Source organism: Pipistrellus hanaki, assembly GCF_964339955.1.
Source record: "Pipistrellus hanaki genome assembly, chromosome: 2".
In the NCBI taxonomy this organism is placed as follows: domain Eukaryota; kingdom Metazoa; phylum Chordata; class Mammalia; order Chiroptera; family Vespertilionidae; genus Pipistrellus; species Pipistrellus hanaki.
In genome coordinates this window covers 164,881,756-165,002,712 of record NC_140504.1, presented here as the reverse complement: position 1 = coordinate 165,002,712, position 120,957 = coordinate 164,881,756, and the positions used below count along the sequence as shown (strand labels likewise).

General features: G+C 43.8%; 3 protein-coding genes across 10 annotated transcripts; 2 read left to right on the top strand and 1 right to left on the bottom strand.

The window, feature by feature from the left end:
• Positions 1 to 24,112: 24,112 nt before the first annotated feature.
• Positions 24,113 to 42,326, top strand: LOC311616688 (cytochrome P450 4A11-like). 2 transcript variants are annotated; one of them, XM_084872361.1, is made up of 12 exons: positions 24,113 to 24,382; positions 32,656 to 32,797; positions 33,541 to 33,585; positions 34,050 to 34,177; positions 35,422 to 35,546; positions 35,866 to 36,020; positions 36,422 to 36,528; positions 36,614 to 36,804; positions 36,908 to 37,041; positions 38,280 to 38,344; positions 38,486 to 38,562; positions 41,465 to 42,326. In XM_084872361.1, exons 1-12 carry the CDS (start codon positions 24,188 to 24,190, stop codon positions 41,631 to 41,633), a joined length of 1,533 nt encoding a protein of 510 aa, XP_084728487.1. In that variant the 5' UTR covers positions 24,113 to 24,187; the 3' UTR covers positions 41,634 to 42,326. The 2 variants fall into 2 exon arrangements, with proteins under 2 accessions (XP_084728487.1, XP_084728488.1); XM_084872362.1 differs by lacking the exon at positions 35,866 to 36,020 and having other exon boundaries at positions 24,162 to 24,382; positions 36,336 to 36,528.
• Positions 42,327 to 59,749: 17,423 nt separating this feature from the next.
• On the top strand, positions 59,750 to 75,662 carry LOC311616687 (cytochrome P450 4A11-like). The gene is made up of 12 exons (XM_084872360.1): positions 59,750 to 59,970; positions 66,492 to 66,633; positions 67,192 to 67,236; positions 67,711 to 67,838; positions 68,983 to 69,107; positions 69,475 to 69,635; positions 70,011 to 70,117; positions 70,203 to 70,393; positions 70,497 to 70,630; positions 71,927 to 71,991; positions 72,129 to 72,205; positions 74,759 to 75,662. The coding sequence occupies exons 1-12, from the start codon at positions 59,776 to 59,778 to the stop codon at positions 74,925 to 74,927; spliced, it is 1,539 nt and encodes a 512-aa protein (XP_084728486.1). The 5' UTR covers positions 59,750 to 59,775; the 3' UTR covers positions 74,928 to 75,662.
• Positions 75,663 to 76,977: 1,315 nt separating this feature from the next.
• On the bottom strand, positions 76,978 to 106,166 carry CYP4B1 (cytochrome P450 family 4 subfamily B member 1). Of its 7 annotated transcripts, XR_014793976.1 has the most exons (14): positions 105,953 to 106,140; positions 97,989 to 98,130; positions 97,773 to 97,817; positions 97,163 to 97,290; positions 96,278 to 96,402; positions 95,825 to 95,976; positions 95,568 to 95,674; positions 94,607 to 94,797; positions 92,850 to 92,983; positions 92,206 to 92,270; positions 92,024 to 92,106; positions 86,019 to 91,638; positions 85,818 to 85,906; positions 82,601 to 83,327 (listed from the first exon to the last, which is right to left on the bottom strand). XR_014793976.1 is itself a non-coding variant. In XM_084872364.1 (13 exons), the coding sequence occupies exons 2-13, from the start codon at positions 104,662 to 104,664 to the stop codon at positions 91,455 to 91,457; spliced, it is 1,440 nt and encodes a 479-aa protein (XP_084728490.1). In that variant the 5' UTR covers positions 104,665 to 104,726; positions 105,953 to 106,088; the 3' UTR covers positions 82,601 to 91,454. The 7 variants fall into 7 exon arrangements, 3 of the variants coding, with proteins under 3 accessions (XP_084728489.1, XP_084728490.1, XP_084728491.1); XR_014793973.1 differs by having other exon boundaries at positions 84,969 to 91,638; XR_014793974.1 differs by having other exon boundaries at positions 85,818 to 91,638.
• Positions 106,167 to 120,957: the final 14,791 nt, after the last annotated feature.

Below are 120,957 nucleotides of genomic sequence, written 5' to 3'. Positions count from 1 at the left end.
GAAAGGAATGAGATTTTTATTACTTAGTAGATGCGAAAGTAGGATCCAACAGACCCAACTTCCCAAGCTGCTGTCCCCGACTCCCAGCCTTCTTCCCCCCCACCCCCATGATTGTTTTGCCTTTATTATGCTGTAGGTAGGTGTCAACTATGAACTCCCAGCCTTCTTTATAGGCATTTTCCACAATTCACTTAATCATTGTGTATTATTGCTAAGATAAGCACCTGTTAAATATTGGATTCACGGCGTAAACAATAAACACAATCTCTTATTACTTCTTATTCTCTTCCCTGTCACTGCCTCTCCATCACCCTTCCTCCCTCACCCTCTTCCTCCCCATTTATCAAGCACTTACACCAGTCTCTGGAGCTAGGTTTTGTTTGGCAGGTTAATTATTAAGACAGACTCCAATGGCAGTTATTTCATCTGGCCCTTTGACTGTTCCATTTTGTGCCACATCTATTTTTAGCTCTCTATTCCCTAAACCTTTCAACCTCTTGCCTACCTCTGTCCCTCAGCTAGAAGTGGGCTAGTGGTGGGAGTGTATGGTTTTTAATTTATTTTTTAAACATGTTTTTATGGACTTTAGAGGGGAAGGGAGAGAGAGATAGAAACAGTGATTAGCTGCCTTTTGCACAGCTCCTACTGAGGATCAAACTCAGGCACATGACCTAATAGGAGTCCAACTAGAGACCTCTTGGTGATGGGATGACACTTAATCAACTGAGCCACACCTCGGGGCATAATAATATGGTTTATGCAATTAATGTTGAGTACATTGGCAAGCAAGTTTTAAAATATTGACTGAGCAGTGAAATTTACATAGCAGATTTCATGCAGATATCCAAGAGCATATGGTTTTATCATTTTCTTCCCAAATGGCCTGGTGGTAAGAGAATGGTTAGTTCTGGGAAGGAGGCATAGAGCTAATCCCACTCACACTGTACATTAGCCAGTGCTGGCAATGCCAGGAAACAAAGAAGGATCAAGAGTAATGTTCCTTGGGACATTTCAAGAGTAATGTCCCTTGGGACATTTCACAATCTGGTGGAAGGGACAGATAGGTAAGCAAGCAAATACAGTACAATGAATAAATGCTATAATTGGAAGATTTCCCATGGATTATACAAGCATACACTGAAACACTTGAAATTAAAGATGAATGTTGAGTGCCCTGGAGACAGGCTCAAGTTTGAAATGTGTTCATTGGAGTCAGTTGTAACCATAGCTGTTGAAATGATTGATAGAGAAGCTAAAATAAAGTAGCTTGAGAAGTGAATATGATGGCAATTCATTGAGACTGTGGAGAAAGTATTAAAAATTCTGGGAAGTTTGGCTATGTAAAAGAGGAGACTTGGGATGGTACCCAGTTGTGGATTTGGGAATAGAAGGCAGTTAAGACTCTCTCCCTTCCATTTCTTGAAGAGTGAGAGAGGTTGGAATCAGTAGTGCAGTCGGCCTTGAAGTAGAAGGAAGAAGGAAAGGTTGGAACAGATGTAGAGTTTAACATTTTATGGTATTTCATACCACAACAGAGACTAGCCCAAAATGTAAATCTCACTCACAATCTTCCTTTTATAGACAGTTTTGAATTATATTAACTCAATTTTACAACTTTAAGAACCAGCCTTTCTCTTTTTAATATAAATGTGCCCACTCAAAATAGTTGAGTTTAAGGGCACATTGAAATCATCTGACCAAGAATACACTTTGTTGATGGAGGGTAAATGAATCAGGAGGCTTTGGCTAGAAATACATGACAAAGATTAATTCAAGGGTCTTAGGATTTGAAAACCCAAATTGCAAGTGGGCAATGGCCAGAGTATTGTGAAGAAGAAAGAAAAGCTGAGAGTTCTTATAGTGAAAAGTACATTTTGAGGAAGAATCAGCCCTGCATTCTTACTAGTAGCCTCTGGATTGGTCTGAAATGATAATCTTTCAGATGTCTAACATTCTAGATAATGGATCTCAGGTGGTCTGGAGAAATGAACATTCTTTCTTTAATCCTTCAGAGGGTATAGGAGGTATATTTATAGAAATATAGATAGACATGGCTTTATATATATATATATATATATATATTCATACACACATATACACACATATATACACATATATAGATATAGATATAGATATAATATAGATATAGATATACAGAGTTCAAAACTTTAAGTTTGCAGGCAAACTGAAGGAGGAGTAGAATCATTTCCTCATACCTTAATCTACTTGATTTGGTAATTTAGTAATTTTTTCGTTCTTTTCCTCAATTTGTATAACATTAAGTTAAATAAATTTCAATAATAAGTTTAACAATTGCCTTCAGTAGTCCCTTACATTTGTGAAATATAAAAATAATAATTTTACCTGAGTATCAATAAATAATATATCTATTGGGCATGAGAACCTTTGCTAAGCTAGACTCTCATCAGGAGTAATAATAACATAAAAAATATTTAACACTTGCACATATGTCTCCATTCTCTCAGGTAGGTTTTACCATACCCCCAGTATAGATAAACAAATTGAAGTGTAAGGAAGCTGGTAACTTGACCTAGATCTGTCCTCTGTATCACATGGAGCCTCCAAGATCCCTCTCCTTCCTGCCAGTTCTTCCCATTACACAGACATACAGTGAGTCATAAATTTACCAAAATTTTATAATAATAATCCACATTCATTATTAGCTAACTATTAACATTTAAAAACAAAAAGAAAAATCCACCTGAATCATACATTTTGAAGTGTTCAATATTACCAAATTCATGTAATTTATTTCTAATTAGTCTTCTACATGACCAATATACATATTTCCTTAAATTACTTAAACTCCTGAAGCTTAGAGCAGAGTTACCTACTCCAACTAAAATGAATTCTGTATCTTGCTCAAAATTAGAAAATATATCCAAGTTCCTACATTATTGGAAAACAGGACCCACACTTCTCTGTGGACACCAAAAGAGCTTATTTTTCTATGTGTAAACAACACACAACTTTATTAATAACATGGTATTCATTCTGATAAACCAAACCCCTATGCAAACAAATATTGAACCTTAAAACTTTAAAGTAAAACTTGACAAGGAATAAAGTTAAAAACATGCTTTGTGTATTCTAAACAAATATATTCCATCAATAAGCAACTATGCAAAGGGGTAGAGACATTGTCATGCAGCTTACTAGCTATCACATATTTGCCACTTAGTGAATGTAAATTAAGTGAACGATTAACCATGGTTCAAATCTTCTCTTAAAAGCCTTAATCTCTACATTTTCAAAAACTCTTGAGTGAACCAGCTACAACAGCCCACTATTGAGAAAGTGGTGTAGTGGCCTTTCCCCCTAGAATAAAGTTAAAAGCTGGAAATTATTGTATGTGCTGCTAAAGAACTAGAAAACATAGTCAAGACCATTTTAGCAGAAAGAAGGATGTTCAAATGCACAGAAATGAATTAGGTAATAAGATTAAGTAAAATATTCAATACTTTAATGACTTACAAAAAAATTAAGTACTTTATTGTTTAACTAGAGGCGCAGTGCACGAAGTTCATACACTCAGGGAGGCGGGGGGGACCCTCAAACCAGCCTGCACCCTCTCGCAGTTCTGGAGCCCAGAGAGCAGGCCTAAGCCTCAGTTGGTCATCCTTAGCACTGCCACGGAGGTGGAAGAGGCTCCCGCCACTACAGCTGTGCTCGCCAGCTATGGGCCGGGCTTCTGGATGAGTAGCACTCCCTTAGTGGGAGCAAATTGACCACAAGGGGGCAGCTCCTGTATTGAGTGTCTTCCCCGTGGTGGTTAGTGTGCATCATAGTGACCGGCCGTTCTGCCATTCGGTCTATTTGCATATTAGTCTTTTATTATATATTAGTCATTTATTATACATTAGTCCCCATGATTGGGCAGGAGAGGGACACAGGAGATTGGTCATCTGGGGAGGAACTGTAGGAGGGCTCCAGGATAAGTCTGACCCATCTCTCTCAGTCTTGATTGACTGGACATGAGCAGCAAGCACGTCATTAACGACTGGTCGACTGGTCAACTATCTGCCCCTTGGTGGTCAGTGCACATTATAGCTAGTGGTTGAGTGGCCTTAGCATTTTATTAGCATTCTAGAGGCCTGGTGCATGAAATTCATGCACTTGGGGGCTGGGTCCCTCAGCCCAGCCTGCATCCTCCCCAATCTGGGTGGGACCCCCTGGGAGATGTCTGACTTCCAGTTTAGGCTTGATCCCCATGGCAGGACTGCTGGCTCCCAACCACTCACCTGCCTGCCTGCCTGCCAAATTGCCCCTAACTGCTTTGGCCTGCCAGCCTGATCACCCCTAACCACTCCCCTGCCAGCCTGATCGGCACCTAACTGCTCCCCTTCCAGCCTAATTGCCCCCAACTGCCCTCCCCTGCTGGCCTGATCACCCCCAACCGCCTTCTTCTGCTGGCCTTGTTGCCCCCAACTGCCCTCCCCTGCTGGCCCGGTCACCCCTAACTGCCCTCCCCTGCCAGCCTGGTTGCCCCTAACTGCTCTCCCCTGCCACCCTCCCCTGCAGGCCCGATCACACTCAACTGCCTTCTCCTGCATGCCTGGTTGCCCCCACTGCCCTCCCCTGCTAGCCTGGTTGCTCCCAACTGCCCTCCCCTGCTGGCCCAGTCACCCTTAACTACCTTCCCCTGCTGGCCTGGTCACCCCTAACTGACCTCCCCTGCTAACCTGGTAACTCCCTGCAAGCCTGGTCCCACCCCAACTGCCCTCCCCTGCCAGTCTGGTCACCCCCAACTGCCCTCCCCTGCCAGCCTGGTTACCCTAACTACCCTCCTCTGTCACCCATTCCATTGTGTAGATGTACCACAGTTTTCTAATCCACTCATCTGCTGATGTACCACAGTTTTTTGTTTTAGACAAGTTCACTTACTTTGGAGACAATAAGACTTTTAGACTCATAATTTTTCCAAAAAATCCACACCTGTGGGCTTCCAGTCAAGGCAGTGGAGTAGGGCAATGCAGTACTGGCATCATCCTCTTACATCACATCAAAATTACAACTAAACTACCAAACAACCACCATTCAGAATCATCTGAAATCTAGCTAAACAGAAGTCTGATAACTAAGGACCTGTGGAAGAAGCAACATTGAGACTAGTATGAGGGGTGGAGAGGCAGAATGAGCTGGTTCTACACCCATCTGTGTTGGTTAAAAATTCAGAGGAATATCTAGGTAGTGGAGGTGCCCCCTGAGGAGCAAGGGATCCCAGCCCTACACCCAGCTCTATACAGGGCTCCCTGCCCAGGCTTACAATGCTGGGAAGAGAACCCCCATAACTTTTTACTTTGAAATCAGGATTGTGGCTGAGTGAGACAGAGGGCTTCTCCAGTCCCAGGTGTTATTCTTAAAGAATACACACACAGATTTACTTAGACTCACACTTGCTCTGAGCTCCAGTGCAGGTACAGCCATCAAAAGGCTCCAGAGACATACTGGGAAGAACTGAAATGTCTGGCTTCAGGGTGATGGCTTGAGGAGAAGCTTTCTCACATACAGCAGTGTTGGTAAAGGCCATTGTTTTTTTGTCGAGTCATCCCACTGACAGAGCCAGCAGACAGGTGTCATACCTGTGTCTCTATCAACTTGGCTGACATTGTTTGCCCCTGCCTCATGATTTCCTGAGATCATACCCCACCTAATTTGAAACTCCACTAGTATTTTTTTCATATAAACAGTTGTTTTTTTTGCTCATACTTCCTGAAATCTCTTAAAAATTCACAAATCCCAAACAAGCAGTGCCTTGCCTCATAATGTCCTAATACCTCTTGGTAAGTGACCCCAGGAGTCACATTAGTGGTAGCTGGCCTTGGTTTGAACCTTGGCCTCTTCTGGACACTTCCAAGCCCAGCACAAGTAGCAGACATGCTAATTGCTCTGTAGCTCATGCTGGATGACCCTGAGCAGGGCACAGGCAGTGGCTGACCTTGGCATGTTACTCACAGGAGGCCCCCAAGCCTGCACATAATAGTGAAAATCTTCAGATGCCAACTTAGCACCACCAGCTACCTCCATGAGCAACACACTCATGATATGTTGAAGCAAGTCCTGCTCTATGGGCTCACGCTGTATAGCAGATCCTCTATTGTACTTCCAGCTGATCAGCCTGAGTATATATCCCTTCCATTGACATGCCAATAAAAATCAAGCTGAAACTACAACAGGAGAGTGCTCACAGCCCACACAAAAGGCACATCTGAAGTGCCCAGCTTTGGTGATCAGGAAAACTGTACCAATGGGTCCTATAGGACACTTACTACATAAGGCCACTTTACCAAAACTGAAATATAGAGAAGCTAAACCTAATACATGGAAATAAACAAAGGACACAGCCAAAATAAGGAGTCAAAGAAACATGTCCCAGATGAAAGAACAGAATAAAACTTCAGAAAATGAATTAAACAGAATGGAGAAAAGCAATATACTAGCTGTGGAGTTCAAAATACTTGTTATAAGGATGCTCCATGAATATAGAGAAAAAGTAGATGAACTCAGTGAGAATTTCAACAAAGAGGAAATATAAAAACAAAGATAGAATACATAAAAAAGAACCACTATGAATAAATGAAGAATACACAAACCAAAATGAAGAATACATCACAGGGAATCAATAGTAGAGTAGACAAAGCAGAGGGTCAACTCAGCAATTTGGAAGATAAGGAAGCAGAAAACACCCAAGTCAAATAGCAAAAAGAATTAAAAAAAAAATAGGATAGTTTAAGGGGCCTCTGGGACAACTTTAAGCATAGCAACACTGGCATCATGAGAGAGCAAAGAATTGAACATCTATATGAAAACATGACAGAGAATTTTTCTAATCAGGTGAAGGAACTAGACATAGTTCAGGAAGTAGAGTGTCCCAAACAAAATGAATCAAAAAGGGCCCACACCAAGACACATCATAATTAAAATGCCAAAGGTTAAAGACACAGAGAGGATCTTAAAAGTAGCAAGAGAAAAGCAATTAGTTACCTACAAGGGAGCTCCCTCAAGACTGTCAGCTGATTTTTTCACCAGAAACATTTCAGGCCAGAAGGGATTGGCACAAAATACTCAGAGTATTACAAAGAAAGGATATATAACCAAGATTACCCAGCAAGGCTAACATTTAGAATAGAAGGACAAATGAAGAGCTTCCCAGATAAGAAATAGATAAAGGAGTTCATAATTACCAAATCAGAATTACATAAAATATTAAAGAGCCCTTTTTAAGAAAAAGAAGAATAAAAAGATAAAACATGAATAATAAAATGGCAACAAATATATACTATCAACAAATACTTTAATAAAAATGGATTAAATGCTCTAATTAAAAGACATATGGTGGCTGAAGGGTTAACAAAGCAAGACCCATATATACACTGTCTACATGAGACTCATCTCAGAATGAAAGATATACACAGACAGAAAGTAATAGGATGGGAAAATATATTTAATAAAAATGGGGATAAAAAGCTAGAGTAGCAATACTTATAGCAGACAAAATAGACTTTAGAACAAAAGTTATAACAAGAGACAAAGAAGGTCCCAGAAATTCCATTTATGAGTATTTACCCAAAACTTAAAACACTAAAGCAAAAAGAAACACACATCCATTTGTTCATTGCAGCAGTATTTACAATAGCCAAGATATGGAATCAACCTAAAGGTCCATCAATAGATGAATGGATAAAGAAGTGGTACATATGGAATCTGACTCAGCCATAAAGAGGAATGAAATCTTGCCATCTGCAGCAGCATGGATCATCCTGGAGAGTATTGTGCTGAGTGAAATAAGTAGACAAAGAAAGACAAATGCCACATGATTTCAATCCTATATGGAATCTAAAAAAATAAATGAACAGCAGAATAGAAACAGACTCTTAGGTACAGAGAACATTTTGGAGGGGATTTAGGGCTGGGTGAAAAAGGTGAAGGGATTAAGTACAAATTGGTAGTTAAAGAATAGTCATAGGGATGTAAAGTACAGCACAGGGAGTATAGTCAATAATCCTATATAATAAAAGGGTAATATGCAAATAGACCAAAGAGCAGAACAACCAAACAACCAATCAAAGTGTAATATGCTAATGATAATCTAAGGCTGCTCAACTGCTCATTTTGACATGCACTGATCACCAGGGGGCAGATGCTCTGACCAATAGGTTAGCTTGCTGCTGGGGTCCAGCCCATCGGGACTGAAGAAGATGGGCTGGACATGCCCTGGAGCCCTCCCAAAGACCCTCCCTGGCTTTATCATGCACTGGTGGGGTCCCTCAGCCTGGCCTGTGCCATTTTGCAATCCAGGACTCCACAGAAATGTCAGAGAGCTGGTTTCAAGCCTTATCCCACAGGCCACTTCCCTTGGGAAGTTGTCAGATGCAGGACTTATGGTTGGTGAGCAGGGATCATGGCTCCCGATTGATCGGGACTAATTGGACATGAGGCACAGTGGGGACAGGATGAGCAGCAGCAGCAGATAGGAGCTGCAGGTGGCGTTGGACTGTGGGTTTTGGGCTGATCCCTGCAGGCCACCCTTAGGGATCCCACCCATGCACGAATTCATGCACCGGGCCTCTAGTATTATAATAACTAAATATGGAGTCATATGGGTACTAGATTTACAGGATAATCACTTTGTAAGTTCTATGTCTAATCATTGGGTTGTACACCAGAAACTAACATAATATTGTAAAAATAAAATATAAAAAATAATAAGCCATACCTAGAACACAAGTAGAAATATAAGAACTGACAGAAACATATTTTCAGAAATAGTCTCTCACTTGATCCTTCCAATTTTAGGGTAACTTAAGATTCATTTCACAGATAAGGACATGGAGCCAGAGAAAGTGCCCAGGCTGAACCAAATGTGAAAGCAAGGCTAAATACATGTTCCTGTTCCAGCTTGGTCTCTTGGCAGTCATTGCAAAGGGACTAGCATATGTACTATAAAAATTAACAAAAAGACACCTTATTTAAAATGAAATTAGGAGGCCAGAAGGAGAACTCTATGTAGTACATAGGTCACTGACCTCAATAAGAAGAACTCTTTTTAAAAAGGCTATTCCAACATTCTGTTCTCCTCTTTAACAGACTTTCCTTTCCTTTGTTTCTTGGGATTTGCATGCAGTTCATCATTAGACCTCAGGTCCAAAATTGTTTCATCATTGCTTCAAAATAAACTCATTTTGCTGGAGAAATATCTGGCTTTCTATTTGTTCAAGGTTAATAGTATGGTTTTACATATGTGCCAGACATTTTCTGGCCAGGATTCTCTAGAAACTGGTTGGAGAGCATGCAGGAGTTGCCAAGGAATGAGGATGTAGGGAAGGAGAGAGTGGAGATCAGATGACTAGCCAGTTTGAAATGGACTAGGCTGAGAGTTACATAAGTCAGAGAGACTCACCTGAGGAAGTCCAAAGGATACTAATATCTGGGCCCAGATGGGTAAGTCATGGTCAAGGCATGGATCCAAATGCCCATCATTAGCCATATTTTGAAATTCAGGATGGAAGACCCTAAAGCAATTCTCTTTATTTTGGGGGGCTCAGAAAGCATTTGTTCTCCCCCCCCCCCTACCCTATATGGCTGCTTCCTATATGTACTTGGTATTTTTGGGGAAAAAACTTAGGCTCTACACAGGGTCTGACTCAGACTTTTTAATGAGCCTAGTGGTTCCCCCTTGTGGTTAACTGGCACTATGTACTCTGAGGGGTTACTGGTGACTTTTTTGAAGTGTGGACAGGTCCTTTCTCTTCCTGTTCTAACAAACTCCTGACTCTACCTTTGAAAACTATTTCTAATCTGATCCCTCCTCTCAAGTCATGCTGCTGGCAGGGTGATAGGTCAGAACTTCCAGCTAGTCACTCTGACAGCAAAATACCTTTCATTCAGTGGCTTGTAGGAAAATGTCAATACCTTGCTTCAGAACCAACATGGGTGTTAAGTGGGCACTGCCTATGTAATGTCCTCTTGCTCATTATGAAATGCATGATGGCTCATCAGACATTACCACCCTTCCTTTGCTTTCATCTTTGTCTTCCACTGTTCACCTGTCATTTTACTTTGCTTCTACACTGAACTTGTCACCATTCCCTAAATCACCTTTACCTTTGCATTTCATTTCCTCCTTAGACCAAACCTTGGCAAGAGAGCAAGAATCCAGATCAGAACCAGGTTCATAAAAAACAGCTCCAAACTGTGGCCAACCAACCCTTCACAACCACTCCAAGAGCTGGACCTAAAGAGAAAGAATCTGTTGATTTTCTTTCCCTTGGTTGCACATCCAACAGCTTCAGAAAAGGGTAGAGACAATCCCATGTGCCTGTCCTCGCTGGCTATGGGGAGCAAGTTCAGATTCAGCCCTGACTACATGAAGGTGATCCTGGGAAGATCAGGTGAGAGCTAAATGGGAGAAGCAGCTGTCTTATGTACACGTCCTTGGGTTGTGAAATCTAGAAGAGACATAGTTCTGCCAACATTACCTGAACCCTATAACAAACCACCCTCCCAGCCTAAAGTTAACAATATTTACATAAAACTGAATGCTTAAATAGCTATGAGGGGCCAATTTCTGTTTTCTTTCTAACTTCTTTCTCTTCCTCCCTCCTTCTTTTTCTCACTCCCTCCCTTATCCCAGTTTTCCTTCCTCCCCCCTCCCACCCTTTCTGTCTCTCTCTCTTAATCAGTTTGAGATGATCTGCTATTTAAATTTCCTTAGATCTAAAAGACAATTTTCTATCCACCATGGCTTGGGTTTGGCACCTCTAATTGTTACCTATCCTGGTCATGGGATGACTAAACCCCCAGATCACAGACTTCTGTGTTTTTTCTGGCACCGAGGATAGAGCCTATATTTCTGGCAGATTCACCATCCTAGTCCTGTGCATGATCTGCTGTTGGGGCACTTATCTGTCTTTCTGAGCCAATAGCGGCTATTAGTGTTACCATAGTTAGCTAAATATTATGAAAAGGGAAGAGAGCAAGGGAAGCCAGGCATTGTTAAGCATGGTCTGCTCAGAACACCGAGCCTATTTGCTTCACCAGGAAGCTACAACTTCACATTCCTCACCCAGGGAACCACCGATCAATTCCCTGCAGATCATTGGGGAAATTGATAGAAGAGTTGGATATAAGAACATGGGAAATAAAGTAAAAATGGCACAGGAGAAGTGCTTGTCCATAAGGCCTGTCAGTCTAACCTGGGGGCAGGGGAGGGAGACGATCATTGGTTAAGGCATGGAGCCAATGCAAGCCCGAGTAAACTTTGGAAGTAGATTGGTTATTTTGGAAAAACTCCTGGTTAAAACCCCAGGGAATGGAAATAAATGAATACTCTAGAAAAACTAATTGTACTGTACAAAAAGCTATTCCTAAAGTGTTAACAAAAATTCTTATTGGCAGAGAGTCCCATGGTAAAATTGCACAACATGTTATGAATCTAAAGCAGTCATAGTGTAGCGCAAAAAATTTAAAATGTAAAAGCTATCGAGAGAAACCAAGATGGCGGCATAAGATAGACACCCGAATGTAGCCTACCACAACAAATTTTTATTTAGAACTGAAAAACAGGGGAGGCATTGCCCTGAAGCATCGGACGGCTAGTTGAGAGGAGGCTCTGCCATCTGGGAAAGAGAGAGAAGGCATGCTGAATCTCAGGAACTGTGAAGGTACAGAGAACTGTGTGCATGAAAAGGCACTGGCTAACTCCCGGCGCACGGAAAGGAAGGGCCGGACCGAGATTGCTGCTGGCTTATTCCCGGCACGCAAAGAGGGTGGACAGCTAATGCGCGGCCGGCTTTCTTGTTCGAGAGGAAAACAGAATTACCCTATTGCTCTGATAGATGGCCCCAGACAGGGAGAGGCCAGATTGTCAGGCAGTGGGCAGAGATCTCTCTGAGGTGTGTGAAGCCAGAGGCCATTACTGTGGGACTTGGGGAGGAGCTGAAGGGAAAACAAAGTTTGTCTGCACCAACCCGAGACTCCGCTCCATCTGTGGCTGAGCACAGAAGCTCTCCCAGAGGCTGGCTTTCTATAAGGAGGGACTGGCCGGAATCCAAAGCTTGTCTGCGCCTTTACCAAAGAGGTGAGCGCCTGCAACCAATCTTCCAAAACTCTCCACGAACAGGACTTTTCTAAGGCGAGACTGACAGGGAACCAAAGATTGTCTGTGCCACCCTATTCAAGTGGTGTACAGAAGTCCTCCTAGCTGAGACACTGCTGATCCTCACAGCCAATTGGCTTGGAGATCAACGCTTCCCAGTGATACCAACAATAAGCAAGGCTTAACAACAAGACTTCACACACAGCCCACAAAGGGCTACACCAAGATTGTCCACCACAGGCAACTGGGAAGGCTGTGCTACTGGGCTCTACCAGAACACTTAGCACACAAAGCTATTCCATCAAATCAGGGAAACAACTAAAATGCAGACAAGAGGAAGGACACAAAGGAAGGAGATGGAGGAAAAGAAAAGCTTGGACATTGAATTCAAAACTACAGTTATAAGGTTATTCAACAATATCCTAAAAAAGGCTGATAAAATAAATGAGACCTATGAGGATATGAAAAGGGAGCAACTAGAAATAATAAGGGATCAACTTGAAATGAAGAAAACATTGTCTGAAATAAAAAATATTATTCAAAGTCCTAAAAATAGACGGGAAGATTGCAAGAATCAAGACAAAGATTTAGAACACAAAGAGCCAGAGGACACTCCTCTACAGAAGGGAGAAGATAAGAGAATCCAGAAAGTTGAAGATAGTGTAAGAAACCTCTGGGACAATTTCAAGTGAACCAACATCAGAATTATGGGGATTCCAGAAGAAGAGAGAGAGCAAGATACCAAAAGAATACTGGAAGAAATAGTGATAGAAAACTTCCTCCACCTGGGGAAAGAAATAGACTTACAAGTCCAGGAAGCCCGTAGAACCCCAAACAAAAGGAATCCAAGGAGGACCACACCAAGAAACATCATAATTAAAATTCCAAGAGCAAAAGACAAAGAGAGAATATTAAAAGCAGCAAGAGCAAAGCAGGTAGTTACCTATAAAGGAGCACCCATACGATTGTCAGCTGATTTCTCAACAGAAACCATGCAAGCCAGACGGGAATGGCAAGAAATATTCAAAGTGATGAATAGCAAGAACCTACAGCCAAAAATACCTGTGTTGGGGTTCTTGTTCCAACATTAAGAAGGGTTCTGTGATCTGGAGAAATGCTGTGCACAGATTAAGTAAGAGTCCAGAGACAAAAGATAATTTTGAAAGGCATTGGGGTTCAGAGGAGCTTTAGCTAAAGGAGCCAAGTTCTCCTTGTCTAAGGACCCCTTGCTTTTTATTCTATTAACACAAATTGTCCTAAGGCAAGATGGATCTATCTACTTCAAATGGTAGGGTTTTGTACAGAAGTATTGTCAGATTGGGGAATAGCTTACAGCTGTTCAGGTGTTTGGCCAACAGGAGGCAATAGCATGTATTAATAGATTAAGATGCTGTGAGCGGTCTAGCAGTAAACAATCATCCTATTCAGGTTTGGGGGAAATGCCTTTAGCCATCCCAACAGGTGATAACATCTGTGACTTAGCTCTTGTTGAGTCCCCAAGTTCCATAAACCTTTTGATGAAACTCTTGCAATTATGACATGCTGAAACTGGCTCTCGGCACCCCTGCTGCCTTTTGGGACCTAGAACACACCCCACTGAATACTTACTTGGTGCAGAACTTGAGAATTGAGATGTCAGGGTGCAATAGACTTTGTTGGTATTCACATGTGTCACTGCATTGGTTTTGTCACCTTCTCCAAGTAGCATTCAAGCAGAGCCTACTCTATGGGTATACTATAGAGGGGAGGCCTGACTTACAATCTGATGGTGCTAGACTTTTCACCCATCATGTGCACACCTCTCCCACACTCTTCTGGTATCTGTATTGCAGCAGAGGGGTGGGCAGATGGGGCCACTGTGGGTTGCTCTTCCTGGGTATCCAGAGACCTTAGCTCTGCCTGGGAACCACTGTTCTGGAACAAACTGAGTGATCAAACTGAGAAAGGTGCATCTGCAGGGTGAGGAAGATCTTGAGAAGGTCAGGAAAAAGAGGAAGTTGGATTTCTGAACATTCTTCTCTTTGCCAGAGTACGTGTGTATAAGAGGAGCCTGAGATTTTCCCCAGAAGTACAGAGGAAGGTGCAAGCCATGCACTCTCCCAGTTGAAGAATGGGAGCAGTGACATTTGTGCTGAAGTGGGCACATTCATCTTCAAGGGCTATGACACCATAGCCAGTAGTATCTCCTGGATCCTCTGTGCTCTTGCTGCCACAAGGAGATCCAGAGCCTTTTGTGGGATGGCACTTCCATTACCCAGTGAGTGCTCAGGAGATGGGAGAGCCCTGCCCACTCAGCTAGACAAGAAGCCCTGGTTTGCTTGGCCCCTGTCTGCCTTCAGGTTGGACTTCATTCATTTCAGGGATCAACTGGATCAGGTGCCCTACACTATCATGTGCATAAAGGAGTCACTGCGAATCTATCCTCCTATACCAACTGTTGGCAGAGAGCTCAGCAAGCCCATCCATCACCTTCCCTGATGGACACTCCTTACCCAGAGGTCTGAACTTCATCACACTCACTAACCCAGGAATTCTGCAAGAACCCATGGCAGATCAGATCCAAGTGTCCTATGCAGTTCTCTGGTCTTGTTCCTTCATCATAATTGGATTTTTACTTTGTAGTTTGGATGAGGAATATAACATGCTTGGCACAGAATTTGACATAATAAAATTTCAATAAACAAATGGTAATCTTTGAATGTGGCCTTACCATTTAGTCCTAAAGTTCTAATTCCCTGAGATGTGAGGGCTTCAGAGACAATCAGAGAGGGTAAGGGAGATGTGCTTTCTTTCTTATGGAGTCTAGGAAAATGAGGGAGATCAGAAAATCCACTGTCATGGGTGTGATGGTCCTGTCTCTGAGGAGCCCTCAGGTTGATGGCAGAGAGGGATTAATTATTAGATTTGGGACACCTACATGGCCGGAGGCCACCCCTTGGCTCACATTTGTTCTACCCTACCACATTCCAATCTTACCACATCCTAGCTATATGGTCATAGGCAAGTTACTCAGCCTTTCTGAAGCTCAGTTGCCTCATATGAACAATGGGAATATAAGTGGCCTCCTTGGAGGGTTGTTATGAGGATGGAATGAGTTAATGCATAATCTCCTAGGGCTCATGGATGGCACTTGATAAATTGAGTTGTAACTTTAGTTGCTCCAAAATATGAGCCTCTAATTCTTTCTTGATTCTCATCCTATATAGCTTTTCTGAATCAATAATTCTTTTAATTCTTCTAAAGGTGAATCAACTTTTACAGAACAGGCTTTAAGCAAATTGTTCTTCTAGAAATTAGATTTAGGATTTGATTTTTTCAGGATTGAGTTCTTCCTCCTAGACCTTGGCTGCAAGTCACACGACTCCCACTAGAGGACAGAAGCATGCTAGGCAACTGAACTTAGGCAGAACTCATATTTAGTTTTACTTTATTTCATTTTGGTGTTCAACAATTCAATTAACTTCAAATATAAAATTATTAAGACTGTCTCTGTGTGCTAAATCTTGTGCTAGGAGGTGGGATCACAGAGATGAAAGATACTGTCCTTGAATTCAAGAGTTCACAGTCATAAAACAAATACCTTTACTGAAGACAAATAATCATTCACTCTTTCTTTCACTCACTATTCACACCTTGAGCAGACTGTTGAATGTTCCATGTTCTTTGCACTGTCCTTGGCACTGGACTTGAGTAAAACATGAATTGTGTCTTAGTGTCTGGGGAGGAAGTGGTAGAGCTGACAGAGAGGAAGAGGCAGGAGTATGGAGCATTTATTGGGAAACAGATACTATAATAGGTTGAGACTGGCTAAATGGTGGCCCTTCAGGAAGCTTCCCTGTTGTCGTTCTGCCTTCATTATAAAACCCCATCTTGTCTTCTTTCTGAAGATTGAGGTCCGAGTGCATCTCCCTAGATGATGAGGGCATGAGAGTGTGGCCCACCCCACTCCACACTGTGCCTGACCTGACCTCTACATTGTGAAATCAGAAACTGCTTGTGAAAGGAATGAACAAACTAATAATTAACTCTATTTTTTTGGGTCTTTTTTGTTAATCTTCACCCAATGATATCTTTTCCATTAATTATTATTATTATTATTATTATTATTATTATTATTTTTAGAGAGAGAGAGAATGGAGGGGATGGGGAAAGACAGAGAGAAACATTGATGTGAGAGAGACACATCAACTGGTTGCCTCCCACATGCACCCCTTCTGGGGCTGGGGATCCAGCATGCAACTTAGGTATGTGCCCTTGACCGCAGGCCGATGCTCCTACCACTGAGCATAACTGACTAGGGCCTAATAATTAACTTTTTAATGACTCACTTGACTTGACTCAGTGGCTTAGGGCACTGACCTTCCCCCAACATGACTTTTGAGAACTGAAGTTGAAATTAGGAGCTACTTCTGGAAAAAATATAGGTTTTGTTAAAGTTCAGGAGCAGAATATGAAGCAAGACTAGTGGGGAAGAAATGTGTGTAACATAAAAAGAAGGGGATCAAATTGATTCACATCAGAATTCCCTGCTCCTGCAAACGCCAGTGCCTACTTACCTCAAAACATGGTTTAAAACCATTTCTCATGCCATTTCCTCTCCATGGCCCAGGAACTGCATTTGGAAGTAGTTGTCCATGAACAAGCTGGAAGTGGCCATGACCCTTAATCTGCTTTGTTTTGAATGATGCTGGATCCCCTCCAAAGTCCCCATATCCCTACTGGGAATTGTGTTGAAATCCAAGAATGGGATCCACCTGTGTCTCAGAAAGCTTCTATAACCTTTGATTGGACAAGAACAAACTCTGAGGACCTCTTATTTATCCTGCTGTCTTCCTGTCATCAGCTTCTGTCCCCTTCCTCCTGCTCATCAGACTGTCAGCTCTTCTCTGTCTCACTTCCAGACTTCCTACTTGTTAGATATACCCTGTGTCTACCTACTTGCACCTCTGACTTTCTACCTAACTCCTATTCACCTGCTGATCCTTCAGCCTATCTGCCCTCTTCCTATCTTTTTACTTTCTGCCTGCCTTTCTATCCCTATTCTTTTGATGTTATAGAAAATTACAACAAACTTAGTGTCTTACAACTGCAAATATTTATAACCTTATAAGGTAAGAGATCAGAAATCTGAAATGTGCTTTACTGGGCCACAACCGAAGTGTTGCAGAAGCCTCCAAAAGAATATTTTTTTATTACTTTGTCTAGCTTCTAGAACTTTGCTGTTAACGGCTTTTAGTGAGTGTATTAGGCATTCCTAGATTACCAAGGAAATAATCTTAAATGCAATTGATTGTAGATGTTAACCATGGCAACATCTAGCCTTGTGTTTAATTGAAAAATGGGATACTACAGCCTATCTAAATTGACACATAAAACTAGATGTCACAGTCTATCCCTTGTCTACTTCACACACATTCCCTAAATTCATTCTTAATATGCAAATCTATACTAATAATAGAGGAATATGCAAGTTGATCGGGATGCCCTCACTCAATGACCAAACAGCAGGCTGCATGGGGTTACAGGCCGGCAGGGTGGGGCCATCAGGGGCGTTCAAGCAGGCAGGCAGAGGCCATTAGAGGCGATTAGGCAGGCAGGTGAGCAGTTAGGAGCCAGTGGTCCTGGATTGTGAGAGGGATGTCTGACTGCCAGTTTAGGCCCAATCCTCAGACATCCCCTGAGGGGTCCCAAATTGGAGAGGGTGCAGACTGGGTTGAGGAAACCCCCACTGCTCCCATACATGAATTTTATGTACTGGGCCTCTAGTAGAAACTATAATAAAGTTATATTTCTGCCACTACCCTATGTATCATTAAAAGGCATTAACCCTCCCTCTCCCCCCAAGACAATGCCATGCCATTGGATGATGTTCACTGTTCTGTAACTTAAATGCTGTGATATAAAGTTGACTTTTATTAGTACATCTTATGCTAGATTTGAAGGGCAAAAGAAGAGGAAGAAAAAGTATCAGATACACTCATGCACACACACACACACACACATGTTTATAACAAAACAAAAGAGAAATACTCAAAACAATTACAGTCCTTTTTCCTGCAACGCTCACATGGCCATAGCTAGCATTTATAACCACCTTCTTCCACTACCAATTCTATATTCTCTTTCCCCTCATCAAGCATGCACCCAAGCTAGACATGGTATTTTGCCTACTGTGGTGACACAAACCTTCATTCTTTAAAAAATATATATATTTTATTGATTTTTTACAGAGAGGAAAGTAGAGGGATAGAGAGTTAGAAACATTGATCAGCTGCCTCCTGCACACCTCCTACCGGGGATGTGCCCACAACCAAGGTAAATGCCCTTGACTGGGATCGAACCTAGGACCTTTTACTCTTCAGACCAACACTCTATCCACTGAGCCAAACCTGTTAGGGCCAAACCTTCATTCTTAAAGGATCCTGGCTATTAGTCCTGCTTGAGAAGGGTTGTGATACTTTTCTATTTAGTTTAATAACAGTGTATGGCAGTTCTAAGAGACACTCTGATATATCCTGTATTACAGACATACCTCCATTGATCATTTCACCTTGGTAATCAGAATCAATCCAGTACAGTAACTGCTTTTGATTCAGAGGCATGAGGAGCCCAAAATAGTCAGCTGGCAGTTTAACTTACTAGTTTAATGTAATAATTATTATGTCTCCCAGTGGAAACATTTCTCATTTTGGAACTAAGACCTCTAGGACAGCAGAACATAAGATTGTAGGGACAAGAAGTAAAAAATGTGCTAATGGGATCACTAGGGGTAACAATGAGTAGTGCTACTCCCATTCCATCCCTTGATTCCTGAACTGGTAAATCATGGCAATGGAAGAAACTGCCCTATTTATTAGACATTGATTTGCTGGAGAAACTTACCTCATCCTTACAAGTTATTGTCACCTAGCTGGTACTATATATCTAAACATATAACAAGTTTCTTTCTCTGTTTCTGGAATGCATAATTGTAATAGATATATACTTGTAAATATTTCTCTCTTCTCCGCATCCAGTGTGGCTAGAGAGTGGCCAAGTTCCTGAGTAGGGGCAGCTGAGGATTGAGAAAATGAAAGAAAGAGATAGACCCAGAGATAGAAGGAAAAAGCTGGGGCCAGGTGGGACCACTGTCCTCTGACATGGACAGGGCCAATACAACATATTTATTTTATACAGAAAAAACAAATAAACAAACAAAAAACAAAAACATGAAGTTTTACTAAAAGTCAAAACAAAGGAGATTATGTGCATATTTGGATGGACCCGAGTTGTATTCATTCCTGGTGCTTGGCTGGATTTAAATAACAAAACCTACCCCCTAGCATCTGGGCTAATGGTCAAGCTGACAAAACTCTTGCCTTTTAGCAAAGCGTGTTACCAGGATGTGGCTTTGCTGAAGCCAATGGATTTAGCTGACAATAATTAAAGAAATGCCCACGTGCCTTCTAAGGCACTCTCTACATATACTCACCATTTGCCATAGGAAACTCAATAGAATGTAGAGTTTTGATGTCTCTATATTCATTGGGATCTTCTTATATGCCTCCATTTCAATTTTTAGGCTCTCACTACTTCTCAATCAATATTCCACTTTAGCAGAAGACAACTGCAAGATTAGAAATTCAATTTGTATTGTTATTCAGACACTGGCAAGATGAGATTCTGGATTTAGTTTTCAGAAATTTCAGTCTCCTTTCCAGCCCCAGTTCCAATGTTCTAAATCAAAGCAACTCACTTATTATACCTGGGTTAGCTAAAAAACCCTAAATTGACCAACCTGCTTCCACCTGGTGCCTGCCACCAACCCTTTACTACATTATGGTCAAAGACTTTTCTTTTCAGCATTAAAGCTTTTCATTAGAAAGGCAATACCAGTTTGTGGTGCAATAAAAACACCCACCTAGATTCCACCAATGCTAAGTCATTCAACACATTCTTATTTAGGACCTAAGTGCAAGGCACTATCTAGACATCTCAAAGGAATGAGATAGACATGGCCCTACCCTTTCATTCTAGAGGAAGACTGACAAGAAACAAAACAGTTAAGTAGAATGATTCAGACAATAGTAATTGCTAAGAAAGGAGTAAACACTTTACTATAAGAGAGACTAACAGAGAGAATCTGTTTGGATAAAAGTGATCCAGATGGCCTCTTGTTGGAGATGACTATTAAGGTGAAACCCAAAGGATGGTAAGGAGATCGCTGTGTAATGAGAAAGGGAAGAGCATTCAAGGTCGGGGGAACAGGTACAGAGGCTCTAAGGTGGGGAAAAGTGTGGTGTCTTTCAGGAACTGCCTCATGGTGGGACAGTGGCTTGGGCTGAACTTGGAGAGATTATTCAGAGGGTGGTGTGTGCTATGACACTATGACAAGTTCTGGTAAGAATGAAAGTAGGTAACATATGAAAGCACTTGGCACCATGTCAGAAGATAGTAAATATTATACAAAGTAAATGATATTAAGTTGCAGAAGATCTGGAGTTAGAAATTTGAGGTTATGGTCGTAACTTTAACACTTAGTTGCTCTGTGATCTTGATAAAGTTAATTAACATCCTTGGGCCCATTTTTTTTTTTTTTTGTCTGTAGAATAATACTAATAACACTTGGTAGTTATAGTTGTGTTTTGGAAAATATGAACATTAGGCAAGTATTGAGAAGACATTTTTGGTACTTTCTGAAAATTATCTGTATGTCTCCTTTTAGGTAGTAGGTGATGCTACAGAATGTCCCAGGTTAAAAACAAACTAATACAATAGCTTTGTCTGTTCCCTTGGATGGAAAACACAAGCAAATTTTAGATTTAGAAGGCTTTTGCCTGGTAGATGAGGCCTTTGTAGTGGAGCAAAAGAAAACAAGATATGACAAATTGCATCAGCATCAAACCCAACTTTATCAAACCTAGAAAACAAGAAGTTTTGATAAACTGGTAGCAGTTTACTCACATGAGTAATGCTTGAAGCTGCTGTCTTGCCTTTCTGTTCCTTATAAGCTGAAACAGAAAACATCTATACTAATAAAAGCCTAGGTGGCCCTCACACCTTCTGCGACACCCTTGCATCATCACAAGATGATCACCACAAGATGGCCACCACAAGATGACTGGCAGGGGAGGGCAATTGGGTGCAACCGGGCCTGAAAGGGAGGGTAGTTAGGGGTGATCATCTGGCAGGGGAGGACAGTTGGGGGCAATTGGGCTGGCAAGGGAGGGCAGTTGGGGGCTATTGGGCTGGCAGGGGAGTAGTGAGGGGCCAATCAGGCCAGCAAGGGAGTGATTAGGGGGCAGGCAGGTGAGTGGTTAAGATCCAGCAGTCCTGGATTGTGAAAGGGATGTCCAACTGCAGTCTGACATCCCCCGAGAGGTCCCGGATTAGAGAGGGTAGAGGCTGGGCTGAGGGACACTCCTGCCCCATGCATGAATTTTATGCACTGGGCCTCTAGTTTAGGAATAAAAATATTAATGTTCTTTTACAACATGGCACCCCAAACTGAATCTAGTCTGTTTATAATGGTGGCCTAACCAGTCCAAGGTTTTCCTTGTTCCCTCCTTCCTTTTTTTTTTTTTTTTAAATCAAATCAGTATTTATTGGGCAGCAGCAGCAGGCACAGTCTTCTGTTCCAGGATATGAGAAGCATAAAGACATAGACTGCCTAGTTACCACATTCATGGAGATCTTGTTTGGAGTGTCTAGATATCAGATGAAGGAAAAAGGTATTTACTCGTTAAAAAATATTATCCAAGGAAAGCACAACTTTCTGAGTTAAGCTCATACTTCACAGACAGCTGTACATTCTGCTTTGATCACTTTGTTATAAGCTTTGCTATATCATTAAAAATTCTCCATAAAGACTATTTCAATGACTATTACATCTGGGCACATAGTTTGTCCAACACATTCTCACAAAAGCTGCCCTGGATAGTAAGGCTTGCATTTATTTGAATATGTGGAGGTGCTGAAACACTCGTTCACTACTTGGAAACACAGGATAAAACAGAGCAAGCATGACATGTCTCCTGGGAAGTTGGGAGGTACCATGTATGGACTGAAATATCTTTACATTCATGGTTAACGCAAATCTCTGAGGCCAGACAGCCTGGGTTTGAATCCTGGCTCTAACCCTTACCAACTGTGGGCAGGCAGCTAACCTCTCTGTCCATTAGTTTTTTTGCCTAGAGTTGCGGGATTATTTTTAAAGTCTGTTTTGTAGGGTTGTTGTGAGAGAAAACATAAAATTTTTGCTAAGTGTCTAAAACATAGTCAGTGTTCACTAAATGTTAGCAATCATCAAGCTTTATAAGCCCAAATATATTAAATAAACTGAGGACTCAGGGAGAGAAAGAAAGAGTTAAAACCAAAACTCAAACCTAGGCTTTCTGACTCCAAAATCCTCCACTATTGCCCCTCATGCTGAAGGTAAAAAGCTGGTGCTGAGCCAATTAAGGGAGAGTCAGGGTCCAAGAGTCCCTAGGGCTGGAGCCAGAGGAATGGAAAATAACCAAAGAACTGGGGCAAGGTTGGGAGGAATGGGTGTAAAAGGTTACATGCCCAGGCCCTTGGGTTTGGACAGTAGCCCAGGATTAAGGGGAGAAAGAAAAGAACTCTGGTTGTGTGATGATCGCTTGTCACATGGTAGGGAAATGGAGGAGGGTGTTGGGAGTAGTTTAGATGGATGAAGGAACAGATCAGGAGGACATGGAGCCCCTTGGAAGGCTGCCTGCCAAGGAATTTTCCTGAAGTATATTGTGTTTTACTACCTAAATGATAGGCCTTGGAGTTGATATTGGGGAAGGGAATCATGAAAACATTGAGAGTAAGAGATTATCTTGTCCCATATCCCTTTCTCTCTTATATAAGCTCTCCATGACTTCTCGGTGCTCATTCCTCTATTTAGCACTCTCCTTTTGATGAACTTGTATTCATCCTTCAAGACCCAATTCTCTTTGTTTAATTTTCTCCTTTCAGGATAGACCCAGTTCTTCCAACAAAGGCCTTATCATAGCTTATTTTACTGTTTTGTTGTGTTTTTTGTTTGTTTGTTTGTTTTTTTACTTTACCTACTAGATTGTGCACTCAAGAAACATTTGCTGAGTAAGTGAATAAATAAATGAATGAATGAGCATTCATATGCAGTCTTTTTAAATATATATATATATATATATATATATATATATATATATATATTATTGATTTTTTACAGAGAGAGAGAGGGTTAGAAAGTCAGAAACATCGATGAGAGAGAAACATCAATCAACTGCCTCTTGCACACTCCCTACTGGGTATGTGCCCACAATCAAGTTATATGCCCTTGACCAGAATCGAGCCTGAAACCCTTGAGTCTACAGGCCGATGCTCTATCCACTGAGCCAAATCAGTCAGGGCCCTATGCCCTTCTTAGGAAAAAGATTACTATCCCACCTTCAAAAGGATAAACTGAGGCTAAGAGAGTATCAGTTGCTGACTTCATATTAGGTGGGCCAGACATGGGGCTGAACCTCCTGACCCTAAGGTCAGTACTCTAGCCACCAGCACATTCCCCTTGGGTCACAATTAAATAGGGGACAGAGACAAGCCCTGGGGAAAACTTCAGAAGCAGATAGGCAGGCAATTTTGGAGACAAAGGAGAAAGATTCTAACTCCAACTTAAGCTGTCAATTGCTGTTTTCCATTGGCCATTTTATCTATCTGTAACTAGCATTTAACTCTGGAATAGAAATGATAATGAAATACTATAACCACACCTGAAAAATTTGATGTACTAGACTGTGATTCCTGGAATTCAGGATTCAGGTTTGTTTGGCTTGCAGCTGCATCCTGGCATCTAACATACTGGCTGCACGTAACAGGTGTTCATGAAGTATTTGTTAGGAAAATGATAAGTGGAAGTTGAAAGGTACACAACCATTGTCACTGTCAACTAAAAATGCTTTTCTTCCTGGTAACTCCTCCACTCTGGTGGCTCAGCTTTAAGCTCTGCCCTCACCCTTCACCCTCCCCACAGGTGGGTGGGACAAAACTTTCAGACTGGCCTGAGGTAGTCAGAGACAGTCAGAGGTCCAGACGCATTGCACCATGAGTGTCTCTGTGCTGAGCCCCACAAGACTCCTGGGCAGTGTCTCTGGGCTCCTGCAGGTGGCCTTCCTGCTGACTCTTGTTCTGCTGCTGCTCAAGGCAGCCCAGCTGTACCTGCGCAGGCAGTGGCTGCTCAAAGCTGTCCGGGAGTTCCCGTCCCCTCCTTCCCACTGGCTGTTTGGGCACATCCAGGAGGTAAATGGAAGTGGGACAGGGGAGAGGGAGGGCAAGGAGGGCAGAGGCTCTCAGAGCAAGGTCACGGTCAGCAAGTCTATAGGACAAAGCCTTGTTATGTGAGAAGCATGCGGCTGTTGGGGCAAAACCCAGGTGACCCCTCAGATCGTGGCTCCTCATCCCATGTGCTGGTGCTCTCAGTCTGTCAGATCCTCCTTCCTTAGGTAGGTCTGCAAGCTATTATGTCAGCCAGCCCTTGAGGACAATGGCTGCTCCTTTCTGAATCTCCCTGTTCCAGGATCACATAACAGAACTTCTCCATGCTTCCTTGCTCATGTGCACTCAATGCCATCCTGTCTGGCTGGCCCTGAGATTGCCTGGGAACACTGACATCATCTCATGATCCCTGCCTGTGGGAGTTCATGGCACGTGGGGATGATAGACAGGAATTAAGAGAAGATACCATGTCCTAGGAAAGGGAATAAAATCTGGTATAGGGATCCAAACAACTTGTTGGCCTGAGACTGTGGGGTTTTCAGACTGGTGACTGCAGTGCTAAAACCCTGGCAAGTTACTGGCACATCTGAGCAGGAAGCTTCCAGATGGTCCCAGGGAAGGAGCACTGGTATCTGGTCTCAACATTAACTAGAATCTATTTACCTGCCAGCTCCTATTCTCCATGCCCCTGCCATGTGAGCTCTTTGGGGCTGAGGATATTACCCCCCTTTCTGTGTGCTCATCCCAGCACAGAGCCTGACACAGAGGCTGGGTTGACTCAGGTGTGCAGACTGACAGAGAAAGGAGCAGCTGGCAGGTTGGGTGACAGACAGTGCTCCCCAATCAGCTCCATTAGTACTAGTCCCTGGGGGGAAGGGCACAGAGCAAGGTGAGGGGGCTGTGTGGAGAGGGGCTCATCCGGGTGTGTGTATGGTTGAGCAAGCCTTAGGAGGTGGGGTGCGGCAGAAACCTGAGAAGGTTTCAGAGAAGGAGGACAAGATATTATCAGCAGAGTGGAGCCCCAAATGGAAACTGCTCATGTCAGCCACAGAGAGACAATCAAAGCCCAGTTGCTTCATGAAAATTTGGTACAAAGGACTTCCAGATGATTTGTTGATTTGGAGAAACTGTGACTTATGTTGTTGCAGTTGTCACCTCTTTAATCAGGGATTTGACAGAAGGAACCACTCTCATCCTCCAGTGACTTTTCCATACACTGATGGCATTAGATGAGATGTAAACTCAATAATTGGGTAACTAATATTACTCACAGTGTAAATCATATTTCTAACCCTGCTGACCTAAGATATACTGCAGTTATAATACTGCCTGAGTTTTTCATTTATTCAATACCTCTGTAATTGGCTAAGTTTGAAATTGATTGCTTCATGTTGAATCCAGATTGAAGCTAATCTTTCAGGCCAGATGACAAGGGACAAGGTGGGCAGTTGAGCACGTGGGGCTCCATTTCTAAGCTAATTGGGTTTGTATCCCAGCTGTACACATATTTTATTTTAGATTCCCCATCACCATTCATCCCCTCTTCCAACTCCATCCCCTTAAAAAAATACACACAGTTGTTTTTATCTAAAGTTCTTTCTTCCTTTTTTGCTCAATCCCTCTAACTCCCACTCCCCACTTCTAACAGAGCTGTTTGCTCTCTATCTAGAAGTATGTCTCTATTTTGCTTGGTAGTTCCATTTGTTCATTAAATTCCACATCTGCATGAAATAATATGATACTTATCTTTCTCTGACTGGCTTATTTCACTTAGCACAATGCTCTGCAGGTCCATCCATTCTCTGTTATATTATTTTTTTAAAATAAATTTTTATTGTTCATATTATTACAAATGTTCCTTTTCCCCCCCCATCCCTCCTCTCCTCCACCAGGTTCCCACCCCACCCTCTGCCCTTTCCCCACTTCCCATTGTCCTCATCCATAGGTGCACAGTTTATGTTCAGTCTCTTCCCACAACCCCTTCTCCCCTTTTCCCCAAGAATCATCAGTTCACTCCCCTTATATACCTCTGATTCTATTATATTCAACAGTTAATAATGTTCATCAGATTTTTTAAAAAAAATTTCCTTGGTTTTTAGATTCACTTGTTGATAGTTAGGTATTTGTTGTTCATAATTTTTATCTTTATTTACTTTCTCTCCCGAAAGAACCCCCTTCAGCAATTCATATAATTCTGGTTTGGTGGTGATGAACTCCTTTAGCTTTTTTTTTTTTTTTTTTTTTTTTTTTTTTTTTTTTTTATCAGTGAAGCTCTTTATCTGGCCTTCGATTCTGAGTGATAGCTTTGCTGGGTAGATTATCTTTGGCTGTAGGTTCTTACTATTCATCACCTTGAATATTCCTTGCCATTTCCGCCTGGCCTGCATGGTTTCTGTTGAGAAATCAGCTGACAATCATATAGGTGCTCCTTTATAGGTAACTACCTGCTTTGCTCTTGCTGCTTTGAATATTCTCTCTATGTCTTTTGCTCTTGGGATTTTAATTATGATGTGTCTTGGTGTGGTCCTCTTTGGATTCCTTTTGTTTGGAGTTCTGTGTGCTTCCTGGGCTTGTCAGTCTAATCTTTCACCAGGTGGGGGAAGTTTTCTGTCACTATTTCTTTCAGTATGTTTTCGATATCTTGCTCTCTCTCATCTTCTGGGACCCCCATAATTCTGATGTTGGTTCTCTTGAAGTTGTCCCAGAGGTTTCTTACATTATCTTCAATTTTCTGGATTCTCTTGCCTTCTTGCTTCTGCGGAGGAGTGTCTTCTGGCTCTTTATGTTCCAAATCTTTGATTTGATTCTTGTGATCTTCCATTCTGTTTTTAGGACTCTGTATAATATTTTTTTTTCATACAATATATTCTTTATTTCTTGTTGATCCCTTATCATTTCTTGTTGATTCCTTATTAATTCTAGTTGATCCCTTTCCATATCCTCATAGGTCTTATCGACCTTTTCTAGGAAATTCTTGAAAAACCTTATAAGCATAGATTTGAACTCTATATCCAGTCGCTTTTTGCCCTTCATTTCTTTCGTTTGTGATCTATTTCGTCTTGGCATTTTTGCAGCTTCCCTGATGGGGCGGAGTTTCAGGGTGGAGCTTACAGCTTTGGCTTCCGTCAGCACTGTCCTATGTGGCTCCTGAGTCTCAGGGTCCTTCAGTACTCATTGCAAGCGTCTCTGAGAGAAAGGTGCCCTTGATTTTTGCCTGCTACCAAACAGTCTAGGCTCTCCCCCAATGAGCCCGGAACTGGGGTTCAGTTCAGTTAGAAGTGGGATTGGAGGTGGCATTCAGAGCAGTCTGGAGCCCCTGTCTCCTTCCCACCAGGGCAATCCCGGGGCACAGCCAACCATCCCTTCTCTGTGCGCAATGTGAGCGCCTCCGGGACCTCCTTTCGCTGCTCCCCCAGGGTTCCGCCTTACAGCCCAGCTCCCTCTGTGTGAGCCTGGGTCCCCGGGGTCTGGCCTAGAACTGGGGTTCAGAGCAGTTGAAACTGGGGCCCAGCACAGTCAGAGCTTTTATCTCCTTCCCGCTAGGGAACGCCAGGCAGGCACTCAACCGCCCTTCCTCTCCGGCTCTGTCTCTCCTCTCACGCCGTGTGTCTCCGTACCTTAGGCTTTTACAGCTCCTCTGATTTTCCTTCTGGTTTTCTCTTTTCTTCTCTGTTGTAGAATTTCCAGTCAGTCGACTTTTCTGTAGTTCTGGGTAATGTCCATTTTATATTTTAGTTGTATTTTATTGAAATTGTTTTGTGCGGCTGCAGCTAGGTGTTTACCTGTGCGGCCATCTTGGATTCTCCTCCCTCTGTTATTTTCTTTAAATGCCTGCTCTAAGATTCAATTTCCTCATCTGTAAGTTGGGGATGAAGATGATTATAACACTCAAGTGAGTTCCTATAATGTTAGAATTGTGCTCGGCACAGACTAAGGCCACCATTATACTCATTCTAATTTGTATGAATTTACAGTCAGGTTAATGCCTATAAAGGACAAGCATGTTAAAGATAGTGATGGAATTCATAAATTAGTGATGGAATTCCACAGGGACGATGGAAAGAGGAACTAACATCTTTGGGATGCAAATAACCCAAACTGCCTTGTTCCCACTCCTAACTTCCATGTCCTCCCTCCAAACCAGGAGTACCAGCCATGCCAGCAGAGTCCACATCATACGATGGCTTGTGTGGCCACATTATTACCTGTCCACCTACTGCCTTTGTGGAAATGTATTTGTAGGGCAATTCCCAGGGTCAGCCAGGTGAGGATGACTCCAGGGCAGCACTGCTTGTATCGAGTGGCAGAAGCTTGGAGGGCACATGGGCACTGGATATTTGCCTAGAAATCTGTTACATCTGCCACTATGGGTATCATTCCCTCTATAAGAGCTCCTACTGGCTCCAGCCACACATGTTCAGGGGCTGGTAGCATTCCCAATGGGTTGACTGGGAGGTTGTCAGAGCAGTGGATGCCAAAATGGCCTACATAGAATGGAAATGCAGAATACAATTTACCTCTTTTGGGTCCTAAAAGAAAAGTAATGACAGTGTCCAACAGCAGGAATTTTAGGAAGCTGATGGACATGGGCACCAAGCAATTAGAAAGAGGGCATGCTACTGTGCTGAAATGGGGTCTTCCAGGACCCTGATGTGCCAGTAGGAGGGGATCCTAGAGGATCAGGTGACAGATGGGGTGGTAAGAGACTCTCACTGGTCAGTCCCCATGTTGCATTAAAGGAGAAGGGCAGCCCCAAAAATGCATGTGACCTGAGAGCATGAAGTCTCCTCCTTAAGTCTTTTGAGCAGGACATTTCCCAGGTCACTGCAGGATTGTCTGCCCACCCTCACTCCCACTCAAACACAAGCTCTATGGTAGCAGGGACTTGTGTTGTTCACCAATGCATCTACAGCAACTAGGATGGTAACTGATCCAAATTAAGTGCTAAATACATTGCTATAAAATAAATGAATGAGTGAATCACTGTAATGAAAATATTTTGGGATGTCTTCCCAGCCCACAAACTCTGAGATCTCTTCCTCAACATGAGTGAGCCCCTCAATTTCCTATTCAACCCCAGCCACAGTTGATTATGAACACCCTGGCCATATTACAATCAGATTCTGGAATAGGATTCATAGTGCCACTCAGACACAATGTGGTAGTATTGCCTAGAAAATTGTCGGGTAGAACTTAGATAAACATTTGGTAAGAAAATGAATGCATATATGTACAGAGAGAAAGAATGAGAGACTCAGCTCTGGCAACTCTCCAATTCTTGGATCTATCCCTTTCACATCCTGCTGCCTCTGGCTCCTGGGCTCTGTGAAACACCCCAGGGTCCTCAGCCTTCTCTTTATCCCTTTTTTCTTTCTTACATTACCTCATGATTATATCTTTCAGTTGCCACAAGAATTTTAATCGTGACTCACTCGTCCACTCCCCTACACATGTGCTCATTCATTCTTTCTTGCATCTCTAGATTAAAAAAAAAAAAAAAAAAAAAAAAAAAAAGGCATAATTCCTAAGAGTTATGGTCTATGTAGGCTCTAAGAACACAGAGATTACAGATATTAAAGGTAAGTTTGCCAACATGGGACCAAGCAATTAGAACACTGGGTTGAAATATAATAATAGAGACTACCAGGGAGCTGTGGGAACCCTGGCGCCAATAGGCTTGGGTGTAAACGCAGCTCACCTGGGGATATCGTTTAACAGTTTCCTCATTCTCCAGTGAAACAGGATAAAGTACTAATCTATCCCCAATCAGAGGTTTGCTTTGAGATTACACAATTGTCCTACTTTGTTGGGGCTGCTTAACAAAGTGGGTGGATGAAACAACAGAAATTGAGTGTCTCACAATTCAAATCAAGATGTTGGTAGGGTTGGCTGCTTCTGAAGGCTGTGAAGGAACCATCTGCTCCAGGCCTCTCTCCTTGACTAGGAAACCACAATCTTCTCCATATGGCTCTTCACATCATCTTCCCTATATGAGTGACAGTTTCTGTCTCCAAACTTCCCACTTTTAATAAGGATAATTATATTGGATTAGGACACATTCTAATGACCTAATTTTAACTTAATCACTCATATAAAGACCCCATCTTCAAATAAACTCACACTCTGAGATTCTGGGGATTAAGTCTTCAACATATGAATTTGAAAGGGACACGGTTCAACCAATAACTCTAATATTTGTGAAAAAGGCTTTACATCACTCAGTCCATAGCTGAACACTTAACAAACTTGTACTATGTGTAAGGTTCTAAAGGCAGTTCTGAATGAGACCCAACCAGAAGCCAGAATCTAACCTTAGACCAAGTGTTGATGAAGAGCAAGAATCCAGATCAGAACCTGGCTCATCAGATACAATTCCAAGCCTCATAATAACTGCTGATGGATCCTGAATTATCTCTGAGGCCATTCTCCCCTTCACCACCAATAAAAATTCACACCTAAAGAGAAAGGTTTTTTTTTTTTAATAAATTTTTATTGTTCATATTATTACAAATGTTCCTTTCCCCCCCGCCCCCCTCCATTGCTCTCCTCCACCAGGTTCCCACCCCACCCTCTACCCTTTTCCCACCCCCCATTGTCCTCATCCATAGGTGCACAGTTTATGTTCAGTCTCTTCCCACATCCCCCTCTCCCCTTTTCCCCAAGAATCGTCAGTTCACTCCCCTTCCATACCTCTGATTCTATTATATTCACCAGTTAATAATGTTCATCAGATTTTTTTTTAATTTCCTTGGTTTTTAGATTCACTTCTTGATAGTTAGGTATTTGTTGTTCATAATTTTTATCTTTATTTACTTTCTCTCCCGAAAGAACCCCCTTCAGCAATTCATATAATTCTGGTTTGGTGGTGATGAACTCCTTTAGCTTTTTTTTTTTTTTTTTTTTTTTTATCAGTGAAGCTCTTTATCTGGCCTTCGATTCTGAGTGATAGCTTTGCTGGGTAGATTATCTTTGGCTGTAGGTTCTTACTATTCATCACCTTGAATATTTCTTGCCATTCCCGCCTGGCCTGCATGGTTTCTGTTGAGAAATCAGCTGACAATCATATAGGTGCTCCTTTATAGGTAACTACCTGCTTTGCTCTTGCTGCTTTGAATATTCTCTCTTTGTCTTTTGCTCTTGGAATTTTAATTATGATGTGTCTTGGTGTGGTCCTCTTTGGATTCCTTTTGTTTGGAGTTCTGTGTGCTTCCTGGGCTTGTCAGTCTAATCTTTCACCAGGTGGGGGAAGTTTTCTGTCACTATTTCTTTCAGTATGTTTTCGATATCTTGCTCTCTCTCATCTTCTGGGACCCCCATAATTCTGATGTTGGTTCTCTTGAAGTTGTCCCAGAGGTTTCTTACATTATCTTCAATTTTTTGGATTCTCTTGTCTTCTGTTCCAAATCTTTGACTTGATTCTTGCGACCTTTTCTAGGAAATTCTTGAAAAACCTTATAAGCGTAGATTTGAACTCTATATCCAGTCACTTTTTGTCCTCCCTTTCTTTAGTTTGTGATCTATTTAGTCTTGGCATTTTCGCAGCTTCCCTGATGGGGCGGAGTTTCAGGGTGGAGCCTACAGTTTTGGCTTCCGTCAGCCCACCCTATGTGGTTCCTGAGTCTCAGGGTCCTTCAGTACTCACTGCAAGCGCCTCTGAGAGAAAGGTGCCCTCGATTCTCACCTGCTACCAAACAGTCTAGGCTCTCCCCCAATGAGCCCGGAACTGGGGTTCAGTTCAGTTAGAAGTGGGATTGGAGGTGGCATTCAGAGCAGTCTGGAGCCCCTGTCTCCTTCTCACCAGGGCAATCCCGGGGCACAGCCAACCATCCCTTCTCTGTGCGCAATGTGAGCGCCTCTGGGACCTCCCTTTGCCGCTCCCCCAGGGTTCCACCTTACGGCCCAGCTCCCTCTGTGTGAGCCTGGGTCCCCGGGGTCTGGCCTAGAACTGGGGTTCAGAGCAGTCAGAACTGAGTCCCAGCACAGTCTGAGCTTTTATCTCCTTCCCGCTAGGGAACGCCAGCCAGGCACTCAGCCGCCCCTCCTCTCCGCGCGCACTGCGTGTCTCTGTACCTTAGGCTTTTACAGCTCCTCTGCGCTTCCTTCTGGTTTTCTCCTTGTTTCTCGTTGTAGAATTTCCAGTCAGTCGACTTTCCTGTAGTTCTGGGTAATGTCCATTTTATATTTTAGTTGTATTTTATTGAAATTGTTGTGTGCGGCTGCGCTAGGTATTTACCTGTACAGCCATCTTTCGCATTCAAGAGAAAGATTTTATTGACTTTTCTTTCCCTTGCTTATAGTTCCAAAAGGACCAGGAGCTACAACAGTTTCAGAAATGGGTAGAGAAATTCCCATGTGCCTGTCCTCGCTGGATGTGGGGGAGCAAAGTCATCCTCGTGGTTTATGATCCTGACTACATGAAGGTGGTCCTGGGGAGATCAGGTGAGACAGAAACCTGCATTGTGGCTGGAGCAGCTCTTTCCTCTTGGGTACATGTTATTTGGGTTGTGAAATTCCAGAATAGTTTGCAGTTCTGCCATCATTACCTGAACCCTCTATCAACTACCCTGCCTGCCCACAAGCAAGCTTAAGGCCAATAATATCTCTGTAAACTAAGTGCTTAAAAAGCTGTGTAAGGCCATTATTTTCTTTTCCTTCATATTCTTTCTTTCTTTCTTTCTCTCTCTCTCTCTCTCTCTCTCTCTCTCTCTCTCTCTCTCTCTCTCTCTCTCTCTCTCTCTCCCTTTCTTAGATTGAGATGATCTGTTATGTAAATTTGCCCAGATCAAAAAAACAATTTGTTTTCAGTCCTTACTTAAGTTGGGTGGGCACCTTTAAGTGTTTGATTTTTCTGAGGCATGGGATGACTAAGATTCCACAAATGGTAGGAAGACCAGACTGCTGTGTTTTCTCTGGCACTGAGGATGGAACCTATATTTCTGGCAGATTTATCATCCTAGTTCGATTGATGTTCTGCTGCTGTGACACTGAGTCTGCCTTCCTGACACACAGTGACTATTAGGACAGAGAGACTTGGGGATGGGAGGTCATTAGAGAAAAATTGCCAGCTGACAATGATTAGGAAGCAATGGCAGCCCATGTTCTGGGCCACAGCTGCCTACTGGGGACTGTCTGCCTTGTTTGGTCCCTTCTAGGTTCCTATTATGCCCGACCTTTTCTTTCAGACCCGAAGAATCATGGTTCATACAGATTCCTGGCTCCCTGGATTGGTAAGTATGTGTAATCAGGACTGCTGTTATCCTGCCAGGTAGACTTACCAAGAGCTATCTCTTCGGCTCACAGAGAACAACAGCTAACCAGCACTATATTACCACCCTCATCTCTGAATCAAGTCTGATTCATCCCTTCTGGGTGGTGGTGATGACGCCTCGGAAACTCAGCTTCTTTCCATTGCTTCTCAGTGCTCTCCAATGTTTTCAGTGTAATAATCATTTATGGTCTTCTATGACCTGCCCCTCTACTCTACTTCAGCCTTTATCTCACAGTTGTCATGATGACACCTTATTACCTTCCATTTTGGAAAATTCATCTTTCTGGAATGTACTGGCTTTTCCTGCCTTTGCCCATAATTTGCCTTCTCCCGACACCTTTGGTTCCTCCCAAATTGTCCCGAGTCATCCTTCTGATTAGATCTCCTCTCCCTCTCCCCCTCCCATACCTTTCTGCGGTCCAGGATATGGTTTGCTCCTGCTGAATGGGCAGACCTGGTTCCAACACAGGCGGATGCTAACCCCAGCCTTCCATTATGATATCCTGAAGCCTTACGTGGGGCTCATGGCCGATTCTGTCCGAATGATGCTGGTAAGTCCATCCCTCTCTCACCTGCTCACACCCACTGGCAGCACAGCTCATATAGTCCATGCTAAGATACGTATGTCCTTCAGACATCCATCACACACAGCTGGTTAGAATAATATGCTCATATCCCACAATGTGACAGAGTTTCCCCAAAGTGGACGGAACAGGATGTACCTGGCACCAACTTAGATCCACATTACTTTGGTCATTGTCAAGAGAAAGCAGAACCATGGTAGAAACAGGGTCTGCTCTCCTTTCACCTCCATGTCTTCAGTACAGTGGACTAGAGCAATAGCCATTCCCCTGGACCACAAGACAAACTGCCACTATCAGGCCTGGGCAGTGGCAGCTTCAGAGACAGGGTGGACATCCCAGGATGTCTTTCCAGTGGACTCTGGTCTGGGTGCCAGGGCTTGCTTCAGCATGAAATGGAGCCACTCCATGGAAGGAAATGGAGATTACATCTGCACTCACAGACCCAGATCCTGATCTTACCAGCTATGCTCAGCTAACATTTGATGAGGGAAGAAATTAAAGTCTCTGGTGTTCTGTCCTTAGAAGCCCCAGTACTGGCCACTTAGGTTACCTCTTGCCTTAACATTTGTTTCCTAGAGTAGGAGTACACCTGTCCTTTAGGTTTAGCTCAATCTCAGGACAGAGAAGATTCACCCTTTTTCCTATGAGTAATAACATTTTCTGGTCTGATAAAAGGTAGTTACTATCATAATTTATTCCAAAAATGAAAACTAATTCAGACTATTATGAAGGAACCTGTTTAATTACATAATCAAATTTTATGAGAATGCAGTCCTCACTTTACTAAAATTTGCTTTAAGTCTTTTTGTTTGGTTGTTTTTTTGTTGTTATTGTTGTTAATCTGCATCTAAGTGTATTTTTTCCATTGAGTTTTGGAGAAAGTGGAAGGAAGGGAGGGAGGGGCAGGGAGAGAGAGAGAAACATCGATTTGAGAGACACATTGATAGGTTGCCTCCCCCATGGGCCCCAATTAGAGCCTGGGATGGAACCCACAATCAGGGTACATGCCCTTCACCAGGAATCAAACCTGTGACCCTTCAGTGCATGGGAAGATGTTCTAACCACTGGGATTACCACTGGCCATGGCACTTTACAGTCTTAATATATTACAAATGCCTCTGTTCTGGAAAGTAAGGTATCTGGAGAGACAGACAGAGAGCAGAGGTGCCCTGGGGGAGTAGAATAGGTTTCATGTCTAACTCCCACCACAGGACAAATGGGAAGAACTCATCAGCCAGGACTCCCATCTGGAGATCTCTGAACACATCTCCTTGATGACCCTGGAAACCATTATGAAGTGTGCCTTTAGCCAGAAGGACAGCATCCAGACAGACAGGTCAGTAATAATCCTTAAGCTACAGGGTTTTTATTTTTACCAAAAAAACAAGAGTTTTTTAAGAGCTCCTGACCATGGGCAAATTCCAGTCCAGATCAAAGCTTGACTCAGCCACAGATCTCTAATGCCTGGCAAAGGGAGAAGCCTGGTTACTCATGGCACTTATATAGGACTGCAAGTCTCCAGGACTGTAAGAGCAATGAATGCCTCAGCTTCACCTGTACTCACTGTTTGGGGAAACTCCCACCTAGAGCCCCACTTCATCTCTAGATCAGAGGCCTCCCAATACCCTTGTCTGTTCTGTATCTCCTCTCTGCAGCAAATCCCAAACCTACATCAAGGCCATTAGGGATGTGAAGAATCTCTTTACTTCTCGAGTGAGGAATTTCTTTTACCAGAATGACATCATCTACTGGCTGACTCCTGATGGCCGCTGGAGCCAACGGGCCTGCCAGCTTGCCCATCAACACACAGGTTAGATTCCACCTCTTAGGCTTCTCCCCTCCTTCATTACGCACATCTCAAAGGCACTGACCCTCAGGAAGAGTATGACCTCTCCTGACCTTTGTAACAAAGATGTCAGGGTGCAAATGACTGTGTGAGAGTTTGTATGTCTCACCACAATTGTGATGTCACCCCCTCCAAGCAGCATTCAAGCAGAGCCTAATCCATGGGTGTGCTATTGAAGGGAAGCCTGACTTGCAATCAGATGGTGCTAGATCTTACACTCCTCATGTGCACACTCACTCCCACACTCATCCTGATTCACTGGCATTCATATTGGAACAGGGTGGGAAGCAGATGGAGTCACTGTGGGTTGCTCTTTCTGGGCATCCAGTGCTCAACTCTTCCTTGGAACCACTATTCTGGGACAGACAGAGTGATCAAACTGAGGAAGGCACACCTACAGGAGGAAGAAGAGCTGGAGAAGATCAGAAGAAAAAGGAACCTGGATTTCCTGGACATCCTCCTGTTTGCCAGAGTAAGTGTCTGTAAGAGGGGCCTGAGGCTTTGCCCAGAAGGGCAGAGGAGGGGGCAAGAAGTGCACTCTCACCTTCCTTTTCCAGATGAAGAATGGAAGTAGCTTGTCTGACAAGGACCTCCGTGCTGAAGTGGACACATTCATGTTTGAGGGACATGACACCACAGCCAGTGGCATCTCCTGGATTCTCTATGCTCTGGCTTCCCACCCAGAGCATCAACAGAGGTGTCGCCAGGAGATCCAGAGCCTCCTAGAGGATGGTGCCTCCATCACCTGGTGAGTGCTCAGGAGATGGGAGAACCCTACCCACTCAGCTAAACAGTAAGCTCTGGTCTGCCTGGGCCCTGCCTGCCCTCAGATTGGGCTTCATTCATTTCAGGGATCATCTGGATCAGATGCCCTATACCACCATGTGCATTAAGGAGTCACTGCGACTCTATCCTCCTGTACCAATGGTTGGCAGAGAGCTCAGCAAGCCCATCACCTTTCCTGATGGACGCTCCTTACCCAAAGGTCTGAACTTCACCATACTCACTAACCCATGAATTCTACAGGAACCCCTGGCAGATCATATCCACATGTCCTAGAGCAGTTCTGAACCTCTCTGACCTAGTTTCTTCATCATTAATTGGATACTTACTATATAGTTTATATGAAGAATATGAAATGCCTGGCACTGAGTTGGACCAAAGCAGAAGTTCAATAAATATTAGTTCTCCTTCCAACTCAGAGACAATAAATCATTCACCTAAATAGGGTCCATGCTAGTATGACACCTCACATGAAGAGAATCCTAAGCATTATCATTCTCCAGGACTAGCATTTCATCACATGTAGGACCCATGGTTTTATAATGCTACAGTAATTCTATTGGATGGCACTGATGCTCTATAATTCTAACACTCCAGGTTCCCATCCCAATGCCAGATTACAAGACTCTAGGGGCAATTCTGTCTGTGCGATCACATCAATTTTAAAATCTGCCATAACTGGGGTAATATATGCATAACTCTTCTTTGACAAATGCAAAGAACTGTGTAAAAGGCAGTTAATATAATACTGATTTAGTCCATGGAATCTTCCTCACCAGGAAATGTTGGACTCTATTGTGGCTTTTGGGATTTCACTCTAATATTCGAATTCTCTCAAGGGTAGGTATAGATACAGTTTCTTTCTTATGGTATCTAAGCAAATGAGGGAGATCAGGAAATCCACTGTCATGGGGCTGATGGACCAGTCCCTAAGGAGCCCTTAGGTTGCTATCAGAGAACAACTGATGACCAGATCTGAGAACCTTGCTATGGTTGAAGCCACCCCTTAGCTCACCTTTAGTCTGAATTCCAACCTTGCCACATTCTAGCTGTGTGATTATAGGCTAGAATCAAGGTGATTATAGACACCTCTCTGAAGCTCAGGTGTCTCATCTGAAAAATGGGGATATTAGCATCTCCTTGGAGGGTTGTGGTGAGAATAGATGAGTTAAAGGGACTCATGGATGGCACTTGATAAATGTGAGTTTTACCTTGAGTTGCTCCAAAAGTAGGCCTTCACTACTTTCTTCCTCCTCCTCACACATGGGTCATGGCTATAGACTCCTAATGTGTACACATGTGCTTTGCCATGTCCACTCCACCTCTATTGCAACAGGATCAATCCAGTTGGAGTGACTCATTGTGGCTCCCAAGCTTTTTGTGCATGCACCTGCCCCCTGCTGGCATGTGCATAATCAGTCTTCTCTCCCTGCCCAACAGGAATCCATGTCTCACTTAACATTTATGCACTTCACCATAATCCGAAAGTGTGGCCTGATCCAGAGGTATGGTGGCTGTGAAAGGGAGAATGGGCTGTGGGAGGGAGGAGGAGCTGATCTCTCTAGACAACACCTCCTCCTGTGCCCTCATGGATTGGAAGGAGGGGCTTGACCTTACCTGTCCTGGCCCTACTGCTCTCTCTGCAGGTGTTTGACCCTTCCCGTTTTGCACCGGGTTCTGATTCACATAGCCATGCTTTCCTGCCCTTCTCAGGAGGATCAAGGTGAGTACTTGGGTGGTGCATTTCACCGAGGGCATACCTTGATGATTGTGACCTACACTTATATGTGATGTCTGCTGTTATGCCCTGTTATATTGCTGTGTTGAGAAGAAGGTATTTTTCTGTATTTACAAAAGAAGGTGGTATATCAGGACAAGGCACAAATACTTAATCCACTGATTTTCTCTCAAAAGCTATTGATTGTCATTTTTTTTTCCTTTTTGCCAACGTTGGACTGTGTAGACAGTGGAACGATGGTATATAAATCCCACTTCATATATAGAATTTTGCCTACTGGAAATGTCATGGTTATGTGAATGTTAATATGAAGTCCAACTTTTGTTGGGAGACTGCAAAAATAGAGAGGCACATATTGGTCCAAAACTCCTCAAATGACTACTTTCCCAATGGTCTACCATAATTCAGTGTTAGTCATTGCTTTAGAGTTCAGTGATTCTAGAAATTTTCTCACTTCAGGAATATGACTTCTCAGAGTTAAAGTTTTTTATACAAATTAAACTTCAGATTGCTTTTCTCAGTTATCAGTAATATTAAAAAGGTTTTTTTTCCCTCTTCTCTCAGTGCAGTCCAGAAACTGCCTTTTCAACTTCACTGATCTGTCACTCACTATATCTGTGATATTTGGATGTGTTTGGATTTCTAGCACCTTCCTTGTCATAACTGCTCAAGCCCTAATCATGAAAATCCTACTAGCCATTTGAAGAGAGTTTCACTCCAATGTGTGACTCTCCAATTTTGCAGGCTATCCTACAAAAGCTTGACTATACATTGACTAATGTGACTAATATATTAATATTCATGTAAGCATGGTTTGTAAATTGATATGCACAAAAGCATAAATACTTTTCCAGGACAAAATTCTTCATAGAAAGTGGGTTGTATATAGCAAAGTTCCAAAGTTTATACAGGCCAACCTTGGCAAAAAGCATAAAAAGAAGGACAATCACTGCTTTGAGGGAAAACCCACTACTTTGCATATGACATAGAGCATTTGAAAGGCTCCTTGTGTGTAAAATATAAGGCATACCTAAAAGGACTGAAATCGAGTTGGACTAGTATACTCCAGAACGCCTGCTGTTTGAAAATCTGCTACAGAAGTGCCCCTGTAAAATAGTAACTTCCATAAACTTTGGACTTGGTTACTAAAAATAAGCTTTTTCTACCCTAGCTGCTTTGGCTCAGTAGTTAGAACGTTGGCCCAGGGACTGAAGGATGACAGGTTTGATTTCTGTCAAGGGCCCATACCTTGGGAGCGGGCAATCCACATTGATATTTTCTCTCTGTGTCTCTCCCCCACCTTTCCACTCTCTCTAAATAATCAATGGGCAAAAAACACTTGAGTGAGGATTAACAAAACCCCCCCAAAAGGGAGGGGGTACAAAAAACAAACTTTTTCTGAATGCATAAGTCAATTAATTCTTGAGATGGGAATCAACTTTTACAGAACACACTTTTTACAAATTGTTCTTCCTGAGATTGATTGGCTGTACCATTTGGTTTCTCCCAGGATTGAGTCCTTCCTCATAAATCTTGGCTTGAAGTCATGTGCCTGCCATTAGAGGGCAGGAGAGCGCTAGGCAGCTCAATCCCTAGCTCAGAACTCAGGTTTATTTATTTTTTCTTCTTCCTATTTTCATTTACTTTTTCAATTCAATTGACTTCATTCAAATATAAATGTATTTCTAAAGCCTGTGTTTGTGTGCCAAGTCCTGTGCTAGGAGATGGGAAAGATACTGTCATAGCCTCTAGGAGTTCACAGTCAAGAAACAAATGCCTCTACTCACAACACAATATTCATTTATCCTTTCACTCACTCATTCACTCATTGAGCACACTGTTCCATGTTCCTTGCACTGTCCAGGGCACTGGATGGTGAGTTATTCTTAAATAAAACACTCATGCTGCTCTGGGGGTCTTGGGAGGAAAGGATACCGCTAGCAGAGGCATGAGGGTGGCATGTCATTGGGATCAGACTTGAATATGTGGCAGGCAGAGGTGGAGGGAGGGCATTATCTGTGATCTCAACAGCATGAGCTGAGTTAGGAAGTAGAGCTGGACAGGTAAGACGTGAGTGATGCAACCCATCGAAGGCTTTGATACCAGCTGTGGCATTGGACATGTCCTACTTGTGATTGGGGGTCTAGAAGGAGTTGAGTTGGGCAGAAGCTTCAGTGAAGGTTAGAGAAGGCAGGAAGACAGAAAAGTCCAGGTGAGGAGACTGATGGATGTCAAGGAGGGACATATCTGCAGTAGAATAGGAAGGCTAAAGAAGCTGGTTGACTGAGGGGATGAGGAAGAGGCAGGAGTCTGGATCATTTATTGGGAGGCAGGTAGTGCAACTAGTTGAAGCTGGCTAATCCCTGGTTGTCCCAGGAAACTATCGTGGTGCATTTCTGATTTCTTTACAGTAATCAAATGTCTTCTTCTCTTTGAGGATCAATGTCCCAGTGTGTGCCCCTAGAAAGTGGGGATTAGCCAGCTGTGGTGGTGACCACCTTAATCCATGTCATGGCCTCAACATTGAGAAACAAGAAACTGCTTGTGGAAGGAGTGATCTAATTAATAATGATCTTTGTAGTGATTCACTTGACTTGACTTGGTGGCTCAAGTCACTGACCAGCCCCTAACAGGATTTCATGCCTGCTGATAACAGAAGTAGGATTTAGGAGCTACTTCTGGAAGCGAAGTCAAAGATCAGGGGCAGAATGTGAATCAAGGCTTGTGGGGTAGAAGCATGCATGTCTTAAGAGGAAGGGGATTGGATTGACTCAAATCAGAATGCCCTGTTCCTGGCAAGGGCTCAGTGACAAATGCCTGCCCAGCTGAAAACAGGATTTGATACCATTTTTCATGTTGTTTTCCTCATATTCTCATCTTGCCCCAGGAACTGCATTGGGAAGCATTTCGCCATGAATGAGCTGAAAGTGGCCGTAGCCTTGACCCTGCTTCGCTTTGAGCTGGAGGCAGATCCTCTCCAAGTCGCCATCCCCATCCAAAAAATCGTCTTGGATTCCAAGAATGGGATCCACCTACTACTCAGAAAGCTCATCTAGTCCTTGTTGGGACAAGGGCAAGCTCTGAAGAACTCCTTCCTGCCCTTCCCTGTCTATCTCCCCAATTCCTGCTTTCCATCTGCACACTTGCCCTTCTACCTGATGTCTCCCTCCGGTCCTCTGCCTGTCTGCCCCTCTGTATTTTTCACTTTCTTCCTGCTTCTCCTCTGAATTAGTCTCCTTTAGCTGCTATAATAATTTACCACAGCCTTAGTGACTTAGAACACACAAATTTCTACTCTTAGGGTACTGGAGTCAGATATCTGACACGGGTTTCACTGGACACAACCAAGGTGTGGGCAGGGCCACCCAACCTCCAGGGCTCTAGGAGAGATTCCCTGTCTTTGTCTTTCCAGCATCTAGAACTGCATTATTACTTCTTTGGCTCCTAGAGCCATCTGCATATTCAAATCCAGCATCATTGTCAAATGTCTCTTTGCTTCTGTCTTCACATTGCCTTCTCTTTTATGACGATGTGTGTGATACATGAGCTACTCAGATGAAACAGGACATAGTCACACCTGACAGGGAATAGACCGTGGACATTTGGGGAGCCATTCTTCAGCCTAATTGGTCCCCATGTGACTATCATCAGTTTGTGTTCCCGGTGGCCTTCTATGTGTTTCCTACCCATTTGTCATCTCCACACCCTCTCCTTCTTTCTTCCTCTTTGGAATAAAGTTTACAATGTCATGTGATGTGTCTGTATTTCTTTATCTCCTTTGTCTTCCCTTTCCTGCCATATTTGGTGACTATGTGGTTGATGGTCCCCTGACCCTGGGCTCTCTATTCCATTTCTATTCCTCCATCAGTCTCTCAACCCAGCCCTGCTCTCTTGCTGGTTCTGAACGTAAGTCCTCTTCTTATCTAACCCCATGCCATTCCTAGATCAGGGTCCTGAAGTCCATAGACAGACTTTCTGGTACACCTCCTGTTGCAGTAGAATGCCTATTTCTTCTTCCCTGAAGGCTTTCTCCTCCAACCAGGGTTTCCCTCCCAGTTTCCCGGCCTCCTAGGTCACTGCTCTAAGAAGGGGCAGGGTGGACATGCAGAGTTTGACTGAGATTCAGAGCAAGAATGTGAGCTGGGAGCCAATGGATCTTGGGCAAGTCCCTGGACATCAGGTGGTGCAGTAGGATTTAGTGGCCATGCTAAGAGAGTGCAGGACAATGAGAACTTCAAGTTCTGGGTAGTCAGCCATATCAAATGCTCTAACCACAGAATTTCACAGGAATCAGGGGAGGGACCAAGAAGTGATCCTGCTGGCTTCAGCCAATGGGACAAACCCAGGCTGAGTTCATGGCTCATGCACACCTGCATGACACATACATAGAGACACTCCTGTACAGCCACACCATGTGTGCCCTCACACCATATTCTCTCCACACACTCATTCCACAAGTACCTGGGATCAGAGAGGGAGCAGGGTGTGTCAGAGAGCTGGAAGGATGGAGTGGAATTCATCTTGGTGCTCTCCAGTCCCCAACCTAAATCCTCCCCTCCCTCTTGGAGTCTCTGCTTTCCTCTAGCTCCAGAACTCTCAGCTCTATTTCTCAGCAACACATTCCCTCAGACAGAGTCAACACTACCTATGGAGCCTTGGTCAAAGAATCTAGGAACTGAAGGCTCAGCTTACGTTACTCCCTGATGAGCATCTTGACAGGGTCGTTCCCTTTAATATTTAAGTAAAATAATGACCTCCTTCAATCCTGCCTCACAGGCCTTCTGACGGTGTAAAGATAAGAAAAGGAGACAAGTCTTTTTTAAAAATATATATATTTTATTGATTTTTTTACAGAGAGGAAGGGAGATAGAGAGCTAGAAACGTCGATGAGATGAGAGAGAAACATCAACCAGCTGCCTCCTGCACACCCCCCACCGGGGATGTGCCCGCAACCAATGTACACGCCCTTGACCGGAATCGAACCTGGGATCTTTCAGTCCACAGACTGACGCTCTACCACTGAGCCAAACCGGCTCCGGCAGGAGACAAGTCTTAATGTTGGGCGCCACCCATGGGCCAGTTTTGATTATGACCACTGGGCTCATAAACCAGGTAACAGCTTTGAAATTATCTTCACTAGTGCAGAGTAAGGTCTATCAGGGTCAGGACAGAGAGAGATGTTGGTGGCATAGTGAACACTCTGGGTAGGTCTCTGCATCCCAGCTTTAGGTGGCAAGAAGGTCTAGGTCTTCACAGGGCTTTGCAGGAGCGAGCAGGTGCCCATGGCCAACCTTCCTCTGAGAGGGGAGGCTGTGTCCTTCTTCTGAAAGGGGAGGCATCAATCGCAGGAAGGATGTGTCTTAAGATGGTCCATCCTGGGGCAACATAGAAACATCCCCACATTCAGGGGCTATAATTCTCTCTTGACCACCCTATATCACCAGCTGTCCTCCCTTCTATGCATGTCTAATTCTTGGACTGGAGCTCACTAATGGCCTTAGATCTAGAACCCTTAAGGTATATGTAGCCATCAGGCAGCTGCTGCAGGGACTACTGGGGAAGGATCTCTGCTTTCTCCCCAGCCTGAGATGCTCCCAAAAATTCCTTCTTTGCACCTTATACCTCACCCAGCCTCAAGGGCTGATTTAAGTGCCAAAATCTTACAGGAAGTTCTCCTCATCATTCTGCCACCTTCCCCAGCCAAAGCCCATATACCCAGAGAATCAGGTGTCTGTAACACAGACATTGACAAGGACACGAGTGCCACACAGATCCATCTTAGGAGGGAAGAAGACATACCTGTGAAATCATCCTCCATATTTGTTGACCTTGGCACTGGTTACTTGTGTTGTTTGCTTTAGAAATTTATTGCTCTTTATTATTATTTTTTATTTAGACCAATTCTCCTTATGCTATTTTCCAAAAACACATCCACATAGTTAAACAAAGACACCATCAAAGTGCTTTGGTCATCAACATACCTACTTCCTATACCGCCAGCACTGGGCACAGCACATGACACAGATACGTATGGAATGAAATTAAAAAGAACTGAACCCACCCCAGCACAAGCAGGACAGGCAAAGACTCCAACATACTTTCCACTTTTGAATCACTGACTCTCAAGGCAAGTTATTCATAACATTATGCTACAGTAGTAACTGCTACCAGTCATTGGATGTATACCATGGGCCAGATACAGAGTTGAACACACTACAAAGCCCCAAATATGGTTGTATGGGTAGGCCCTCTATTGCATCACAGTCTATGTGATACCAACTAAAGTTGTTCAGGGCACTACCTGCATAGTGATCATGACAGTCGTGATGATTTAGTCCTAATAACAATCCAGCAAGGAAGGTACTCTCCTCACACCCATTTCACAGTAGGGGGAAAAGAAGCTTAAAGGTGGAAAAATTTACTCCTGTTATAGAGCCAGGATTGGACCCAGGCCAAACACAAAGCATGAGTTCTCTGCCATTGGTGCAAAGAATGAGACAAAGGCATAGTGAGTATCAGAGAAGCATCCTCATGAACTCTCATTTGAGCCCCAAATCTATGCCATCACACCTACAGATAGAGAGCGGCCATCCACAAAGCTGACAGGCTTGCTGAGCTGGTGACATACCTGGGGCACGGGAGGGTAAAGGTGAAGGCTCTCCTTGATGTACATGGTCGAGTAGGTCATCTTGCCCAGATCATTCCTGGAGATAAGGAGCCACAGGGTCCTGTGGGAAGGCAGCCTCCAGCCCCAACTGCCCCCCTCTACAAACATCACAACCCCGAGTCTCAGAGGAACACAAGTGCACCAAGTGGTCGGGCCACACTGGACATGGGGTGGCCACTCAGACCAAGGGTTCTGACTCCACATTTTTCTATCCCTCCCTCATCTTCACTGCTGAGAAGGGAAAGCCCAGGACCCTAGGGGTATGTGTGCACCCAGTCATCAAAGACAAGGTCACTCCTGTGCCTCTCAGAGGCCCCCAGAAGCCCCATAAGAGATAGATGTTTGGGTTCTGTTTGGATTCCCCTCTGGAGCTGGAATGAAAAAGAACAGAGGCTAATATTCATAGGTTGGATGAAGTAATAAATGCATTAACAATGACAATACATACATTTCTCTTTTCCCTTTTGCCAGTAAGAAGCTCAGGCCCAATAGTGAGGTCCACATAGAACTACTATGCAACACTTTATTAAAGAGCCACTAGGACTGAAACAGGTTTGGCTCAGTGGATAGAGCATCAGCTTGTGGATTCAAGGGTCCCAGGTTCGATTCTGGTCAAGTGCATGTATCTTGGTTGAGGGCACATCCCCAGTGGGGGGTATGAAGGAGGCAGCTGATTGATGTTTCCCTCTCATCAATCCCTCTGTCTCTCTTTCCCTCTCCCTTCCTTTCTGTGGAAAACCAATAAAATAAAAAAAGAGCCACTATGTTCCCCCCTACACTTTCCTAGTCCTTATTTTTCATTTGTATTTTACTATTTTATTGAATAAATATCTTTGAATTGCTTCAAATTAAAATAAAGGAAAAATAAAAAAATGTCAACTCCCTGCCTCCAGGCTGTCTTCACGTTGTCACCCAACTTAAAATGCCCTGTTCTCTTTCCCTTTGTCAGTTTCACCCCTTTCTAGAAAGCCAACTTAAGCCCCACCCCTTCTGATTTCTCGGCCTGCATCATGGGGTCACTCATTATTTGTTTTTCTCTTGCTTTTTAGTTATGTGAGTTAGTCTCTCTAAAAACGCCCAAGAACAGCAAATTGGATCCTATTTCTCTTCTTTCCACATACACCCTCGACAGCACCTAACATGTGGCTGGACACCCTGGAAGATTTCCAACATCCAATCAATAAAAATAAGTAAAGATGCCAAAACCGGTTTGGCTCAGTGGATAGAGCGTCGGTCTGCGAACTGAGGGTCCTGGGTTCATTTTCGGTCAATGGCATTTACATGGGTTGCAAGCACATCTCCAGTGGGGGGTGTGCAGGAGGCAGCTGGTTGATGTTTCTTTCTCATCGATGTTTCTAGCTCTCTATCCATCTCCCTTCCTCTCTGTAAAAAAAAAAATCAATAAAATATATATTAAAAAAAATAAGGAAGGAAGATTTCATCTCCAAAATCTTAGACCCTGAAATTGTGTGTGTGTCCTTTAAATGAATCTAAACTTCTTTTCATCAGCTGAGCATTTTTTGCATCCCTGTCCAAAGTCTAGCCCAAGAGGGGAGAAGACAGGGTGAGAGGAATGTGAGGGCAGAGATGTGAGAGGTTTCCAGAGAAAGTCTGCTGCAAAGAAAAGTCAGCATCAATGGTGTTGTGTTAATAAGTTCAACTTGAACTGTGAGACAGAATAATTCCAAGTTTCTGACTGATGGATTTTGGAAAACAGTATTTTCTCCTTCATCAGAAGAGCATCAGAAGGCAGTTGGGAAGGGATCAGCTCCTTGTCTTTCCCAACTCTGTTCATCTTCAATTTGCATCTCTTTCTTTCCCAGCATTCCATGTTCTCTCCAAGAACCCAAAGGGGTAGTCATTCTACCATCAGAGTCAACATTCAAGAAATTGGCTTCCTGTTGACAACCTTCTCCATGTTACTCACACTGGAAAAAACTCAGTAGTTGGAGAAGGGGCTCAAGGGAGCATCCTCACACTGCAGGTAACAGGGCAGCTGTGCTGCCTCCACCTGGTTTCTTGGATGGCCCTGTGTCATCTGCGATGGCACCAGACAGCACAGACACAGCTGGCAGCTGAGCAGGACACACTGGGCTGCCCCACAGTCTCACTCACCACTGGAAGGAGTCCCTGTCCCTGAGGACCTCACAGACCTCTCCCCTACAGTGCTGCTGGTGTTCTGGGTTTAGGGTCATGCAGAAGAGAAACAAGAAGATGCCACTGGTGACAGTGTCACAGTTTTCACTGTCCCCCACTGACTGAACTCTGCCTCTTCTGGGCCTCTCCAGCACTGTTAGTCCTTTACCCAAGATCTGCTTTGTGTTATAATTGCTTGCATCTATGACAAAAAATATTAATAATATTGTAATTGGCAATCATTGAGCATTTACTAGTATTGTGTTTGCACACTGCACTATTCCTGCTCTACAAATTCTTTCATTTAATCCTCGAAAAATTCTTCAGGCTAGACACTGCTATAATTCCCACTTTATAGATGAGGGAAGGAAGCTTGATCACATGATGAATTAGAGTCCTGATTCTACTCTGACTGTGAGTTTCCCACAAGTGACATCTCCAGATTTCCAAGGGCCTCACCACAAGGCCTTGGAAATAGTACATACTTGATAAAGTGCACATTGCATGAATAGAATACATAAAGGAAATGAGGAAGAAGGAATATAAAAAAGGAGGGGAGAGAGCACACCAAGCATCTGACTAATGTATACACTGGCCAGAGTCAGCCAAGTGCCTGAGTAACTAGCCCAAAGTCTTGTTCAATGAGGGCAGGCAGTTTGACAAACAGTATTGCAGATTTTTATTTGTTTTTCCCAGCCAGCCCTAAATTGCCTGCTCTGGCTAATGTTCAGATTTGCTGCTTATTTCTGCATTCTATGTCTTGACATAGGAAATGAAGGGAACAAAAATTTATTGAATAGATCCTATATGTCAGGTATTATGTGAATGAATGTATAGATTGCCTCATGTGGAATGGCTAGTTACCCCCATTTTACAGATTAGAAAACTGAGGTGTAGAGATGTGAAGTGACTTGTCCATTGCTTATAGGTCAGTGTTCTCACTCAGGCGAGAGCCCCCACATTCTCTTCTGCACATTGAAGTCTGTTAGAGCTGCTGTGTTCAGTGGCATACCTTGTGCACCTCACAGTCCTAGGGTGTGTCAGTCATGTTGAGGTCTGTGATAGTGCTGGCCCTGTTTTTCCTTCCTGTAAAGTCCCCTTTCATGGTTCTCACCCACCCAACTAACCTATATGTCTTCCAGGAATCACCATTGAAGAAAGAGATTGAGTATCTGATAATATACCCCCCGGGATCCTCCCTGACTCAAACCACTTTTCTGAAGGGTCCTGGGGATTGGGCATGGCTACTTTGGTGTCCAGCTACCCATCTTTGGCCTTCTCTGGGCCTCTTCTCCCTTTCGCTGCAGAGTCCAATGTAAACTCCCCATAGATCTTCTCACTCATTGACTTTGAATTTACCATGCCCATGGTAAGTGCAAAGAAGCCAGCCCTGGAAACAGGAGACAGAAATTGCTTCTAGAGCATACATAACAGTAAAATAATTAGAAAGTAGGATCCAACAGATTCATTTTTTTAAGCTGCTATCCCCAACTCCCAGCCTTTATTATAGGCATTGTCCACAATTCATTATTTCATTCATGCATTTTTGCTAAGATAGGTACCTGTAAGGTGTTGGATTTACTGCCTTGAACAATGAACTCAGTCTCTGCTACAACTTCCTATTTTCCTCCCTGCCACTGTCTCCCACTCCTCAAGTGACTCTCCCAGTCTCTGGAGCCAAGTTTTAATTGGCAGGTTAAGGGTTAAGGGTGATGACTTCATCTGGACCAAGAGCTGGTGCCTCAGATGTTCCATTTTGTACCACACCTGTTTCAGCTCCCTCTTCCCTAGACCTTCCCACCTCTTGCCTACCTCCACCTCTCCTCAGCTAGAATTTATTTGTCAGTGTCTCAGAATCATATAGTTTATGTAATCAATGCTGATGGCATTGGCAAACAACTTGTTAAAATATTGAGGAACCAGTTAAATTTATATAGCAGCTTTCTCGCAGAGGTCCAAGCACACGTGGTTCCATCATTTTCTTCCTCAATAGCCTGGAGGTAAGAGAATGGAAATGTTCCTCAGGAAGGAGGCATAGAGCCAGTCTCACTCTCACTGCTGCCTCCTGTATACCAGCCAATGCTGGCAATGCCAGGAAACAAAGAAGGACCAAGGGTAAGCTTTTCCTTAGGACAGTTCACAGTCTGGTGGAGGGGACAGATAGGTAAGCCAAGAGATACAGTACAATCAATGAATGCTGTAACTTGAAGAATCCATATGGATTCTCTAGTACTCATTCTTTCTTCTGATTAAGGTAATTAAATACAAAAAAGAAAAGCAGCTTGCCCTAAGCCTCTTCTCTCCACATTGAAAATCCACGGTCTTTTCTCCTTTCCTCCTTGCTACCTGTGAGCCACACCAGATGTGTTGACCTCCCCAGTTCCTTTGGGTGACACAACAGGTGAATCAAGGAAACCTCTAAATGTGTCTAATTGTGTTGCTCTGTCATCTTGAATAGTTCCCATATTTTCAAAACTGGATAGAGAAGTGTGAGCCTCCAGAGGAGGAAAAGAAGCAAGGAGAGAAGTATGAGAGAAACCAGGGCAACCAAATATTGTGAAATACAAGCAGACACCAAGACATTTGAAATAAGAGATGAATGTTGCATGCCCTTGGCACAAGTTTGAAATATATTCATTGGAATCAGTGTCATGGAAATCAATTATAAGCAAAGGAAGAGCTGTTGAAATGACAGAGAAGCCAAAATAAAGTTGCTTGTGGCGTGAATGTGATGGCAATTGACTGAGACTGTGGAGAAAGTATTAACAACTGAGACTTAGGATGGTACCTAATTGGGGATTTGATAGTGGACGGAAGTTAAGGCTGTTTTTCTCTTCCCCTTCCATTTCTTGCAGATTGAGGGAGGTTGGAATTGGTGGCCTTGAAGCAGAAGGAAGAAGGAAAGGTTGGGACAGATGGAGAGTTTCACATTTTATCGTATTTCATACCACAACAGAGACTAGCCCAAAATGTAAACCTCACTCACAATCTTCCTTTTATAGACAGTTTTGAATTATATTAACTCGATTTTACAACTTCAAGAACCAGTCTTTCTCTTTTTAATATAAATGTACCCACTCAAAATAGTTGAATTTAGGAGCACATTGAAGTCATCTGATTAGGAGGGTAAATGAATCTGGAGGCTTTGGCTAGCAATAAATGACAAAGTTTAATTCAAGATTAGTAAAGATTTGCAAACTAGACTTGCAAGTAGGCAATATCCAGAATGTTGTGAAGAAGAAAGAAAAGCTGAGAGTTCTTTTTTAAAAATTATTTTATTATTTTATTTTTTTTAAATAAATCTTCATTGCTCAGATTATTTCAATTGTTTCTCCTTTCCCCCCCAAAGATCCCTTCCCCTGGTTTCCGCCACCCCCCCTCAGCCCTTACCTTCTCTTCCCCCCCCCCATTGTCTTAATCCATAGGTATAAGATTTTAATCCAGTCTCTTCCTGCACCCCCCACACCCCTTTCCTCATGATAATTATCAATCCACTCCCTTTCTTTGCCCCTGATTCTATTATATTCACCAGTTTATTCTGTTCCTCGGATTTTTAATTCACTTGATTTTTAGATTCACTTGTTGATATATATGTATTTGTTGATCATAATTTTTATCTTTTTTCTTCTTCTTCCTCTTCTTAAAGAATACCTTTCAGCATTTCATATAATACTGGTTTGGTGGTGATGAACTCCTTTAAGTTGAGAGTTCTTATAGTAAAAAGTACATTTTGGGGAGGAATCAGTCCTGCATTCTTAGCTTCTGGATTGGTCTGAGATGATAATCTTTCAGATGCATTGTTCTGGATAATGGGTCTCAGGAGTTCTGGAGATATGAACATTCTTTTCTTAATTGTTCAGAGGGTAATCTGCCCTAGCTGATTTGGCTCAGTTGACAGAACATTGGCCCCCTCACTGAAGGGTCTCAGGTTCAGTTGTGGTCCAGGGCACACACCTAGGTCAGGCTTGATCCCCGGCCCTGGTCAGGGCGAGCGTGGGAGGTAATCAATTGATGTGCCTTTTTCACATAGATGTTTCTCTCTCTGTATCTCCCCCATCCCTTCCTTGCTCTCTAAAAATCAATGGGAAAAATATTCTCTGGTGAGGATTAACAAACAAACAAACAAACATACAAACAAACAAAAAATCCCCAAAAAACCCACAAAGGATAATCAGAGGTTATTTATAGGATATATAAAGAGTTATAGGTGGATATGTATAGATATAGATATATAGATATAAAGGTGTAGATATATAAATTTTAAAAGTTTAAGTTCCCAGGCAAACTAAAGCAAAAGTAGAATCATTTCCTCGTGCCTTAACCTACTTGATTTTAGCAATTTAATAGCTTGACTATAGTGACTTCATTTTATTTCTTCACTCTTTTCTTCAATTTGTATAATATTAAGTTAAATAAATTCTTAATAGTTAGTTAAACAAATGCCTTTAGTAATCCCTGTCATTTTCTTGAATTGGGTGCAATTCAAAAATTAATTTTATCTGAGAATCAGTAAGAAACATAACTATTGGGCATAACAGGCTGTACTAGGCTGAAATTATGATACCATTAAAATATTGAATCTTACATATACATCTCTATTCTCTCAGGTAGGCATTACTGTGCCTCTATTATAGATAATAAAATTGAAGCCAAATAACTTGATCTAGATCTGTCCTTTGAATCACATGGAGCCTCCAAGGTATCATAAGATCCATCTCCTGCCAGGTCATCTCATTACACAGACACACATAGTGAGTCATAAATTTACCAAAATATTATAATATTAATCTATATTCATTATTAGGTAAACATTAACAATTTAAAATAAAGAATGAAAATATGCCTAATTATACATTTTGCAGTGTTAAATATTGACAAATTCATATAATATATTTCTATTTAGCCTTCCACATGACCAATATATCAATACATATTTCCTTAAATTATTTAAACTCCTGAAGCTTAGAGGATATCTTGGCTGCAGAGGTCTCCACTCAGGGGCAAGGAGTTCCAGCTCCCTACCAGACTGCCAGAACAGGATTCCAGAAGCTTTCTTAACTTTTGACTATGATCACTGGTTAGAATTGTGGCTGAGTGAGCCAGAGGCCACTGGAGTCCCAGGCATTCCTTTGAGAAGGCCTACACACTTATTTACTGGGACTCACTGGCTCTGAGCTCCAAATGTGGTGCTGCAGTTTGAATGGCTCCAGGGACACATGGGGAAGAACTGAACTCTCTGACTTCAAGGAGGCCATTGTTGTTATTTTCCCTCCACCCTCCTCAAACAGTTGGCAGAGACAAGAGCCATACATAAACTCTCCATCCCCTGGGCTAACACTGTTCACCCTGCCTTGGTGATTCCATGACACCATGCCCTAACCTAACTTGCAGGCCGACCAATACCATTTCCATATAAACAGCTGGTCTTGGCTCATTCTGTGGACCTTCCTGAAAGCTCTCAAAGGTTCACAGACCCTAAACAAGTAGCATCTTGCCTCAGAATACCCTGTGCTTGTTGCTAATTGTTCCCAATACTCACACTAGAGCCAGCAGTTCTAGGTTTATAATCAAATAAGTGATTTTGAAGAAAGAAAGCAGAAAACACACAATCCAAACAGCAAAAAGAAAAAGAATCACAAAAAATGAGGATAATTTAAGGAGTCTCTGGGACAACCTCAAGCTTAGCAACATGGGCATCACTGAGGTGCCAGAAAAAGAAGAGGGAAAGCAAGGTATTGGATACCTATTTGATTTTTTATTGTTGTTATTATTAATCCTCATGTGAGGATATTTTTTACATTGATTTTTAGAGTGGATGGGAAACAGGCAGGGAAGGAAGCAGGGAGGGAGAGAGAGGAATAAATGTGAAAGAGATACATCAATTGGTTGCCTCCAGCATGCATCACCACCAGGTTTGGGGATCAAACCTGCAACCAAGATATGGGCCCTTGACTGAGCATTGAACTTGCAAACAGTGGGTGGGCTGTCACTTTAACCACTAAGCAACCCCTACCTGGCCTGGGCTGGAAACCTATTTGAAAACATGACAAAAATTTTCCATGACCAAAGCAGTGAAGAGATTACAAAGTACAAATTGGCAGTTACAGAATAGTCATGGGACATACACATACAAATTCAAGAAGTACAGAGAGTCCCAAACAAAATGAACCCACAGGGACCCAAACCAAGACACATCATAATTAAAATGCCAAACATTAAAGATAAAGAGAGAATCTTAAAAATATCAAGAGAAAGGCAGTTAGTTACCTATAAGGGAACTCGCATAAGACTGTCAGCTAATTTCTCAACAGAAACTTTGCAGGCCAGAAAGAATTGGCACAAAATAGTCAAAGTAATGAAATGCAATGATGTACAACCAAGACCACCCAGCAAAGTTATCATTTAGAATCAAAGGACAGATAAAAAGTTTCCCAGATAAGAAAAATTTAGAGTTGATCACCACAAAACTAGAATTACAAGAAATATTAAAAAGCCCTCTTTAAGAAAAAGGAAAAACAGATTTAAAATATGAATAATGAAATGGCAATAAATACATATCTATCAACTATTTCTTTAAATAAAAAGTGGATGAAATGCTAAAATCAAAACACATACTGATTTTATTCAGAGAATTCATTTTATTGGTGATAGTTCTGGTGGGTCCCTTAGTTTGTGGTGTTTTTTTTTTTCCTACCTCAAATTTATTTTAAAAATAGACTTTATCCACTTGAAATAACTGGGTTGGAGGAAGACATGCAGCCCAGCCAGTATGACTTAGTAAAGGGATAACAAACAAAATGTTTCCATAGGCTCTACAAGAGACTCCAGATGGAAAGACATACCCAGACTGAAAGTAAAGGGAAGAACAAATTTATTTCCTGACAATGGAAATGAAAACAAAGTTGGGATAGCAATAGTTATATCAGACAAAAGAGATTTTATTTATTTATTTATTGATTGATTGATTTTGTACAGAGAGGAAGGGAGAGAGATAGAGAGTTAGAAACATCGATGAGAAAGAGTCATTGATCAGCTGCCTCCTGCACACACCCTACTGGGGATATGAGAGAGAGTCGTCGATCAGCTGCCTCTTGCACACCCCCTACTGGGGATATGCCCGCAACCAAGGTACATGCCCTTGATCGGAATCGAACCCGGGACCCTTCAGTCCCCAAGCCGAAGCTCTATCCATTGAGCCAAACCGGTCTTGGCTAGACAAAAGAGATTTTATTACAAAGGCTATAACAGCAGACAAAGAAGGACCCAGCAACTCCACTTCTGAGTATTTATCCTAAGTAATCCAAAACACTAAATCAAAAAGACATATACAATAAGGACAGAGACATAATACCTTAATCAACAAAGAAAAACATTGGTAGTTACAGAATAGTCATAGAAATGTAAAGTCCAGCTCAGGGAATATAATCAATAATACTGCAATAATTATGTATGATGCTAGATGGAGACAGGATTTTTCTAGATGAGCACTTAGTAAGTTATATAATATCTAATTACTGGGTTGCACCTGAAACTAATATAACATTATATGCCACTGTAATTGAAAAATAAAAATTATTTAAATTTTTTTTTATAAAAGACATATACATCCATATATTAATTGCAGCTTTATTTACAATAGCCAAGATATGGAACTAGCCTAGTGTCCATAACAGATGAATTGATAAAGAATAAGTGGTGCCTGTATACATGGACTGATTTAGCCATAAAGAAGAATGAAATATTGTCATCTGCAACAACATGGATAGACCCAGAGATTTTGTGCTGAGAGAAAAACAAATGCCACATGATTTCACTTTATTGTGAGAAGGATGTTTGACTGCCCATTTAGGCCCGATCCCAGTGTAATCGGGCCTAAATGGGCAGTAGGACATCTCTCAAAGGGTCCCAGATTGGAGAGAGTGCAGGCTGGGCTGAGGGACACACCCCTCTCCCCATGCACTAATTTTGTGCACTGGGCCTCTACTTTCATATAATACTGGTTTGGTGGTGATGAAATCCTTTAGCTTTTTCTTATCTGTGAAGCTCTTTTTCTGATCTTCAATTCTAAATGATAGCTTTGCTGGGTAGAGTAATCTTTATTCTAGATTCTTGCCATTCTTCACTTTGTATATTTCTTGCCACTCCCTTCTGGACTGCATAGTTTCTGTTTAAAACTCAAGCTGACAGTCATATAGGTACTCCCTTGTAGGTAGCTAACTGCTTTTCTCTTGCTGCTTTTAAGATACTCTTTGTCTTTTGCCCTTGGAATTTTAATTGTGATGTGTCTTGGTGTGGTCCTCTTTGGATTCCTCTTGTGTGGGGTTCTCTGTGGTTTCTGGATTTGTAAGTCTATTTCTTTCTCCATGTAGAGGGAGCTTTCTGTCATTATTTATTACACCTATAAATAGCAGGGTGGGAGGTTGGGAGGAAGCCCTGGAGTCATGAGGGAACCAGATGGATGGGAGTTATGGGGTGGGGAAAGAGGAACATCTGCAATAATCTGAATAATAAAGATTTTTTTAAAATTAAAAAATAAAATAAATAAAATGAAGGCAGAAGGTCAGAAGAGGGAGCTCTATGCAGTAGTTGTACCAAGGACACAACAGGAAGAACTCAGTTTATAATGGCTCTCCCAACTTCCTTTTCTCTTCCATAACAGACTTTCCTTTCCTAGTTAGTTAAAACTTGCACATGGCTAACCATTAGACTGCATATCCAAACTTGTGATTCTTCCTTGTTTCTAAATAAACCCATTTTGCTGGAGAAATATCTGGCTTTCTGCTTGTTAAAATCAATAGTATTGTTTCATATCAGTGCAAGCCCTTTCTGGCCAGAATTTTCTCAGAACTGGTTGGAGGACATGCAGGATCTGCCAAGGAGGAGGATGTAGAGAAGGAGAGAGTGGAGATCAGATGACTAACCAGTCTGAAATGGACTGAGTTGAAAGTAAAAAAAATTCAATGTCTGAAGTAGGGGCTAAGTTACATAAGTCAGAGAGACCCACAAGAGGAGGTACAAGATCTGGGCCCAATTGAGGAAGTTATGATCAAGGTGTAGAGCAGACCATTAGGGTGTAATGAAAAGGAAAGACCCAAATCTCCAAGATTTCAGGGTGGAACAAATACCCCACTCCCTATCTCAAGAGCCTGTCATTAGCCCATATTTTAAAATTCAGTTTGGGAGCCCCTAAGTCAATTCTCTTTTTGAGGGGCTCAGAAAGCATTTTTTCTCCCCCACACCCATCCTAATATGGCTGCTTCCTATATGTACTTTGTATTTTTGAAAGAAACTTAGGCTCTACCCAGGGTTTGACTCAGACTTTTTAATGAGCCTAGTGGTGCCCCATGTGGGTAACTGGCACTATGTACACTGAGGGGTTACTGGGGACTTTTCTGAAGTGTGGACAGGTCCTTTCTCTTCTGTTCTAACAAATTCCTGACTCTACCTTTGAAAACTATTTTAAATCTGATTCCTTCTGTAAAGTCAGCTTGCTGCCAGGGTTATAGGTCAGACCTTCCAGCTAATCACTCTGACAGCAAAATACCTTTCACTCAGTAGCCCATGGAATAATGTCAATACCTTGCTTCAGAACCAACATGGGTGTTAAGTAGGCACTGCCCATGTAATGTCCTCTTGCTCATTATGGAACGCATGGCTCATCAGGCATTACCACCCTTCCTTTGCTTTCATCTTTGTCTTTCACTGCTCACCTGTCATTTTACTCTGCATCTACACTGAACTTGTCACCATTTCCTAAAACACCTTTACCTTTGCTTTTCCTTCCCTCCTTAGACCAAGCCTTGGCAAGAGAGCAAGAATCCAGATCAGAACCAGTTTCATGAGAAACAGCTGCAAATCACTTCAAGCACTGGACCTAAAGAGAAAGGTTCTATTGATTTTATTTCCCTTGGTTGCACGTCCAAAAGGACCAGGAGCTACAACAGCTTCAGAAAAGGTTAGAGATATTTCCCTGTGCCTGTCCTCACTGGCTATGGGGAGCAAACTCAAATTCAGCCCTGACTACATGAAGGTGATCCTGGGAAGATGGGAATCATCTCTTTTTCTCTTGGGTACATGCCCTTGGATTGTAAAATTCAAGAGATGACTTAGCTCTGCCACCATTACCTAAACCTTCTACCAACCACATTCCTAGCCCACAAATCAGCCTACAGCTAAAAATAGTGTAATATGCAAATATACTGAATGACAGAACAACCAATCAAATTGTAATATGCTAATGATATGCAAAAGCTGCCCAACCACTCTCTATGATGTGCACTGACCACCAGGGGCAGATGCTCTGCCCAGTAGGTTAGCTTGCTGTGGGGGTCTGGCAGATAGAGACTGAGTGACATTGGCCAACATGCCCTGGAGCACTGCCCCAATCCCTCCTCAGCCTACTCGTGCTAAGGTGGGGTCCCTTAGCCTCTTGCAATCTGGGACCCCTAGGGGTATGTTGGAGAACCAGTTTCAGCTCGATCCCACAGGCTCACTCCCCTTGGGGGGAGGGCAGACAAAAGGACTTGTGGCTCACCAGATTGGGACTGATTGACGAAAGCCTGGGGCAGCAACAGTGGGTCCAGGATGAGCAGGAGTGGCAGGTAGGAGCTGCAGGTGTCATTGGACTGTGGGTTTCGCCTGATCCCTGCAGGCCACTACAATAGCTTCATGAATATGTGCACTGGGCCTCTATCATTTACATAAACTCAATGCTTAAAAAACTATGTGGGGCCCAATTTCTTTTTTCTTTTCTTTCTAACTTCCTTCCTTTGCTCCATCCTTTATCCCTCCCTCCTTTCTCTCCCCTCTCTCTCCCTGCCTCTTTTCCTTGCTCCTCTCTATCTTTGTCTCCCCATTTCCTCTTTTACTTTCTCTCTCTCTCTCCCTCTCTCTCTTCTCTCTCTCTCTCTCTCTCTCTCTCTCTCTCTCTCTCTCTCTCTCTCTCTCTCTCTCTCTCTCTTGCAACCATATTGAGACAATCCATTATATAAGTTTAACCAGATCTGAAAAATAATTTTCTACCCACCATGAATTGGATTTGGCACAATTAACTTTTGCCTATCCTAGTCATGAGATAACTAAAACCCCACAAATAATAGGCAGACCACAGACTGCTGTGATTTCTCTGGCACTGAGGGCAGAGCCTATATTTCTGTCAGATTCACAATCCTAGTCATGTGGGTGTTCTGCAGCTGGGACACTGAATCCACCTTTCTGACTCACAGTGACTCTTAGGATATGGACACTTGGCATAGCGGGCACTGAATAGGAGGCCACTTGAGGCAAACTTCCACTGATAATGATCAGGAAAAGATGCAGCCCAAGTTCTGAACCACAGCTGCCATTAAGGGGCTGTCTGCCTTGTTTGATCCCCTCCAATTTTCCTATAATGCCTTTCCTTACCTTTCAGATATGAAGTCTTATGGTTTCTACTAAAAAGGAAAAAAAAATCTGAGTTGTCCTAAACTAATTATAGGCAGCCAAAGGGTGAAAAGATGAGAAGACAGAGGTTATTCCCTGGAGCAAACGTTTCTTCCTGATGAACTCTGCACCTATCCCAGGACTAGCTCCACTTCAGCTTTCCCCACCCCCTTCATTTGTAACCAATGTAAACTATTTCAAAACAATTCACATTTTCTTTCCCCTCCCTGATGTATAAGAAAAGCCTTTTCATATTTTATTGTATTAAGTGTTTTCTGACTTTACCTAATAAATTGTGCACTCAAGAAACATATGCTGAGTGAATGAATGCATGAAAAATTAGCATTTCTATGCTGTTCTTAGAAAAATGATGATGATTCTACCTACAGAAGGAGAAAGTGAGACATAGAGAGAGTCAGTTGCTGACTTCATATGAGGTGGGCCTGACCTGGGGCTGAACATTGTGAGTACAAAATCAGTACTCTATCCACCAGCACATTCCTCTTGGGTCACAACTGAACATGGGGCAGAGACAAACTCTGTCAGTGGCTGTTTTCCTTTGGCCACTTTACTTTACCTATCTGTAACTAGCTTATATCTGAAATGGAAAGGATAATAAAATTGTGCAACCATATCTACTGAACATTTAGTGAGATGGACTGATTTCTATATCTCGGGGTTCATTTCTGTTTTGCTAACAGCTGTGTCCTGGTACCTAGCATACTGGCTGGCACAAACAGATGATGATTATGTGTTTGTTAGCAAACTAATAAGTGGAAGTTGAAAGGTACACAACCATTGCCACTGTCAACTAAAAATGCTTTTCTTCCTGGTCCCAAGATAACTCCTCCACTCTGGTGGCTTAGCTCTAAGCTCTGCCCTCACCCTTCACCCTCCCCACAGGTGGGTGGGACAAAACTTCCAGACTGGCCTGAGGTAGTCAGAGACAGTCAGAGGTCCAGACACATTGCACCATGAGTGTCTCTGTGCTGAGCCCCACAAGACTCCTGGGCAGTGCCTCTGGGCTCCTGCAGGTGGCCTCCCTACTGGCTCTGGTTTTGCTGCTGCTCAAGGCAGCCCAGCTGTACCTGCGCAGGCAGTGGCTGCTCAAAGCTGTCCGGGAGTTCCCGTCCCCTCCTTCCCACTGGCTGTTTGGGCACATCCAGGAGGTAAATGGAAGTGGGACAGGGGAGAGGGAGGGCAAGGAGGGCAGAGGCTCTCAGAGCAAGGTCACGGTCAGCAAGTCTATAGGACAAAGCCTTGTTATGTGAGAAGCATGCGGCTGTTGGGGCAAAACCCAGGTGACCCCTCAGATCGTGGCTCTTCATCCCATGTGCTGGTGCTCTCAGTCTGTCAGATCCTCCTTCCTTAGGTAGGTCTGCAAGCTATTATGTCAGCCAGCCCTTGAGGACAATGGCTGCTCCTTTCTGAATCTCCCTGTTCCAGGATCACATAACAGAACTTCTCCATGCTTCCCTGCTCATGTGCACTCAATGCCATCCTGTCTGGCTGGCCCTGAGATTGCCTGGGAACACTGACATCGTCTCATGATCCCTGCCTGTGGGAGTTCATGGCACGTGGGGATGATAGACAGGAATTTAGAGAAGATATCAGGTCCCAGGAAAAGGGATAAAATCTGGTTTTAGGGATCCAAACAACTTGTGGGCCTGAGACTGTGGGATTTTCAGACTGGTGACTGCAGTGCTAAAACCCTGGCAAGTTACTGGCACATCTGAGCAGGAAGCTTCCAGGATGGTCCCAGGGAAGGAGCACTGGTATTTGGTCTCAACATTAACTAGAATCTCTTTACCTGCCAGCTCCTATTCTCCATGCCCCTGCCATGTGAGCTCTTTGGGGCTGAGGATATTATCCCCCTTTCTGTGTGCTCATCCCAGCACAGAGCTTGACACAGAGGCTGGGTTGACTCAGGTGTGCAGACTGACAGAGAAAGGAGCAGCTGGCAGGTTGGGTGACAGACAGTGCTCCCCAATCAGCTCTATTAGTACTAGTCCCTGGGGGGAAGGGCACAGAGCAAGGTGAGGGGGCTGTGTGGAGAGGGGCTCATCCGGGTGTGTGTATGGTTGAGCAAGCCTTAGGAGGTGGGGTACGGCAGAAACCTGAGAAGGCTTCAGAGAAGGAGGCCAAGATATCTGCAGAGTGGAGCCCCAAATGGAAACTGCTCATATCAGCCACAGAGACAACCAGAGCCCAGTGGCTTCGTGAAAATTTGGTACAAAGGACTTCCAGATGATTTGTTGATTTGGAGAAACTATGACTTTTATTTATTTTTATTAGTTTTATTAAAGGTATTATATGTGTACATATCTTTCCATTGCCCACCCCCCACTTCCACCATGCCCTCTCCCCCCAGAGTTTTTAGTTCATTGGTTTTGCTTAATGTATGCATACAAGTCCTTTGGTTGATCTCTTATCTCCCCCATATCTCCCTATCCTCCCTGCTGTAATTTGACAATCTGTCTGTTGCTTTACTGTCTCTGTATCTATCTTTTTGTTCATCAGTTTATAATGTTCTTTATTATCTATAAATGAGTGAGGTCATGTGGTGTTTCTCTTTCATTGACTGGTTTATTTCACTTAGCAAGATGTTCTCCAATTCCATCCAGGTTGCTGCAAATGATAATTCCTTCTTTTTATGGCAGCATAGTATTCCATTGTATAGATGTACCACAGTTTTTTGATCCAATCATCTGCTGATGGGCATCTAGGCTGTTTCCAAATCCTAGCTATTGTATATTGTGCTACTATGAACATAGGGGTGCATATTTCCTTTCTGATTGGTGTTTCTGGTTTCTTAGGATATATTCTTATGAGTGGGATTACTGGGTCGAATGGGAGTTCCATTTTCAGTTTTTTGAGGAAACTCCATACTGTTCTCCACAGTGGTTGCACTAGTCTGCATTCCCACCAGCAGTGCACGAAGGTTCCTTTTTCTCCGCAATCTCGCCAATACTTGTCATTTGTTGATTTGTTGATGTTAGCCATTCTGACAGGTGTGAGATGGTACCGCATTGTTGTTTTAATTTGCATCTCTCAGATAATTAGTGACTTTGAGCATTATGACTTTTATTGATGCAGGAGTCACCTTTCTGAGCTGGCATATGACTGAAGGAACCACTAAATATCCCTACAGTGACTTTCCTATACACTGATGGCATTAGATGATATGTAGACTCATTAAGTGAATAATGCTCTTTTTATAACTAATTTTACACATGGTGTGAATCATCTCTGTAATCCTGCAGGAGATACTGCAGGTAAATAATTCTTGATTTAATTTTATTTTGTTTTTAAATATATTTTACTGATTTTTTACAGAGAGGAAGGGAGTGGGATAGAGTTAGAAACGTCAATGAGAGAGAAACATCAATCAGCTGCCTCCTGCACATCTCCCTTTGGGTTTATGCTCCCATTCAAGGTACATGCCCTTCCAGGACTGGAATTTAACCTGGAACCTTTCAGTCTGCAGGCCGACACTCTATGCATTGAGCCAAACCGGTTCAGGCTAATCCTTGCTTTTATAATACTGCCTGAGTTTTTCATTCATTCAATACATCTGTAATTGGCTAAGTCTGGAATTGATGGCCACATGTTGAATTCAGATTGAAACTAATCTTTCAGGCCAAATGACAAGGGACAAGGTGGGCAGTTGAGCATGTGGGGCTCTGTTTCTAAGCTACCTGGGTTCATATCACAGCTCTGCACATACTTTAAATGCCTGCTCTACAACCCGATTTCCTCATCAATAATTTGGGGATGATGATGATGATTATAGCACTAAAGTGAGTTCCTATCCTATTTAATAAAATCCTAGTGACTGAAATGGTGGAACAACCAGAACAACCAGAATGACCATGACCCCTCTCCCTGGCTGTCCCTCCATTAGTTAGCACTTAGTGGCAATTAGACAGGCAGGTGAGCAATTAGGGGCAATCAGGGAAGCAAGCAGAGGTAGTTAGGGGTGATTAGGCAGAGGCAGTTAGGGGCAATCAGGCAGGCAGGCAGGCAGAGTGGTTATGGGCGATCAGGCAGGCAGAGATGGTCAGGGAGGATCAGGCAGGCAGAGGCGGTTAGAGGCAATCAGGCAGGCAGAGTGCTTAAGGGTGAAAAGGCAGACAGGCAGGCAGAGTCCTTAGGGGCAATCAGACAGACAGAGGTGGTTAGAGGTGATTAGGCAGGCAGAGGTGGTTAGGGGTGATCAAGCAGGCAGTTAGGGTGGTTAGGGGCAATCAAGTAGGCAGGTAGAGTGATTGGGCAATCAGGCATGCAGGCAAGCAGTTAGGGGTCAGCAGTCCCAGATGGCAAGAGGGATGTCCAACTGCTGGTTTAGGCTCAATCCCACAGGGGTCCCGGATTTCAAGAGGGAACAGGCTAGACTGAGGGAAACCCTCTACTCCCAACCCCTGTGCATGAATTTTGTGCACTGGGCCTCTAGTCTATATAATAAAAGTCTAAGTGACTGTTATGGTGGAATGACCAGAACGACTGGTTGCTATGATGTGCACTGACCACCTGGGAGCAGTCGCCCAATGCAGGAGCTGCCCCCTGGTGGTCAGTGTGCTCCCACAGGGGGAGTGCTACTCAGCCAGAAGCAGGGCTCACTACTGGCAAGCACAGCAGCTGTGGCAGGAGCCTCTCCTGCCTCCGTGGCAGTACTAAGGAGCACTGAGCTGAGCACTAAGAAGCAGTGAGTAGGTGGATAGTAAGAAGCAAGGGAACTGGATTGTGAGAGGGATGTCCTCCTACCAGCTTAGCCTTGATACTACCCCTCCCCCAGTCTAAGCAGACAGGCAGATATTCCCTGAGGCATTCTAGACTGAGGGAAGGCATAGGCTGGGCTGAGGGACACCCTTCCCCACCCCAGTGCACACATTTTGTGCACCAGGCCTTTGGTCTATATATATAAAAAGCCAGCAACCAAATGCTGAAACAATAAGAACAACCAGAATGACTGATCGCTATGACACCCACTGGCCGATGGCTGGCACTGCCCCGATCAGCTCTCCCACCCCAATTGGCCTGTGCCCACCCCCCATCCAAGCCAGCCCACCACCGGTGGCCCTCCCTGATCTGGTTGGGGCCAGTCTGCCAAACTCCCATGGTCCTGTGCCCTGGCCAGCCACACCCTTGATGGCCCCCCTGATCAGGGGTGAGGAAGGCTGGCCAACCTCCCATCTGCTGGTCTGGCCCCAATCAGTCCTCATTGAGGCATATGGGCTGGACCCCACTCTTGCACAAATTCGTGCACCAGACCTCTAGCAATGTTAGAATTGTGCCTGGCACAGACCAAGGATACTGTTCCACTCACTCTAATTTGTATGAATTTCCAATAATAATGCCTATGAAGGACAAGCATGTTAAAGGTACAAAATCACTCATTAGTCTGTATGGAATTTCACAGGAAGTATGGAAAGGGGAACTAACATCTTTGGGTTTCTAACATCTTTGGGTTTCAAATAATCGAAACTGCCCTATTTCCACCCCCAACTCTCATGTCCTCCCTCCAAACCAGGAGTCCCTGCCATCCCAGCAGAGCCCACATCTGAGGATAGTTGTGTGGCCACATTATTACCTGTTCACCTACTCCCTTTGTAGAAATTTCTTGGGATGGCAGTTGCCAGGGTCGGATAAGTGAGGATGACTCCAGGGCAGCACTGCCTGCATGCAGTGGCTGAAGTGTGGCACCCACATGAGCACTGGGTATTTGTCCACAGGGTTGTCACCCCTACCATCATGGCACTATTCCCTTTATAAGAGTCTCCACTGGCTCTAGACACACATGCTCAGGGACAGATGGCATTCCAAACTTGTTGACTAGAGGGCTGACAGAGCAGTGGATGCCAAATGGCCTAGATAGGAGAATGGAAATGCAGAATACAATTTACCTCCTTTGGGTCCCCAAAGGGAAGTAATGACAGTGTCCAGCAGTAGGAATTTTCAGGAAGCTGATGGGCTTGGACACCAAGCAATTAGAAAGAGGGCATGCTACTGTGCTGAAAAAGGGTTTCCAGGCCCCTACTGGGCCTGTAGGAGGGATCCTAGAGATCAGGTAACATAGCTGGGGTGGTAAGAGGGTCCCATAGATCAGTCCCCACCTGGGGTCAAAGGAGAAAGGCAGCCCCAATAGTGTATATGACTTGGGAGCATGAAATCTTTTCCTAAGTCCTTCAAGTAGGACACTTCCCAGGTCACAGCAGGATTGTCTGCCCACCCTCACCCCCACTCAAACACAAGCTCTGTGGTAGAGGGACTTGTGTTGTTCACCGATGCATCTCTAGCAACTAGGATGGCAACTGACCCAAAGTAAGTGCTAAATACATAGTTACCAAATAAATGAATAAGTAAATTCATCTACTCATCTACTCATTTACATATTTGATCATTCACTGTAGTGAAAACCTTTTGAGATGTCTTCCCAGCCCACAATCTCTGAGACCTCTTTTCCAACATGAGTGAGCCTCTAAATGCCCTATTCAACCCCAGCCTCACTGGCTTGTAGCAGGTGAACACCTTGGCTATATTACACTCAGATTCTCAAATAGAATTCATAATGTCACACAGATAGGACATGTGGTAGAATGACAACCATTCAGGAAGGGTTCTTCACTTTGTGGACCTAGGTCCACGAAGATAGGGACTGTTGTCTGTTTGTTTGTGAGCATATTTCCAGATTCTAGAAAATTGTCAGGTAGAGCTCCAATAGTGTATATGACCTGGGAGCATGAAATCTTTTCCAATAAACATTTGGTAAGAGAATGAATGCAGAGAGAAAGAATTAGAGACTCAGCCCTGGCAGCTCTCCAGTCCCTGGATCTATTCCTTCTGCACCCTGCTGTTTCCAGCCCTTGGGCTCTGTGAAACTCCCTGGAGTCTGCAGTCACCTGGGCATATGCTTTATCAGTTTCCTCATTCTTCAGGGAAACAGGATAAAGTACTAATCCATCCCAACTCATAACTGTGCCTGGAACATTACACAATTGTCCTACTTTGTTAAGGCTGCTTAACAAAGTGGATTGCTGAAACAACAGAAATTGAGTGTCTCACAATTCAAATCAAGATGTTGGTAGGGTTGGCTGCTTCTGAAGGCTGTGAAGGAACCATCTGCTCCAGGCCTCTCTCCTTGATTAGCAAACCAAGGTCTTCTCCACATGGCTCTTCATATCATCTTCCCTCTCCAAGTGACTATTTCTGTATCCAAACTCCCCCTCTGTTATAAAGACAGTTATATTGGATTAAGTCTAATGACCTAATTTCAACTTAATTACAATGGCACCATCTTCACATAAACTCACATTCTCAGATACTTGAGATTAAGTCTTCAACATATGAACTTGAAAGGGATACAGTTCAACCAATAACTCTAAGTCTGTGAAAAAAGGGTGTACACCACTCAGTCCATAACCGAACATTTATAAAACTTGTTCTGTGTGTAACATTCTAAAGGTATTTCTGAGTGAGGGCCCAAACAGAAGTCAAAATCTAACCTTAGACCAACTCTTGATGAAGAGAGAGCATCCAGATCAGATCCTGGCTCATCAGATACAATTCCAAGCACATAATAACTGCTGATGGATTCTGGATTCTCCCTGTGGCCATTCTCCCCTTCACCACCACTCCAAGCTCCTCACCTAAACAGAAAGTTTTTATTGGTTTGTCTTTCCCTTAATTATAGTTCCAAAAGGACCAGGAGACACAACAGTTTCAGAGATGGGTAGAGAAATTCCCATGTGCCTGTCCTCGCTGGATGTGGGGGAGCAAGGTCGTAGTCAACATTTATGACCCTGACTACATGAAGGTGGTCCTGGGGAGATCAGGTGAGACAGAAACCTGCATTGTGGCTGGAGCATCACTCTGATTGGGTACATGCCCTTGAGTTTATAATTCCAGAATAGACTTGCTGTTCTACCATCATTATCTGATCCTTCTAACAATCACCCTGCTTAAGGCCAACAATGTCTGCTGAAATGGAATGCTTAAACAGTGGTGTGGGGCCACTTTTTTTTTTTTCTCTCTCTCTCTTTCATTCGTTTTCATCCCCTTTTAGCCAGATTGAGATGATCAATTGTGTAAATTTTCCCAAATATTAAAGACAATTTCCTGTCCACGCTGAGTTGGGTTTGGCACCTCTCATTGTTGTTACCTATCCTGAGACATGGAATGATTAAGCCCCAACTGCTGCTGGGATTGCTTTCCTGAGCCCACATTAACTACTAGAACAGAGATACCTGGGATGGGAGGTTGAGAAAGGTCTCTTGAGACAAATTTCCAGCTGACAGTGATCAGGAAGAAATAGCAGCCTGTGTTCTGGACCACAGTTTCTTCAAGAGGCTTGTCCCCTCCAAATTCCTCCATTGCCCGGTCTTTCCTTTCAGACCCAAAGTCTCCTGTTTTGTCCAGATTACTGGCTCCCTGGATTGGTAAGTATGTGTAATCAGGACTGCTATTCTGCCAGGTATACTTACCAAGAGCTATCTGTTTGGCTACCATAAAATAACAGCTAACCAGCACTATATTACCACCCTCATCTCTGAATCAAGCCTGATTTCTCTTCTAATAAAACCTTTACCCCTTCCAGTGGTGGTGATGGCCCCCCTGAAACTCAGCTTCTTCCCATCACTTTTCAGTGCTCTTCAATGTTTACAGGGTAATATTCATTTATTATCTTCTATGACCTGCCCCTCTACTCTACTTCAGCCTTTATCTAACAGCTGTCATGATGACATCCAATTTACTTGCCATTTTGAGAAACTGACGTTCCTGAAATGTACTGGCCTTTCCTGCCTTTGGCCATAATTTGACTTATTCTGATACCCTTGGTTCCTCCCAAATTGTCCTGAGTCATCTTTCTGATTCCATCTTCCCTCCCCACAATACACCTTCCTGCGGTCCAGGATATGGTTTGCTCCTGCTGAATGGGCAGACCTGGTTACAACACAGGCGGATGCTGACCCCAGCCTTCCACTATGACATCCTGAAGCCCTACGTGAGGCACATGGCAGACTCTGTCCGAGTGATGCTGGTAAGTCCATCCCTTCTCACACCCACTTGCAGCACAGCTCCTATAGTCCACGCTAGGATAAGTGTGTCCTTCAGACATCTATCACACATAACTGGTTAGAATAACATGCTCGTATCCCACAATGTGACAGAGCTTCCCAAAAGTGGATGGAACAGGAGTTACCTAGCACCAACTTGGATCCACACTACTTTGGTCATTGCCAAGAGAAAGCAGAACCATAGTAGAAACAGAGTCTGCTTTCCTCTCACCTCCAAGTCTTCAGCACAGTGGACTAGAGCCTTGGTTGGCAAACTGTGGCTCTTGAGCCACATGCTGCTCTTTGGCCCCTTGAGTATGTCTCTTCCACAAAATAATACAGCCTGCGTGAGTCTATTTTGAAGAAGTGGCATTAGAAGAAGTTTAAGTTTAAAAAATTTGACTCTCAAAGGAAATTTCAATCGTTGTACTATTGATATTTGGCTCTGTTGACTAATGAGTTTGCCGATCACTGAAATAGAGTCATTCCCCTGGACAACAAGACAAGTGGCCACTGGCAGGCCTGGGCAGTGGCAGCTTCAGAGTCTTTCAGGTGGGCTCTGGCCTGGGTGCCAGGGCTTGCTTCAGCATGAAATGGAGCCACTCCATGGAAGGAAATGGAGATTACATCTGCACTCACAGACCCGGATCCTGATCCTACCAGCTATGCTCAGCTAACATTTGATGAAGGGAAGAAATTAACATCCCTGATGTCTAATCCTTAGCAGCCCCAGTATTGGTCTCTTGTTACCTCTTACCTTGACACATTTGCTACATAGAGTTGAAGTGTACTTATCCCTCAGGTTTAGCTCAACCCCAGATAAGATTCCCAAACTGTTGCCTGAGTAACAATGTTTTTTGGTTTGGCAAAAGGTAGTATCGATCATAACTTATTCCTAAAATTCAAAACTAATTCAGACTCTTATGAGGGAACCTGTTTAATTATATAATCACAGTTTCTAGAGTACAATACTCACATGACTAATGTTTGCTGTACAGTCTTAATATGTTATAATGCCTCTATTTAGGACAGTGAGGTATTGGGAAAGGCTGAGAGAGAAAGAGCTTAGCCGGGTCAGCAGAGGCCCTCTGGGGGAGTAGAGGAGGTCAGTGTCCCCTCCCACCACAGGACAAATGGGAGGAGCTCATCAGTCAAGACTCTCATCTGGAGATCTTGGAACACATCTCTTTGATGACCTTGGACACCATCATGAAGTGTGCCTTCAGCCAGGAGAGCAGCATTCAGTTGGACAGGTCAGTGATAATCATTCAGCTACAAGGCTTTTGTTTTACCAACTGACATGGACTTACTGGAGAGGCAGTTCAGGAAGCTTTGATGCTCACGAGCACAATGACCCAGAGTCTGTCCAGGGCTCCTAACCACAGACAATTCCAGATCATACCAAAATTGAATCAGCCACAGATCCCTAGCAAGGGAGAAGTCTGGTTGCTCTTGGCACTTAGGAAGGGTTGAGGGTCTCAAAGGCTGTAAGACAGGAGCAATGAATGCCTCAGTGTCATTTGTACCCACTGTTTGGTGAAACTCCCACCGAGAGTCCCACTTCACCTCTAGGTCAGAGGCTCCCCAATACCTTAATCTGTTCTATATTTCTGCCTGCAGGAAATACCAATCCAAATCCTACATTAATGCCATTGAGGTTATGAAAAATCTTCTTTATTCTCGAGTGAGGAATTTCTTCTACCAGAATGACATCATCTACTCACTGACACCTGATGGCCTCAGGAACAAGTGGGCCTGCCAGCTTGCCCATCAACACACAGGTTGGACTCCACCTCCTGGGCTGCTCCCCCTCCTTCATCATGTATATTTCAAAGGGACTGGCTCTGACCTCTACCGTCCTTTGGGTGCTAAGGCATACCCCACTGAATACTTACCTGGTTCAGAGCTTGGGAATTGAAATGCAAGGTGCAGTGGACTGTGCTGGTGTTCCCATGGGCATGCTATACAGGGGAGGCCTAACTTGCCATCAGATGGAGCTAGACCTCTCACCTCTTATGTGCATACCTCTCCCATACCCATCCTGATTCACTGGCATCCATATTGGAGTGGGGAGGGGCTGGTGGGGCCACTGAGGGTCACTCTTTCTGGCCACCCAGAGCACTCAACTGTGCCTGTGAATCATTGTTCTGGTACAGACCAAGTGATCAAACTGAGAAAGGCGTATCTGCAGGATGAGGAAGATCTTGAGAGGGTCAGGAGAAAGAAGAAGTTGGATTTCCTGGACATCCTCCTCTTTGCCAGAGTAAGTGTCTGTAGGAGGGGCCTGAGGCTTTGCCCAGAAGGGCAGAGGAGGGGGCAAGAAGTGCACTCTTACCTTCCTTTTCCAGATGAAGAATGGAAGTAGCTTGTCTGACAAGGACCTCCGTGCTGAAGTGGATACATTCATGTTCGGGGGTCATGACACCACAGCCAGTGGCATCTCCTGGATTCTATATGCTCTGGCTTCCCACCCAGAGCATCAACAGAGGTGTCGCCAGGAGATCCAGAGCCTCCTAGGGGATGGTGCCTCCATCACCTGGTGAGTGCTCAGGAGATGGGAGAACCCTACCCACTCAGCTAAACAGTAAGCTCTGGTCTGCCTGGGCCCTGCCTGCCCTCAGATTGGGCTTCATTCATTTCAGGGATCATCTGGATCAGATGCCCTATACCACCATGTGCATTAAGGAGTCACTGCGAATCTATCCTCCTGCACCAATAATTGGCAGAAAGCTCAGCAAGCCCATCACCTTTCCTGATGGACGCTCCTTACCCAAAGGTCTGAGTTTCACCATACTCACTAACCCATGAATTCTACAGGAACCCCTGGCAGATCATATCCACATGTCCTAGAGCAGTTCTGAACCTCTCTGATCTAGTTTCTTCATCATTAATTGGATACTTACTATATAATTTATATGAAGAATATGAAATGCCTGGCACTGAGTTGGACCAAAGCAGAAGTTCAATAAATATTAGTTCTCCTTCCAACTCAGAGACAATAAATCATTCACTTAAATAGGGTCCATGCCAGTATGACACCTCACATGAAGAGAATCCTAAGCATTATCATTCTCCAGGACTAGCATTCCATCACATGTAGGACCCATGGTTTTATAATGCTACAGTAATTCCATTTGGATGACACTGATGCTCTATAATTCTAACACTCCAGGTTCCCATCCCAATGCCAGATTACAAGACTCTAGGGGCAATTCTGTCTGTGCGATCACATCAATTTTAAAATCTGCCATAACTGGGGTAATATATGCATAACTCTTCTTTGACAAATGCAAAGAACTGTGTAAAAGGTAGTTAATATAATACTGATTTAGTCCATGGAATCTTCCTCACAAGAAGATGTTGGATTCTTGATGTGGCTTTTGGTTTTTACTCTAATATTCTAATTCCCTGAGATGTGAGGGTGGCAGAGACAATCAGTCAGAGGTAGATGTAGATGTGGTTTCTTTTTATGGGATCTAGGCAAATGAGGGAAACCAGGAAATCAATGGCCATTGGTCCAATGGACCAGTCTTTAAGGAGCTCTCTCGTTGATGTCAGAGAGCTGCTAATGACTAGATCTCAGAACCATGCTATAGTTGGAGCTCACTCCTTAGCTCACCTTTGGTGGTCTGTATCCCAAACTTGCCACATCCTAGCTCTGTGGTTATAGACAGGTTGCTCAGCCTCTTGGAAGCTCAGGTGTCTCATCTGAACAATGGGAATATTAGCACCCTCCTTGGAGGGTTGTGGTGAGGATAAATGAGTTAAAGCATAATCCCCAAGGGGCACATGGATGGCACTTGATAAATGTGAGTTTTACCTTGAATTGCTCCAAAAGTAGGCCTTTTCTTCTTTCTTCCTCCTCACTCCTGGGCCATGATTAACTGGGTCACCATCTGATACAGTCTCTTAATGTGTGCACATGTGCTTTGCCATGTTCACCTCACTTCTATTGTAATAGGATCAATCTAGTTGGAATGACTCTTATTGTGGCTCCCAAGCTTTTTGTGCATGTATCTGCCCCCTGCTGGTATGTGTATAATCAGTCTTCTCTCCTCTCCCTGCTCAACAGGAATCCATATCTCACTTAACATTTATGCACTTCACCATAATCCGAAAGTGTGGCCTAATCCAGAGGTATGGCAGCTGTGGGAGGGAGGATGGGCTGTGGGAGAGAGGAGGAGCTGATCTCTCTAGACAACACCTCCTCCTGTGCCCTCATGGATTAGAGGGGCTTGACCTTACCTGTCCTGGTCCTACTGCTCTCTCTGCAGGTGTTTGACCCTTCCCGTTTTGCACCAGGTTCTGATTCACACAGCCATGCTTTCCTGCCCTTCTCAGGAGGATCAAGGTGAGGATCCTATACTTGGGTGGTGCACATCATACCTTGATGATTGTGACCTACATTTGTATGTAGTGTCTGTTCTTATGCCCTGGTATATTGTTGTGTTGAGAAGGAGGTATTTTTCTATATGTGCAAAAGAAATGTGGCATTTCAGGGCAGGGCATAAACACTTAATCCCCTAATTTTTTCTCAAAAGCTATTGATTGTCATTTTTTTTTTTTTTGCTTTTTGTCAACGTTGGACTGTGTAGACAGTGGAATGATGGTATATAAATCCCACTTCATATATAGAATTTTGTCTGCTAGAGATGTCATGGTTATGTGAATGTTAATATGAAATCCAACTTTTGTTAGGAGACTGCAAAAATAGAGAGGCACATATTGGTCCAAAATTCCTCAAATGACTACTTTCCCAATGGCCTACCACAATACAGTGTTAGTCATTGTTTTAAAGTTGAGTGATTCTAGCAATTTTCTGGCTTCAGGAATATGACTTCTCAGAGTTAAAGTTTTTTATACAAATTAAACTTCAGATTGTTTTTCTCAGTTATCAGTAAAAGAGTGTGTGTGTTTTTTTTTTCTCTTCTCTCAGTGCAGTCCAGGAACTGCCTTTTCTACTTCACTGATTTGTGATATTTGGATGTGTTTGGATTTTAGTACCTTCTTTGTCCTAACTGCTCAAGCCCTAATCATGAAAGGACTACTAGCTATTTGAAGAAAGTTTCACTCCAATGTGTGACTCTCCAATTTTGCAGGCTATCCTACAAAAGCTTGGCTGTACATTTATATTCACGTAAATGCGACTAATATATTGATATTCATGTAAGCATGTTTTGTATATTGATATGCACAAAAGCATGAATACTTTTCCAGGACAAATTTCTTTATATAAAGTGGGTTGTATATAGCAAAGTTCCAAAGTTTACACAGGCCAACCTTGGCAAAAAGAATAAAAATAGGACAGTTACTGCTTTGAGGGAAAACCTTCTACTTTGCATATGACATATAGCATTTGAAAGGCTCCTGGTGTGTAAAATATAAGGCATACCTGAAAGAACTGAAATCGAGTTGGATGAGTATACTCCAGAATGCCTACTGTTTGAAAATCTGCAAAGGCTACAAAAGTGCCCCTGTAAAATAGTAACTGCCATAAACTTTGTACTTGATTACTAAAAATAAGCTTTTTCTGCCCTACCTGCTTTGGCTCAATAGTTAGAACGTTGGCCCAGGGACTGAAGGGTAACAGGTTTGATTCCTGTTAAGGGCACATACCTTGGGTGCAGGCAGTCCATATTGATGTTATCTCTCTGTGTCTTTCCCCAACCCTTCCACTCTCTCTGAAAAATCAATAGGCAAAAAACACTTGGGTGAGGATTAACAAAACAAAAAAAGGGGGGGGGGTGCAAAAAACAAACTTTTTAAAAATCCATAAGTTTATGAATTCTTCAGATGGGAATCAACTTCTACAGAACACACTTTTTACAAATTGTTCTTCCTGAGATTGATTGGCTGTACCATTTGGTTTCTCCCAGGATTGAGTCCTTCCTCATAAACCTTGGCATGAAGTCATGTGCCTGCCACCTGAGGGCAGGAGAGCGCTAGGCAGCTCAATCCCTAGCTCAGAACTCAGGTTTACTTTTTTCTTCTTCCAATGTTAATTTACTTTTTCAATTCAATTGACTTCATTCAAATATAAATGTATTTATTAAGCCTGTGCTGTATGCCAAGTCCTGTGCTAGAAGATGGGAAAGATACTGTCGCAGCCTCTAGGAGTTCACAGTCAAGAAACAAATGCAAGTAGACAACACAATATTCATTCATTCACTCAATGAGCACACTGTTGAATGTTCCATTTTCCTTGCACTGTTCAGTGCACTGGATGTTGAGGTATCCTACATAATAATAAATATGCAAATTAACCATCACTCTGCCACAAAATGGTGGCCCCATAGCCACAAGATGGCAGCGCCCAGTCCCCTCAGCTCTGCTGCTGGAGTGTCTGGCCTGTCTGCAGGAGTAGCTAGGCTGGATCTCTATCTGGAGGGGTTTTTGATCCGCCCCAGACACACAGTCAGAGCCTGGACATCAGTTAGCGCTGTTGCAGCAAACAGAGCCTGGAGAGCAGGGCATGGAGGCTTCCTTACCGCAGCGGCAGCAGGAAAGCCCCAGGCCCAGCCAACAGAGCCCATATAGCAGGGAATAGGGGCTTCCTTAGCAAGGTTGCAGCAAGAACACCCCCAGACCCAACAGACAGAGCCAGGACAAGAGGGCATGGGTACTTCTTTAGTGTGTTTGTGTCAGCAAAGCTCCCAGGCCTGGCAGACAGAGCACACTGCAGGGCATTGGGGCTGACTGAGGGGATGAGTGAGAGGCAGGAGTCTGGACCATTTATTGGGAGGCAGGGAGTACAACCACTTGAAACCGGCTAATCCCTGGGTTGTCCCAGGAAACTCTCTGTTCGTGGCAAGGGCTAAGTGACAAATGCCTGCCCAGTTGAAAACAGGTTTTGATACCATTTTTTTTTTCATGTTGTTTTCCTTATATTCTCATCTTGGCCCAGGAACTGCATTGGGAAGCATTTTGCCATGAAGGAGCTGAAGGTGGCTGTGGCCTTGACCCTGCTTCGTTTTGAGCTGGCGACAGATCCTCTCCAAGTCCCCATCCCCCTCCAAAAACTGATCTTGGATTCTAAGAATGGGATCCACCTGCTACTCAAAAAGCTCGTTTAGTCCTTGTTGGGACAAGGGCAAGCTTTGAGGAACTCCTTCCTACCCCTCCCTGTCTATCTCCCCAATTCCTGCTTTCCATCTGCACACCTGCCCTTCCACCTGATGTCCTCCCTCAGGTTCTCTGCCTGTCTGCTCCTTTCTCTCTACTTTTCACTTTTTGCCTGCTGTCCTTCTCTGAATTAGTCTCCTTTAGCTGCTATAATAATTTACCACAGCATCAGTGACTTAGAACACCACAAATTTCTATTCTTAGGGTTCTGGAGTGAGACGTCTGACATAGGTTCCACTGGACACAGCCAAAGTGTGGGCAATGCCATCCAAAGTCCAGGGCTCTAGAAATATTCCCTGTCTTGGTCTTTCCAGAATCTAAAGCTGCATTATTACTAGCCATCCAGAATATTCAAATCCAGCAGCATTGTCAAATGTCTTCACATTGCCTTCTTTCTTATGAGGACACTTGTGATTACATGGGCTACCCAGATGAAACAAGACATAGTCACACCTGGCGGGGAATAGATCATGGACATCTGGGGAGCCATTCTTCAGCCTAATTGGTCCCCATCAATTAGTGTTCCTGGTGGCCTTCTTGTGTTTCCTACCTATTTGTCATCTCCATACCCTCTCCTTCCTTCTTCCTCCATGGAATAAAGTTTACAACGTTATGTTATGTGTCTGCATTTCTTTATCTCTTTTGTTTTCCCTTCCTGCTACATTTGGTGACTACCGGTATGTGGTTGATGGTCCCCTGACCCTGGGCTCTCTATTCCCTTTCTATTCCTCCATCAGCCTCTCAACCTATCCCTGTTCTCTTGCTGGTTCTGAATGTAAGTCCTCCTCCTGTCCAACCCCATGCCATTCCTAGATCAGAGTCCTGGATGCCATAGACAGACCTCCTGGCACACCTCCTGTTGCAGTAGGATGCCTATTTCTGCCTCCCTGAAGGCCTTCTCCTCCAACCAGGCTCTCCTTCCCAGTCCCCTGGCCTCCCAAGTCACTGCTCTAATAAGGGGCATGATGGACATGCAGTGTTTGACTGAAATACAGAGCAAGAATGTGAGCTGGGAGCAACCTGAAATGGATCTTCGGCAAGTCCCTGGACATCAGGTGGTGCAGTAGGATTTAGTGGCCATGCTAAGAGAGCACATGAAAATGGGAACTTTGAATTCTGGGTAGTCAGCCATGTCAAATGCTCTAATCACAAAATTTCATAGAAATCAGGGGAGGGACCAAGAAGTAATCCTGGTGGCTTCAGACAATGGGACAAACCCAGGCTGAGTTCATGGTCTCATGAACACTTGCATGACACATACATAGAGACACTCCTGTGCAGCTACACCATGTGTGCCCTCACACCACATACTCATGCCATAAGTACCTGGGATCAGAGAGGGAGCAGGGTGTGTTAGAGAGCTGGAAGGATGGAGTAGAATTCATCTTGGTGCTCTCCGGTTCCCAACCTCTGTCCTCCCCTCCCTCTTGGGAATCTCTGCTTTCCCTTTAGCTCCAGAACTCTCATGTCTATTTCTCAGCAACACATTCCCTCAAACAGAGTCAATACTACCTATGGAATTTTGGTTAAAGAATCCAAAAACTGAAGGTTCAGCTCATGTTCCTTCCTGATGAGCATCTTGACAAGGTCCTTCCTTTAATATTGAAGTAGGATAATGGCCTCCTCTAATTTTGCCTCACAGGCCTCCTGAAAGGCTAAAGATAAGAAAAGGAGACAAGTCTTAATGTTGGGCACCACCCATGGGCCAGTTTTGTTATGACCACTGGGCTCATAAACCAGGTAACAGCTTTGAAATTATCTTCACTAGTGCAGAGTAAGGTCTATCCAGGGTCAGGACAGAGAGAGATGTTGGTGGCATAGTGAACACTCTGGGTAGGTCTCTGCATCCCAGCTTTAGGTGGGCAAGAAGGTCTAGGTCTTTTTTTAAAAAAATTTTTATTATTCATATTATTACAAATGTTCCTTCCTCCTCCCCCGCCCCCCACAATTGCTCTCCTCCACCAGGTTCCCACCCGACCCTCTGCCCTTTCCCCACTTCCCATTGTCTTCATCCATAGGTGCACAGTTTATGTTCAGTCTCTTCTCACATCCCCCTCTCCCCTTTACCCCAAGAATTGTCAGTTCACTCCCCTTCCATACCTCTGATTCTATTATATTCAACAGATAATATTGTTCATCAGATTGTTTTTTTTAATTTCCTTGGTTTTTAGATTCACTTGTTGATAGTTACGTATTTGTTGTTCATGATTTTTATCTTTATTTACTTTCTCTTCTGAAAGAACCCCCTTCAGCAATTCATATAATTCTAGTTTGGTGTTGATGAACTCCTTTAGCTTTTTTTTATTAGTGAAGCTCTTTATCTGCCTTCGATTCTGAGTGATAGTTTTGCTGGGTAGATTATCTTTGGCTGTAGGTTCTTACTATTCATCACCTTGAATATTTCTTGCCATTCCCATCTGGCCTGCATGGTTTCTGTTGAGAAATCAGCTGACAATCGTATAGGTGCTTCTTTATAGGTAACTACCTGCTTTGCTCTTGCTGCTTTTAATATTCTCTCTTTGTCTTTTGCTCTTGGAATTTTAATTATGATTTGTCTTGGTGTGGTCCTCTTTGGATTCCTTTTGTTTGGAGTTCTGTGCGCTTCCTGGACTTGTAAGTCTAATTCTTTCACCAGGTGGGGGAAGTTTTCTGTCACTATTTCTTTCAGTATGTTTTCGATATCTTGCTCTCTCTCATCTTATGGGACCCCCATAATTCTGATGTTGGTTCTCTTGAAGTTGTCCCAGAGGTTTCTTACATTATCTTCAATTTTCTGGATTCTCTTGCCTTCTATCTTCTGTGGAGGAGTGTCTTCTGGTTCTTTATGTTCCAAATCTTTGATTTGATTCTTGCGATCTTCCATTCTGTTTTTAGTACTCTGTATAATATTTTTTATTTTAGACAATATATTCTTTATTTCTTGTTGATCCCTTATTATTTCTTGTTGACCCCTTATCATTTCTTATTGATTCCTTATTAATTCTTGTTGATCTCTTTTCATATCCTCATAGGTCTTATCAATCTTTTCTAGGAAATTCTTGAAAAACTTTATAAGAGTAGATTTGAACTCTATATCCAGTCCCCTTTTGTCCTCCATTTCTTTCGTTTGTGATCTATTTCGTTGTCGCATTTCACAGCTACAGATGGGATGGGGTTTCAGGGTGGAGCCTACAGCCTTGGCTTCCATCAGCCCCGCCCTATGCGGCTCCTGGGTCTCAGGGTCCTTCAGTACTCATTGCAAGCGTCTCTGAGAGAAAGGTGCCCTCGATTTTCGCCTGCTACCAAACAGTCTAGGCTTTCCCCCAATGAGCCCGGTATTGAGGTTCAGTTCAGTTGGAAGTGGAGTTGGAGGTGGCATTCAGAGCAGTCTGGAGCCCCAGTCTCCTTCCCACCGGGGCAATCCCGGGGCACAGCCAACCGTCCCTTCTCTGTGCACAATGTGCGCACCTCCGGGACCTCCTTTTGCCGCTCCCCCAGGGTTCCGCCTTACAGCCCAGCTCGCTCTGTGTGAGCCTGGGTCCCCGGGGTCTGGCCTAGAACTGGGATTCAGAGCAGTCAGAACTGGGGCCCAACACAGTTGGAGCTTTTATCTCCTTCCCGTTAGGGAATGCCAGCCAGGCACTCAGCCGCCCCTCCTCTCCGGCTCCGTCCTCTCCACTCACGCCACGTGTCTCTGTACCTTAGGCTTTTACAGCTCCTCCGCGCTTCCTTCTGGTTTTCTCCTTGCTTCTTGTTGTAGAATTTCCAGTCAGTCGATTTTCCTGTAGTTCTGGGTAATGTCCATTTTATATTTTAGTTGTATTTTATTGAAATTGTTGTGTGCGTGAGGCTGCAGCTAGGTGTCTACCTGAGCAGCCATATTGGATTCTCCAAGAAGGCCTAGGTCTTAACAAGGCTTTGCAGGAGCGAGCAGGTGCCCATTTCCAACCTACCAGGACTGTGGCCTTCTTCTGAGAGGGGAGGCATCAATACCAGGAAGGATGTGTTACAAGATGGTCCATCCCAGGCAACATAGAAACAGCCCCACATTCCAGAGCTATAATTATCCTCTTTTGACCATGGCATTAGGTGCCTTCCCTTCTATACATGTCTAATTCTTAGATTGGAGCTCACTAATGCCCTTAGATCTTGACCATAGAAGTATATGTAGCCATGAGGCATCTGCTGCAGGGACTACTGAAGAAGGATCTCTGCTTTCTCATATGGTCCCAGCCTGAGATGGTCAAATAAATTCCTTCTTTGCACCTCATACCTCACCCAGCCTTAAGGCCTGTTTTAAGCTCCAAATCTTCCAGGAAGCTCTCCTCTATCATTCTGCCACCTTCCCCAGCCAAAGCCCATACACCCAGAGAATCAGGTGACTGTGACACAGACATTGACAAGGACACCAGTGCCACACAGATCATCTCAGGAGGTCAGAAGACATACCTGTGAAATCATACTCCATATTTGTTGACATTGGCACTGGTTACTTATGTTGCTTGCTTTAGGAATTTATTGCTCTTTATTATTATTTTTGCTTTAGGCCAATTCTCCTTATGCTATTTTCCAAAAACACATCCATATAGTTAAACAAAGACACCATCAAAGTGCTGTTGGTCATCATCACACCTACTTCATGTGCCGCCAGCACTGGGAATAACACACGATATGTGTGGAATGAAATTAAAAAGAACTGAACCCATCCCAGCACAAGCAGAATAGGCAAAGACTCCAATAACTACTATACTTTCTGCTTTTAAATCACTGATCCTCAAGGCAAGTTATTCATAACATTATATTGCAGTAGTAACCGCTACCAGTCATTGGATGCATACCATGGGTCAGATACACAGTTGAACATTCTGCAAAGCCCCAAAAAGGTTGTATGGGTCGGCCCTGCATAGCATCACAGTCTATGTGGATGGTGCCTCCTGAAGTTTTCCAGGGCATTACCTGCATAGTGATCCATGACAGCCCTGATGATTTAGTCCTAATACAATAATAACCCTGTAAGGAAGGTACTCTCCTCACACCCATTCATAGAAGGGGAAAAAGAAGCTTAGAGGTGGAGAAATTAACTCCTGTTATAGAGCCAAGATTGGACCCAGGCCAAACACAAAGCATGAGTTTTCTGCCATTGGTGCAAAGTGAGCCAAAGGCATAGCGAGTGTCAGAGAAGCATCTTCATGAACTCTCATTTGAGCCCCAAATCTATGCCATCACACCTACAAATAGAGAGCGGCCATCCACAAAGCTGACAGGCTTGCTGAGCTGGTGGCATACCTGTGGCACAGGAGGGTAAAGGTGAAGGCTCTCCTTGATGTACATGGTCGAGTAGGTCATCTTGCCCAGATCATTCCTGGAGATAAGGAGCCACAGGGTCCTGTGGGAAGGCAGCCTCCAGCCCCAACTACCCCCCTCCACAACCATGACAACCCTGAGTCTCAGAGGAACACAAGTGCACCAAGTGGTCAGGCCACACTGGACATGGGTGGCCACTCAGACCAAGGGTTCTGACTCCACATTTTTCTATCCCTCCCTCATCTTCACTGCTGAGAAGGGAAAGCCCAGGACTCTAGGGGTATGTGTGCACCCAGTCATCAAAGACAAGGTCACTCCTGTGCCTCTCAGAGGCCCCCAGAAGCCCCATAAGAGATAGATGTTTGGGTTCTGTTTGGATTCCCCTCTGGAGCTAGAATGGAAAAGAACAGAGGCTAATATTCATAGGTTGGATGAAGTAATAAATGCATTAAAAATGACACTATTTACATTTCTCTTTTCCCTTTTGCCAGTAAGAAAGTTCAAACCCAATGCCAGGAAACAATAACTACTATGCAACACCTTATTAAAGATGCACTAGGTTTCCCCTCATACTATCCCTGTCCTTATTATTCATTTGTGTTTTACTATTTTATTGAGTAAATATCTTTGAATTGCTTCAAGATAAAATGAAGGAAAAATTTAAAAATGTCAACTCCCTTCTTCAGGCTGTCTTCATGTTGTCACCCAACTTAAAATGCCCTGTTCTCTTTTCCTTTGTCAGAGTTTTACCCCTTTCTAGAAAGCCAACTTAAGCCCCACCCCTTCTGATTTCTCTGCCTGCACCATGGGTTCATTCATTCTTTGGTTTTTCTCTTGCTTTTTAGTTACGTCAGTTAGTCTCTCTAAAAACATCCAAGAACAGCAAATTGGATCCTATTTCTCTTCTTTCCACATACACCCTCGACAGCACCTAACATGTGGCTGGACACCCTGGAAGATTTCCAACATCCAATCAATAAAAATAAGTAAAGAAGATTTCATCTCCCAAATCTTAGACCCTGGTATTGTGTGTGCCCTTTAAATGGATCTAAACTTCCTTTATCAGCTGAGCATTTTTTGCATCCTTGCCCAATGTCTAGCCCAAGAGGGGAGAAGACAGGGTGAGAGGAATGTGGGGGCAGAGATGTGAGAGGTTTTTAGAAAGCCAGATGCAAAAAAAAAAAAAAAAAGTTAGCATCAACGATGTTGTGTTAATGAGTTCAACTTGAACTGGGAGACAGAATAATTCCAAGTTTCTGACTGATGGATTTTGGAAAACAGCATTTTTTCCTTCACCAGAAGAGCATCAGAAGGCAGTTGGGAAGGGATCAGCTCCTTGTCTTTCCCAACTCTGTTCATCTTCAATTTGCATCTCTTTCTTTCCCACCATTCCCTGTTCTCTCCAGGAACCCAAAGGGGTAGTCATTCTACCATCAGAGTCAACATTCAAGAAATTGGCTTCCTGTTGACAACCTTCTCCATGTTACTCACACTGGAAAAAACTCAGTAGTTGGAGAAGGGGCTCAAGAGAGCATCCTCACACTGCAGGTAACAGGGCAGCTGCGGCCGCCTCCACCTGGTTTCTTGGATGGCCCTGAGTCATCTGAGGTGACATCAGACAGCACAGACACAGCCTGCAGCTGAGCAGGACACACTGGGCTGCCCCACAGACTCACTCACCACTGGAAGGAGTCCCTATCCCTGAGGACCTCACAGACCTCTCCCCTACAGTGCTGCTGGTGTTCTGGGCTTAGGGTCATGCAGTAGAGAAACCAGGAGATGCCACTGGTGACAGTGTCACTGTTTTCACTGCCCCCCACTGACTGAACTCTGCCTCTTCTGGGCCTCTCCAGCACTATTAGTTCCTTACCCAAGATCTGCTTTGTGTTATAATTGCTTGCATCTATGACAAAAAATATTAATAATATTGTAATTGGCCATCATTGAGCATTTACTAGTAATGTGTTTGCACACTGCACTATTTCTGCTCTACAAATTCTTTCATTTAATCCTCAGAAAATTCTTCAGGCTAGACACTGCCATAATTCCCACTTTATAAATGAGGGAAGGAAGCTTAATCTCATGATGAATTAGAGTCCTGATTCTACTCTGGCTGTGAGTTTCCCACAAGTGACATCTCCAGGTAACAGGGCCTTGGAAATAGTACATACTTGATAAAGTGCACATTGCACGAATAGAGTACATAAAGGAAATGAAGAAGAAGGAAGATAGGAAAGGAGGGGAGAGAGCACACCAAGCATCTGACTAATGTATACACTGGCCAGAGTCAGCCAAGTGCCTGAGGAACCAGCCCAAAGTCTTGTTCAATGAGGGCAGGCAGTTTGACAAACAGCATTGCATGTTTTTATTTGTTTTTCCCAGCCAGCCCTAAGTTGCTTGCTCTGGCTAATGTCCAGATCTGCTGCTTATTTCTACATTCTATGTTTTGATATAGGAAATGAAGGGAACAAAAATTTATAGAGTAGAACCTATATGTCAGGTATTATGTGAGTGAATGTATAGATTGCCTCATGCAGAATGGCTAGTTACCCCCATTTTACAGATTAGAAAACTGAGGTGTAGAGATGTGAAGTGACTTGTCCATTGCTTGTAGGTTAGTGCTGCTCTCACTCAGGCAAGAGCCCCCACATTCTCTTTTGCACATTGAAGTCTGTTAGAGCTGCTGTGTTCAGTGGCATACCTTGTGCACCTTACAGTCCTAGGGTGTGTCAGTCATGTTGAGGTCTGTGATAGTGCTGGCCCTGTTTTTCCTTCCTGTAAAGTCCCCTTTCATGGTTCTCACCCACCCAACTAATTTTGTATGTCTTCCAGGAATCACCCTTGAAGAAAGAGATTGAGTATCTGATAATATACCCCCCGGGATCCTCCCTGACTCAAACCACTTTTCTGAAGGGCCCTGGGGACTGGGCATGGCTACTTTGGTGTCCAGCTACCCATCTTTGGCCTTCTCTGGGCTTCTTCTCCATTTCGCTGCAGAGTCCAATGTAATCTCCCCATAGATCTTCTTACTCATTGCCTCTGAACTTACCATGCCTATGAAGGAAGCCCTGCGTACAGGAGATACAAATTACTTCTAGAGCAAACATAATGGTAAAGAAATTAGAAAGTATGAGGTGCTGCAGTAGGATCCAACAGATTCATCTTTTTAAGCTGCTATCCCCAACTCCAAGCCTTCATTATAGGCATTGTCCACAATTCATTATTTCATTCATGCATTTTTGCTAAGATAGGTACCTGTAAGGTGTTGGATTTACTGCCTTGAACAATGAACTCAGTCTCTGCTACAACTTCCTATTTTCCTCCCTGTCACTGTCTCCCACTCCTCAAGTGGCTCTCCCAGTCTCTGGAGCAGGGGTCTTCAAACTACGGCCCGAGGGCCACATGCTGCCCGCAGAGGATTCTGATCCTGCCAGCCAGGTTTTTTGGGCAGTGAGCGCAGCCGAGGTGTTACAGTAGAAATTAGTAGTTCATATAGTCCGGCCCTCCAGCTCTCTGAGGGACCGTGATCTGGCCCCCACTTTAAAAAGTTTGAGGACCCCTGCTCTGGAGCCAAGTTTTAATTGACAGGTTAAGGGTTAAGGGTGATGACTTCATCTGAACCAAGATCTGGTGCCTCAGATGTTCCATTTTGTACCACACCTGTTTCAGCTCCGTCTTCCCTAGACCTTCCCACCTCTTGCCTACCTCCACCTCTCCTCAGCTAGAATTTATTTGTCAGTGTCTCAGAATCATATAGTTTATGTAATCAATGCTGAGGGCATTGGCAAACAACTTGTTAAAATATTGAGGAACCAGTTAAATTTACTTAGCAGCTTTCATGCAGAGGTCCAAGCACACGTGGTTCCATCATTTTCTTCCTCAATAGCCTGGAGGTAAGAGAATGGAAATGTTCCTCAGGAAGGAGGCATAGAGCCAGTCTCACTCTCACTGCTGCCTCCTGTATACCAGCCAATGCTGGCAATGCCAGGAAACAAAGAAGGACCAAGGGTAAGCTTTTCCTTAGGACAGTTCACAGTCTGGTGGAGGGGACAGATAGGTAAGCCAAGAGATACAGTACAATCAATGAATGCTGTAACTTGAAGAATCCATATGGATTCTCTAGTACTCATTCTTTCTTCTGATTAAGGTAATTAAATACAAAAAAGAAAAGCAGCTTGCCCTAAGCCTCTTCTCTCCACATTGAAAATCCACGGTCTTTTCTCCTTTCCTCCTTGCTACCTGTGAGCCACACCAGATGTGTTGACCTCCCCAGTTCCTTTGGGTGACACAACAGGTGAATCAAGGAAACCTCTAAATGTGTCTAATTGTGTTGCTCTGTCTTCTTGAGTAGTTCCCATATTTTCAAAACTGGATAGAGAAGTGTGAGCCTCCAGAGGAGGAAAAGAAGCAAGGAGAGAAGTATGAGAGAAACCAGTCAACCAAATGTTGTGAATTACAAGCAGACACCAAGACATTTGAAATAAGAGATGAATGTTGCATGCCCTTGGCACAAGTTTGAAATATGTTCATTGGAATCAGTGTCATGGAAATCAGTTATAAGCAAAGGAAGAGCTGTTGAAATGACAGAGAAGCCAAAATAAAGTTGGTTGCGGCGTGAATGTGATGGCAATTGACTGAGACTGTGGAGAAAGTATTAACAACTGAAAAGTTTGGCTATGAAAAAGAAGAGACTTAGGATGGTATAATACCTAATTGGGGATTTGATAGTGGATGGAAGTTAAGGCTGTTTTTCTCTTCCCCTTCCATTTCTTGCAGATTGAGGGAGGTTGGAATTGGTGGTCTTGAAGCAGAAGGAAGAAGGATAGGTTGGGACAGATGGAGAGTTTCACATTTTATCGTATTTCATACCACAACAGAGACTAGCCCAAAATGTAAACCTCACTCACAATCTTCCTTTTATAGACAGTTTTGTATTATATTAACTCGATTTTACAACTTCAAGAACCAGTCTTTCTCTTTTTAATATAAATGTTATTTTATAGTTGAGTTTAAGAGCACATTGAAGTCATCTGATCAAGAATATACTTTGTTGATGGAGGATAAGTGAATCTGGAGGCTTTGGCTAGCAATAAATTACAGTTTAATTCAAGGGCAGTCCAGATTACAAGACTCTGGGCTAGGGCAATTCTGTTTGCATGGTCACATCTATTTGTCTTCCCTCCATATCTGAGGTAATGTGTGCATAACTCCTTTTTGACAAATGCAAAGAACTGTATAAATGGCAGTAATATAATACTGACTCAGTCCATGGAATCTTCCTCACAAGAAGATGTTGGATTCTTGATGTGGCTTTTGGTTTTTACTCTAATATTCTAATTCCCTGAGATGTGAGGGTGGCAGAGACAATCAGTCAAAGGTAGATATATAGATGTGGTTTCTTTTTTATGGGATCTAGGCAAATGAAGGAAACCAGAAAATCCATGGTCATGAGGCTAATGGACCAGTCTTTAAGGAGCTCTCACATTCATGTCAGAAGAGAGCAGCTGATGACCAGGTCTCAGAACCATGCTACAGTTGGAGGTCTCTCCTTAGCTCACCTTTGGTGGTCTGTATCCCAACTTTGCCACATCCTAGCTGTGTGGTCATAGACAGGTTGCTCAGCCTCTTGGAAGCTCAGGTGTCTCATCTGAACAATGGGAATATTAGCACACTTTTTGGAGGGTTGTGGTGAGGATAGATGAGTTAAAGCATAATCCCCAAGGGACTCATGGATGACACTTGATAAATGTGAGTTTTACCTTGAATTGCTCCAAAAGTAGGCCTTTACTTCTTTCTTCCTCCTCTCTCCTGGGCCATGATAAACTGGATCATCATCTGAGATAGTCTCCTAATATGTGCACATGTGCTTTGCCATGTCCACTCCACCTCTACTGCAATAGGATCAATCCAGTCAGAGTGACTCTCATTGTGGCTCCCAAGCTTTTTGTGCATGCATCTGCCCCCTGGTGGCATGTGTATAATCAGTCTTCTCTCCTCTCCCTGCTCAACAGGAATCCATGACTCAACTTTTATGCACTTCCAAAAGTGTGACCTAATCCAGAGGTATGATGACTGTGGGAAGGAGGATGGGCTGTGGAAGGGAGGATGAGCTGATCTCTCTAGAAAATACCCCCTCCTCTTTCTACCTTTGGCAGTCTTGTACCTTCATGATTTGGAAGGAGGTGCTTGACCTTACCTGTCCTGGACCTACTGCTCTCTCTACAGGTGTTTGACCCTTCCATTTTGAACCAGGTGCTGATGCTTTCCTGCCCTTCTCAGAAGGATCAAGGTGAGTCATCCTAAACTTTGGTGGTACATATCACTGGGTGCATACCTTGATGATTGTGACCTACATTTATATGTTGTATCTGTAGTTATGCACCTCTATGTCGGTGTGTTGAGAAGAAGATATTTTTCTATACGTACAAAAGAAAGGTGACATTTCAGGGCAACGCACAAACACTTGATCCACTGATTTTTCTCTCAAAAGCAGTTTATTGACTTTTTGTTGTTTCTTTGTTTTGTCTTTTGCCAATGGTGTACTGTGTAATTACTGTTACTGTGGTATATAAATCCCCCTTCATATCTAGAATTTTGCCTACTGGAAATGTCATGCTTATGTGAGTGTGTTAATATGAAGTCCAACTTTTGTTGGGAGACTTCAAAAATAGAGAGGCACATATTCAAAACTCTTCAAATGGCTACTTTCCCAATGGCCTTGTACAATTCAGTGTCGGTTATGGTTCTAAAGTTCTAGCAATTTTCTCATTTCATAAATATGATTTCTCAGAGTTAAAATTTTTCATACAAATTTAAATTTCAGATTACTTTTCTCAGTTATGGGTAATATTAAAAAGTGGGTTTTTCTCTTCCCACAGGACAGTCCAGCCACTGTTTTTTCTACTTCACTGATCTGCCACTTACTGAATCTGTGATATTTGTGTATGTCTGGGTTTCTAGCACCTCTCTAGTCCTAATTGCTCAAGCCCTAATCAAGAATGGTGCACGAACCCTTTGAAGAGAGTTTCATTCCAATATATGCCTCTTTAATTTTGCAGACTATTCTACAAAAGCTTGCATTTATATTGATATTTAAATAAGAGCAATTATCTTTCCAGGAGGTAAAATTCTTTATATAAAATGGGTTTTATATAGAAAAGTTTCAAAGTCAACACTGTCCATCATTGGCAAGAAGCATAAAAATAAAGTCAATCACTTCTTTGAGAGAAAACCCACTACTTTGCATTTGACACGTAGCATTTGAAAGGCCCCTGGTGTGTAAAATACAAAGCATACTTGAACAGCTGTGGAGGTGGATGAGTACACTCCAAATGACCTGCTGTTTGAAAATCTACAAAGACTACAGAACTCCTCTTGTGAATAACTTCCATAAACTTTGTACTTGGTTACTAAAAACAAGCTGTTTCTGCCCTAGCTGTTTTGTCTGAGAGGTCAGAGCATAGGCCAGATGACTGAAAGGTTGTGGGTTTGATTCCAAGGAAATGTGCCATGATTGCAGGGTTGATCCATGGCCCCATTTGGGGCACTTAAGGGAAGCAACCAAACAATGGGTCTCTCTCACATCGATGTTTCTCTCTGTGTGTCTCCCCCCATCCCTTGCACTTTTTCTGAAATTCAATGAAAAACAAACAAACAAACAAACAAACAACAATTTACCCAAGGATTAACAAAAAATAAAAAAGAAAGAAACAAACTTTTTCTGAATCCATAAGTCTGTGAATTCTTCAAATGGAGAATCAACTTTCACAGAACACACTTTTCAAAAACTTCCAGAGATTTATTGGCCGTACCAGTTGGTTTCTCCCAGGATTGAGAGACCTTGGCTTAAAGTCATGTGCCTGTCACTAGAGGGTAGGAGAGCACTAGGCAGCTCAATCCCTAGCTGAGAACTCAGGTTTACTTTTTTTTTTCTTCTTTCAATGTTAATTTACTTTTTCAATTCAATTGACTTCATTCAAATATAAATGTATCTTAAGTCTGTGTCTGTGTGATAAGTCCTGTCTAGGAGATGGGAAAGATACTGTTGCAGCCTCTAGGAGTTCACAGTCAAGAAACAAATGCCTCTACTCACAACACAATATTCAATCATTCTTTCACTCACTCATTCACTTATTGAACACACTGTTGAACATTTCATGTTCCTTACACTGTCCAGGGCACTGGATGGTGAGGTATTGTTATATAAAACACTAAATAAAATACTAATGCTGCTTTGGGGGTCTTGGGAGGAAGAGGTACTACTAGCAGAGGGGTAAGGATGGCATGTCATTGGGATCAGACTTGAATATATTGCAGGCAGAGGTGCAGGGAGGGTATTCTTTGTGATCTCAGCAGCATGAGTTGAGCTAGGAAGTGGAGCTGGACAGGTAAAAGATGAGTAAGGCAACAACCCATCGAGGGCTTTGGTGCCAACTGAGGCATTGGACATGTCCTACCTATGATTGGGGACCTAAAAGAGACTGAGCTGGGCTGTAGCTTCAGTAAAGAGTTAGGGGAGGCAAGGAGACAGAAAAGTCTAGGTGAGGAGACTAATGGATGTCAAGGAGGGACATTTATGTAGAAGAATAGGAAGGCTACAGAAGCTGGCTGACTGAAGGGCAGAGAGAGAGGCTGGAGTCTAGACCATTCATTCATTGGGAGGTATGTGGTACAATTGATTGTCCCAGGAAACTCCCGTGTTGCTTTTCTGATTTCCACCAGCAATACAATCTCTCCTCTTTGAGCATCAAAGTCCCAGGCATTCTCTTAGATGGTGAGAAGCCAAGTGTGTTGCCCAACCCACTCTATGTCATGCCCTGACTTAGCCACCACATTGTGAAACCAGAAATTGCTTGTGGAAGGAGTAAACAAACTAGTGCTTAACTTTGTAGTGATTTCCTTGACTTGATTCAATAGCTTAGGCCACTGACATTTCACTAACAAGATTTCATGCATGCTGAAAACAGAAGTAGGAGTTAGGAGCTACTTCTGGGAGAGAGATAGGCTTTGTCAAAGTTCAGGGGCAGAATGTGAAGCAAGACTTGTGGGGTAGAAGCATGCATGATCTAAAAGGAAGGGGATTGGATTGACTCACATCAGAACACCCTGTTCCTGGCAAGGGCTCAGTGACAAATACCTGCCCAGCTGAAAACAGGATTTGATACCATTTTTCATGTTGTTTTCCTCATATTCTCATCTTGGCCCAGGAACTGCATTGGGAAGCATTTTGCCATGAAGGAGCTGAAGGTGGCTGTGGCCTTGGCCCTGCTTCACTTTGAGCTGGCGACAGATCCTCTCCAAGTCCCCATCCCCATATCAAAAATTGTGTTTAATTCAAAGAATGGGATCCACCTACTACTCAGAAAGCTCCTCTAGTCCTTGTTGGGAGAAGGGCAAGGTCTGCGGAACTCCTTCCTGCCCTTCCCTGTCTATCTATCCAATTCCTGCTTTCCATCTGCACACCTGCCCTTCCACCTGATGTCCTCTCTCGGGTTATCTGCCTATCTGCTCCATTCTCTGTATTTTTCACTTTTGCCTGCTGTCCTTCTCTGAATTAGTCTCCTTTAGCTGCTATAATAATTTACCACAGCCTCAGTGACTTAGAACACCACAAATTTCTTCTCTTAGAGTTCTGGAGTCAGAAGTCTGACACAGATTTCACTGGAACACAACCGAGGTGTGGGCAGGGCCACCCAACCTCCAGGGCTCTAGGAGAGATTACTTGTCTTTGTCTTTCCAGAATCTAGAGCTGCATTTTTATATCTTTGGCTCCTGGAGCCATCCAGAATATTCAAATCCAGCAACGTTGTCAAATGTCTTTCTGTTTCTATCTTCACATTGCCTTCTCTTCTATGAAGACATGTATGATTCTTTGGGCCACACAGATGAAACAGGACATAGTAACCTGGCAGGGAATAGACGGTGTACATCTGGGGAGCCATTCTTCAGCCTAATTGGTCCCCATGTGACTACCATCAGACTGCATTCCCGGTGGCCTTCATGTGTTTCCTACCCATTTGTCATCTCCACACCCTCTCCTTCTTTCTTCCTCCATGGAATAAAGTTTACAACGTCATGTGATGTGTCTGTCTTTTCTTTATTTCCTTTGTCTTCCCTTTCCTGCCACATTTGGTAACTATGTGGTTGATGGTCCCCTGACCCTGAGCTCTGTATTCCCTTTCTATTCCTCCATTAGCATCTCATCCCAGCCCTGTTCTCTTGCTGGTTCTGAACATAGGTCCTCCTCCTGTTCCACCCTATGTCATTCCTAGATCAGGGTCCTGAATGCCATAGACAGACCTCCTGGCACACCTCCTGTTATAGTGGGATGCATTTATTTGCCTCCCTAATCTGGGGAAGTATATCTGATTCCTCATGTGGCCCCAGCCTGAGATTCTACCCCAAATTCCTTCTTTGCATCTTGAACCTGGCTCAAGGCCTAATTCAGGCACCAACTTTCCAGAAATCTCCTGTCTGTCATTCTACCACCTCTCCAGCCAGAGCCCATACACCCAGAGCATGGGGTGACAGTGACACAGACATTTTCAATGGCATGAGTGCCACCGATACCCATCTTAAAAGGTCATAAAACTTACCGGTTAAGTCATACTCCATATTATTTTACCTTGGAAGTGGTTACCTGGGTTCTTGGTTTAGAAATGTATTGCTCTGTACATCTTTTTTATTTTTTATTTTTTGCTTTAGGAAATATGCTATTTTCCAAAAGCACATACATATAGTTAAACAAAGACAGCCATCTCATTTAAGGGGCAAGCCTTAAAAGCCATTCTTCTATCATGTGCTGAATGCCTGGTCCTAACCATGAATCCCACGGAACAGCTTGCATTGCATTTGCTGTATTACCCAGGCTGGAATGTAAGTTTCTGCCACATTTTAGAAAGATTACAAATTATGGGAGAGAAAAAAAAGCAAGATCCTAGAAGCAAATAGGTGCTCACCACATTTGTTAAATGAATGAGTCAGCTCTAGACTACATGTATGATAAGTATTTATAGATATGCATATTTCCATGGCACTGCCCTCACAGTGACTGTGTATGTGGGTATCTACTCCCCATCTATAATACAAGCCTCCCAAAGATAGGAAGCCACAGCTGCTCCACAGTCCAGCCTGGAGGGCACCATGTCCAGGGAGAGGCCACAACTTGAGCTACCTTGGCCCTACTCTTGACGGAACTACTTCTCAGAGCCTGAGCCCAGTGGCTTCAGATGAAGGTGGATGCCATTCTTGGAGCGCAGGACCAGCTGGAGCAATTTGATGGGTGGCTGCAAGGGGTCCACGGCGAACTCAAAGCGGAGCAAGCAGAGGGCTGCAACCACCTTAATCTCGTTCATGGCAAACTGCTGCCCAATGCAGTTTCTGCAATGAGCACATAAAGAGGCATCAAGCTGTGGTGTATCCGGAGTAATGAAATCCAGTGTGCTCAGCGGCCAACAAAACTAAATATTTTTGTATGAATCATTAGCTGGACTCAAGAAACAAAGCTTGAAAGCATAGTATGGTCCCAGACTAAGGATATCCACATTGGAGGGTCTCTCTTGGAATGACTTACCCACACTACCACCTGCTAAGGACATGAATCATATTGATGGCAAGAAGAAGGTTCCTGGAACTTAGCCAACATCAGAATCACCCAGTATGGTTCCCCTCATCACAGAGTTCCCCAAAGTGATGCCTCGCCCACAACATTGTCCATCCTCCCCTCCCTAGTCCGGAGGACATGGAAATTCTAGCATCTCCTTACCTTGGCCCAGCGGAGAAAGGCATGAAGGCGAAGGAGTGCCGTCCAGTTACATTCTCAGGGGAAAAGCGCAGGGGGTCAAATACCTGAGGGGATAGACCTTGCTTAAATACCTGCCAAGTCCAGGTGCTGGATGACCCTCATAGTCTCCCACCCATTTGACCTCCAGCCCAGAAATGGGGTACCTCAGGATCGGGCCACACTGTGCTGTTCCTATGGAGGGCATAGATGTGCAGAGAGACCAGGCTGCCTGTGGGCAGAGTAGAGGGCAGGTGACCAGGTGGTCATGGAACAACCAGTCCCACCTCCTCACAGTACCCAAATCCCTTCACGTCTGCCTAACTAGGCATCAACCCCTACCTCAGCTTTGCTAGTGACAGAAGGTTCATGACAACACTCAGCACATCAATGTGCTTATGATCATTATCATACTTATTTTCTGTAACACCAGCACTGAGCACAGCACCTGACATGGACTTTTGGGGAAAGGAATAAAAAGGACTAACCCACCCCAACACAAGCAGGACAGGCAAAGACTCTTACACACTTTCTGCTATGTGAATGGGGCCTACTGAAGATGTTCAAGGCACTACCTGAAATTATACTTGTAAGGAAGGTGTTCTTCTCACAGAAGAGGAAAAGGGGGCTTAGAAGAAGAGAAATTTACTCATGTTATAGATCCAGGGTTGGATCCAAGCCATCCCATGTTGGAACAAAGCATGAGTTCTCTGCCATTGTTGTGAAGAATGAGCCAAAGGCACAGCAGCGTGAGTTTCAGAAAAGCATCCTCAAGGACTCCAGTTCCAGCCCTAAATTCATGCCATCTCACCTGCAGGTAGAGAGCGGCCATCCACAAAGGTGACAGGCTTGCTGAGCTGGCGGTACACCTGGGGCACGGGCGGGTAGAGGCGGAGGCTCTCCTTGATGCACATGGTCAAGTAGGTCATCTTGCTCAGATCATCCCTACCGGCAACACAACCAGTCCTTTCTGGAGATGGGGAGCCACAGGGTCCTGCGGGAAGGCAGGCTCCAGCCCCAACTGCTCCCTCCACAACCATGACAACCCCAAGTCTCAGAGGAACGTAAGTGCACCAAGTGGTCGGGCCACACTGCACATGGGGTGGCCACTCCACATTTTTCTATCCCTCCCTCATCTTCACTGCTGGGAAGGGAAAGCCAAGGACACTAGGGGTGTGTGTGCACCCAATCATCAAAGACAAGGTCACTCCTGTGTCTCTCAGAGCCCCACAGAAGCCCCGCAAGAGACAGTTGTTTGGGTTCTGCTTGGATTCCCCTTGGGAGCTGGAATGGAAAGGAATAGAGGCTAATATTCATTGGTTGAATGAAGTAATAAATGCAGTAACAATGACAATATATATGCATTTCTCTTTTCCTTTTTGCCAGTAAGAAGCTCAGCCACAAATGTGAAGTCCAAATATAACTACTATGCAATACCTTATTACATAACCCCTAAGTTTTTGCCTCCAGTCCTCATTTTTCATTTGTGTTTTACTATTTTATTGAATAATTATCTTTTTGAGTTGCTTCAAGTTCTAGATAGAATGAAGGAAAATAAAATAAATATTTCAACTCCCTCCCTCCAGGTTGTCTTCACATAGTTTCCCAACCTAGAATGCCCAGTTCTCTCCCTTTGCAGGAGTTTCACTCCTCCTTAGAAAGATAACTTAAGCCCCACCCCTTCAGATTTCTTTGCCTGTAATATGGGGTCATTCATTCTTTGGTTTTCTCTAGCTTTTTAATTATGTGAGTTTGTTTCTCTAAAATGCCCAAGGACAGCAAATTGAATCTTCTTCCTTCTCTTCTAATCCACATCCTCAACAGCATTTGACATGTGGCTGGACACCCTGGAAGATTTCCAACATCCAACCAATAAAAATAAGTAATGGAGACTTCATTCTCTAAATCTTAGACCTTGGAATTGTGTGTCTCCCTCAAATGAATCTAAAGTTTCTCTCATCAGCTGAGCATTTTCTGCACCCCAGCCTAATGCCTAGCCCAGGTAATGACAAGAGGGGAGAAGGCAGGAATAGAGGGATGTGGAGGCAGAGGGGTGAGAGGTTCCCAGGGAGCCTGCAGCAAAGAAAGTTACCATCAATAGTATTGTGTTAGTGAGTTCAACTTGAACCAGAAGACAGAATAATTCCAAGTTTCTGGCTGATGGAGTTTAGAAAACAGCATTCTCTCCTTCACCATAGGTGTTTGGAGGCTGCACATGACTATCCAAAGGCAGGTGAGAAGCGATCAACTCCCTTGGTTTTCCCAACTCTGTTCATCCTCAATTTTTCTCTCCAGGAACCCAGAAAGGTAGTCAGGTTCTACCATCAGAATCATTACACAAGAAATTAGCTTCCTATTGACAACCTTCTCTACATTACTCACATCAGAAAAACTGCAATTGGAGAAGGGGCTCTGTGGAGCATCCATGCATTGCAGGTGACAGGATAGGTGCTGCTGCCTTCACCTGGTTTCCAGGATGGCTTTGTGTCATCTATGATGACACCAGACAGCACAGACACAGCCTGCAATTGAGCAGGACAGACTGGGCTTCCCTGCAGACTCACTCACCACTGGAAGGAGTCCCTGTCTCCAATGATCTCACGGGCTTCCTCCCGACAGCGATCCTGGTGTTCTGGGTTCAGGGCCATGCAGTAGAGAAACCAGGAGATGCCACTGGTGGTGGTGTCATGACCTTCAAACATGAATGTGTCCACTTCAGCCCGGAGGTCTGCATCTGACAGCTTGATCCCATTTTCATCCTGGGTTAAAGTAGGCATAATGGAGCAAACAAAGGCATGTAAGGTAGGAACCAAGAAGTACTCATAACAGCAGCTGTCAAATGAAGGTCTGAGAGAGGTTGTGAAAGCTGTGTTTCAGACTGAAAGTTAGAACCCTCCCTCAGATTTCTATCTGATCTCCCAAAATCATTTGGATGCATCCTATTCCAGGAAGCCTTTCCTGACCCCTCTGGCTAGTGACGAGCAGCCTTACCCAGCCTGGACTGTTGATTCTGCTCATTTGACACATGGAATGCCACTCGACAGAGGAAGAGATCTTGGTCAATATCCACTTCCCTCTTCACTAGCATCTGGAGGGTAGTACCAGGTCTTCCTCATCTTCTGCATCCCTAGCACAGGAACTAACCCTTGGCAGGGCTCAGTGAATTTATAGAGTGAGTGAATAAATGAGTGAATGAATGAAGTCTAAGGTTCTAAAATTTTAAGATGCTGAGATTCTTCTGAGTCTTAGAAATCTAGAATTGGTCTTTGGGCCTTCTGGCATGTTATCCAGGATTCCTGCCACTACATCTCCCCCCACCCCCACCCCCCCACTGCCACATCCAGACACATCCTGCACCTCCCCACCTCTGAGCCTTTGTGTGTCATGAGACTAGATCATATTTGTTGGGGAAGAAAGAGGAAAATGCTTAACATCCCATGCAGCTGTCCATGATCCTTGTCCCAGGAGGATGGTCTGAAGACCCCTCTGGGACCAGTTCTCAGGAGGGGCTGGGCAAATGTGCACTCACCCGAGCCCCCAGGAGAATGTCCAGGAAATCCAGGTACCTCCGGTTCTGGATCTTCTTTTGTTCTTTCTCATCTTGTAGAGCTGCCTTTCTTTCCCTGATGACTTGATCTGTGTCAGAAGTACAGGGTGTTACTGCTAGGGGCTCATTCTTTGCCCCCAGGGAACAGAAGTCCTTCATAAAGAACATCTCAGAGGGGTCCAGAGGAGCTAGCTTAGAACCTAGACTTCCTGTGGGCAAAACATTTGGGAAAGGCCTACCTGTGTGGTCATGTGCCACCTGGCAGGCCCGCAGGAAACGGCGGCCATGTGGAGTAAGCCAGTAGATGAAGTCGTTATGGTACTGTACGGACTCTATGCGCTGCTGCATTAGCAGAGTGAGATTGCTGACTGCCAAGTAGTAGTTATTGTCCCTGCACAAATGTAGAAGTGGGAAGCACTTAGACATTGACCCATAGCAGAACTCCGGCTGCCCCATTCTAGGAATCCAGCCCTAGCTACAGCACTTTCTCCCTTACTCTCCCTACCACTAAGCCTCCCCATTAAAGCTTAAATGTGTCTCCCCACCATGGGAAAGGTCCACACTCCCTACAGGCAGGGGTTCCCTGGGGCAAGACCCTGTCTTCTCTCAGACCAGGATCCAGGAGTCCTGCCAACTCTCTTCTCTGAGCTGGCCTGTGTTGAGACTATAGACAGCTCCAAGTGCCCTCTGACCTGTGGTTCAGGCCGCTGTTTCCTTTGCCAAAGGTGCACTTCATGAGTGAGTCCAGTGCCATGAGGCCCACATCACTGAAGATGTCAAAGCTCTTGTCCTTACGAGCCTTTTCCTCCCACTTGTCCTAGAACCCAGAGAATGGAAGTAATGTGGGGCCAGCAGGCTTTGTGTCCCATCCCTGCCCTCCAAGAATGTGGGGTGGGGCAGGTAGGGCTTCAGGCTCACAGGGCAGGACTAGGAGGCAGGTCTTGCACAGCACACAGACACACAGACTCTTTTCTCCATGTCAGAGCAGCCAATATATAAGAAAATTGAAGGGCCAAGAGGTAGTGAGCTGACCAGCACAGTGAGTGTATAAATCAGGCCAGCAGTAATGCTGAGGGAGGAGTTTCCTAATGGGGAAAGACTACCCTGAATAACCTCTAGGCATTATCCAGACCTGAGAGGCTGAGCCTTACCGGGACCCCTGGCATCCTTTTAGAAATGATTTGTCAATGGTGTTGCTTTAGGCAGTTGTGGTAGAAAGAGAATGAAGGGACACTTTTTAGATATAAATGGATGTCCTCATATTCCCAAATATAGGCACACCCTTATGCTACAGTAGGAGCCTTGTCAGGTCCTATAGAGGTCCTTTGGTCTGGAAGAAATGGCTGGGTCTCCTGATGGACACAGGGGCCAGCGATGCCTGGCCACATGGAGCTCCATACCTAGTGAACAGCCAGTGCACAAAAGGAGTCAGGCATAGCAAGGCTTGGCACTGTTCTAGGCAGGAAGCAACTCAGTGCCTCAGCAATTCTCCTCACTGCTCTTCTGCAGGGAGAATTGGGGTGAAGGAGGGGCTGGCCAACAGCACAGCCTCCTAGAGCTTGGTACATGGAGCTCACCAGCATGGTGTTTGTTGAGTCAGCAAACACCTTCACATAGGGCTTCAGCACATCATAATGGAAGCCAGGTGTGAGCAGCTTGCGGTGCTGGAACCACTTGGGCCCATCGAGGACCAGCAGGCCTTTTCCTGGGGAAGGTGGGAGGGGCTTGTCAGTGCACACCATTCTGCCCCACCTCTGGCAGCCTGGCTCATCTCCTGACCCAGCTCCGCCTTCCAGCCATGCAACCTCTAGTAACACTAGTCATGGGCCCACCACCATATCTTTTTTCAAGCCCTTTCCCTGGCCAGCACCATCTGTAATGTGTCTTAGAATCAACTCTAGTGCCACCCTCTCCAGAGGTCGTTCCTTACACTCAGATTTTCTAGATTTTTTTTCCTGCTTGTCCAGGGGAGAAGACACACCCAGAAGGAAAAGGTACCAGAGCCTTACTTCCCTGACTGTCCAGGAACTCTACTGCCTCTTCCCTGTCTTCTCCTCACTGAGCAGATGAGGTTAGGAACTGCACATGGGACCAAGTGGTCCCATAGATGAATAACTGACTGAGTAGGGACAGGCAGGGAAGGATCATGGTCACCCAGCACCAAGGGCAGGGAAGGTTACCACTTACCAATCCACTGGAGGAAATAGTTATACACATCTGGGGCCTTCGGGTCTGTAGGAGACAGAGATTAGGTAAAGCCAGACTGGGGGATTCCTACAAGAGGCTATTGATAAGCAGGCTATTGATCACCAGATTTAGGGTGCAGGCCCAGGACTCCTCCCCACCTGGTTTCCTAAGCCCTTGCTGAGAAGGAAGTGCTTCCCCTCTTCCAGCAATACTCACCCCCTCGGCTATACACAGCTTTGGCGTAGTCAGGATCATAGATGTTCAGGAAGCCAAGAAACTGTCCAAACCAGAGTGGGTGGGCGTAGGGGAACTGCTGAGCCCAGGATACCACCTTGTCCAGGCTCCCTGACTTTTGTATCTATAATGGTGACAGAAGGCCAGGCTGTTCAGACACCTGATAATACTAGCCATGCCCTAAGTCCCTGAGCCTGCTCTCTCCTGTCTGTCACTCAGTTCTATCCATCTCTGGGCCCAGGTGCCTTTCCAGACCCAGAGCCACTGCTTTCAGTTCAAGCCACCTATTTGCACCTGGGTTAGCTCAACAACCCGAAATTGGCCAACCTGCCTCCACCTGGTGCTACCACCCCTCTATCTAAACCAGGGGTCTTCAAACTACGGCCCACGGGCCACATGCGGCCCGCAGAGGATTCTGATCCGGCCCACCAGGTTTTTTGGGCAGTGAGTGCAGCCGAGGTGTTACAGTAGGAATTAGTAGTTCATATAGTCCGGCCCTCCAGCTCTCTGAGGGACCGTGATCTGGCCCCCACTTTAAAAAGTTTGAGGACCCCTGATTAGAGAGATTTCTTTTCAGCATTGAAGCTTTTCATTAGAAAGATAATACCAGCTTGCTGTGCAAAAAGGAAACCACCTTAATTCCAGCCTGATAAATCACTTGACACATTTTTGTTGAGACCAACTATTTGCAGGGCATTGCCTAGACAACTCAAGGGAATGAGACAGATATGATCCTGCCCTTTCATTCTATGGGAAAGACTGATAAGAAACAAGTAAACAGTTAAGTAGAATTATTTAGACAATAGTAAGTACCAAGAAGGAAGTAAACAAAAGAGAGACTAATAGGGAGATCTGCATGGATAAGAGTGATCCAGATAGCCTCTCTTTGGAGATGACATTTAAGGTGAAACTCAAAGGATGATAAGGAGCTGGTCATGTGAAGAATAAAGGAAGAGCATTCTAGGCCAAGGGAACAAGTACAGAGACTCTGGGGTGGGAAAAAGTGTGCTGTCTTTCAGGAGCTGCCTCAGGATGGGACAGCGACTTGAGATGAGGGTGGAGAGACCATTCAGAGCATGTTGTATGATCTCTGGGAGTTTCTCTAACCACATCTACCCACACAGAGGTGTTTATGTAAAAATAGAGTATACAATAAACACTTTTCCAAACCTGCCCCTTTTTCATTTAACATATCTTGTCTTTCTTTTCAAACTAGTGTAATTACCTGTCCCACAATATTTTTCACAATTATATAGTATTGTACTATAAGAATGTATCATTATGTATTCATCAATTTTTTTTCTATTTTGAGAGGTTTTTTCAGACCCTTCAGTACCCTGGCCATGGGCCTCAGAATAAAGTCTGAGCTTCATTATTTGTGAGAAGGCATAGATAATCTTTATTAAGCCCTTTCTGTGTGCCAGGCCTTCTTCCACACACCTTGCATCTTGATCTCATCCAATCCTTACAAGTCACCCTAGCTGTTTTTGCTCAGTAGATAGAGCATTGGCCTGCATGTGAATTGAAGGGTCCCAGATTCTATTCTGGTCAAAAGTGCATGCCTGGCTTGCGGGCTTGATTCCCAGTAGGGGATGTATAGGAGGCAGCCAATCAATGATTTTTCTCTCATCATTGATGTTTCTCTATCTATCTATCTATCTATCTATCTATCTATCTATCTATCTATTTATCTATCTATGTATATATATTATTGATTTGAGAGAGAGAGAGAGAGAGAGAAAGAGAGAGAGAGAGAGAGAGGAAATTAAGATAGCAGCATAGATAAATACCTAAACTGCTGCCTCACACAACAATTTCAAAACTATAATTAAAAGACAAAACGAACATCATCCAGAACCACAGGAAAGCTGGCTGAGTGGAAATTCTACTACTAAAAGGAAAAAGGAAAGCACATGGAGAATCAGAGGAGCTGCAAAAGGCTGAGGTATGGAGATACACACACTGGGGGGTTGTGGGGAGCTGAATGCCTCGCTGGCTTTCTCTAGTGGGAAGGAGACAAAAACTCTCAACTGTGCTGAACCCCAGTTCTGACTGCACTGAACCCCAGCTCTGGGTGAGACCTTGGGGACCCAGGCTTATCCAGGGGGAATCTGGACTGCCAGGGAGAAACTCAGGGGAGCTGCGAAAGGCAGAGGTCTGGAGGCACATGCACAGGTGTGCAAAGAGAGGATTGACTGCTGAGTGTGCCACTGGCTTTTTCTAGCAAGAGGGAAATGGAAGCTCCCCACTGTGCTGAAATCCAGTTCTGGATGAGAATCTGGGAATCCAGATTCATTGGGGGAGAAACTAGATTGTCTGGCAGTGGGCAAAACTTGAGGGCGGCTTACTCTTAGAAGTGCTTGCAGCAATTACCAAGGGACACTGAGACCCAAAGGCCTCATAGAGCAGGGCTGACCGGAAGCCAAGACTGTCTGCTCAGCCCTGAGACTCTGCCCCATCCAAGCTGAGCAATTTTGCAAGACTTGTCTCATAAGACTGTTTCTAGCACAGAAGTTATCCCTGGGTAGACACAGCTGATTCTCACAGCCAACTGGCCTGAAAGTCAATTCCTCCCAGTGATACCAACAACAATCAAGATGTAACTACAACAAGGCTGTACACACAATCCACAAAGCGGTGCACCAAGAGTGTCCACCTCAGGTAACTGGGGAGGCTGAGCCATTGGGCCATATAGGAAACCTAGCACACAAAGCTACCCTACCAACTCAGGGAAGCAGCGAAAATGTGGAGACAAAGAAACAGATCACAAACGAAAAAAATTGAGGAAAACAAATTATTGGATATAGAGCTCAAAACCATGGTTATTAGATTTTTCAAGAATTTCCTAGCAAGACCCTTGAGGATATAAAAAAGAACCAAACATACACTGACTGAACATAGAAATTAAACATACACTGACTGAAATAAAAAATATTATACAGAGACCCAACAGCAGACTAGAGGAATGCAAAAATCAAGTCAAAGATTTGAAATACAAAAAAGCAAAAAACACTCAACCAGAAAAGAAGAAAGAATCCAAAAATATGAAGATAGTGTAAGAAGCCTCTGGGACAATCTCAAGCATACCAACATCAGAATAATGGGGTGCCAGAAGAAGAGAGAGAGCAAGATACTGAAAACCTATTTGAAGAAATAATGACAGGAATCTTCCCCCACCTGGTGAAAGAAATAGATTTACAAGTCCATGAAGTGCAGAGAACCTCAAACAAAAGGAATCCAAACAGGACCACACCAAGACACATCATAATGAAAATGCCAAGAGCAAAAGACAAAGAGAGAATATTAAAAGCAGCAAGAGAAAAACAGTTAATTACCTACAAGGGAGCACCCATAAGACTGTCAGCTGATTTCTCAACAGAAACTATGCGGGCCAGGCAGGAGTGGCAAGAAATATTCAAAATGATGAATAGCAAGAACCTACAACCAAGATTACTCTACTCAGAAAACTATTATTCAGAATTGAAGGTCAGATAAAGAGCTTCACAGATAAGAAAAAGCTAAAAGAGTTCATTACCACCAAACCAGTTTTATATGAAATGCTGAAAAGTATTCTTTAAGAAGAGGAAGAAGAAGAAAAAGGTAAAAATAAAAATTATGAACAACAAATACATATCTATCAACAAGTGAACCTAAAAATAAAGTGAATTAAAAATCTGATGAACAGAATAAACTGGTGAATATAATAGAATCAGGGGCATAGAAAGGAAGTGGACTGAAAATTCTCAGGGGGAAAGCGGTGTGGGTAGTTGAGAGAAGAGACTGGACAAAAATCATACACCTGTATATGAGTACAGTGGAGGGAGATAAGGTCAGAGGGTGGGGTGGGAACTGGGTGGAGGGAAGCTATGGGGAGGGAAGAGGAACAATTGTAATAATCTGAATAATAAAGATTTATTAAATTTTTACATATATATATATATATATATATATATATATATATATATATTCTAAGAAGCCCCATTTTAGAGAAGAGAAGCCTAAGGTATAGAGAGATCTGAGGTTGCTTGCCAAGGACCACACTGCATGATTTCACAAATGTCAAAGCACTCCTATAAGCTAAGTATTGTCATCCCCATTTTACAGATGAGGAGAGCAAGATTCAGAGAGCCTAAAAAAACTTGCCCAAGTTCACATATATTAAAAAATAGGGGAAATCTATATTCAAACCCAGGTCTGTCAAGCTCCGAAGATTGCTGGCCAGAGAGTCAACTTTCCTGGTTCACATCTCTTCTTCCTTATAACCTGTGCAGAGTCCAATGTAATCTCCCCATATATCTTCTCCCTCATTGCCTCTGAACTTACCACTGTGAGTTTAACTGGGCAGTGGGGTGTAAGAGTTTTTAGTGCCCTGGTGCACACAGTGTCAAAGAGTTTATCTCTACATCATCTCCATTTACCCGCAATAGGGAACTCTGGTGTCCCTGACCTCTTTTCTGCCTCCTTCCTGGTTGGTGCTCCTGGATGTGCCCCCTTCCTCCTGTGTTTCTCTTATTTTTCCATCTGACCTCCTGCGTTTTCATTACCAACTTACTTTCTGATCACCCTGACTGCACCCCTTCTCTTCATCCCTTCCAGGTTCAGGGAACCCAAGTGGACAGGGGCAGGGAGGAGCTTAAGTCACAAAGAAGCCAGACTCACAGGATCCCAAAGGTGGAAGGAGCCCTAGGCTGATCTGGTTCATCTCAGCTCCACTGCTTCCCACACCAGCCATGCGTGTGCCCCTTTGCAACATCTCCACCGGGGCCAGGAGAACATGAACTCATGCTGACCATGTCCACAGCTTGAACCAGCCCTCTGGCTCCTTATGTCCAGCTTTCTCCTATGTACTTCTGTCTGCCTCAGAAACCTCTTGGTCCCACTACTGGAGCTACATCCCCATCAAAAGGGCTAGGGTGTCCTTTCTCAGAGGGTGGGGTGAGACAGGGCATGCCTGGCCAGCTTCTCTAAGTTACACAACTGGTCACATGCCCTCTGTTCTGTCCATAGGTAGCCTGGTCTCTCTGCTCATCTATGCCCTCCATAGGTACAGCGCAGTGTGACCCAACACTGAGGTACCTTAGTCCTGGGCCCAGTGGTGAATTGAGGTGAAAGGATGTGGGGGGGTCACCCACCCGCTGGACCTGGCAAGTTTTTAAGTAAGGCTTGTCCCTTCAGGTCTTTGATCCCCTGCATATTTCCCTGAGAATGTCACTAGATGCCACCCCTTCGCTTTTATGCCCTCCTCTGCTGGGCCCAGGTAAGGAGAGGCCCGACATCTCCATGCAGTCTCAGGGGAGTGCCTTTCCTGCGCTGAGAGCTAGCATTTCTTTTCTCAACCCCAATATGCAGATCAGATTTGTGGGTCCCTCCCAGAATCCCTAACATTAAGCTGATAATATGGCTGAGCATCCATTATGTACAAAGCCCTCCCTGGGCCCCAAGGTGGAATGAACAGGACTCTAGAAGAAGAGGGCATAACCCCACCTCAAGGGGACACATTCTGAGAATTGAGGAGGATGACAGGTAGATGCTTCGAGACCTCCAGACTGTAACTGAAGAACAGAAGGTAGAAGTTAATTACAACAGATAGCTCTTCCCTGCCCCAGGCCCTTCCTTCCATCATTAGTTCTCCTCCCCCCTTCTTACTCCCACCATCACTAGGTCTAGGAATCAAACCTAGACCTAATTTTTATGGCCTGATTATGTGCTGAATGAAAAGGCAGGAATCTGGGGTCCAGCCTTGACTCAATTTCTGAGCTACTACATTGACATGGGCAAATTCCTTCAAATTCCTTTATGAAACTCAATTTTCTACTTTTTACATTATGAAAAATTATCCCTGCCCTCCCCCTTTCTCAAGCTTAAATGTGAATCCAAACAGACCAGAGGTGCCAGGTCCCAAGAGAATGCAGAGGAATTAGATCTGCCATGGTTCCCCAGGAAACCTTAATAGTGTTAGAAAACAATCACCCCTCCCTGTCCTTCCTGGTGCCAAGACCTTTCACCTATTTGTGTAAGAGTCAAGAAGTCAGACCTAAGCCATGTTCGAGGCCTTATACGTACTCTCAAGTTGGGTCATGAAGGAATTTGGGGAGAAGAGAGAGCCAGGTCTTATATGGGAGTAGGAAAGCAAAGTCCCTCTTCTAGAAAGCCCAGCTTGATAAAGAAAGGGGAAATGGAGGAGATATGAGAGAAAGAGGATTGAAGGTCTCCCAAATGCCTCTCAGACCACCATTAGGGTTAGACCACAATCTTTCCATTATTTCCTTCTGTAGTTAGCAAAGTCTCTTTCAAACCCATCCTGGTTCCTCCACTTGTCTTTTCTATCATTCTTTCTCCTCTATAGATACTCCTTCCTACTCTCCAACATTCACTGTTCATTCAGTAATGCCTACTCTGAGCCAGGCTTTGTGCTAGTCCCAGAGGGAACAGGGATGAATCAGACCAGATGTCTATCCTCTAAGGATCAGTCTCATGGGGAAGATGAACAAATAAACAGAAGATGACAACCCAATGAGACAAGTGTTGAGATACAGAGCATGGGCTGTTGCAAACTCCTGGTTAGGCACCCTACCTGGCCCGGGGCAGGAGAAGCTCTAGTGTCAATTTCCCCTGTAGACAGTAAGCTTCTTGAGAGCAAGGCCTGGATCTGATTCATCTCTCTGATGCATCCTTTCCTTTCTGGGTGTCTCCAAGGTGCATTTAGATTACTAGGCCATCCTGAGAGAGGAGTTATTTATAGGGGCAAAAAAAATAAATAAATAAACCTGGGCAATCCTCACTTAAAAGTCAAGTTCATTCCCAGCATCAAACATGGAGGAGAGGCAAATCCCCAGACTGAGAATGGGGGAAGGTACTCAGGAAGTAGAAGAAGTAATTATGCCTCTCTCTCTGAGTCTTAAACTCTGGCATTTATACCTGGGCTCCCAAACCCAGCTGCAGAGCAAAACACTCATGAAGATTTTTAAATTCAGGCTCATACTTGCAATATGCTAATTAGGATCTCCAGGAACTGGGAGTTTGCTTCTCCCAGTTGATTCCAGTGCAAGTGTTCCTTGTTTTGTGTTCAAAATCTCTGATCTAGTTTCCATCTACATAGGGAGCCAAGAGGTGTTCCTGACAATGAGTGTTAAGGTGATCTCCTCACCCTGAGGTAATTGGGGAGGACAAGTCATGATCTGAAACCAGGAAGATGCCACTGCTCCTGAACCAGCCTATGGGTGTGGCCAGGAGAACCCCACCTTTGGGGGCACCAATGGCTTAGATGTCCTGGGAGGTCTCTCAGGTAATAGCACTCATTTTTGCCTTCACTTTAACTTTCTGCCTTAAAAATTGAAATCTTTACACTGCACAGAACAAAGAGGACACTGGCTAAACTTTAAATGAGATTGCCTAATTTTATGATTATCCAGGTTTTTTGCACTAATACTATAAACAAGCCTTTATCAGAGCTCTTACTGAACCTTGGGCCTCAGAATGATGGAAAGGAGTTTTTGGCCTGCCTGGTCCCCAATTTTAAAGTGCCTCCACTGGAGTGGCTTAGCAGTTTAGTGTCTACCTATGGACCAGGAGGTCACTGTTCAATTCCCTGTCAGGGCACATGCTCAAATGGGGAACTAGACCAGCTCAATCCCCAGTGGGGGGCATGCAGGAGACAGCTGATCAATGATTCTCTCTCATCATTGATGTGTCTATTTCTCTATCCTTTCCCATCTCTGAAATCAATAAAAATACATATGTATTTTTTAAGTGCCCCGCCCAGGCCAGCTCAGAAAGCAGGATCGAGGTGGAATCTGGTGGAAAAGCTGAATGGGAACCAAGGCTAGCTCCCAGAATATCATTTCCCTGCCAACTAGGTCTCCCCCCAGGAGATTGGATTGGATTCTCTAAAGGAAAAGGGGGCCATTTTTCTTCTCTACTCCTCCCTCCTCATATCCCCCACGTACCTCAAGGGCATGTCCAAAGAGCCAGTGGGTGGGGGGTCCTGGGAAGCTGTCCATCGCCCTGGCCAAGAACTGCCTCCGCACCAACAGATGGATGAACTTGAGGAGACATAAGACCAAGATCAGTCCCAAAGCCCACAGGCCTAGGCTGGAAAGGCTCAAGGCAGGCACCATGGCTAAAGTTGCAGCCACCAGTCTCCTCCCACTGCCCTCAGGTTCCCTTATACTCTAGACCTAGGCAGCTTGCCAGTTCCTTCCCACAGCCCTGCCCACAGCAGCCCAGAATGGGCAGAGCTTCATAAGGCAGAGACAGCAGCCCCAAAAGTTACAGACAACAGAAGAGATAGTCTGCCTGGACAACTAGTTCCAAAGGGCTGAAGAGAAACAGATGGTGGATTCCAAAGAGATTAGACAAAGAGATTGCCTTGGAGGAGCAAACAGAAAGCAATTCTTTCTATAATCATTGCCATAAAGACTTCCTATTCCTATAAGCACCTTGTTGTCTCAGGTGCTTTCTACCACTATCTCATTTAACTCAAACAAGGAGGTCACAGGTACTACTCTTTATATCAGTGTTTTTCAACCTTTTTTGGGCAAAGGCACACTTGTTTCATGAAAAAAATCACGAGGCATACCACCATTAGAAAATGTTAAAAAAATTTAACTCTGTGCCTATATTGACTATATATAAAGTAATTCTCTTGAATAGGAATCAAATAAACACAAAGAAAGTATTTTATAATTACTTTATTATGAAATATTAAGTAAACAAAATAGTGAAAAATTGTAAAATTCTTGTCTTGTCTGCACCTACGGCACACCAGGCAACATCTCGCGGCACACTAGTGTGCCTCGGAACAGCGGTTGAAAAACGCTGCTTTATATCCATATCCCAGATAATGAACCTGAGGCTCAGCTTGCCTGTGCTTTCCACTGTCCTTTTCCATATGGGCACTGGGAGGGCTTGCATTTATGCCAGGCTCATGATGCTTTGAGTCCCTTTTTAATGAGGTACTTCAGGAACAAGGTTCTAGCCTCAGAAGAGAGATTCTGGGTCAGAAAAGGGCCAACTTCACCCCAAGATCATAGTACAAATTTGACCCTAAAGAACATAATATTACCTTCAGGATGATTAGGAGGATCATCAAATTCAATCCCTCCTGGATTGATGAAGGGAGCCACTTTGGCCCAGAGACAGGGAGGAAGTTGTCTAAAGCCTCACAGCAAGGCAATTGTAGCTCTCAATTGCCCAGCCCAGAGTTCTGTTAAAGAACAAGGTTGACCCAGGTCCCAGCTTTGCCTGGGGAGAGTTTGCTATTTCTTCCTCCAGTCTTGGGTTGTAACAGTCAGGGCCCCACAGGAAACAATTCACTGTATATGTTTCAGATGAAAAGACATGGATGCAGGGCTCCTTTCAGTGGGATAGGCAGAGTTAAGGAATCAAACATGGTAGGGTGTGGCTACCAGAGACTAGCAGCAGCAGGAAACCGGAGCCTGAGGGAGTCAGAATGCAGAAATCAACCTTCCAGCAAAGCAAAGAGCAAAGTCTGGGCCTGTCATGGAGGCAGCAGTGGGCAAACTAGCAAACAGGTGAACCTGGAACTCTGATTCCAGAACTCAGATCACAGGTTCTGACTCAGAGAATGATACAATGTCAACTCCACCCCTGGCGAGACATCCTATCTAGTCCTACTCATAGGCAGAGAGAAAGCAAGATGACATACAATAAGAAGAAACCATAGGGAGTTCCTGAAATTCCACATTTGTGCTTCATTTAATTAGATCAGGACATGGAGTGCTCTTTTAAAATGGAAGTCATACGGTCAAAGAGTAGTGGTGCATAAAGAGCTACCAGAAGACTTACATAGTTTATGGTGAATTTGTTTATCTTATGATCTCAGCCTGATGGTATAATGGAGTGTTTGAGGAGATCCTGAGGGAGCTCCCATCTCTTGAAAAATTCATGGTTCCTGGTAAGAACCATTTAGGATGCACCTGGGAAGTGAATAGGACTAGCCGAGAAGATGATAAGTGGGTATAGTGGATATTTATTGATTGACTCCCAGTATCCATTCTCTGCTTCCCTCTTTCCAAGCAGTACCATGAATTTATTGCCTTTGGGGTTTGGTGGCATTAACCCATATTTCTTTATGAAAGTCTACATTCACATTGTGTGTGTCAAGGATAGGCACTCTACCAAAGTCAGTCAATCAGGGCTAATGACACTCGGTTTTGGTCTATAATTTAAGCTCTCTGTAAACAGACTCTCTGATATTGAATTTGAACCTGGAAGCATGTGCTCTCAGGAGTAATCAATGTGAGGAGAGCCTGACAAGAAAATACTCAATGCTGCCCAGCTGGTGTAGCTCAATGGTTGAGCTTCAACCTATGAACCAGGAGGTAATGATTCAATTCCCAGTCAGGACTCAAGCCTAGGTTACAGGCTCAATTCCCATTGTGACATGCAGGAGGCAGCCCATCAATGACTCTCTCTCATCATAGATGTTCTATCTCTCTCCTTCTTCCTTCCTCTCTGAAATCAATAAAAAAAAATATTTTTTAAAGATACTCAATGCCAAAAGAACAAAACTGAGAAATATTCAGAGAAAAATGAAATACTAGTTACATTGTTTGAACTTCTGGATCAAGCTTCACCTATAGCTAGGAGTGCCTTTGGATCTTTACATTATGTGAGCCAATAAATCTACTTTATTACTTAAATTCCATTTGAGTTGGGGGGTTTTGTTACTTGAATCCAAAGGTTTCCTAGATAGTATACTGGGGAAATCCCAGGAAAGTAGCAAAGACTTGGTTAAATTGGGCTGAAACATATTTAGGGGGCTAGCCTGTGACAAACTGAATGGAATTAACATGGAAAGGGTTAAGTGGGATGAACCTGGTATGCTTGAAGTGGTGGAAGTACTGAGAGGGCTCACAGAGGAATTCTAAAAGAGATTGCCCTGTGCAAGCCTCCCATAAGAGGGCAAGAAATAATCTGATTATGGTGAAAGTGAAGGGCATGGTTTGGAAAAGCCACTACCTGAGTATAAGGTATGAAGCAGAAACATAAACAAAGGAGCATCTTAGGAAACTGGAGTGTCAAGAGCAGAGTGAACATGAAGCCTCTAACAGAGGAGTAAGAAGGTTGGACTTTTTTGTGCTGCAGGGAACCACAGAAGGGTCTTAAACAGAGGAACAGGGTGGTCAGAGACATGTTCCAGGATGATCCCCTCTCAGTGTGGGTGCAGTCAGTATCCCTGAGCTAGCCCAGTGTGGAAGCGGCCTAGAGCCTCAGTTGGCAAGCAGGAAGAGGAAGTCAGAGGGAGAACCAGCAGGGTAAATGTTGATTATGGCCTTAGAGGTCTTGCATACCTTCTCCTGCCAACTATTTGGCCCAGCACTCACAGTCTATTTGTCACACATCCTGCTCTCCATTCACTGGCTGAAATCAGACAAGACACTAGCATGCAGTGAACCCATGATCAAGTACATACATGCGAGAATGGACCACCTTCAGGGGTCTGCAGGTGCTGAGTTTTGTGTGAGTTGAGAGAGTGCTGGCAATGTGCACCTACCACACTCAAGGAGGTGCCATGTTCCGATCCTCTCCACTTCCCTGGCACAGTAGGCACTTATAGGTGTGGGGAGAAGAAAGTGAGGAAAGGTTGTCTGGAAAATGCAAAATATTTTAGAAATACGTGCCTTTCTGGACACCTTTTGTGCTTGGGTTCCAGTAGCTGCTGCCTGGTGGGGAGTTCAAAGTTCACTTCAACCTGACCCCTTACTTGCCCAACTCACTAACCACAATAGCAATGAAAACTACCCTTCAGCCCTGCACCAGCCTTATAATGTGCACAAAGCAATGCCATGCTCTCAAGATCCTCACCACAACCCCATAAAGAAGGCCATGCAAGTAGGAGATACAGATGTGGGCAAGCACAAAGGATTGGGATTCGTCAAGGCATCAGATGCTTCTAAAGCTCCCCAGGTAATTCTAGTGTGCAGCCAAGATTGAGAACTATTGTTCTAGGTATACTATTTCCTTCCCCTAAATGTAATCTAGTCCTTCCTATCCCCTATCAGAAATTCACACTCACCACTCCCTCAGTTTGCTGAATATCCCTGAGAAATTGAGATAGGGATCAAGTTGAGGGTGGTAGTCCAAAGGTTGTAGAGACCAATTTCCTTGTCTTTTTTTCTTCTCTTCTTTTCTCCTTTTCCTTTTCCTTTATCTCCAGGGATGAGGACTCATAATTTTTCCTGATTGGCTAGCTAAACCAGTTGGCAGTGTGACCTCAAGCAAACAGTGTTTCTGTTCTTTTCTAGAGGAACCTAGATAGAGAATGAACTTTGGCATGTGGGCATACAGCCCTCCTGCAATTCCAGTCCAATTCTACCCAATTTGGCAACTCCCAGACATACGGTTCCAATGGTTTCTACCCTTTGAGACCTGATGGGGGCAGCCAGGAGAAAGCCAAACCTTTACCCTAGCATTCAAACCACCCACCACCTAAGCCTTGCCTAGCATTACCAGACAGGAACCAGTTCTTGACTTTGAGTAGGAAAGATTTCAAAATACAGGTCCATGTGATTTTGAGAGTATGTTTATTAATGCTAGGGACAGTGAAACAAAGAAAGGGCTAAGGGTAGAAGCAGCAGGAGAGAGTCTAGACAGTGCTCTTCTTTGGCTTCCTAGAAACTTTATAGGAAAGAAGTGAGCCAAGGTGGACTGTTGTTAGCTCACTGGGAAGTCAGAAAAAAAAGGGAAACTTGAAGGCAGGATCATGGAGTAAGCCAGGGACGAACTCCCACTGTTTGCTGCTCCATTGGTTGCAAGTATCATGAGGACCCTTAGAGTTTAGGAGGAAGTAAAAGTTTATGCCCCCAAAGGGGCATGGGTATGCTCCAGAGGGAGCCTACAATGGGTCTTTGTTTTAAGGGTTTTTATCTTTCTTCTGGAGTGAGTTTCTTAAGGGAGGGTTTCAGTAGAAAATTCATTAGCTTTCCAGTTGCAGTTTTAATATGCTAAAGCATCAAAATGAGCATATAAGTGCACCCCTATGTTCATAGCAGCACAATTTACAATAGCTAATATTTGGAAACAGCCTAAGTGCCCATCAGCAGATGAGTGGATTAGAAAACTGTGGTACATCTACACAATGGAATACTACATTGCTGTAAAAAAGAAGGAACTCTTACCATTTGCAACAGCATGGGTGGACCTGGAGAGCATTATGCTAAGCAAAATAAGCCAGTCAGAGAAAGATAAATACGAATATAATATACAACATAAACTGATGAACAAAAATAAATCTAGAGACAGGAAAGCATCGAATGAGCGGTCAAACCTCAGGGAAGACAGGGGAAAGGGAGGGGTAGGAGATCAACCAAAGGACTTGTATGCATGCATAAAAGCATTACCAATGGACACAGACAGTAGTGAGTGAAGGCATGTGCTGGGGGATGGGAGTAGCCGGGGAGAGGTCAATAAGGGGGAAATAAAACATATGTAATACTTTTATCAATAAAGAATTTTTTTTAATTTAAAAAATGAATGTATAGGGGGAATTTGAGATTATTCTTTGGTCTGCTTTATATTATAACTTTTTGTTGGGCCTGTCTGGCTCTAGTGGGGTTTTTGTGGTTTGTTTCCCTGTCTTTATCCATCCTTGGGTTTAGATAGCACAAATGGCGTTAATTGGGTCTCTGGCCTCTGTGTCCCCAACCACGGTGATTTAAGCCATGTATTCTCTGGTTAGGGAGAAGTATAAACCATTTGCTCTCAAAATAAGGTCTTGCAATTCATCAGCTAGCTATAAGTTGTTCAAATTGTTTGGCCTTGTTTAATTTTCTTTTCTCAGTTTCCCCATTCCACTTGCTCAGGAATTTTCCTAGCTTCTTACTATCCTGCCTCCCTTAGGAACAAACACCAGGACCTTCTTTAATTATCTAGTCTATCCAGAGGGTACAACCTGGAGCCAAAGGTGAAAAGCAAGTCTCCAGCGCCAACAGAACAATGGGGAGGTGAAGACTGAGGGAAGCTGACAATCCAGCCCCATTTCACCTCCAAATAGGTTTCCCAGTGAGTAGTTGAAGACATCTGCTCACATATCTACCTCATCTCACCAGATCATACCAGCCCTGTGCCTCTACTCATGCTGTTGTCCTTTCCTTTTTGCTCCCCTTTCCATCTTTTTTTAAAAAATTTAATTTAATTATTTAAATTTAATTTAATTAATCTTTATTGTTCAGATTATTACAATTACTGTATTCCTCTTTTCCCCTCATAGCTCCTCTCCACCCAGTTCCCACCCCATCCTCTGCCCTTACCCCCTCCCCCGCCCCCATCACTGTTCTAATCCATAGTTGTATGATTTTTGTCCAGTCTCTCCCACACCGCCAATACCCCTTTCCCCCAAGAATTGTCAGGCCATTGTCTATGCTCCTGATTCTATTATATTCACTGATTTATTCTGTTCATCAGTATTCGTATTCACTTGATTTTTAGATTCACTTGTTGATAGATATGTATTTGTTGTTCATAATTTTTATCTTTATCTTTTTCTTCTTCTTCTTCTTCTTAAAGAATACCTTTCAGCATTTCATATAATATAATACTGGTTTGGTGTTGATGAACACCATTTATTTCTATACAGGGGTGCAAACAAACAGGTTTGGAGAGTGCTGACATAAAGGGAAGGAGCAGGTCAAGGTTGCAAAATAAGACACTAGCGGGCCACAGAGGCTATGGAGGATTCACACCCTACCTAAGAGAGAAAAGACACTTAGCTTACTGCCATGCCAGGAAAAAGGCCTAGGACTCCCTGATCTTCTGAATTCTAAAGAGAGAACACACATTTCTATTTTATATGAAATCTCCCAGGTTTTAATTTTGGCATCTAATGAAATGTAACAAGAAACAAACATTGTGGGGCTACATAAAATACTAGGCTAGATGCCAGAGGCTAAGACCAACAAGTAGTAAGCATAGTTATGCAAGAAATCCACTGGAAAGCTAATGGACTTTGATATTCAGCAAGAGCTGAAAATCAGCTAGTAGTGCTGTTGACTGAATGGCTGAAGGCAGTTCCCTAACTTGATAATCTTTTTATTGTTTACCAGACTTTACCATTGATATGCCTGTTTGCATTCCTAAAGGTCAAATGTGTATTCTAGTAAATAAAAGCTAATGGGCCTGGGGATTCAGAGAGCCTCTTCCTAGAGAGTAAGGTTCCCCATGCCTTCTAAATTTATCTTTCTTGTCTAGCGTATCCATTTGTGCGTCAGCCCCTTCTTCAGACCTTGAACTCTAGCCACAAATAGATGCAGCATTCATAACTAGATGGCAGTGAAGATACCCAGTCTGTGACTTCTCTATGCCACACACTCCTTACCTGCATGATTCCATTAAGCTTAAAGAAATGTTTTAAATTTTAAAAATATAAGTCAGGAATAAACTAAAAAAATATCAAAGTATATTTGAAAAAAATATATATAATTTCTAGAAATGAGAAATATTAAATTAAAAATTGAACTGATAGCTTTAATAACAGATTAAGCCAAAAAGACAATTATAGACTAAAAGATAAGTATGAGACAATTTTTTTATAACAAAGCATAAAGAGATAAAAAGAACACATGATATTGGTTAATAAACATGGAGAATTTGGTAAAAATATCTAGCCTTACTGATCATAATTCTACAATAAGAAGAGAGAGCAAGAGTACAGAGGAGAGACAATTTGAGGAAATTATTATTTAATTATTAATTAGTGAGATTTTTTTAGGGTTGATGAAAGACAATATATTTTTAGAATCAAAAATTTAATAAATTCTAAGTGGGATAAATGAAAAAGAAATCCACATCTTAATGTATTATAGTGAGTGTACAGAACAGCAAAGATAAAAGATAATCACCAATAAGGAAGAAAATTAGCCTAATTACTTTCTAATCAACAGCAACAATGAAGCTAGAAGATGTAGGTTAATATCTTCAAAATCTAAGAGAAAATAACTATCAACCTAGATTTGTATACCCTGAGAAAATATCTTTCAAAAATGAGCTGAAACCGGTTTGGCTCAGTAGATAGAGTGTTGGCCTGTGAACGTGAAAAGTCCCAGGTTTGATTCTGGTCAAGGGTATGTACCTTGGTTGCAGGCACATCCCCAGTAGGAGGTGTGCAAGAGGCAGCTCATCGATGTCTCTCTCTCATCAATGTTTCCAGCTTTCTATCCCTCTCTCTTCCCCTCTGTAAAAACTCAATAAAATATATATTTTTTGAAAAATGAGAAGGAAATAAAGACATTTTCAGACAAAGAAAAGCTGAGAGTTTGTCACCAGCTCAAAAAACATACTTCAAAACTAAGGAAAGTAGATTCTGGAAAGAAGGTCCAACTTGCAATAGTGCATGGAAAAAGTGACAGTTACATGGGTAAATGTACATAAACATTGACTGTATAAAACAACAAACACCAGGTTTGCTAGTTTTGGCAGTCCAACATCCCCTGAGGGTCATGGATTATGAGATGGTGCAGGCCAGGCTGAGGGACCCCACTGGTGCACAAATCCGTGGACTGGGCCACTCTCTCTCTCTCTCTCTCTCTCTCTCTCTCTCTCTCTCTCTCTCTCTCTCTCTATATATATATATATATATATATATATATATATATATATATACTAAATTAACTGATAGTAATAATATGTAGGCACCAGGAGGGGAAGGTAAGAGTTAGTGTTAAAAAGTCCTTAATTATTTAGGAGGGGATAAAGTCTTGATTTTATTTTAATGCTAAAATTGGTTATGTAAAGTATACATTTTAAAATTTCTAGGTAGCCACTTAAAACTATAATTTAACAACTTTTAGCCCTAACTCATTTTGCTCAATGGTTGGAGTTTTGGTCCTCAGACTGAAGTGTTGTATGTTTGATTCCAGGCAAGGGTATGCCCTTTGGTTGCAGGCTTAATCCCTGAGCCCTGTCAGGGCTGGCGTGGGGGAAACCTATTGATATGTCCCCCTCACAAGGATGTTTCAACCCCCAATTTCACTCTTTCTAGAAATCAATGGAGAAAACATATATATCCTCGGGTGAGAATTAACAAGAACAAAAAAGAATATAATTTAAAAACTTTTAAACTTGAAGGTGAAAAATGGAATGAGAAAATGGTCAATTAATCCAAAAGAGAGTGAGAAAGAAAAGAAAGAACAATACAGAAAAAGTAAGGAAAGACAACTTTTATAGAAATAAAAACTAGAAAGCACAAAATAAAACAGAAGAAAGATGATATAACTCAATGAGAGGAGGGAGGACGGGGAGGGAACAATGTTGCACCCAGCGGAGAGGGAGATTGTGGGGGATTTATACAGAAGCATACTGAGAACACTTTTGGTGACAGTACTCAGTAAGCAATTTGGGTGTCTTAGCCCACCCTAACCCTGAATAATCTCCCACAAACATGTCCCTCAGAAGTAGAATTTAAATAAAAAGTGAAGTACTTGTTATGAAAGAGCATAAAACAAGTACTCCAGGTACTCCCCATTTCACTCCCAAAACATATCACCCATTCCAACCAGGATTCTTGAGAAGATTAGATGCCAAGATTTCATTTGCATATGCATATAAGGTGCTCCATGCAGTTTAGTGCATCTTTCTTTGGGTTTCTTCTCCTGAGCCTCAGGGCAGGACTGAGTCAATTGTAGGGACTCATCAAAAAGGCTTGGTATCAGACCAAATTGGAGGGGAAAGAAAGGGGCGGACTTCAGCGCTTCTGCGAGAGAGGGAAAGTAAGAGACATAAGCCAGGCAGAAAAAGATAAGTATCACATGATCTCACTCATATATGGAATTAAACGAACAAAATAAACTGTTGAACAAATAGATCTAGAGACATAAAAGCATGAACAGATTGTTGAACCTCAGAGGGAAGGCAGGGGTGGGTGAGAAGAGATCAACCAAAGAACTTGTATGCATATATGCATAACCCATGGACACAGACAATAGGGTGGTGAAGGCCTGTGGTGAGCTAGAAGGGGTCAATGAGGCAAAAAGGAGGACATATGTAATACTTTCAACAATAAAGATAATTTTTTAAGGCTTGGTATCACACCCAATGGTGGGGAAATGCTGCTGCATTCCTGGAGAGGGGTAAGGAACAAGAGGACAGGAACTCACTGTTACAAAGCTCTTTCCATACCAGTCCCATTGCACAACCAGCCTGACGGGCAGGTACCTCTGAGCTATGAGATAGTGAGCTTCCCATCACTGGAAGTGAGCAAGAAGAACTGGAGTTCCAGGCAGTGAAACAGAGGAAGAGGGGTTGACTCAATGCCCTCAGAAACTCCTTTCTCTCTAATTCAGGGATCAGGGCTCCACTTCAGCAAAACAGGCCCCATGGTGATTCTGTCCCCAGCAAGGTCAACCAAGGATGCTGGGGCAGGTGCAAGTCAGGGCAAGTAATCAAGTTCCCGGACTCAGGTTATAGTAACACTATACTGTGGGTCCTGCTCAGACAAGTGGAGAATACTTAGGTTTAGAACAGCTTTCAAAAAAACCTTTGAGAGCTCACTAAGTACCTTGGCTCCCCGCCTTCGGCCCTGCCCTGGGAAAGATTCCCTTTTCTGTGGTAAGCAAACACTGCTTAGCCCTCAGAGAAACTGAATAGTTTAAGAAAAGAGAAAGGTCCTGTGGATTGAGCAGCAATAGAGAATTGTGGGAGTGCCTTGCTAACCTAGGAACCACGCTGGGGCCAGAAAACAGAACACAGTGTGGGGGGTGGGGGGGGGGGGACCGGGTCAGAAGAGGAGTGAGTGGAAGGTGAGGAATGTAAAAAGTGAGAGTCAACAGTAAACTCTCTCAGCATGGCTGTGAAGAGAAGCTGAGGAACACCAAAGGGTGTTTGACTTTGAAGAGACGGAGACCCGAGAATTTCTGTAATGCTGAAGGCAAGATTCTAGTAGAGAACAAGGTTGTGAATTCAGAAGAGAGGGGAGCATAAGAGGTGGATCCAGGTGCTAAGCATGAAAGAGGACATGAGAACTGCAGTGCTTGCTTTCCTGATTGTCCCTAACCGCTTCTGCCTGCAGTGCCTACTTTTGGAGAAGAGGCATGAGAATGGGGTTGGAATTTTGAGGGAACCAACAACACTGCTGGATCCTTTTTAGGCAAGAGGAGGCAGGTTTTGGGCAGAGCAGAGGCTGCCTTGAGTAGGAAAGATGAGTAGGAAATGGTGGCCATCCAGAGAAGCTCCAGAACAGTCAGATGGGACATAGGGCAGAGCTGGTACCCAGCATACTGAGGGTAGCTGAAGGAGAGCAGAATCTGCCAGAACAGGGATGGCAAACACCTCGAACTGAAAGCTCAGACCTTTGACTGGCAATGGTGAGCTGGGTGGACCTGCCCACCCCAAGCAGAGTGAATCCCTCTCTCCATGGGATTCTCTTGATAAGTGAAATTCCCACAATAATGCCTAAAGTACCAAGTTTTTTAGACATGTTGATTTTTTTTTCATTTATTCCTCATAACACAGCCTCCATAAACAGAAATTATCATCCTTCTTTTACCAAAGGGGAAACTGGAACTCAGGGTGGTAAAGACAGTTGTCTGAGATGACTCAGCCAGAATTTATCCAGTTCAGTTTGACCACAAAGTCCATCCTTTAAACTTTGCCTCTGTGTTGGAACCATCTGAGTATGAATCTGCCCCACCTCTAGACTGTGTGCTCCTTGAGGGCAGGAATGGGGTCTGATTCATCCTCATGTCACCAGTAGACTCAGCAAACTACACAGGATTATTTATTGAGAAGACTCCAGAGACAGATCATTGTATACTTAACTAGTGCTCTAAGACAGATTTTATATACAGATTTTATATACAGAGCACTAAGTTAGGTATGCAATTTTACCTATATGTTCTCAAAAATTCTAGTTTAGCACTTCTTAGTTGGGATTCAGGAATCTGTGTTTTAACAACTCCACCAGGTGATTCTCATCATGAGAGAAGGTTGGGAAACACTGATCTAGCTAGTCTGACTCTTTCATTTTGTAAATAAGGAAACTGGGACTCAGGAAAAGAAAATAGGCTTGCTAGAGTCTCACAGCAAGTCCTTACAGGTGCTGAGTTCAGAGCCAGATCTTCTGACTCTGAAGCCCCAAGAATGAGCTTTTGTTCCCTTCCCTAGGGCCACACCCCTGTTTGTAAATTCCTATTTATTTACACCATAATCCTATTGTACACTATGTGTCCTGAACCTTGGGCAGAAACAGGTGCCAGGGCCTAAGAATGCTGCCCACACTTACCTCTCTGCCTCCTCTGCCAAAGAAAACCACTTCAGGAAACTACTCAGCCAGCTTGCCCAGGTAGGTCTGAGCTAGGGGCTAAGGTTACAGGCCAAGCATTAGTGTGGCTCTCCCTTTAAGGCGCTAGAGAAGACACAGGTCAGAAACATCTGTGGGAAGAGGGCTTGATATGATTTGGGGAGGTAGCTTCAGAGCCAAGGCCTGAAGGATAAGTAAAAGATAACCAGACAGAGAAGGGTCTGGGAAGGGTATTTCAGGTAAAGGGGACAGCAAATGCAAAGACCTGGAGGTAGAAAAGTGAAGAGAATATTCATAAGTTGCAAGTTCAGGGTAGCTGTAATGAAGATGCCATGAGATGCAGAGCTTAGGAGTAAAGGGGAAGAAGATGGGATGCAGGGCTGAGTGAGACCAGAAATACTTCCCATGCAAGGAAGAGAATGCCACTGGCCACTTCAGATGGGGGGAGTGGAATGAGCAAATAACAGGAGAGTACAGAGAGAAAATTATTTGAAACAGCACTCCCTTGCCTAGAAGCTATCAATAGAATTGATATCTCTTACCCTCAGGATGGAAACCAAACCCTTTGCCACCCAGGCCTGGCACACTAATTCCTGCAAGTCACCTTGGTGTTCCCTCCCTACCTGTAACCTTCAGTTCCCGCCTCATCTCTTGCTCACTATCCCCAGGACAACTTCTGCAGCACTTCTGTACTGTTCTCTCTTCTTGGAATGCTCTTGACAGGTCAAATGTCACTTCTTCCAGGAAGTCTTACATGATACACCCCTGCAATCTGTCTCTACCCCAAGTCCCCAGTGCTAATCTCCATCATAGCTCTGCTTATACACTTTTATAATTATACTAGAGGCCTGATGCATGAAGGTTCATGCAAGAATGGGCCTTCCTTTCCTTGGCTGCTGATACTGCCTTCGCTCTGGCCAGAGCTGCCTTTCCCCTCCAGCCTGAAGCTGCCTTTCCCCTCAGGCCTGAAGCTGCCTTTCCCCTCAGGCCTGAAGCTGCCTTTCAGCCTTCCCACACTGCCCAGAGGCCCCGAATGGCTGGGGTGATGCCGAACACCTGTGTCGTTGCCATGACAATAACAAAAACGTCCTGCCCTGCCCCCAGTCGCTTGGAGCTCAGTATGCAAATTAACCTGCCATCTTTGTTGGGTTAATTTGCATACTCAATCCTGATTGGCTTGTGGGCATCACAAAGGTACTGTCAATTAGCCTATTATATTACTCCTTTATTAAGTAGACTAGATGCCCAGCACACAATTGAAATTACACAGATTGGTGCTGCAGAAGTCCAGACCTGTGCTGCAGGGGGCCAGGACCTGCTCCTATCTTACAGCATCCCCTGATCCCCCTGCCCGTGTCAGCTCCAGGGCTGCAGAGGGCCAGGACCCACGCCTGACTCAGAGCACCCCCCCGGTCCTCTTGCCTGTGTCCACTCCAGAGCTGCCTGAGCCATCACACCGGCTTGGGCAGGCTCCCCTGCCTCTGACTCTGTCTCTGCTCTGAGTCTCACCTGCTTGCACAACCTCCTCCTGTCTGATGGTGACCCATTATGGAGTCCTGGCCTAATTTGCATATTACCTCTCTATAATATAGATAACAGGAAGAGGTATTCTCTGTGCTTCATGAACTCTATGACTTTTTCCTTCACGAGACTAGAGAAGTTTCCTGTCATTATTTGTTTATTTATTTATTTTAAATATATTTTATTGATTTTTTTACAGAGAGGAAGGGAGAGTGATAGAGAGCTAGAAACATCAATGAGAGAGAAACATCAACTAGCTGCCTCCTGCACACCCCCTATTGGGGATCTGCCCACAACCCAGGTACATGCCCTTGACCAAAATCAAACCTGGGACTCTTCAATTCACAGGCTGATGCTCTATTCACTGAGCCAACTGGTTTTGGCCTGTCATTATTTCTTTAAACAGGTTCCATATTCCTTGCTTATTTTCTTCTCTTTCTGGTACTGCTAGATGTAAGTGTTGTTATATTTCATGTCCCAAAGTTTTCTTAAATTATCCTCCTGCTTTCTAATTCTTTTAACTTTTTGCTGCTCTAATTGGCTGGGGTTTCTAGCTTGTCTTCCAAATCACCAATTCAAACCTCTACTGTACTTCGTTCAATGTACATTTAATTTATTCCAGTGTATTCTTCTTTTTCCATTTTTTAAATTAAGGTGCTAGAGGCCCAGTGCACAAAATTCATGCATGGGGGCAAGGGGGTTGTTCCTCAGCCCAGCCTGCACCCTCTCCAATCTGGGACCCCTCGAGGGATGTCCCCACTGGGATCGTGCCTAAATGGGCAGTCAGACATCCCTCTCATAATCCAGGACTGCTGGCTCCCAACTGCTCACCTGCCTGCTTTCCTGATTGCCTCTAACTGCTTCTGTCTGCCAGCCTGATCACCCCTTAACCACTCCCCTGGCAGCATGATTGATGTCTAACTTCTCCCCTGCCAGCCCATTTGTTCCCAACTTCCCTCCTCTGCTGGCCTGGTCACCCCTAACTGCTCTCCCCTACAGGGTTGATTGACTTCAACTGCCCTCCCTTGTAGGCCTGGTGCTTCCCAATTTCCCTCCCCTGTGGTGGCCATGATGTGTCCACATAGGGGCAGGATCTTTTTTTTTTATTTCTTTTTATGGTCTCACATAGTTGTCCTTATTCCCCCATTCCCATCCCAAACCCCTCCCTAGATATGC

Bases quoted from the DNA above. Each gene is read 5' to 3' on its own strand.
- LOC311616688 (XM_084872361.1), top strand. From the start codon at position 24,188: ATGAGTGTCTCTGTGCTGAGCCCCACAAGACTCCTGGGCAGTGTCTCT. The intron at 24,383-32,655 runs GTAAATGGAAGT...CCTTGCTTATAG, and splicing joins TGTTTGGGCACATCCAGGAG to TTCCAAAAGGACCAGGAGCT. The intron at 33,586-34,049 runs GTAAGTATGTGT...TCTGCGGTCCAG, and splicing joins ATTCCTGGCTCCCTGGATTG to GATATGGTTTGCTCCTGCTG.
- LOC311616687 (XM_084872360.1), top strand. From the start codon at position 59,776: ATGAGTGTCTCTGTGCTGAGCCCCACAAGACTCCTGGGCAGTGCCTCT. The intron at 59,971-66,491 runs GTAAATGGAAGT...CCTTAATTATAG, and splicing joins TGTTTGGGCACATCCAGGAG to TTCCAAAAGGACCAGGAGAC. The intron at 67,237-67,710 runs GTAAGTATGTGT...CCTGCGGTCCAG, and splicing joins ATTACTGGCTCCCTGGATTG to GATATGGTTTGCTCCTGCTG.
- CYP4B1 (XM_084872365.1), bottom strand. From the start codon at position 106,123: ATGGTGCCTGCCTTGAGCCTTTCCAGCCTAGGCCTGTGGGCTTTGGGA. The intron at 97,818-97,988 runs GTGAGTATTGCT...TGTCTCCTACAG, and splicing joins AGCTGTGTATAGCCGAGGGG to ACCCGAAGGCCCCAGATGTG. The intron at 97,291-97,772 runs GTAAGTGGTAAC...CACCTTCCCCAG, and splicing joins CTATTTCCTCCAGTGGATTG to GAAAAGGCCTGCTGGTCCTC.